Source organism: Lonchura striata, chromosome Z (assembly GCF_046129695.1).
Source record: "Lonchura striata isolate bLonStr1 chromosome Z, bLonStr1.mat, whole genome shotgun sequence".
Taxonomy (NCBI): Eukaryota; Metazoa; Chordata; class Aves; order Passeriformes; family Estrildidae; genus Lonchura; species Lonchura striata.
This window is the reverse complement of record NC_134642.1, coordinates 15428559-15572737: the sequence shown is the minus strand read 5'-3', so window position 1 is coordinate 15572737 and position 144179 is coordinate 15428559. Positions and strand designations below refer to the sequence as shown.

The following is a 144179-nucleotide window of genomic DNA, read 5'->3' as shown; positions in this document are numbered from 1 at the left end:
ACATTGGAGAAATTGGTCACTGCTCTGTGGTAGTTGAAAGGAGAGGACTAAGAACAGATGTCTTTTACCTCAATTGTGGTAACAGCTGAGTTAGGGCTTGGTCTGGGAAGGATACTAATGTAATGGTAGCTGTAGCAAGGATAAATGAGAGCACAGGTGTCCTGGTACTGCTTCACATTAAAATGTTATATGGAAACAGACAAAAAGAGCAGGTATTAGAGTAATCTGTATATAAAGTATAAAGTAAGGACAGACATATAGAACAGTAAGCTTTGGTCAGCAAAAATTGTGATTAATTCAAATAATCCAGCTTTTTTTTCCTGTTTTTAGTTTTTTTGATAATAGGTGGGTGTAAATATAACTATTTGCAACTTAATAACTTAGGAGGTTACTGCTTTGATTGGGTACTGATTTTGCAGGATTCAAAAAAAAAGTGACCATACAAAAAAATGCCTTCATCATTGTGAGAAATGCTGCTCACTCTTAAAATTTCAAAGGTTTATTAAACCTTAACAAAATACAACAAAAGGACTGAATAAGGAAAAAGACCATACAAGGGGGAAAGAGGGACTCTAGCAAGAAAAGAGGACATCCAAACAACAAATCGAACTTCTCATAATATACATAAAATATTAATCTCTTAATTGCGAGAGCAAACCAGTGCATTAACCATCTATACCAAACCCCCCTTTTTCTTTTCTGTAAGTCATTTGGCTCGAGCAATTAATTCCCATTTTTAATTTTGATGATCTACTCTTCTCTTGAGTCCAATTTAATTTTGGATGAGTCATAATAGTATCTGTTGATGTGAGTGAGAACAGTGGGATCAGGGAGAAAAAAACCTCAGGTTTAGCTTAAGTAAAATGATTGGTGGAGTTGTTGACGTGAATTGGACATGATCTGTTGGAGCAGACAAAAGGGGATCACAGAGGTCTGGTATCCCTGATCTACCCTGCCCATGGGGTTGCTACTTATAGCAGGTGTATCTTGCAGGGCAAGTACAGAGGCCAACATGAGCTGGCCCTCTAGTCCCTGTTGTACTCTATTTGTCAATTGTACCTGTATTGGATTCTGTAGGGAAAAGACAATGGAGGAATGATAGAGGTCTGGTGTAGCTTGTGCCCCCACATTACTAAGCTTATGGGGTTGCTGCCCTCAGCAGGGCTATATAATCTTGGTGGCGAGCACAGGGGCCAGCCTGGTCTTGCCCTCTAGTCCCTTACTTGTCAATGCCCAAGTGAACTACCCTAGCACCTCTCACTGTTCCCTGTGTACTTCCCCTCAACAGACACTTGCAATCCCTACCCATTAGAATGTGACAATTACCTTAATAACTGATACAATTCAAATTCTCCACCCAAAGTGTTACTTAAAACAGTCCTCAAGCTGGCTGGTGGGAAGTGTGACTCTACTTTTTGGACATTATATCCCATACTGAGCCGTCATTTGTGAGAAATGCTGCTCATTTTGAGAATTTCAAAGGTTTATTAAGCCTTAACAAAATACAACAAAAGGACTGAATAAGGAGAAAGAGGAGCACTGGGAGCATGGAACTAAACTGCATGTGCTCACCCACAAAATGGCTGCTCCACCTTTTATACTTTTGGTGTTGCATCAGCCAACTCTGGCCCCTTGCAAAGTCTGTCAGTCAACTCCTTCACCATCCATTGGTGTAGACTACTTCCTTGCAACTTGATTGGAGGTCAGGTGTTGTCGTGCTGCGCCTCCTAGCAGCAAACCTACCCTTCTCCCAAATGCCCGATGCAAGGGGCACAGGCTCTCCTTCCACATGTCCCAGCTACCAAGGCCATCTCTTGGCAACCATACAGGGGGGAAAGGAGACTGTGGGGAGAACAGAGAACATCCAAACAAGAAATCACAATAATGTAACTATACATTAATAGAACTTCTCTTAACATACACATAATATTAATTCTGTAATTGCAGGAGCCAGCCACTGCATTACCCATCTATAACAGTCCCATAAAAATTCTATGCTTTGGAAGTGTTTTTAATATTTCTGCATTTAAAATGGCTGCAGGTGGCTCAGAAGAAAAATGGTTTAAAAATAAGAGAGTAATTCTTCCTGTGTAAGGTTTTTTTTTTTTTTTTTCGGATTGCTTGGATTTCTCCTTTCATTTGTGCTTATCTCATATGTGACTTACCAAAAGGGTGAATCAAATTAGCAGTCCTGTCCTCTCATCAATTTGTGTTGGAATGGAAGAGAACAAATCCAACCTCATAGCAGTTTGGCAAGTTAAGTTCATTGTGTTCTGCAAGAACTTTTGTGGAGAAGTTGGTAGAAGAGTGAGGGGAATGGGGTAATTTGCTCTTCCAAGCAGTCACTATCTTCTAAATCATCTCAACTATCACAAGAAATCATACCATCTTTTAGGTCAGCAACTTTTCAGCTGCGTTCCCTCATACTAATTCAGATGTGTTTTATTGCTTGCTAAAACGTTGTTCTGTTTATCATTTTCTTCGTGCAGTGCTGAATTAGTGTCTTAAATAAAATATAATTGTGTTGCACAGAGCAGCACTAAATTATTACTGAAAATTAGTTTTTCAAATGCTAGACTTTCAAGTAATAGGAACAACACAAAAATGTTTTGAAACATTCAAATTTTCTATCTACTGTTACTTTGGGCACCTCAATGAAAACATACATTATCTAATCAGTAAACCTGTAAAACACTGACATCTACCTAGAATAGTAGGAACTTCAGACTTTTTCAGTTGTGTACTAAGTAAACTTTGGTATAGAAGGACTTGATAACTTGTTTAGTTCCTCTGCAAAGTCTGACCTCAGCAACTGCTTATTATTCAAAGAACTTTGAAAGCCATACGGGTAATGACGTTGGGCAGCAATTTAAGTATGCCACATTCAAAGAACCAACCCATTTCAAGAAAAGCTGACAAACATGCCCTGTGACCAACCATACCACCATCTCCATGCTAATTGATGCCATGATGCCATGCCATCAGTCTAACAGGTTTGTCATACAGCAGTCTGAAATACTAATTTCTTTAATCGAGGGCCAACAGTTGGACAGCTTGAGGTTGCAGTCCTCAACTTCCAAGACCTGACATCTGGACTACTGACATTTGCTCTTTTCAGGGCAACAAACCTAAACATTAATTGAATGGAATAAATACATAGAGGATTATAAAGAAAAGGTTATAGGAGAGGTTCCTGAGAGTCATCATAACAATTCTCTGCTTAGGCTGTGCACAGTCAGGAAATAGCTTTTGATTCTTTTTACATGATAGACTCATAGTATGCAATAACCTATTTTTACTTTTCTACAAGTAAAATACTGTTAGATGCCTGATAATTCCAATAAAGAAAGAAGTTTCCTAGGTTTTTAAAAAGCTATATATTTCCCATGACAATAGATTTCACTTTTAATTTGGTATTTCTGTAGTTTGAAACGGAGATTTTAAAGTAATATTCCTGATAAGTTTAGAACTGATGAAGTGTACAGGATTCTAACTTTCCTAGTGATTTAAGCTTAAATGGCAAGTTCTTACTAATATTGTGGCATCAGTCTGAAGTTTTACTTCCTTCAGATGTCTGTGACATTTCTCTTCTAGAAACTGCTACCTCCATGACAAAATGAGCAGAAAATAACTTGTAGGTAGACCTTTGCTGCTTCAGTATAGTCTGTTGGTGTGCCTAAATTAAGTAAGCTTGAGATGCAGGTATTTTCTTCCCTTTCACTAATTCTTCTGTGAAGACACTAGCTTGGGCAGACAAGTGGAGATGATACTGAAACTCCTATAGCTTCTGATTTTGGACAGACTTGCCAAAGAGCAGTGGTTTATTCATATGAACTTGGAAAAAGCTACCAGTTTTACTATCAAAGTACAGTTTGTCTTTTCCTTCCAGATGAAAAGAGTGTGAAGATATATGTATGAAATGCTGTGTTGCAAGCCTAGCCTGTGTTCTGTTAGTTGAGTTCACACTCATTTTTAAAATAACTGAGCCTTCATTTTCTTCCAGATACATTATTTCATTGTTTCTCTATGTTATGGTGATTTTTTAACTTCATTGTAAAGTTGAAAAGTAATTAAAATAAATATTAGAAAGTTTTCCAACTCTTTAGCATTCTAATAATAATGCTAAAGAGCTGGAAGAGTTAGAAGAGTTTAGAAGAGTTTGCTTTAAGCTATTTATAAATCTCTATAATGGTGAATGTATAAATGTACTTCTTCACTATCATTTTAAAAGACTCTAGATGCCATCTTCCTCAATACCTTGTTGAAAAACACACCTCAACTGAATTGGATTTGGCTTTCTTCAATTGCAAATGAATTTAAATTTAATTTGAATATTATTAATCCAGTTATTTTAATTTTTGTTTAGCACTTGACAGAGGAGAAACCAGAAGGCCTTATTAATGAAGCATCTCGGTATGGACATATAAATTAATTTTATATATCAAGTTGGGAATTGCACTATATAAAAGTTCACTGGAAATGGGTTTTTTTAATAGGGCTTTTTTTCTCCTGCTTTGCATAAATGGAGGTAGATTGGTGTAATGGGGTAAAATGTTAATAAATGCTTCATTTAATCTTTCTGCCAAGAACAGACTCTTCTAATAGTGATGGGATTTTATTTAGATGAATGAGAAGTACCTGTGTTGGGGAAATTTCATGTTAGGATGTACCATGCTTGAAGCAGAACTGGCAATAGAGGAATACTTTTTAATAAATGTGGAGCCACAATAATTAAGGGTTATTGTAACAGTTAAGTCTTCATAAAACAGACTTCAAGTATTGCATTACAAGGACCACATGCAAGGCAAATAGGGATTTGTAAAGTTGTTAAATCACTAACCACTTTGGATTAGATGACATAAAAATCCTGAAACAAACAAACAAAACAACCCCAAAATAAAAGAATCTAGCAAGCCTTGATTTGATCTGTTAGGACACAGAAGAACATATTGAGGAAAAGTCAGCAGTACTTTAGTCATTCTCCATGATGTTCTAGTTTGATTAATGCTTGCTCTTCTATAATAACATTGATCTATCTTTGGGACCATGGGAGAGATGATGTTTCTGCCTTACAGATAAAGTTTTATTCATTAGTGATGTCTTTTTCTCTCTTTTTTTTCTTAATATATAGGCAGGTTGCATTAGCTGATCTTATAATCATCAATAAAACAGATTTGGTTTCAGAGGAAGAATTGAATAAGGTCAGAACATCTGTGAGGTATGAAACTTTGACATGATTGTAACACTACTTCATCAAAAATTAATTTTAACATAGTTACTTCTTTACTGCTGTTAGAATAGAAATTAAATCTCATTATTGGATTGGCAAAAATTGATAAGCTTACAAAAGAAAAGAGACTGCCTCTTGCTAAAGATATTTCAGTACTTCTGTATACTTACACTATCTTAGCATTTTGTCTATCTAGGTAATATTTGATGTTATTTACAAGGGCAGGCCTTTATTAAGGACAGGCCTTTGTCTTAAGTGTTTATGTTTTTACATTTCTGAGCAGCTGTTACCATTTTTGAGAATTAGCAGAAGTAGAAAAAAGTCTGCCAGTAAATATGAGATCACTAGCAAATGCAAAGATATATAGAGGAAGTCCCAAACAATTGTCATGGGAGCAGAAGAACCAATGGTCTGAATCAAATTAATGATAGAAGACATTACTCTTTTCTATCAATACCATGATAAGCCAAATTAAGCATTAACATTTTAAAATACTTTACAACTATATTAGGTTTTTGAAATATGAAAATAAAAATGCTTAGATTGAGCAGAATGTATTGTGAATAGCTTTGGATAGGAAAATGCTGTTCTCACTGGAGGTATCATGTTGTCAGAACTTGTGAGGTTCCCCAGCTGTTAGTGGAACATGTTATTAGCTTGTTAAATAACTATCAGCCCATATCTGATAGTTATATAACAGGATAATACCATAGTTGGGATGCTATTTCATGTGATGCTGTCCATGGTTAACATATTAAAACAATATATCATGGTTATATTTTCGTCTAACTAATGATTTTTCTGTTTTATTTTAGGTCAATAAATGGACTTGTTAAAATTCTAGAGACACAAAGATCAAGGTATTAAATGGCCACTATTACTAGGTAGTAGATCCTGCTTATGTATAGACAGTTCAAAGTGTTCTATTAAATCAGCTTTACTAAAGGAAAATTACTGAATTAGAAATATTTTATCCAATATTTATTTTATGAATAAGCATCTAGAAAAAAAATTTTGAGGAATTATGTTTTTCTTTGTTAGTGTTTATATCACAGAATGCCAGAATGAGTGAAGTTGGAAGAGAGCACAGTGGGTCATCTTGTCCAACCCTCTTGCCTAGCAGGGTCATCCCAGAGCACATGGCACAGGATAGTGTCCAGATGGTTCTTGAGTATCCCCCATGAAGGACACCCCATAGCCTCTCTGGGCAATCTGTTCCAGTACTTGGTCATCCAAGTAGTTCTTGCTCATGTTCAAGTGGAACTTAACTGTTCCTGCTTGTTGCCTGGCAGCACTGAGAGCCTGCTCCATCCTCTGGCACCCTCCCTTCAGATACTTCTATACACTGAGGAGATCCCCTCTCAGTCATCTTATTGAGTCTGAACAGGCCCTGCTCCCTCAGACTTTCGCCATTAGTGAGGTGCTCCAGTTCTTTTAACATCTTTGTTGCCCTCCCCTGGACTCCCTCCAGGAGCTCCATGTCTCCTCTGTGCTGAGGAGCCCATAACTCGGCACAGAATTCCAGGCACAGCCTTACTAGAGCTGACTGGAGGGGCAGGATTGCCTCCCATGAACTGCTGGCAATGCTCTTCCTAATGCATCTCAGGACACCCTTGGCCTTGTGATTGAAGAGCAGCTTGCATGGCCAGGTTGGTTTTGAGCTAATAATTGGGCATGTGCATTACAGTGTTTTCCTTCAATTGTGTCACCTTTAATATTATTCTCATTGCTGCTGCAAATAAGTTGTTACTACAAGATTACTTTGAAAGCAGTGAAAGGAAGTTACAAGAACAAAAAAAAAAAAAATCATTGCACTGTTTTTTTCTGTTCTTAATTGATTTTTAATTGAAATTCTGACTCGGATTTCTGATCTTCTTTAATAAGGACTTAAATGGATACTGTATTCCCAGGAGCATTAGGAGGGCAGTATATCTCTCAGACTGCTGGGACTGATTTGTGCACATTGATATCAATTATTGGATTATTGTGGTCAGTGTTCATAAAATATAGGCTTTTGATTTAAACAAATTTAAAGGGAAGGTAATAGTCATAACCTAAATAAAGTATACTTGGCTTTTTAAAGTTACTGTCAAATGTAGTTTGAAATTGTAGAGAAAAATACTTGCTGTTGTTGGGTGATCAGATAGGACCAGTTTTGAAGAAGACACTGAACTACATTATTTGTGTTTTAAATAACATTATGGGGAGATCCAACATGTGATCTCTTTACATATTGTATGATGTCTGATGCCAGCTAGCACTATTTGTTGAATATGAGATAAAGTGGGCCTCAGCTTGAGTCCTCCATGACAACTCTTTCTTACTTGTAAATATTGCTCTGTAAATGATACATATGCTATCTTCCATTATTAAACATTCCAAATGTGAAATAAGCACAAAATTAATATATTGGCATGTTATTTGAGGACATACCCTTTTTTAGAGGGGTTTGTCCCTCAAATCCTGCATTTAAACGGGAGGGTTACTATGTGATTTTTTAGAACACTGCTGAAAACAGCTGACACTGAGCTGGTCATGAATTTTACACATTAATTGTTTGTGTATTCTGTTATAAGTCTTTAATCTTAGAAACTGCTTGGTACAATTGCTGTTGGATGTAAAAGTTTAATGATTCTGGTTGTATTCCAGAGGTGGGTGGTTTTTTACCTGTCATGTTATTTTTATTTAGCCACATGTCATTAACTGCATATGAAAAGCTGCCAGTTGCTATTAGCAGTGAAATCAGTAGTTTGTATTACTTTGTGAAGAAAAGTTTATTATGTAAGTTTATAGGTAGCCATTCTTGTAAGCAGATATGATTGGTACTGCCTATTCTGTATTACATTTTTATTTTGTCTGTTTCAAATTGTAAAGTTGAAATTCCTAGTAGTAGTGCTTCCCTTATAAAGTTTTTTTCAGTTTTGTTTTCTAACAGTGTGTCAGTATAAGCTACATGTATTGCAGGGGTTTGTGTCTGTTTCAAGAGGCTCAAGGTTCCTTTTCTGCTTCAGGGAAAATAATTTATTATTCAGGCATCCAGTATAAGGGATTTTATAATATTTTTTGAAATACCTTGTCTTTTACTGTAAAACAGTACAATTTTAAAAATTTTGTTTCTGTACTTTCGTGTTATTGTGTAGCGAAACACAGCATTTCCTTGTAGAAGGCAGTACCAACCACTGATATCCAAATATATGGCTAAGTATTAGTGGCATTAGTCTGATAGACAAGAAAAGAAACATTTGCTTCAGTGAACACCTTTAAAACCTGACATTTAAATACATGAAAAATACAAAACTTTCATTTTTCCCATCTCTTTAGAGTTGATCTCTCTAATGTCTTGGATCTACATGCTTTTGACAGTTTATCTGGAGTAAGGTATGGTGATAATTTTTTTGTCTTCTATTAAATAAAAATACCTGTGTATGAAACTGACACACTGAAATCCTGGCTCAAATTTGCATCTGAGTTTCTGTTAGAAATTCTAGTTTAGTCTGTCCTGTCTAGACCAGGGCAGCCATAAGTGGTAATATCAGATGGAATTCCTTTCTTCTTCAAATGCTGTCAAAAACCTTTTTGATCTTATAAAGTTAAATGAGCCAGAATATGTATGGTTGGTTGGGTTTTCTCCCCAAAATGCAAGTATTGGTTTAGTATCAGAGTAGATTTGTACACTTCTCTGGTTCTTTTAAAGCAATTCAAAATTTTTCTCCTTTTTATTATGATGAAATGGAGGCCTCTGTAGATTTCACATGAAAGAATGAGGGACTGAGGTTCTACAGCAAATAAAGGCTCTACAAATTCTGATAACTGCGTTTGTCATTTCTGGGGTTTTTAAATGCTGAGTGTATGATTCAGCATCCTGAATGGGTGCAGAAATAAAATGGGAAGGAAGGGGGAAAGGTCTTTCTGTTCATCTGAGTGCTGAAGCACAGCAAAGTACTGGAGTTCTGGAGCAATCGTAAAGGAAAGGAGGGAAGAAGAGGGCAGTATCGGCTTCATTCTCTTCCTGGATACAGACTTTTCACTTCCCATAATAGAATGGAGCAAATTCCTTATTCACACTAGGGAGAAATTGCAGGACATGCAAATTAGTGACCTCTGTTAGATAACATGCGCTTGTGAGATTTCCCTCTGAACTGGTACAGTACTATCAAAATGATAGGTTTTGTGTGGTTTTTGCTGGCACTGGCTTTTGTCTAATCAGTGAAATACTGTGGTGTTTTTTTTTAAGATTTCTACCAATTGGCAGCATCAGGAAAATACCAAACTAGGCATCCAAAACAAAGTTAAGGGAGGAGGGAGACTGATATATCCTTTAGAGGCATTAGATAACTATTAGTTTGTAAGCCAGATCATAACCCCATATTCCAAGTTCTTATAGTGAATCAGCTAACTGAATTGACTCATGCTGGACACACAGCAGAGTTAAAGCAGTAAAAATATGTGAACCAGAAAAAGATTGTTCCTGTTAACGGCAGTTCACAGTTAGATTTGATTACTTGTAATATTAGGTGGTGTTCTGTGAAGTTTACTAGTTTGCTGCACTCCACAGATCTGAGAAAGTTCTTAAGGAACTGACAAAAAAAAATCCTTATTGCTTTCCTCAGGCTAGTCTTCTCTCTTATCTCACTCAGTTACTTAGAGCTTCTCAATATTTGGTGTTAAAACAGAGGAAACACTTTAAAATGTCAGCATTTAAAGACAAATTCTAAATTGTGAAGAAGATTGTAGACTACTTAAAAGAAGTTCAGTCTATTTTGTATATGTTTGAACTCAGCACAATGAAATTGCTTACCCTGGTTTTAGTCCCTAGACACAGAAATTCTTATATAAAATAATAGTGGTGGTTTCAGTGCCATCACCTGAACAGAAAATCTCTGCATCCAGCACCACAATACATTAATAATTTTTTTTCTTTTAATGGCATACTGCAGGAAGGATTTCTGTCAGCAGACAGATGCAACATCTGTTTGGTGTCACAGTGTGGTAGAACGCTGTAGTCTGTATACACCCTGAAGTCACAGGAAACACATCATGAATTGTGGATACTGTGAAGGGCAGTATGAGAAGAAGACAGCAAAACAAAGGAAATAGAACTAGGAATGTGAAATGTTACTTCTGTAGCAGACAGTGAGATTTTTCCCCACCATAAAGGCTTCTTAAAATTTTACAGTCATCAAATGAGGAGGAGGGATTTTTATGGGCAATCTTCTCTGAAGTGGCAGAGGGCATCACAGTAACTTCTGCTACAGTGTTTCTTCCTGTGTGTTATCCACAATATAGAGAGAAAATAGAAACAGTACAGAAGATGGTATTTGAAGAAATTTTGTGCTGTCTTGATTAATTGAGACAGATGTGGATGTGAAATCTAAAGCTGCAGTACAATTTTCTGTTGTCACACTAAAAGATGCAGTAAGACCGTAAATATTATTTCACAAAAGAAGTTCCCAAGTAGAGCTTGAACTTGAGGTCTTATTGAGTAGAGAGTATCTGTTTTAAGTTAGCAGGCACACTGCATAGTAGAAGCGAGCTGTACAGCTGAGAAGTGGAAGCTAGTATACAGTATTTCAATTCATGTTACAGATTTTCTTCTCTCAAGCAACAGCTTTTTAAATTATTTTCTTCTTGATTTTCAAATAATTGTGAAGTTTTCTAAAAAAACCAACATCTATGAACTCGATAAATTCTAGTGGTTTCATTTTTCTTGCTTGTTTTTATGATGTAGTTTGCCTTTTTTGCAGAAAGGAGTATCAAGGGTATTGTGTTCATTGAAGTATAAATGTTTTTAATGCTGAAGATATTGCAAATCTGGACTATAATTCTCTTTATGTTTTAAAAAGCTTAATTTTCTAACACAAACAATTAAGTATATCAAACAAATATAATTAAACATTTCTATTTTGAGATTAAAAATTAATTGTTGGCACTTATTCTGGATATGTGGTCTATCTTTGATATTTCAGCTTTGCTCTGCAATACTGGAATTTTTAAAGTTTTGAACTAATGAAATTTTGCCAACCCTACTCAAATGTGACATTTAACTTCACTTATTTTCAGTTTGCAGAAAAAGCTTGAGCATGTAAAGACAACACATGCACATCTAGATAAGGTAATTACGAAAAATACTGCTTTGATGTTTTTGCAACAACAGGGCTGTTCAATATTGCATGGTGATTTTGTTACCGTTTCAGAAGGTTTCAGTTAGGGAGTAATGTGTTATAAGGTATTTGGAAGATGACCTAGATTACACAAAAGGAATGTGCTTTGTTGTAGATAGATTCTAAATGGCTATATTATATTATCACTTTCAAAAATAGCGTATAAGCTTCCAGTGCTCCAGACAGTCATGTAATTTGTTGAGTCCCATGGAGAGTATTAGTGAACCAAATAGAACTATGGGGTTTTTTTAGGTATTTGCAGAAACAAGTTGTAAATTTGCAGCCAGTCTGTCCTGTAGGTTTTCTGTCCAAAACAAAATCTCTCTGGTTGAATTGTGGTAACAGTCCACCTTAGGGTGTCCCTAGGTGGGTGGGATTCTCCCATAGGCCACCAGTCCCCTCAGTGGCTGCAAAAAAAGTAAGAACTTCTATTTTTTAAAGTGTCTTAGAAACCTTTTTGCAGAAGCTTTCTATGATTGAATTTAATTTTCAGGCTAAAATATGATGCATACGCTGCCTGTGGTTTTCTTTTTAAACTGCATATTTTAACTGTGAAGTTGCTAGTCTTGAAAGCAGGAAAAGGCAATTATAATTTAATTTTGAAACTAAAGATTAAATACAAAATCAGTTCATGCTTAATTATAATTACAATAACAATTTTGATATTTTTTGTTTAATCAAAATTCTTAAGTATGCTCAGTTATAGAATCTTAATAGATCCGTAAAGTAGATGGAAAGGTTAAATAGAATCCTTCCTGAATGTTATGAGTTATAGTATCCTTGTGTTATTAAGGAAGTTATTGTTAATTTTGTAGTGTGGAGCCATTCAACATAATTGGTTGTTAGTATCTGTGTTTAGTTAACACCCACATATTTAAGATGACTGTTGAGACATTTGAGGTATAATGAAGGCAGAACACTTCTCACAGTAGGCTGCAAGTCCTTGTTGTAAGACAAAGTGTGCTTATTATCTTCACGTTGAAGGTCAACCAAAACAAACTGCACTGTGCTCGGAGCAAAGTGAACTTGGGTCTGACATGTTTTGAAGCTGCTCAGAATGTTAACTCTTAATTGTTTAGATAAGTTTACTTGGTTTACTTAGACAAACATTTGCTGCTTGTTGCTTTATTTTTTTTCCCCTTTAAGTTAGACTAGTCATCAGAAGGTAGTAGTTTGAAGGCGTTACAGGAAGTCATTCTCTGTTCTTCCATACAATTGAGCAGTTATAGTGACAAAAATAAGATGTATTATTTAGTCTTTAACTAAATTGTTAATTTTAAACTACATGTTTTCTTTTTTTTTTTTTTTTTTTATAATAACTGATCCTGAGCAGTTAGATGGTGGTTGCTTTGGCACAAAACTTAACTTCAGACATCTTGATTTTCTCAGCCTATTCCTACATAGTCTGTTTATAAACAGCTTTTGTTATGAGGCAAGTACAGGTTGCCTTTTATGAAAACTATGTTGATTATTTTTTGTCTGATAGAGTTGTCATCAAGATGAGTAAGCCAAAAAAAGAGCATTGTTAACCATATTTGAAAGCTTGATCATAATAGTCTCTACAGCAAAGAATTACATGGTAGCAACTAATGGCATTAAACTGTTCAAAGCATTGTGTATGCCCTGTAAGTGCACACCCAAACAGAAAAAAAAAGTAGAACTTAATTTAGCAAGTTAGAGCAGAACAGAAATAGAGATTTTTTTTTTTTTAAATTTGATGTTGTCATATAATTGCCTTTTTATGAGGCCAAGTTATAAAGAACCATTTTTGAAATTACTGTTATGGGATGTTTGTTCAGTGTAGTAATAATAAGTGTATCTTTCTGTTTGCAGGCTATAATTACAGTAACATTTGATGTTCCAGGAACTATAAAAGAAGAAAACTTAAATCTCTTTATTCAGGTAAGTAATATATCACTGTCAACTCAAAAAAATATTGTAACTTTTTATAGAAACTCATCCCATGCCACTTTGTTTATTGAAACAAATTTTTCTTTTCATAGAATCTTCTGTGGGAGAAGAATGTGAAAGATAAGACTGGATGCAGCATGGATGTCATAAGACTGAAGGTTAGTCAGAAATTACCAGCTTCTTTGTTTTGTACTTTTTGTCTTTACACCTAAGAATCTGCATTATGCTGTCAACACAATGACAGCACAATTAAAGACCTATCAGAGGTGCTGTTGATCACTGTAGCAGAGCAGATGAAATGGGGAGTAGCAAGTTGTCATTCCAAGAATGACTCAGGAAGAGATAGCTGGCAGAGGAGCAAACATTGATCATGTACAGACATCAGTGCAGGGTTAAAAATCAAGCCATAGTTATATCACTTTTAATTTTCTACCTCCATTGCTTTGAAAGATACCATCCATCTCACATATCTATGGTTGGGATATTGTAGATTGGATCCTACAGATTGCTAGGTATACTTAAAATTGTTGCCATAATATGCAGAAATTCAATTTGGCGTAACATAGGAATGCAATAGTAGTTGTGGTCTACAATTAACAGCTTCTTACGGTATTGTCAGGCTATAGTTTTAAAGATGCAGCTCATAAGCTTTCATCTTTGTGGGCACTTCATATGTTTTTCAGTTGCTTGGTTTTGAGAGGAGTAGAGGTGACAATTCAGGATCTACTTTCACTTACCTTATACCAAGCAGCCAAGTAAACAATGAAAGTCCAGTCAGTCATTTGTCAGGCTGTAAGAAATATAAGAAAGTAAAGCTCTGGTTTGTTTCCTGAGAACACTTGACCATCACAGATAGCAATATAATTATTCTAGTTTTATCAGAAGGAAATTTGTTTTTTTGCTTTCTCAGCAACAAAATTAGAGTATCCTGGTCTTCTCCTTCCTGGCAAATAGAAGAGAACAGCCACGGATGTATCTGAAGCTGCCTGAAAAGCAGTAATGCCATGCACAAGCACATTTCTGGTGTATTGAGCATTGGAATCAAATTAATCCTTTATGAAATGTGAAGCCTGTGATAATATGTGTGATGTCCCTCAGTCACAGAAAAATACATCAAAGCAAATGAACCCCAGGCAACTAATTACATAACAGGTTTCAGAGTTTGTTGCTTTTATATTTATATTTTATCTGCAGTCATAACCTTTTTGGCAGTAATAGTTATAGAATTCCAACTAATAGGTCAAATGGAGACCTATTTTATGAAATATTTTTAAGTGTTTCTTTTTTTAGGGAAGTGTCCTGGTTTAGGGAAAATTCTGGGAGGAACTTCCAGGAAGTATAAGACATGTTTTACAGAATGTGTTCCACTAAAATATTTTAGAACATTGTCCTATGAAGTGATGAAAACTGTTTTAATAGAGTTTTTGATATGTGGGTTAGTAGACTCACACTGACTGTGATCCCTTCTAAGACTGTTGCTTTTGTTTTACTTCACAAATGTTTACTCTTTCTCCAATATTCAGGGATTTTGTTTCAGAAAAGTAAATACACTAAGCATAAGAGCTTAATTAGGCTAACCTGAAATCAAACGTTTTTGTTCATTTTACATTATTTTGTTGGCAGGCAAGCTTTCATGGACTCCCATTGTCAAATACCATGTATTCAAAGAGGCATAGTAGATGATGACATTTAATTTTTGCTTGGGCAGGCTAGGTACTGACCAATGTGGAACAGAAAGCAAAGTATGGTAAAGTGTAATTCTTAGCCTTTAACAAAATAAGGAGATCTGAAAATGGAAGTTATGAGTAGATGTATTGATTGATAATATACGTTTATTTTGACTAACAAGTGCATAGGTGCCAGAAGTACTATTCCCTGCTTGAACTAGATTGAAAGTTTTGTTTCCCCTCTTACATATTTTAGTTTTAAAGTTTTGTTTATATACCCTAACAGTTATTTTTCTGATAAGGGACTGGTATCTATTCAAGGCAAATCTCATCAAGTGATAGTCCAAGGTGTCCATGAACTCTATGACCTAGAAGAGACTTCAGTTGCATGGAAAGAAGATGAAAAGAGAACAAACAGGCTGGTCCTAATTGGTAAGGGGAAATTACACATCTCCTTGTTTGAGTTTAAGAAGCTGGTTTTTTCACAGACAGTCTCACAGACTTAGCCAGTGAAAAGCAATCAGGCTAAACTGCCCAGAATTAGTGCAGTATGGTCAGCATAACTCTCTCTCAAAGGCTTATCCATCAAAACCTCCTGAAGTTCAGAATTGCAGCTGAGAGGAGTCTACACTATCCCTATTAGTGCCACCAAAATCAAACCAAATAAAATCAATAAAATACTAAGCTTTCATAAATTATGTTGGCATATTTAATGTTATTTCTAAAATCTGTAGTTACAAATTGGGTGATGGGAATAGAAGGAAGGTTATTATAGCTTTAAAATGCTTAAAATCAGATTTTGTTTCTGAAAAGCTTGCAGTGCTGAGGTTCTGTGTTTCTACTTTCTATTTATTTGCTTGTTGTGCGAAGTTTTATTACCAGAAATAACCTACTTTTCCCCCTTATCTGTGCAACTTGAAGTCTGTTGTTGCCTTAATTTTAATACTGCTATTCTCACTGATTGATATAATAAACACTTCTTAGGTTAGAAGAAGCTACTTGTATGTGTGTTTTTTTGTAATGTACTGTAAATACAGTTAGATATTTTATTTCTCTTTACAGGCAGGAACTTGGATAAGGAGATCATCAAAGAAGTATTCATAGCCACTGTGAGAGAAGAACCAGGAAACAGTTGACATAAAACTAAAAAAAAAAAAATTAAATGTCTGTTTTAATCCTGCAAGGATTTTATTCCAGAAAAGACTGAATGGCATGGACTGTAGTAGTTTCTATAACCTCTTGCAGTTTATGCAACAGTTGAACCCTGAAGTCTTCCTAAGAATTCCAGCTGACCTACCGCTTTAAGATTAGCTCTTATGGTCTGTAATGAAACACAAATCTCCTATTTTGGATTTGGCTGAATCTGTGTCAGCAACATCATGTAACTGTGTGGAAATGGAGATAGGCAAAAGTTATCTCCATTACTTTAGGGGTATTGGAAACGTGTTTGAAGCTTAGTGTTTTGTCTTGCTAACTCTCTTCCACTGGGAATGAAGCAATAGTGATTATTGCCACTGATGTAATCACAGTAAAAAATGTTTAGTGTTTAATATTAAACTGTCTTCCATCTCTTTCCACTTGCTTTGTGATTTTTGAGTATGTGCACCCATCCTGTTGTACCTGTAAACCTGTTGTGTAATGAAACTAAGTACAAATACTAAGGTACAAGATCACATTGAGTAAATGCCGTCTACACAAAAGCTGTGAATGCAGTGTTTGGTCACACAGTCAGGAGTTTGAAAGAGGTAGCTGAACTCTTCGATATCCCAGGCCATCACCCTGCCAGTTCCAGATTTGGGGAACTGGGGACTGCACATTTCCACCGTGTTCAGGCTGCTCTGCATGATTTGTTACAGAGTTCTGTGACACTACTTTAAAAACCTGGTCTGAAGCTTTTATCTCTCTACTCATTACAATTTTAGAGTTGAGTTTCCTGTCCTGTACATTCTCCAGTACTCTTGTTCACCTCTTAGCTTTAGAGGGATATTGCTGTGTGAAAGCAAAATAAGTCAATGCGAGAAGATAATGTAGAATTAAAAATGTTTGCAAACAAAATTCTAGGACATGCAGTTCTGAAAGATGAACTTTTAGCTAGAGTGCTTGCTGTGGATGCTTGGTGATGTGCCTGACTAAGCAGAAGCTTGTTTTCACTACCAGGAGTGTGTTAGTTGTCTCACACCTAACATTAAAAAGAAAAGAAAGAGGGCCACTCTCAGTCTCTCCTTCAGCCAATATCAACAGTCTTAATTTTTTTCACTTTGCTTCTGTTGGAATATATGGGTTTGGAATTTGTTTTCAAGAACTGAGGATGAAGACATTAATCTTTCACTGCCCAGTGCTGGTGTCTCAATAGATTAAAATATTTAAGTCATGTATCTTAGCTAAGATAGAATTACTCTCCAGTAGGTATATCAGCAGGCATGACTTCATTCCTCACATTAGAAGTAATTTTAGATAGGTTGAAGTAGTTTTCAGGACTTAATTTTTTCTCTAAAGCAAGGTATAAAGAAAGAACAATCTGCTTACACAATGTTGCTTTCTGTTTAGCAGACCTTGGTGGCATTTGAGTGAACTGGTATAGCTGAGTGATACTGTTTCCCTTAGCAGTTAGAACTCTTCATTTTAAAAACGAATATATGTTCTCACACTGTTTTGAACTACATAAATGACACACAGTCCTGCAGGGAAATTTGTCAAATGATTGCCATCACTGTTATTTACTGAGTAATAAGATCACATATATTTAAATTAGTGGATAATACATTTACAATTTTTGGTGATTTTGCTTCTATTTTTCACAGGAAAAGTGATCAAAATACCTCTTATTTTATAAATGCCTCATGTAATAGAGGAACTCTGTTCTCTTTGAAGTGATTAATCTCTGAAGTGTTACTAACTTTCAGTTTGAAAAAAAGTTCAGAGATGTAATAAGATCTTCAATCACAAGTCATAAGGGAAAAAGGCATAGATGGCTTACACTGAGGCATTTTTTTGATGATTATTTTTTAATATTTGTTCACTCACCACACAGTCCACCACACTCTAAAATTTCCATGATCTCTGTCAATATACTGGGGATTTTTGTTGCTGTAGAGGGTATCTGCAGCTGGAAGTATAGGCTCTGCTCTCTGTATGCTCATGTTGGTACCACTTACCCTTTCTTGCTAGGACTTTCCCTGCACTGCTTGCAATGATAATGTCAGAGAAGCTCTAGTCAGTATGCACATCTTTGCTTGTCTTCTCTAAACTGCCTGCATATTTCAAGGGATCCCATGGGATGGAGAGCAAGCAGCTACTCAGCAGTTTATACTCCTCTTGCTGGCTGTCAGGATACCTCAGTGCCTTGTTCTCTATTCTGTTCATGCATAATAACACTGGAAACATGCCAAGCACCTGGTCTTTATCCTCACCTCCCAAGACCACTGGTTACATTACTTGGATATTTATTTAACCAGCATTTTCTCCTCTGGTCTTACATGCCCAGCTTGGGGTGCTGAGCCTTGTCTTTGCATCACTCCAGAACCAAAAGAGGAGGAAAGATAATGACAGCTCTGGAAAATCTGTGTTATGGGGAGCTGTGTCAAGAATGGCCTTCTCCAAGGAACTGGAATTGGGTTGAAGTGAGGTTGTGGAGGAGGGTGAAAGGGGCAAGCAGATACCACTCAGCCCTGTCTTGGGGCTATGGTGTGGATGGTGGAGTAGCCAGGGATGTTCAGGTTGGGGTGAGGAGGGATCTGGTGAAGACAAGCATTAGCAGTTCTTCCTGTGCAGGTTCCAACAGAGGCACAGCCACACCTTCTCTGAAGAAATGATGGCCATTAGACCTGGGCTTACTTCCCAGTCAGATAGCTCCCACTAATGGTGCTTCAGTCCCTACACCAGGAGACACAAAGCTCTAGGTAGGAAGTGATCTTGTCAACAAATCTCCATATTTTGTTCCCTAGCAGATGCTGAGGAGTTTCTGTCCTAGAGGCAAATTGCAATGATTTGATCACTCCTGTGCCTTCATAAATATCAAACATCTACAGAAATAGACTTTACAAAGCAGCCTTTTTTCCCCCACAGAATTCTATTTTCCACGTTTCCAGGAGCTCCATTAAACTTGAAACTAACAAAAAATATATCTTTGCACTCTTGTGCCATTTGTTTATGTAACCTGATAGGTTTAATCTTCAGGAATTACCTGGGAAGATGAATGGGTGATCATGGTTTAATTTATTATGCCCTTTAAAATCTAGGTAGTTCTGAATTTGGTAGTATTTTACTAGAATCTTACTTTTTAATCCTTATGTATAACTTCCCACCTGCTGGAACATGGAACATGTTGTCCATGTTCCATTCCAGCTCCTGCCTGTAGGCAGGATGTGACCAGAGGGGACAGGATGGATGGGGTTGGGGTCCCAGCCACCTGCTGTCCTTGTGAGCCACCCTGTTTCTCTACTGCCGTCATTAGCCCAGCTGCCCTGCAGAGCTCACAGCAACAGCATCCGCCTCTCCTTGTGGGGCATCTCCTCTGCTACCAGGAATATTGGCCCAAAGTGTCCATTGTTTATTATTCCTCCCTCAGTCCACATGAGCTGTTTTGTACTTGCAGCCATGGTTTGCTCATCCTGCACTGCTCTACAGCTTTACATTGCATCCAGATTTGCTATATAAATTGCATGTACATTATATACACTACATACAGGTCCAGGTCTGCGTGGTTTTAACTGATTGTAGGTGAATTGTTTATAGCAGTGGGATTCCAGTGCTAGGCCTGTGCTGCATTTCTTATCACCCCTTATGCCTGTACTCGTCTACAACATATCCTTGTCTCAGCTTCTCAAGGCCACTGATATTGTATCAGTCATGTTTCTCTATCCTGTTTCCTTAAATTAAGCCATAAACATATCTACACAGAATGGCAGCTTGTTACTACTAGCTGTAAAAAATACGATGGTAACATCCAAGGATAAAAAAGTTAAACAAATTTGCAATTTACACCTGACTAGTTAGAGAAACTGCTGTCACAAATGAGTTGAAGAAGTCAAAGCTTCAGGCAGGTCAGGAAGAGATTGGCCAGACCAGGTGTGGCAAGCCTCAGCCCTGATGTGCTGCACACTCAGTGCAAAGCCTGTGGCCTGTCACTTGCAGTGTCATCCTGCAGGATGACAAGGCTGTGTTCCCATCCCAATGCCCTATGCACAGTCCTTTGCTCTTCCGGCTGTGTACATGCAGGCAAAGCAGACAAAGGGGAAATCCAAGTCTGGCTGTGGCCAGCAGCTTCGCAGAGACACCTGCGTCAGGACTCCAGTCCACCTTGGCCTCAGTCCTGCACACACCAATGTGCACAGAAATTTTCAGAAAATAGTACAGCTGTAACAAATCAAACACCAAGCAATCTAGGATGTGTATTACCCATCAAGAAATAAGTAAAACACTAGTAACTTGCATTTACTTTAAAATATTGGTCTAAAGTGTGGTTTCATTGTATTGCTTTCAGTCTTTGAGTAGAATGGACTTACTGATCTTACTGTTCTCACTTGGCTAGTCTGAAATACCTCCAAATTTCACATTGCTCTCTTAATAGGATTCAAATCTCTTGCATCTCCTTCAGTTTGATAATTTCAATTGACAAGCACAAATCATTTGTTATTTGGTTTCTTTATTACTTTCTCTGTACTGTTCTTGAAATGTTCAAGCTTCTTTTTAATTGTAATGAGCAGTTAATAATAATTTTATACTGTTAAAATTGGTAATTTTTTATAATTTCACTTAAATGCAATAGTACAGGCTACATTTTTCTGTCTTGACCAGTGCAGAATTTTGTTTTAATTCACAAGAGGCTGGTCAGAATCACAGCATTGAATCTCATCTTAAAGCAAAAGTTTATTAAAAACCCCTACATATATATTACAATTGCCTGCTAGCAATATATAACAATGTAATGCCATTCTAATGTTACAACAAGATGAAAGGGTCTGGTTGTTGTAAACTGATACGGCTGCTATCAATGTACTGGAGGCTACCTGATCAAAGACTTGACATTCCTATGACATTTAAGCTGTACTTTCCAGGAGGTTTTAAGCATAACCATAGAATCACAGAATCATAAAATAGTTTTGTTCGGACGGGATCTTTAAAGGTCATCTAGTCCAACACCTGCACTGAGCAGGGACATCTTCAACTAGATCAATTTGTTTATAAATCACAGCCTGAATAAACAAAACTTTTAAAATCACAGTTTTTTATTTGCTTCTTTGTAAATATTCTGCTACTTGTTTCTGAAAACATGCTTATGTGGGATCAGCATCTACCTTAGAGGAGTTGGAGGAAGGTGAGTAAAAATGAAACCTAACACAGTTGCTGGAGTTCTGGTTTGCAAACCGGAATATCAGAAGGTCATACCTCAGAGGACAACTCAAAATTAAGACTGTAAAGCAGCATATTACTTGAGCTGAAATAAAGACTTTACTATCCAATAAATAAGCAAATTTTACTCAGTGAAGAACTCTGCTGTTGTTTCCAGGGGAAAACGAATTTGTTCCAAAAGAGGATTCATCCCTGCTGCTCCATTTCTTTGTTTTTCCCTTCTAGTAGCCGATCTACACACGGGTAGGAAAAGCCACATTAAACGAGTATTTAGTGTCATCTAGCGGTAACCTTCGTTTCAGCAACTTTGTCAGCTGTTCAACAACGCAGATGTAGTCTTCTAGGACATTCTATCTGATTTTGACCTTATGCTTTTTCCTAGTTAATAAAGGAGAGAGACTGTGGAAAATAAAAATCTTTATCCCTTGAGACTGATGGTTCACTCTAAAATCAGAGTGAGATTTTTTTTACCTCCTGCAAATTCTTTCCTCTTTCTCCTAAAAGTAAGATAATACTGACTTAATGATTTTGACTGAGGACTTTGTTGACACAGTAGCAAGACCGAAATATGATATCAAAAGTGCCTGAGAAAGTAAGTTTAAGTTTTCTGCCCCACTACCATAGAAAGAGGGATAACTTTAATGATGTTCTTCAAAAAGAGTGGTCAGAGTGCAAAGTGCTGTCTTCATGACATTTTTTAGTTTGGTGGGGATTTTCTTTTTACCTCTCCACACCCCTCAGGTATTCCTGATGCTACAGGATGGACAGTGTTGCTGATTAATTATATAGCCATTAAAGTGACTGGATGGGAATTGGAATAATTGACATAATATGATCCAAAATAAAACCTGACAGGCAAAGGTCAACAAGAGCAAGTAAAACCTGCACCCTCAGTTAAACTGGTAGGTAGAAATAGCCCTTCCCTTCTGCGCAAGAGGAGCATCATGGGGAAAAAGAACTGGTAATTCTAAAGTAACTAAATCAGCATATTATTTCTCTGAAAGAATTGTGGTCTAAATAAGACAGATTTGTACAAACAAATTCAATGACAGATTACTTTTTGCAATGGCAGGCTGAAGAACCAGATGAAAGGTCAGGCAAAACCAAGAATGGAATACACACCAAAAGAGAAAGGCTAGTTTGTCTGACAGCAATTTTCCAAATTGCATGCATACTAATGGATATCCTTAACTAAGCACCTTTCCTGACTTACAGGTCATGGAAAGTGAGAGCAAACTCTTCAGAGATGAGCCAGAAGATTTAGTAGGTTACAAAAGAGAAAAATAAATCGGACTTTGGCTGCAGACAGAGCTTCGCAGAGGCTGAGAGAGCAGACAGGCCCACAGAAGGAGGCGCTGCTCCACCACTTTCCACACCTCACAGTGGTACTGCAGTCACCCAGAGCACTCAGCTGCTGGCCAGGACTTGAATCCAAATCTCTTGAGGTATCCTGAAATTACACCTTTGACTCTTTTTGTATGATTTTCCCCTGGATCTTAGTGAAAGGTTTCTTCTGGACGATTTTTATAATTTTAAAGAACTATTCTCACGTCTGTCTAATCTTCCAGAAGAAATAGAATCACTAGAATATGGAAAGGTTGTTTAGCAGGCATGGTATGTTACTCTGAGAAATTTTCTTCCTTTCATCAGTTATTGTCAGAAGATAAAACAAGTTCCCTGGCAGAATCAATTTGTGAGGTAGAATTTAGACTATATATGCTGAAAAATTACTTGACCCTTGACACGAGAAGGAGAAGAATTCTTGAAAGGAGAAAAAAAAATCTCAAGTGCTTAATCCAATAGTATTCCCTTAAATGGCAGAGTCAGATTCAAATGGCATGATGAAGTTAACTATTTATGTTTCAGTGGATGCAATAAAACCCCAAAGCAAATGACTAAACAACTATGCAAAGTGATCTCTATTCCATGATGCTGACACTTATAAAAGAATCACTGGAATTCTGTTTGAGACTTTTCATTAAAAGAGGGCTTTTTAAGCCTTAGGTGTCAAAGTGCTTTCTAAAAGGCAAGTGAATTTGTTTGTTGAACTGAGACTTAAATATATTCTGTCTTTCCCAAAAACTCAAAAATAAAGCTGCTATTAAAGTCCTCCTCTATTTGAAGGAGCTGTTTTTCTATGCTGATTTATTCTTCCTTTTTTCATTTGTTTGTTTGTTTGTGTTTATGTGTTTGTGTTCCTGAGTAGTTTTAGCTTTGAGTTCTTGTCAGAGATGCTGTGACTCAGAGCAGACTGATGCTATTTTGGTCTTATTCCCTTGCTTTATTGTTGTAGAGGGCAAACATATATAAGGCAAGGAATCCCTGTATCAATCCTTATGTTGACTGTATATCTTCCTTCAGACATGTTGGTGAAGAGGTGTTGTGGGAACATTTCTTTCTCCATGTTTTTAAACTTTTCTTGTGCTTTGACTTAATGTTAAAAACCATGAGCTCTTAAAATGGATGAAAAACAGATCTCTGCTATCAATTCAGTTTCTCTTCCATGTGCTAATCTATTAGTACAGCAAGAATAAACAGCAGTATTTCTGCAACCTTTACTACCTAGCATCCCTGGGCTAGGAGATAGATAGACAGGATAAATTTGAGAATGTGTGTCCCATTTCTGTGCCCAGCATCAAACCATTGTGTCTCAGCTGAGGTTTTCATTTTACTCAGTAATTCCACTACTGGAAGGATGAGATACACAGAGAACATACTTACTTGTAAGGAGGGGACTTTAGACCCTGAAGGAATTTGTTTGCTGGAACCCACAGTGCTCAAGTGGGTGATGATGTGAAAGAGGCCATTTGTTTGCCAGTATCTGTAAGATGTAGAACATTGTAGAACATTGTGCCATCTGAGGATTACAGCCTGGAGGGTCTTGTCATATGTCACTCTGATTGGATGCAGTGGCAGTAGTTATTCCTTGTACCTCTGCAAAACAGACTGGGAATCCGTAGGTTTGCAGCAGTAGGAACAGTTTCAAAGGTGTGTTTTATTCTTTGCATATTACGTGCTGGAATGACAATCATATGGATAAATTTTCCACTTTGAACTGGTGACATAATTGGTAAATAACCATAAATGGAAGTGTAAGGCTTCCACTATGAAATAAGTTCTTGCTAAATCAGGCCTTGACAACACAGCGCTTACTTGGCAGTACAAACAGCTTGTTAAACAAAACATATCTATTGCTGTCACACAGTCTAGCAAGATTGTGGTGACCCTATTTTCAGTTAGAAAGAGAGTATCCCTCACTTGAGAATGGGCAAAATTATTTGAATAAAGTTTCTGCATCCTTTGGACTTTTTGGAGAATGGTCCTTTTATAAGAGTTGCTTTATTTGTTAGGTTAATGATTGATGATTGTCCTGGTTCCTTCTCTCAATCCTTTTCTTCCTTCCTGTTTCTCCTGATTAGATGGATAGTATCAGGCAATTTTATAAGTCAGACCTAACTTACACAACATCATAAGTTGCTGGCATAGCAGTAAATCATTTATCAGCTATGAGAAATATGTTTTCAGGGAATTTTTCCTGTTTGGGTTTGTAAATCAATTTGCATGTAAGTTTGTGTGAAAATGTTCCTTAAAACAATCACCCTGTTCATAGTAATTACAGACTTGCAGCTGTAGTGAAATATAGTCTTTCTGGGGATTAAGTAAAATTTCCGGAAAAGAACTTGATGGATATCCACAAATTCATAAATATTACTTCTCAATAAACTCTGCCACAAGGGAGCTAATTTTCCTATAAAATATAAAATACATTTTCTCTGCCTTTTCTAACATAATAGAAATGCTCACATGGAAAAGCTTTAATTTGTGAACTGAAAGACAAGAAAGATAAAGTCAGTCAAAATATCCACCAATCTTTCAATTTTATTTTCTCTTTTAATTTCTTTTAACTCCTAAGTCATTTATGTTTTGAAACAAAATAATTGCAAGTATAGGGAAAAAGTAGAAAATGCCCCAATTGGAAGCACTGTGTTTAAAAGTAGTTTTGTTCTTATTTCATAATAATACAAATAAAAAGATATAATTTTATTTATAAAAAGAAAACAATATATTAATTGAAGTGCAATTTTTGGAGTAGTTTAAATAAACTGACACTGTATTTTTAGAATTTTTGTTTCAGTAGCTCAAGTTTACAACTTGCAGTAAGTGCATGCTATTCCTCATATGATAACTGCACTATAAGAGGAACTGGAGTATCCAGCTCAGTGGAGGATGAGAATTTGAACTTTAAAACATGGCACCATGGGGAATGGCTGAATTAATTTCAAGTATCCACATTTCTATTTGGAACACATATTATATGAAACAACTGTAAAAATACGTTTCCATCTAAAACTCAGGTATTCTACTAGTGATGAACTGTGAACTTAAAAGGCAAAACTTGCTTAGTTAATGGCACTTGTTCAATTCCCCTGCAACATTTGCAAGCTGATACAAAATATTTTTCCTTAACAGAAAGGAAGTGTTGTGTCCATGACAATTTCCTGTATGTTGGCATCAAATCAGAACTGGGCTGGGCTTCCATAATCTACCTTCAAGAAAATCCATTAGCATTTTCTGCCATTTTGCAGAGGGGACACTTCAAGTCACCAGGTCAACTGAATTAGAAGTAATTGTGCGGATATAGAGGGCCGCTGTTGAATGGGACAAACTTCTTTGTTTCAACAACCCAACAGGCAACAACCCAATTCCCAGCTCAGTGTATGAAAAAACTGGACCTAAAGGACAAAGGCACCAGTAAATGCTGGTAAAAAAAGAGATGGGCAAACACACAAATACAGCTTTTAAAGCAATTAACACTGCCATGTTGTCACAAGGCAAATTAGTTATGGTAAACATTTTAAGGCTCAGGAATTAAAAAGCTTTAAGAGTCAAGAAGGAACCCAAGTAGGGGCTGAAAATGTTCCTGAACTAGATTGCATATGTCAAACCAAGTTTCTAGCATTGACATTCAGAAAGCTAATTGTTTTAGTTGGAAACTGAACAAATTTAACTGTCACTCCTGTCACTCCATTAAGCCTGTTTTTATTTTAACAACATTTAAAAACTCACTCACAACAGAGTTCGGTAATACTAAGAATACATTTAGCTGTTGTTTCCCATGAAGACATTCCAGACTTTTGATATCACCCCAAATTGGTAATTATTCATTTGCTGAAGATATACAGCAGTAATCAGTTAATGCACTGCAGTATTGACCATTTACAGAGATCTCAACTTCTCAATGACATCTGCCAACAACAGGACTGTGTTGCTAGAAAACAGAAATTGAAGCACTTACCCATGGGTAAATGTATCAACATAATGCTAATCTGGGTGCTGGAAAAATTGAAGAACTGAACTGTAAAAAGTAAAAAAAAAAAAAAAAAGTTCCTTCTCTTCAGCTTTTGTACTAAAATGTTCAGGTTCTCTGCATTAACCTCCTCATCTTTTGCACTTCTTCTGTGAAGGCTGGAATTTTATTTTTTAAAACAAAACCTGAGGTCCCCCTGAAATAGCATGACTTTACAACACAGTTTTGTAAAGTATCACAAGAATCATAATAAAAGAGAAGTTACATAAACTTTTGGATTACATTTCTGGTAATGCCTTTGTCAAGGCAATGCTTGAAAAGACTGTAAAATAGACTTTTTCATTACTGTACATTAATGGCAAAGGTGGAGACAAGCAATTCTGGAAAATTGTCATTGATTGTCCTTCTTAAAAGAGACATTCTGAGAATGTCAGTGTTTGCAGAGTTTTTAAAATTTACTCAAATTGATATATTTTTTTCCAAAATACATTGGAAAAACACATTTCCTCCACCCATGTGAAAAATGCAGTCAATTCTTTGTTTCAAAGACTATCACATTTCTTCTTACTTTGGTAATACATTTTCCTTTATTGGGATCTTATCTGTTCTTTCTAACACTTTCCATCTTTGCTGCTGTTTCCTTGTTGGGTACTTGCTCTGGTAAATACCAGTTATCTGATTTTATTTCAGCTTTCAGTAATGCACACTAACTCAATGTCATGGTTTCATTGCTGGCAGTGCCCAAAATTATTTAAGATACAGCTACCTCATTTAAATGGTACTTTGTTTATATTCGGGATATGAGAATTGGCATTTCCACAGGGCAGATTTTTTCCCTTTTGCTGTTTAAAATGCATTCTGAATCACTATAGGAAGCCACAATCATGACTACAGGCTAGGAGGTCTAACAAAAGAAATGAGATTACTGTTCTGCTGCATGTGCTCTGGCCCTCTGCTGCAGTATATATGGCCCACTAAAAAGATATTCTGCTGAAAAAGCTAGAATTCTTGTATCTGATTACATGGATTACTTTGTTTAAACTAAACTGTTGGGCATTGCCTACTGTAGCAATGCTTTACTGTGATGGCAGCCAAAGAAATGTATGGGTAGAAAATTATGTCTTAAACAGTCTTAAACATGAACCACTAAAAAGCCTGCAGAAATAGGGCTCAAAACCATGACTGAGCTCCCCTGGTTACCATTCAGCAGGTCACTCTCACTGTCTCTTAATGAACTACTGAATGAACTCTCAGCCTCTGTAGAAGACAAAAGCATTTTACCCCATGTTTGCCTGGTCACCTCCCATCATTGCAGCAAACACGTTGCTTTGTTGAACCATAATACTACACCGGGCTTCTGAGTGGAGTATGAGCAGACTCCTTCACAGAAATGAGAAAAATGCCTTTCAAAACTATTTTTGCCTGGTCAGATGCAGTTCTGCAGGGATTTCCTAAGCGTAAGAATAACATCAAAGTTACATGACTATTTTTCCCAACTCTCCTACTTGTCCTGGCAGAAAAAAATGCTGTGTGGGCCCAGTGTGAAAAGAGCATTTGGATGGAAAATTTCAGCTGATGTTTGACAGTCACAGGCATCTATAAACACAGCCTTTATCCTGGGAAATGTCAAGCATCTTCACAGTTGTTAGTGCCACCACCTCTGCATTTCATTTAAGCAGAATGAACCCATGTCAATGAACTAAGCTTTACCATACATCTGTATGAAATGCCCAGGTTTATCACAGGGAAAGGCTCCTTCATGGTTAGCGTTACAGAGAGCGAGCCTGGAGAGAAAAAGCAGCACGGTCAGTAAGCAAGCCCCTCTTTAAATTTACTGGACAAAACCATTGTTTTTTGAGCAATACAATAAGGAAAGAAAAGAAAAGAAAACAGATTCTCTTTGTTCGTTCTTTAATTGCCTGCTCTCCCGTTTCCTTGCCTGGGACAGTACCATTGGCGGTCTCACCCCAGGCGGGAGGGATTCCCCGCTCCGTGCGGGCGCTGCCCTCGGCCGGAGGTTGCTGTCGCCGCCCCGGGGTACTCGGTCCCGGCGGGGTCGGCGGGGGGGCCCCGGCGCTGACAGACCGTGATCCCCCCGAGCAAGTGTGCAGCGCTGGCCCGCCCGCTCCTCGCTGCCTCCAGTTACATCCCTGGCAGGAGCCCGCGGCTCTCGGCTTCGCTTTCCAGGGTTATTTTTGGCCGGGGCCGCCGCATGCTGGTGGCAGCGAGCCGGCGAGCCCCGGGCGCCGTGCCGGGCGGCGAGGCGCCGGCGGGGCCCCCGGCGGGCCGGGCGGGGAAGGGGCGGCGCGCACCCGCGCCCGGGGCCGAGCCAGCCCGGGGAACGCCTCTGGGCTCCGCTCCGCCGGCCCGCAGCGTGCGCCGGCCAGCGGAGCGCAGCGCGGGCGGCAGCCGCCATGGAGCGCACCCCCATCCCCGTGCTCACCGTGCCGACCGCGCCCTACGAGGACCAGCGCCCCACGGGCGGCGGCGGCCTGCGCCGGCCCACGGCGCTCTTCGAGAGCCAGCGCAACTACCTGCCCAACTTCGTGCAGAGCCTCCTCTCCTCCGTCGACCTCCGCGACCGGCAGGGCTGCACCATGGTGGTGGGCAGCGACGGCAGGTACTTCAGCAAGACGGCCATCGAGATCGTCGTGCAGATGGCCGCGGCCAACGGGGTAAGCTGTCCCCTCGTCCCTGCGCGGCACCGCGCCCTGCCCCGCGGCAGTGAGCGGCTCCCGCGGGGCAGAGCATTCCAATGTCACCGCCCGGACGGCGCTCCAGGCACGGGTAAACCCCGAGGAGCCCCTACGGCTCTATTCCGTGCGGCTCTATTCCGTGCGGCTGTATTCCGTGCGGCTCTATTCCAGCACTGCTCTATTCCAGCACTGCTCTATTCCAGCACTGCTCTATTCCAGTACTGCTCTATTCCGTTCGGCTCTGTTCCAGCACTGCTCCATTCCGTGCGGCTCTATTCCGTGCGGCTCTATTCCAGCACTGCTCTATTCCAGCACTGCTCTATTCCAGCACTGCTCTATTCCTTGCGGCTCTATTCCGTGCGGCTCTATTCCAGCACTGCTCTATTCCAGCATTACTCTATTCCGTGCGGCTCTATTCCGTGCGGCTCTATTCCAGCACTGCTCTATTCCAGCACTGCTCTATTCCGTGCGGCTCTATTCCAGCATTGCTCTATTCCAGCACTGCTCTATTCCGTGCGGCTCTATTCCGTGCGGCTCTATTCCTGCACTGCTCTATTCCAGCACTGCTCTATTCCATGCGGCTCTATTCCAGCACTGCTCTATTCCGTGCGGCTCTATTCCGTGAGGCTCTATTCCAGCACTGCTCTATTCCGTGCGGCTCTATTCCAGCATTACTCTATTCCGTGCGGCTCTATTCCGTGCGGCTCTATTCCTGCACTGCTCTATTCCAGCACTGCTCTATTCCATGCGGCTCTATTCCAGCACTGCTCCATTCCGTGCGGCTCTATTCCGTGTGGCTCTATTCCTGCACTGCTCTATTCCAGCACTGCTCTATTCCGTGAGGCTCTATTCCGTGTGGCTCTATTCCAGCACTGCTCTATTCCAGCAGTGCTCCATTCCGCGCGGCTCTATTCCAGCGCTGCGCGCCTCAGGTGCCCCGGCCAGCCCCGCGCCTCCCCGTTCGAGCGTCCCTGGGCCGTGCCGCTGTGCCCTGGAGAGGTGGTGGCTCCATCGGGGTGGTTGCAACCTCTGTTTCACACCTTATTTTAGAAGGAAAGCATGGGAGCATAGGAAACATTTTTCCTAATTCTGCAGGAAAAAAATGTAGCAGAGTTAAAACTAAGTACTCGGGGAAACAAAGGTATCAGACAAGCTGCTCAGGAGATTTTAAAAATAATTCGAGGAAAATGGTACTGTTGAAGGAAGTTCTTTTTTATTGGTCACTTACTAGCAAATTATAAAATGCAGGACAGCAGTGGCAGAAACCTCTGGTCAGACGTGATACAATTTTTTTTGTGCAATTTTGAAAGTAGAAGAGAACTGAGGAAGAGAACTTATGTCTTCTGCTAGATACTGCATATTCATGTGTGGATGTGTATGTACAGAAAGCTGGAAGCACCACACAATGTAGGCTTGAAGTTCCCACTTCAAAGCAGAGTTGAAACTGCTATCTCTTGTTATGACTACTGATCCTCTAGGTTTGGCAAAAGGAGTGATATAATTATATAGGGTTTCTTTAATAGGGATTTTTTTAATCCAAAAGTTCAGTACTTTAAAGGCATTCCTTTCCAAAAATCTTTCAATTTTGAAATTAGTCTCCATATGTGTTTGATTTTCCCTGCTGATTTTCTGTCATGTATAGGACCAACCAGTCTTGTATGAATAATGAATATTTTAAATTTACTTCTAAAGCACATTTTCAACATGCTGATAATATCAAGCAGATGCTGAGTGATGCCTTAAGATACCAGACACTGTCTACCTAGTGCAAAATCACTGTTCATATAGGGACTTGTTAGAGGCCAGGTTTTGCATGGCCCAGGGTGTGAGAAAGCTCTGTGGGGACACTGGTGAGACTAGTGCAGTGGTTCCATCTGCAGTGTCAGGGAAGGGAGCATGCAGGGAGTGAGTGTAGGGCAGAGGAAGTGGACTGGTGTGTGGGGAGTTGGGACAAGACACGGAGGAGTGCTGCTCCCTAGCCCCATTGCCCTTGTAGCTCAGTGGAGGCAGTCTCATTGATGGAATTGTACCTGTTGACCAGGTGCTGTAAAGTGCAGCAGCAGCTAAAGCAAGAGCTCAGCAGCAAGACCTTCCCTGCAGATCCTTGCATGCTGCTAGGAGCTACAGGAATGAGTTTCAGTGCAGGGTGGCCACAAGAACTGAGGTGCTGAAGAAATTCAGGATTTAGAACAGCAGGGGCTTCACATCCAAGTTACACTGACTAATTTTTCCTGTCAGCCTGCCTCCCTGCTACTGCTTCTGTCACAGTCCCCATCTTGCTAAAATATCTTGCTGACCTCAGGAGATTTCCAGTTTGAGATAATTCTGAAACCTTGCTGTAGTAATAATGCAGCAACCTTTTCTCAAGTTACTGCAAATTTCTTAGAAACAGTTTCTTCCTAGTGCTTTCTGAAGCCAGACTCCAAATGCTTCTGCTCACAGTTCTCACAAATATCTGAGTTAATGTATGATTCTCTTGCTAATGACACAGTCCTCAGAAATACAGCCCAGCAGGTAGGGAGTTATTGAAAGGCTTCTCACTTCCATGTTCTAGTGCTCTGTTCCCTCTCTAACATCTTCATCCCGGTCACTTTCACCTCTGTTACTCTCAAGCACAATGTAAATGCATGTTTCACATTTACTTCATCAGTACTAGTTGTATGTTTTATTTTTTGGCTATTGAAATACACCTGCTGGGAAAATATCTAAATCTTCCTGATAGCATTGTTTGGTGCTGTGCTGTATAAATAGGGGGAAAGGAGAAGACTCATGAAAGCAAAGATCGTCACTTTGAATGAGGTTAATATTTTGAGAAAGCATATATCTGGTATCAAGGGAAAGAAGTGAACTGATGTAGGCTGGATCAGATGAAATGTGGGGAAGACTTGAAATGTGCATGGAAAATGTTCAGCTGCCCTGGGTGCCAGCAGTGCTGATAAACTGAACTTTAATCTCCTTGCTGGAAGACACATACTGAGAGCCGTGGCTAGTTGTGCTGGCTGAGTACAAAAATAAAAGTGATTTTCTATTATCATCTGTAAATGGATTGCCCTTTAGAGTTGCTAGGTTCCTCTTGTTCTAACTTGGTGACTCATCCCACATTCCCCCTGTGCTAAACAGCCTAGCACGGTTGGCATAGGTTCCAGTACAAGGAATGAGATGAGGTCCCCTGCTCAGTCAGCTGCCAATGCTTGGCCTCCCTTCTACTCATCCTCAGTGCTGCTGGCTCATGCCCTGCAGCTCTGGGCTGCAGGTACATGCACCACAGCTGCAGCCTGCACAGCCTTCCCACGGTGGCAGCATCTACAGGCTGGCCCGTACTCTGCAGCTGCCAGCAGCACATGTGCCACCAGCTCCTATTCAGAGCCAAGCATGACCAGGGTTACCCTTCAGTGGGCACACAGCTGGGATGGTAGCAAACACATTTGGGTAAAGGACTGCATGTCCTGGGAAGGTGGGGGAGTGTGAGGAAGGCCAGACAGAGGTCCTGTGCTATTCTGGGTTGCAAGAAGCAGTCTGACAAAGTGGAGGTGGGAGGAAAGTTTTCGAGGGTCTATTTCCCTTTCCACCTGTGTCATGCCAGTAGTAGTGTCTATCTACCTTAATGTCTGGAAGAAGTGAGGTAGAAGGCTCTAGTAGTTGCAATACAATTCCTCTATGTATAGATGGAAATATTCCATTAGACCCCACCAACTGGATGGGGTATCTCATTTTTGATGGAAAGTTTAGGATACATTTAAATGAGAAGCTGTTATTTGTGAGTCTCAGTAGCAGATCAGAAGGCAGTGCTGTTACACTGAATATGGAAAGTTATGACAATGCGCTAGAGAGACTGCAGAGTATTACTAGTAAAGCTGTAGAAGTTTGAGATGGCAGAGAATTGATTTTTCTGGTTGCGTCCTATGAAATTTTATGTTGGTTTTATTTTCCATGGCCTTTCATGCAAATGTTCCCTCCCTCCTTGGGTCTTTGTGATATTTATTTGCTTCTCCACTGAGTGTGGTGTTCAGTCATCTTGAGGATACTATAGTGAAATACAGGAAGGCACAGCCCCAAGTTGTTCAGGATTCAATGTGCTTGCTTCATGTTCTTTCAAGTATAATTGACTGAGGCATATGAGAGATTACTGGGAAAAATAATTTTAAAAAGCATTAAGTGACTCTATGGTAATCAGCTGAATAGTCTGAAAAGGCACAGCTGCAAGTGGTAATACTGCATAAAAAGTGTTCTTGTAAAGTAGTTGTTATGGTACTTTATTCTTTCAGCTGTAACTGTTTGCTGAGGATCTTTGTTTCTGCTGTTGTTACTTAAAGTACAGGGGCAAAATAGAATGTGGCATAGGGACATAGTGTTAGAAGACATATTACATGCCTGTGATCTTGTAGCCATGCAAGTTTTTGAATTCCAGAGTTAATCTTTCCATGCTATGAAATTGTCCAAGATTTTCAGAAGGATATTAGTGCAACTTTTAATTGTGATCCAGTATGTGGGTACAGTTTGGTTACTATTCTAGCTCAGATTGTGAGAAGTCTGTAAAAACAGGTATTAATTAAATTAAAGAAATAATTAAATGCTAGTTTAGCATCTGATTCAAAATGAAGAGATTCTGAGAAGAGAAGAAGACCTTGTGCATTCCTGCAAAATCAAAACAGCAAAGGAAGATGGATAGCACATTAGCACATTTATGCCTCTAAGGTCTAAACTGTCCTCAGGGAGCTTTGTAGAATCACTCATGGCCTTAATAAAAGGTGAAACTTAATAGTAGTCCCTGCAAATAAAATGCTATTGCATTATTTAAGTAATTTGATTTGTATGAATCTTTATTTAGAATACTAAATAGTGCAATATTTATATGTACAGAAATTAGCATAATAAATAATATTTCAAAGTAGTACAGAAATAGTAGCCTCATGACAAGTGCTTAAGGCAAATCAAATTACTCAGATTTATGTTAATATCTGGCACCCAGAAAAATGTTTGTGTGACATGTGAATAGGAATGAAATATGTCAAAGAGATAGTCCTAGGTAATTTGTGCATTCTGAATAATTTAAGTATTCTACTAACTTTTAAAAATACAGTGATGTGCATGAGGACAAAAACTTAAAATTCACTACTTTAGATTTAGAAATACCAAAACCATGCTTGTGATAAGCCTGCAAGCAAGTGTAAATATGTTTCCACCTGAGTACCTCCAGATAGATTCAGAGTGTTTTCAAGCGTTTTGTAAAATGTTATTGCTGTCATATTCCTTTTGTTTACTCATACACAATACTGTTTTAAAAGCTGGCACCCATTTCTGACAGCTGTATTTGGAAGATTGAGTCATTGCTCTAGCTTTCTACATGCTTCATAGTTTAAAATAAGAGAAGGGCAATATTAAAAACAAACAATTGCAGGTTTTTATAAATAATATTTTTCTTTTAATGATAATATTTTATGTGTTTCTTAGCTTATTGACTCTCCTGTTTTCTAGCAACATTCTGCAGGCTTCAGAATTATCTGCAAAAACTCTGAAAAGAGAAGCAGGTAGACAATTATTCTTTCATCAGAGCTTGAGGTAGAAATCTCAGAGGAGTGCATTTTTTGCACATTTTTTAAAATTCAGAAGCAGATTGTGTGATTCTTATGAAAGAGAAATGGCTAAACATAGTTTGGGATTGATGAGAATTATCAAAAGAGTAATTTAGGGTAGAAGCTGATAATTTCTCTGTAATCATAATTTTTGAAATTCAAATAGTTTACAAAACCAGCTAAAATAATAATCTCCTAATCTTTTGCTCTTCTGAAATTATTTGAATCCACACTTTTAAGTAACCATCAATGTTACTCTTGAGAATGCCCAGAAGAAGGTCATCTATATATGAAGGAACAGCTCTTTATGGACAGGTAGTGACACCTCCTGTGCTGATGCTTTGCTGAACATACTGTGGAGCTATCAAATCTCCTTCAAACTAGAGAATGAAATCTGAAGTTCAATTCCCAGCCTGCTTTCAGATGGGGAGTGGGAGGGATTCAGTGTTCTGCCTTTCCCTCTGCCTCCTCTAACAGCCCGGCCCCTTCCCAAGCTACTGCTCAGTAGTGCTGGTGGTGATGGGGATTTATTTGATTTTTAAAAATTTTTGATGTTATTAAGAAATTCCAGATTTTGGCAATATCCATTTAAGCTCCATATGCGGCTGCCTCAGTTTTAATCTGTAACATTTAACCTCCCCTTCTCCCCTTGTTTATTTTGCATCTTCCTTTTGCGTTCCTCAGAAATTTGAATTCTCTTGTATTTCTTCGTAAATACATTTCTTGTTGGCTCCTTGATTATTTATGTTAAACTGAAACTGTAGTATCTGTGTAGGGGATGAAGGCATGGTTTTGAAATTGGAACCTTGCAGTGGAACTGCACATAATACCAGGCACATTGAGTCAGTGTTTAATAACACCGCCTGAAAGGGTTTTTATTTTAAGAATGGTGGGAACTTCCCCTGCTCAGCTGCGCCCTGGGAAACACACCCTGTTCATTTGAAATAACCAAGGAATCATTGATAGCTGAAGGAGGAGCTGTGCTTTCTGTGGGGTAGGACATCCAAGGCTGTCTTGGCAATACAAGTGTAACTACAAGAGCCTGCAGGTTCTAATGCGGAGTGATACTTGTGATTACACTGAATCGCTGCTCTGTGAAAGGCAATTTTCTTTCTATTCTTTTTCTATTAAAGCCCCAGCCCTGAAAATGCATCCATGGGGTCAGCCCTAAACTATCCTGTCTGAGAGGATTTGCTGATTTGTGGGGTTATCTGACAAGTTTTGGTAGCAGGATGGTAGCCTAGTGTTATGCTTGGGAGCTTTGCAAATCCTTATCATCACTGTGCTCTTGCTTTACTGTTACATCCAGGCCACTGGGGTTAAAAACCTGTGCCAGGTTATAGTATTTTTTGTCAGTGCTCCAGGTTAGCATGCAACCAACACATAGATATTTCTCTGCAAAAGGGTATGTTCTGCATCAAGACTTTACCATTTCTATCCTGCACATATATTCCTATTGTGTGTTTATATACTAATTTTCAAAAATTTAGTACTCTTCAGAGTACTTTGGCTTGTTTTTTCCATGTAGATTGGCAGATTGGTTATTGGACAGAATGGGATCTTATCCACACCTGCTGTTTCATGTATCATCCGAAAGATCAAAGCCGCTGGTGGAATTATCCTAACAGCTAGCCACAGTCCTGGAGGACCTGGAGGAGAATTTGGAGTAAAGTTTGAAGTTGCCAATGGAGGTATGGTTTTTTTTTTTTTTTTTTTTTTTTTAAAGACACTACAGCATTGCAGTAACTTGAGTTGTACCCTTTTACCACTGCAATTCCACCATTGAATAAGGGAATTCTTGTATATAGCTAAAGTCCTGTTTTCCAAAATTGACAACTAACATGTTCTTATGGGTTCAAACTTTCCTATTATGTTATAGGTTCTGTATGGTTTACATTACAGATCTGTGTACACCTATATAACACTATGTGAGGTTGCTGACACCTTGTATACCTCATACATGTAGAGTGCTTTCCATCTGAGAAAAATGAAGTAAAAGTGCTTATAAAATGTTTCCTTCCCCATTTTGAAGATGGGAGAACTTGCAGTGGGGGTGCTTTCTCCCTTCTCTTGTGTAATTGAAAAATGTGCATGGTTAAATGAGTGTGATTTTATGAACAGAATAGGCTTGAATCCTAGAGGGATTACAGGGACTGTGTCATTTCAGCCAGTAAGAAAGCCAGGGTCACAGCACACATATACCAGAGCTAAACCATTAGATGAATTATCATGCTATGAACTTTAAAACACCACATGCATCTAAAATCTTGATAAATGGGTAACGGTGATGTGGTCTTTCTAGTGTTCTTTGCCTTTTTAAAGATAATTCAAAAAGGCTATTAAGCTTAATGTAGGAAACACCCCTCAAACACAGGTCACAAGGTTTAATTATTTATGTTAATCAGTAGGGCCATAATGAAAAGTAGTTGGTTTAAGTTCCAGCTGAGAAAATGTGGGTTAAGTATTAGGCAAGGTGTTTGAATTTGATGACAGTGTTTAAGCGCAGCAACAAGCTCCCAGAGAAGGTTATTGTTGCTCTATATTCTTGATCAGTCTATTTTGCAGATCCAAGTCAAGCAGCAGTGGCTTGTCTCTGTAGCTGTAGAAGAGAATGTAGAGTGAATGTGGGATCTCCTTAGCTGAAAATATCAGTAGACAGTACATCCATCTATCAAGGAAGATCTGTAGCTAATGGCGTCCTCACCCTTTGGATGGGTTTGGATTAGATGAGTTAAGAAGTCATTTTGTAAGATAAATGAAGAGTTAAGTCACTGGTTTTTATTGAAGTGATTTGGACCATCTGGTACACTGCATCTGAGATGGAAGACACTAATTTACATAGCAATGCATTCCATATAGCAGCATTGCTAGTCAAATGGTAAGTTCATACTGAAAAAACCTTCATTGACATTTTGGATGAGGAGAGAGAACACAACAGAGGGAATAAAAGAAATTATTTTCAGAGTAGAAGTACAGCTTTAATTTAAGCTGTGCAGAGTCAGATGAGCCAGAAGGGGACTTGCTGCAATTCACACTCAGTTGCAGCTCGGACTCAACTTTGGCACTGCATATGGCATAGTTCATCTAGTAATTTTCACATCAAGCCTGCAACTTTAATTTAGTTGACAGTAATCTTTTACATCTTTCAGGCTTTAGCAATGAAAGTAACTCACAAGTAAGATGTGTTTTCTGTTTCTGAATGACATAACCAATCCAGTTCGTAATTGCTAATTGTTATAAAATTAAGGTGTTTTGAATTCCAACAAAGGTAAGTTTCATTCAGGTAGTGGAGGAAAACTGCAATACAGCACCACTATCAAACTGTTAAGATTTCTAAAACTGGTATTTTTTTCTAGTGAAATAATATGGAACACCAAGCTACTGATCTTCACAGGTGTGCATTTGCAGAAAGTCCTGTGAAACACCAGAACCTGCTGCTGAAGAACAGGTTTTCCTTTGATAGCTATGTTGAGATTCCTTGCAGAGTCAAAAAAGGCAGTCTTTGGCCAATAAGCCCTAACAAATATGATTGTGGTTATCTCGTATTTCCTGCCCCTGGATAACTTAAATACTCCATGTCAATCAACATGTTGTGAGTAATGCAGTGTATTTCCATGGGTTTTTTTTCAAAAATGTTTTAAACCTGTGTTGTAGGGAAAGAACAGACCTTATTTACCGCAGTACGTTGTTTTTATTTATTCCATAGTAATTAAAATATATTCAGAAAAATGTTTGCTATAGCACTCTTTTTTAAAATATGAAATTTTTAAAAGATTTAACACCTTTAAATCTTCTAATTTTTTTTTAAATCATTAAAAATTTTAATTTCATTTAAAATTTAAAAGAAATGTCCCACCACATTATTTCTGTTATAGGACCTGCTCCAGACATGGTTTCAGAAAAAATCTATCAAATCAGCAAAACCTTGGAGGAATATGCAATCTGTCCTGATCTGAGAGTTGATTTATCACGCCTTGGAAGACAAGAATTTGATCTGGAGAACAAATTCAAACCTTTCCGAGGTATCAGTGTCTGCTTTTACTCATGCTAAATCCATTGAGTCTAAATATTAGTATTGCTGCAGAATTATAATGGGTAATTATATAAGCAGAACTTCAGTTCTTCAAGATACCTTACTAAAAGTTATAAAAATACAACGAAGTATAGAATCATAGAATAGTTTGTGGTGGAAAGTACCTTCAGGATTATCTTGTTCCAACTGTGCTGTCATGGGCAGGGAGACCTTTCATAGAGCAGTGTGCTCAGAGTCCCATCCAACCTTGCTTTGAACACTTCCAGGGGTGGGACATCCACAGCTTCTTTTGGCAACCTGTTCAAATACCTCATTACCCTCACAGTAAATAATTTTTTCTTAAAATCTATTCTAAATCTCTTCTCCTTCACTTTAAAGCCCTTCCCCCTTGTCATATTTGCCTGTTTCAAAAATCTTAGCTCCCTTTTATGTAATGGAAGGCATCTGTAAGGTCTCTTCCAAACCTTTTCCATGCTGAACAATCCCAGATCTTTCAGCCTGTCCTCTTAGGAGTGTTTCTCCATCCCTCTGATCATCTTTGTGGTGCTCCCTTGGGCCTGCTCCACCAGGCTGGTGTCTTTCTGGTACTGAGAACCCCAGAGCTGATGCAGCACTGCAGGTGGGCTCTCAGCAGAGCAGAGCAGAGGGGCAGAATCCCCTCCCTGGCCCTGCTGCCCACCCTGCTCTGGATGCAGCTCAGGACACAACTGGCTTTCTGGGCTGTGGGTCACGCCCAGCTTTTCACTCCCAAGAACCCCCAAGTCCTTCTCTGCATGGCTGCTCTTAATGAGTTCTTCTCCCAGTTTGTACCTGTGTCTGGAACTGCCCTGACCCACGTGCAGCACTTTGTGCTTGGACTTGTGGAACCTCAGGAGATTCTCACAGTTCCACTTCTCAAGCTTGTCCAGGTCCCTCTGGATGGCATCCCTTCCTTCTGTTGTGTTGTTGCATTGCTCACCTTGGTTTGTCATCTGCAAACCTGCTGAAGGAACATTCAATGTCACTGGTGATGTCATTGGTGAAGATATTGAAGGGTTGGTCCCAAGACAGAGCCCTGAGGGAACCCACTCCTCAGCTTGACACAGAGTCATTGACCACAACAATCTGGCTGTGCCCACCCAGTAAATTCCTTCATTGAATACTCCATCCATCAGATCCATGTCTCTCCAATTCCAAGATGAGATGCCATTGGTACAGTGTCAAAAACCTTAAAGATGGCTAGATAGATGACACTGGTCTATCATATATCATCTGAAAGATCAAAGCAGCTAGAATTATTCAAACAGCTAGCCACAATCCCAGGAAACCTGGAGGAGAGATGGCAGTGAAGTTTGAGGTTGCCAATGGAGGTAGGGTTTGTTTTTTTTTTTCCCATAAAGCAAAATATCTCATCAAGAGACTCCCCATGTCAGGTGACCAACCACAGAGTCTGATGTTGATCTTGTTCTTGATTTTCACCTGCAGGGTCTCAGTCTGTTTGTGGCTGTTTATCAGAGTCAGGTCTTCACAATCTGACCCTTCTTTAATGTTGAGCACAACACCTCCACCCCTCCTGTCTGTCTGAAAAGACCCAGCCTGTCTCTTCTGACAGGCTTGTGGCCCTCAACTGCAGTGCTCCAGTCATGTAACACGTCCCATATTTCTGTGATAGCAATTAGGTCATAGTTTTCTAATTGCACCATGGTTTCCAGCTCCTTTTGTGTCCAATGCTGTGTGCATTTATAGGTAAGAATTACGTTTGTATTGCACTTTAGGAATGTGGCTTACAGACTTCTAAGTGCATCAGGCCTCATCTGTCAGCCAGGTATCTTTGCCAAATTCATGCTTGCTAGTAGTTAAACACCAAACACAAACCTTTTTAGTATAGGAATTTTTTGCTTATTGAAGTTTAATTGATAAAAGAGTGAGACTTTCACTTTATTAATTTTTGCTCAATCTTTCTGAAAAGTTGTGGGATTTGTACATCCAGTGGCTCCAAATATAAAGGGATTGCTTAAGCACATGTTTAATTCTAGGCATAGTGAATACTTTTATGCTTACAATTGTTTTAAAATTATCTAACACAGCTGTGTTCTTGAAGGAGTCAAAAACAAATTAAGGGATCCTGACATGTATTTCAAACTTTGTGTATATTTAATATATTTCAAATACTCTGAAACTCAACACGGCCTCAAGAACTTTCTGCATTCTTGATGCCCTCGAGTTAAAACCATTTTGTTTTTCACCCAAACTTCACATTTTGAGAAATAAAATTTTTCATTTAAAAAAGGCTTTAAATGCTGATTTCACTGGGGTATTTTATTTTATTGTAAAGAACATGTTAGGCTTTTTTAGGCAAACAAAAAGCAAAGAGAATTTGACTCCAGCACCATTCTGGAATCATAGAATTGCTACAGTATAAAATTTTTAAACTGTTTCATCTCTCCAAATAGTATTTTTAAAATGAAGACATATGTTTAAAAGTGTATACAAATATTTGCAGGTTTTCTGTATGTTTTTCTAAGGAAAAAATATTCTCCAATCATGTCTTCCAAGAATACATCAACCTGAGATACTAGAGCTATAAGGGAACCCTACTGAAGCAATGTAATTGGCTTATAAGTGCGTGAATAAATACAGTTTACACAGATTTGAATGCAGATTGAAGATGTAGAAAGAATGAAAATAATCTAAAAAGTAATTTAAGATACTATCTGATGTATTTGAAACTTTTGCTTTTTCTTCACTTGTATGAACTCCTGTGAATAAAGGCTAAATAGGTGTTGGAACAACTGAGGCTGGGTTTGGCAGGAGTAAAAATAATTTTTAGACTTTAATCCTTTGTATGCTTTATATTCACGTGTGTGAGCAGCTCCACCGGAGTTGCCACATTTGTTCACATGTGTAAAGCTTAGGGCATACTAAAATGCAGTTAGGAGCAGGGCATAGAAGACATGAAATAATATAATCCTAGTAGGTGTCTAAAACTTCCAGCATATACCATAGAATTGACTCTTTTTCAAGTGGGTTTTATAGATAATTTTTCAGCCTTGAGAACCTTTTTTTGTTTCTTCAAGCATATTGTCACAATCTATTCTAAGTGTTTTTCTCAGGCTCAAAAAATGTCTGTGTCATTTTCATGTTACTCTGAGGAGGAGCATTAGTGTGAGGTCAGTGTTTCTGAACAAAATTGGATGAGATTCTAAGTCATAATTTAACTTACAAGTAAGATATTTCACGATAGTCATTTAACCAGATGAAAAGACATTTGTATAACATATGCTTTTTAATTTAATCAGGAAATGTAGTTAATTCCAAGATGACTGAGAAGCATGGCTTTTGACAGTTGTTTGGTTACTGCTTTCATTATGACAGACTTACTTTTGTTAATTCATTTTTGTTTATTGTTGTACATCCAAAATAATTAGAAAAATTGTAGTGCTCTCCTTTTATGAATTTAAATTTCAAGTTAGCAAGACCTTGGCAAAAACACAGATGTTGTATCTGAGCCTTGCTTTCCTAAACCAATGAGATGTACAGTGCAAAAGTATAGTTTGTTGTCCATGTACACAAACTGAGCACAGGTATTTCTGGTGCCAGAATTTAGAAAATAGGTTGTATGTCTCTCTTGAAGGGATCATGCAAGTAGATATTGCTGTCAGATAGAAGTTGAATGGTGTCAACTTGTCATGAGCAAACTTTTCCTCTGAGAATAAACCTGCTTAGCTTGCAAAATTTTTCAGTGGTTTAGTGAACGATCTATTAAGAGTTTACTTTCATGTAATGTACATTCATTAATGTCTTCAGTGAAATAGAAGTTGTCAACTTACATTATCTCTGGAGTCTTTTGGTAGGCAAAAGTGTTGATCTTTTCAAGGCTTAAAGCTTGATAGTAGCCACACTGAAGGCAGTGGGAGTCTTAGACTTTTCCTCTTTTCAAAGCAAAGTCTTGTCATATGGGGATTGTGTTCTCTGACTTCAGTTCTGTTGGGTGGAAGAGAGCTGGAAGAAATAACTTCACTTGGGTGAACTGTAGTAACTTTTTTTTGGTGTGATTTTTCTAGTGGAAATTGTGGATTCTGTGGAAATCTACCTCAATCTCCTTCGAAGTATTTTTGACTTCAATGCCATCAGAAATTTGCTGACTGGACCCAATCAGATTAAAATAAGGATCGATGCCATGAATGGAGGTATGAACTTAAGTGCTGTTTGGACAGAATTCTAGGTACACTGAAATAACTTCCCAATAAAAGTTATACTGCAATGGTTTCCCAACAACAATACAGTATATAAATGTTGAACTTTAATGTAATAGGAGTTAAGGGTAAAAAGAAAGGATTTGCACCTTATACTAACAACAAAGGCAGTCTTAATAATGGGTTAGATTTCTTACCAGGCAAAGAGATTTATCTTACTTGATAAATAAGTAAAGACATGTGTGTCCAATAGAAGTTTTCTTTCTGCATTTGGAAACAAGCAGGATGAGGTAATCTTGTCATGACAGGGGGTGAAGTGTATTGCAGTGTCCAGTGACTGAGCAGGTTACAAGGCAGCCTCTACTAAGAGGAAATTATAAATGGTATAAAACTAGTAAAGTCTGAATAAATAAATTAAATATTTAGCTGCGACCTCTGAATACTATGGACAAGTTGAAAGGGTCATGGGAGACAGCAAGCAGATCAATGGTGTATTGATACTAAAAAACTATAAGCTGTGTCACTTGGGGAAACACAGATCAGGATAAGATCTATTTTAGGCTGCATTATGAATATATAAATAAGGATTGCTGCAGAAAATGAGTTGAAGGATAGGATTGTGAGTAAGACTTTTTAGCATTATCTTATGGAAAACAGATTACATCAAGTACACTAGGTTTCATTCTTTAATGGGATTACAAAACAAGACCCATAAAAGGAGCTGGACAGACTTAGAAAATGTCTGTAAAGCATTTTATCTGGTACAGTGTGATAGCTGTGAACATCCAGTTTTTCCAGACTGTGTCAAAAGGGCAGGCAGTGTCCTTTAGTCATGCAGAGGGAGCAGTGAGGAAGGCACTGCCTCTTGTCATGTACCATACTGGAGAGAATGTTACTAAAATACCTTGGAGCTCTCATGTTCAGGTCTGTTACTGACCATTCAGAATTTTTACAAGTTGTCAAAAAGATGCAGTCTGTCTTAGGGTTAGAAAAACTCATCACAAACATTTTAAAGGACTTGGCTTCTTTACTTTATTTTACAAGGTGACAGAGAACTAGAGTTATGACCTTGCATTTTGGTGGAGAGATGCATATCTATAATTTAAAATACACATAAATTCAAGTGTATGCAAGTGGAATATATTTTTATGGCTGTACATGCTGGTAGTTTAACACTAGCAGAAAAAAGAGTAATTTGATAGGATTCTGCTTTAGATAACAACCTGAATCATGGTATATTTTAAGAGTTAACATCTTTGTTTTCATGATAAGAAGTTTCACTCACACAGTTTTACCTCAGGTCTCCGCTGCTCCAATTAACAAGATTTAGGAGTAAGTTAGGAGAAAGAGAGAGCAGTCACTCCTGTATTTTTTACCTTTGAGTGACCTGCTCACACCTGCATCAGGGATGCAGAGTTCTCAAGTGGTGACTGTTCAGTGACCAAATGCATGTAATAATTATGGTATGTAACAGCATGGGGTTTTAGTTGGTCATATCTTTAACAAAGCAAAGAAGTATTTTGGAGTTGGTTTCAAGAAAAATTTAATTTATTCTCTGCATGATAGCAACTAAAATGTAGTAAAATTTTTTGATGGACAAATCTATTGCAATTTTCACATGAATTGGAATCTTAAGGTAGGTGCATTGCACATATGTATTCACCTACTGTTAACTTTTCTTGCTATTATGTGTTATTTAAACACATAGAATAGTGATTTATTTTTATTTTACTAAGGAAAATACAGTCTTTCTGTGTATGATAATTTCTTTACTTAATAGCAGGTAAAGAAACCTCTGTGTCTTCCACCATTGTTATTTTCATGTTGAATTGATTATTTTCATACTGATTAATTATTTACTTTGAGGACAATCACATATTCCTCTGTGAAATGATAATTTGAGGGTTGTTGCAAGGACAGATATATAGAATTGCTGAAAGTATGTTTTGTATGCAATGTCCACAGTGCTGTGAAAAATCTGAATGTCAAGCATACGCTTTTGTGATTGCATGGCAGATTTCTGTTTTCACAGTTATGGGACCCTATGTGAGAAGAATCTTGTGTGATGAATTGGGAGCTCCTGCAAATTCTGCCATCAACTGTATTCCTCTGGAGGATTTTGGTGGACAGCCTCCTGATCCAAATTTAACATATGCAACTGCCTTGCTGGAGGCTATGAAAGGTGGCGAGTATGGATTTGGAGCTGCTTTTGATGCTGATGGAGTAAGTATTTATATCTATCTTGAGGTTCCACTGTAGTTGTTGTTTTGTCTGGGGTCAGATATGGGACATGTAAGTATAATTTATCTGCTTTTCAGTAACGGATTGAAGCTGAAAGTGGTATTACTTTCAGGTACAGATGGTAACATTTGCAACCCATAAATCAGGCACATAAGTTGTAATTTTTCTCTTCAGATGACTGAAAATCAAGCAGAATTTGAAGGCAGGATGAGTATTATTTAAATATTAGGATGGTTTTGTTTTGTGCTGGTGTAGCACTTTTTTCCTTGGTTAGGAGCACAAATCATATAGATAATACAGAGTTGTCACAGTAGACAGTAACAATGTTAAGTCCTTTTTGGTTAGCATCATGAATTAAGGGCTTTTTAGCTCAATAAAGCACTGAATCATAACCTCTGTTTATTTTAATTTTTTAATGTCGTATTATCAGCATAATAAAAAGCAATGTATTACAAAAGAACTTTCTGCCCTGACAAGGTGGGAGAAAGATTAAAAGGTTCTGAAGAACAAAAGCTGTTTTCTATTCTCAGTAAACACAAACCACTCTCCTACTCGCATAATATTGTGTGTCATTGTCAAAAAGATTCTCCTACACAAGCATTCTCTTGGCAGAAGCAGAGCTGCTGAAATGACACGTAGGAGGCAGAAGCTAGAATTTGATCTGGAGCTTTGATTTGTAAGGCAGGAGGGAGTGATGGTGTGATACATGCCAGGATGATGCTAGTAAATTTTTCTGCCCAAAGAGGGATGTGAGTTACCCAATGCCTGCTCTTTTTCTTTCTATCTCCAGTAGATTTGGGAAAAGAAATTAAGTGTCCTCAATACATGGAATTTAGGATGCTATTTTAAATTTGTTTTCTTCTCCAGGACCGCTACATGATCCTTGGCCAAAATGGTTTCTTTGTTAATGCATCAGATTCACTGGCAATAATTGCTGCCAATCTGTCTTGCATTCCATACTTTTGTCAGATGGGTGTCCGAGGATTTGGCAGAAGCATGCCTACCAGCACAGCTCTGGACAAGTAAGATGAAATATTTATTTGTATCACCTTGGTCATTACTTTAGTTATCTCTACTTTTTATTACACAGCAATGCCAAAATTGTATCTTTTTATAAGAGCTTGTAATTTTCCCAATTTTTGTGTGCTTTATTTTTTAAACTGGTTTTGACAAGATTTTGGTTTTACCTAGATGAGTTTTTCCCATTTTTACTTGCATTAAAAGAGTTTAATTCAGTTTGGAGAAGAAGTAAATTGGTAAATCTCATGTACAGATATTTGACTGTATTCTTCCATAAAACTTTATTCTTTTTAATAGTAAATAATAGTTTACAGCCTAATCTGGCAGCCCTTTTTATGAAAGTCATGGAAGCTTAAAAAAGATGAAGTAATAGTTCAATACTAAACAAGTATTCAAAAAATCAAAACCCTCCTCACACTGAGGAAATATGAGCACCTTGTGTTAGCAGCTGAATTTTAAACAAGTTCCATCCATGCCTGAGTTTTCTGTAAATATCAAAGATGATTACATGTTATTGCATTAATATATTCTGTCTGGAAAAGCTTTGGCTGAATCAATTGTGTCTCAATTCATCTGGCTGCATAGCTTTACTATGACAAGAGTGATCTGCTGCTCTCCTTAAATGTGTCTAATTAGGAAATAGTAAGTTTAAAGTGAAAGGTAGGTTGTATGGAAAGGTTGATTGCTGTATCTACAGTTTGCCTATTCAGGAGGTTTTGAGATGTTACTAAATTCAGAGCTTGCAGCTCTCTGTAATGATTGACAGAGTCTTTGGGAATATAGTTCTTACTTGTGGGTAGATAGTCTACTTTAATAGGTCAATGTTTGATGTGTTTTGTTTATTCTGTTCAGGAGTCTGAAAATCTCTTTTTTGTTATATTGAAATATGATATAAGTAGATTTCATTTTGTATGTAAACACCATATTTGTATTTCTGTAGGAACTGAAGAAAGAGTGACATGTAAAACTGTTTTCTGTCTGCCTTTCATAAAGTTTGATAAATGTGTCAGAAAGCATGAACTCAAGTCCCTGTCAATACACTGTGACTGTTTGAATTACATTCTTTGAGATGTTTACTTGGTGCAAAGATTCTTTCATGGTGATTACTGACTTATTTAGTTTTGTGGAGCTAAGCCTGATTATTTAATAAAACTGAACAACTGATAATGATGGAAGGACTTAAGTATTTTCCCTTCCATTCTTACAAATATTTATTGTTACGAAGTTTTCAGTCTGTATCCAGGACACTTGACTTATTTATTTTTTTGTTTTGTGGTTTGCCTTGTTTTCTTGAAGACTTAGGAGTTACATGTCGTCATGTAGTTGAGTGTGGATCATGCAGTTTTCACATAGATCATGTGGTTCCAAACCCCATGCCATGGACAGGGATACCTTCCATTAGTTGTGGATCTCAGGCAGTGTGGCTGGAGCACTGTGGCTGGTAAGGGCTGAGGCAAAACTGCCACTGAATTTCTCAGTCTTCTTTATGCCCTCAGTAACCAGGTCTCCTGTTTCTTTCTGGAGAGAGTCCACATTTTTCCTAGTCTTCCTTTTATCACCAGTGTACTTATAGAAACTATTTTTGCTGCTTTTGACATCCCTGGCCAGATTTAAGTCTGTCAGGACTCTAGCTTTCTTAGCCTTATCCCCAGCTACTTGGACAATTCATCTGTATTCCTCCCAGGCTACCTATCCCTGCTTCTACCCTCTGTAGGGTTTCTTCTTGTGCTTATATTTGTCCAGGAACATCTTGTTCATTCACACGGGCTTCCTGGTGGTTTTGCATTACTTCCTCTTCACTGGGATGCATCTCAGTCAAGCTTGTAGCAGGTGATCCTTGAATGTTGCTTTCTTGGGCCCTCCTTTCCTCCTGGGCTTTGTTCCATGGCACTCTGCTGAGCAGATCCTTGAAGTAACCAAAGCTTGCTCTCCTGAAGTCCAGGCTAGTGAGCTTGCTGTGTGCTCTCCTCACAGCCTTGCATTCCACCATTTCATGGTCACTGCACTTCACATTCCACACCAGGCCCTCGTTGTGGTGAGATCAAGGTTCAGCTTAGGATGTTTCCTTGTTAGCTCCTGTCACTTGGAGAAAAAATATTCATCCATGCACTCCAGGAACTCCTGGGTTGCAATTGCCCTGCTGCATTGCTCTTTCAACAGATACCAGGGTGATTGAAAGCCCCCTGAGCACCAGGGCTTGTGAATATGAGGCTGCTCCTCTCTGTAGAGGGCTTTATCCATTTGGTCTTCCTGGTCAGGTGGCCTGTGGCAGACCCTCACTATAATGTTCACTGCTCTCCATTTAATCCTGACCCATAAGCTCTCCTTGGCAAATTATCTGTCCTTGGATGGGTGTGTGTGGGCTGACTGCATGGATTAGGACACTGTAAGAAGTACCATAGACACCTTCCTTGGAGGTTCACTGAACTTTGGCCTGCTTCTGAACCTTGGTAATAAAAGTGGCTCTCCTGTGGGGGAACTTGATCAATTCCTGTCCAATTGGCTACTGTCCTCTGGGGTCACAGAGGTCTTTCCTGAAGTCTGTGCTAGACAGCAAATGAAAACCACCTCTTTTTATGGCGTGTCCATATTTTGTGGCCACAGTTTAGCCTCAGTAATGGAACTGGATTTTTCTCTTAGCTCTATTAAAGAAAAAGAAATATGCACAATAACTTAAGGATTTAGAAAATATGTTACTTTTCCACTTTGTTTATGGTGTGTTGCTTAAGACTTTTTCAAAGGGCAACTTAAAAAGAAGGAAGCCGTAATCCAAAGGACACTAAATGTTGCTTAGGAATATGGCATTAACAAATGGAGCAGTGAATTACAAGAGAATTCACTAAAAATATTTAACCAGTGTTGCATGTGTTTGCTTGAAGTGACTGCTGGAATATACTAGTATGTACTGTAGGTAGAGGATAACACTTGACAGGAAACATCTGTTTTAATATGCTCCAACATCAACAGGGTTGTGGCAGTATGTCTCCAGACTTCAATTCTCTGGCAATATGTAGTCATAGGTTGGTGTTCTTTTTGTTTTGGGGAATCTGAATGTGTATTCCCTGTTCAAAAAACTATTCTTGTTTCATATCCTTGTATTCTGATTTATCTGATGCCTGCATAACAGGAAAGGAAATGAAATACTGAGATGTTGGCTAACAGTGTACAAAATGAGAATCACAAGGGTGAATAAAAATTGTTTCTGTAGGAAATATGAAGTTGGGTGTGTGTATAAAATAACAGTCAGGATGGTACTGGAGAAATGGGTTTCTGAGAGAATACTACTGTATTCTCAGACTAGCATCTAATATGTTGTTTCGACAGCAAGGGTCTTTCAACAGCATGTAAGTGCTTTCATTACACTTAGCCTGGGCAAAACTAAGCACCTTACTGTGCTGTACCCTGCCACTTTATGTCTGGGAGCCTATCTCTTAATTCAACTTAGACACATCAGTGTTCTGTCTGCTGATTGTTTGTTGTCTGATCATCTAGATACAGCTTTTAAGCGGGGGCTATGGTGACAATAAATGTTCTGGCTTTTTTATGTCCTGTAGTCATGGAGGGCAGAGATGCTATGAGCTCTAACCCATCTGCCTTAAGGAGGCTGCCCCTGGCAGCAAGAAACATTGTGCTTTACAGGGTCCATTTTGTCTGAAGCACACTAAAAAGCTTTGTTTATATCATAGAAACATTTAGGGCAGAAAAGGCAATAAGATCATGAAGTCCAACCCTCCCTCCCTCCCTCTTGTTCTTACACCTTTGATTTCTTGTCCTCTTTTGCTAAACACTTAATTTTCATCTATCTTTGATCTCTCTCTTATCTTCCACATTTCCATGTTCTTCCCCTGTATCTCTTATCCCACTTCCTTGCCATTCAGTGTCTCCTCTTTTTCTTCAAATATATACCTAAGGCCACAACACACCACATCCCACTTGTGCCTTTGTCATTATTTCCTTGAATACTTAAGATACAAATCCTGCATGGATTTTTTTTTTGTCTGTCTTTTCTTGTGTATTTCATCTGTCTTTTTGGTTGTCTGACAAAGTTTGTGCCAGAAGCAGGATAGGTACTGTGTGCTTATTTTTCTCTGCCTGGACACCCTGTACTATTGATTTTAAGGGACTTTTTCAACATAAAACTTCTCCAAGTCATAAATATGTCTTTCTACATGGTTCATACTGCATTCACTGTGCTTTGTTCGCATCTTTCTTCTGCAGGATAATTCAGTCTCACTACCTCTTATCTAAAATAGGCTCACTGTGAATTTTTTAAGACACCTCTGTCAAACCTAGTGCATGTCACATATAAGCAGTTTTGAAATTAGAGCAGAAGGTCAGTTTGTGTTCTGGAATGCTGCAGAAGGACAACTGCATAAAATCTTCATGAATGTAATTTAACATGTTTAAAAAGTAATATAAATTTGGGAAGCACTGTGATTGGAAAGGTGTTTAGGATTTGTAACTTGTAAATTAACATTTCAATATTAAAAGTGCCCATATAAATCCTTTGTATACTTGTACATATAGTAAAAAATCAGTTTTTTTCTGTATCAGCTTTCAAATATGTTCTACAGCTAAATGCTTTATTTACACACACATGACATGTTTGAGAAGACTTATGGAGGAAAAACCAACTATCATTACAAGGCACTAATGTTCTTTCTTTAGCTGTGCCTCTTAGTTTTATTTCTACAATGTGCTTGTAATCTAGCTGCTATGCTTTCGTCCCTGAATGTTTTTTAAGCAGTGGAGGTGATTTATCTTTGCAAACATATTCAAATATATCCTTAGGGGTCTGTCTTGATCTTTATCTTTTCTTTGATGATGGATTTGTTATGCTTTACTATAGTGTGGCATATTTGACTGTTGCAAACCCACCATATGCTTGACTATCCAGTGTTTCTTTATCCTAGCCTGCACTGGCCAAAACATACTGAAGTCATGACAAGATACGTTTTAAATGTGTAGGTGGTAAATGTTTATTCTCAACACTTCACAGGACAATGGCAGTTGGATACTCAAAACGCTTTTTCAGTGAAAGATAAGAACGAGCATACATCAACCTATTGCATGCTCTTGATACTTACAGGAGAGAATTAATCTTGTGTCCTTCAGTGGCTGCTTGTGAAGAAAAGGAGAGAAAACATGTTGGTATCCTATCCTGTGACATATCAGTAGGATACTGATACTTCAGTCATATTATTGATTAATGGCAAGAGAAACTAAGCAGTCCCATGGCTTTTAGCTTTAGGGTTTGAGAGGGATTCCATGGCCAGTTCTGGGCCTGAAGGGAGCTGTTCCCTGTTGAGAATGGCAGGCTGCAGAGCAGCTTGACACAACACACAGCTCTTACTCTTGCACAAAGGTAGTAGGATTCTGGCCTGTGTATAGAGTGGACTGCTGCAACTGCTTAGATTAAAATTAGTAGGTTCATTGGTTGCCCAGTGTGAAGCTTGCAGGACTGAATACATAAAGGTGATTTGAAAGCTTTCTTTATGTAAGAAGAAAAGATGAGTTGAAAACTATGCAGTGCTCTATTTCCAGCTTAATCTTTGGCTGAGAGTGAGGTCCGTTTGTCAACCAGAGTTAGAGAGATGAAGATTTGCTGCTTGCTGAGAAATAAATATGTTTTGTAACCTTGATTGACTCCTGTTTAGAAGTATGTGTATTTGTAGTTCTCACAAACAGACTTTTGTCTAAGCTTAATGTGCTGTATCTGAAAAACTACCTGAGAAAAGGAAATGTTTTGCAAAATGCTTGGAGCAGGCAGTGTATAGTGGATTGATGGTGGATAACAGAAAGTAACAGATTCTTAGTGCCTCATGTCTTACATCTCAAAATGTATATGGCTATGAATAAACAGCATGAATTCTTACAGATGTCCTGGTAAAAAGTCCAAAACTGCTTTAATTAAAACAGTCTGAGGAATTTTGTATCCAAATCACAAAGCTATAGAAGATTTTGTGACTACTTAAAAGTTAAAGGGCCCCTTTCTTTCAGTTTTTACGCCGTCTTATTATATGCTTCAACTTAGCAAGGCTCCCTGGTATATCAGCATGTCTGAACATGTTATGCCCAAGCAGGAAAGCACAGCTGGTATCAACATAAGAACAACCTCTCCCATCAAAGGATTTTTTTGTCAATGTGTGACCTTCAGGGAGAATGCTTCCTGCTGATTTAAAAGAAAAAATTTCTGGTACAGAATTTCAAAACAGTGTATCTAAAATTCTACTTCTAGAGTGTATTAAAGTATAATCGTCTTAAGTTGTTTAGAAATTAAGAGGACAGTAAATTTTTCTTTACATTTTCTGCATTTTGAAGATCACTATAAGACTGGCAGAGCCAGGGAATTTAAAATTATTTTAAGAAGTTTGAGGGTCCTGTTAGACTAGATCTTACTTTAAGTAATAATCATTTGAATTGTTATATTAGTTTTGAAGGAGAAGAAGCATTGACTCCTGCTTCCATTTGTGGGGGAAATGAAAGACATTGAAAATCTTTTCAACATGAACAATTCTTTGATTCTGTAGTAACAGTCTATACCTAAGGCATACTATACTTTCTTCTTTCTGTATTTTTTTCTATGAGAACTATAATGTACTTGTGAAACTGCCTTCTTCCTTTCCCTTCCCAGACAAGTCCTACAACCATTAAGAGCACTTATTAGTTTTCATTCTCTAAAATCTCCAGAACAGTTTGTGAGAGAAAGAAAGGAAAACTAGTGTAAGCCAGGCAATCTAAATCTAAATAGCATCATTAGGGAGCTACTAGAATAAATCCTGTCTCACCCGCCTGATTGCCTGGCTAATAAAATTATGGAATCTATTGCTGGTGTTAAGATAGTAGATGTAATTTAATAATACTGCCATTTTAGCAAGGTTTTTGAAACTGTCCCACGTTATTCTTGTATCCAGCTCAGGACTTTATATTTGAATATAAAGGGTGGAGAGCTAGGTAGGTAAAAGTCGGGTTTGATGCTCAGACTCGTGGGCAATTGGTTAATGAATTGGTAAAAAGTGAGGTACTGCAGGGGTCTGTTTCTGTGACCTGTCCTGTTTAACATACTTGTCCGTGGTCTGAAGGAGGGAGTTGGAGAACACTCAAACCCAGTTTGTAGATGACACCAAACTGTGTGTGTGGTGCTTGTTGATGTGCTGGAGAGCAGAGCCAGCAGTCATAGAATCATCAAGGTTGGAAGAGACCTACAAGATCATCAAACCACTCACCTGGTACTGCCTGCCACTGTCGCCCCTAGACCACTAAACCTGTCACCAGATCCAGACACTATTTGGACGTATATGTGGGACAGTGACTCCATCACTTCCATGGGCAACCTGTTTCCGTGAGCACTATAACAGTGAAAAATGTTTTTCTAGTATATAATCTGAATATCCCCTATTTTAGCTTAAGGCTATTTCATTTGTCCTCTGACTGTAGGCACAGTAGAGGAGACCAACCCCCACCAAATAACAACCTCCTTGCAGAGAAATTGTAGAGAGTGATTAGGTCTCCCCTGAGCCTCCTTTTTTTATAGACTAAACAGATGCAGATGCCTCAGACATTCCTTATATGATAGGTTTACTAGAGCCTTCATGAACCTTGTTGCCCTTCTCTGGACATGTTCTAGAACCTCAAAATCCTTTTAGCAGTGAATGGCCCAAAAATTGACATAGTACTATAGTACTCAGCTGCAGCCTCACCAGTGAGGAATACAGGAGGATGATCTCTGTCCTGGCCCTGCTGACCACTGTTCTTGATACAGTCACAAGAACCTGGACAACTTGCAGGAATGGATGGCAAACACCTAATGAAATTCAGCAGTGACAAACCACGCCTTCAGAAAGGCAGAGCCCTACAGTGTTGGAGACTGCAGCAGAGGAACTGAGGAGCAGCTCTGCAGAGACAGGCCAGCATCCTGGGGGGCAGCTGCCTGAGAAGTTGTGTGCACGGGAATCAGAAGAAACCAGTGACACCCTGGGCTGTATGAATGAGGAAGTGGTGCAGAGAGTGAGGGAAGTTATTCACTGCTTATCATGTGTGAAATCACTCCCAGATTTTGGTTTTTGTTTGGATTGGGGTCCCCAGTGTGGGGAAAACATCAGTAAAGTGGAGTGAGCTCAGCATAGGATCACCAACACAGATAGGGACTGGAGCACAGGCCTAAGAGGAACTCTGTTCAGCCTGGAGAAGGATGGCTTCTCTGGTGGGACCTAACAACAGCTGCCCAAACCTACGGAGAGTGGCTGTTGAGAAGCTGGAGCCAGGTACTTCCCAGCTCTGCATGGTGGAAGGACAAGAGGCAGCGAAATCTGAAAGAAGCAAGCTTTGTGTCCAGGATGTTGGACTGGAGACCTTCCATGGTCACTTCCAATCTAAGTTATAGTACTGTGTCCTTATGAAGAGACCTTTGCTGGAAAGCCCTTACACCACCAAGATTGTTGAGCTTGCCTGCACCTTTGCACTCTTGTAATTACTATGTAACAGCAAGGTGTTTTATAGAAAAAAAATTATGTTCCCTTATATTATTTATTTTTTTATTTTCTTCAAAACCAAGGAACTGCCCATCTGGAGAAACTGCATTTTTTCTGTCCTGATCATTTTCTGAGCTATCTTGCTGTCTCTGCACGAGAGGATGGAAGCAGTATTGTAGTACTCGGGAGGTGAAAAAGCAGCTGGGGAGGCAATCAATAACTTCTGATATGTACCTAAAGCCATTCTTTATTATTCAGATAATTCAGAGTACTGGTAACCCAGTTTGCATCACAGTGAAATCAGAGTTTTGCAACACACGTAGTGGATATATTCACATCTGGTTTGCATCTTTGTCAATGAGCATAGACACAGGGAACCAGCTGACCTCACTGTAGAAAGGCTAATGAATATGAGACTTGTACTCCTGAGTTAATGGAGGGTATTTTCCCTGTGCTTAGTTCATGGGATTATTGCATATCCTGAAAAAGACCCCAGGTCTTGCCAGTCTTTAGTTATGACGTTGTTCACCTCACTAAGTATCTGCAGAAGAACATAAGGAGAATACCTCTTTATTACACCTTATAATTCATCATGTCATTTTTCTTCTCTGGTGTAATAAAATCTTCCTGAGAGTTTCTGTAGAATTAGAAAACTTACAGAGCATTTTTCCTTGCCTTCATAGACTTTTGTATTGCTGAAAAAGCCATGGGTTCTGTATGCAACAATGACTATGCAGGACCTGGGACTAGAACAGAAAAGGTACCTGTTTAACGGTGGGGAGGTGAGAAGGATTGCTTTGGGATTCTTTTGTTTTTCTGTAGTTTGCATTCATTACAGACCTGGCTGATATTTCATTGTTGCACTAAACACAAAGTTTTTCCTTATTGAGATGAGGTCCACTAATAAAATTAATTAATGTCATTTTATGCTTGGGTGTTTCTTATATTTTTAGGTAAGTTTCGTTTTCCGGGGACCAGCTTGCTTTAATCAGCCTTTTTGTTTGTTACTGTTATTTCCATACATTAATAAGATTGGTCTCCTGTCTTAGGAAACCATCAACAAGTCAGCCTGGTAACACAGCATACTACAGCATAGCAATAACAGCTGGTTTTCTGTATGTATGTTTGAAAAACCCCACCTTTGCTCACAGCACTTAGCTCATCACAGGCCATACTGTTGGGAATGGGGCAGAGACAGACTGTCTGATAGTAAGTCAGTTGTTGCCATAAAAGAAGTGGACAGTGTCTTTTCTAGAATAGGGCATAATCTTCCTGCTGCTTAGCCAGGGAGAATTGGGAGGCTAAAATAAACTTGGAATTTTTAAAGAAATTACACTTGTTTTGTGAAAGTTCACAGAATGCTAGAAGTCATCATATGTGATCACTGTGCATTCTCTTCATCCAGATGATGAGGAGTTAACTTACTCTATAGGCACATGAATGCTGAAATAATAATGAAAAGTGGTTTTTGTATCTCAGCCAGGAAGGACATGAATAACCCTAGGGATTACCACAATACATCTGGAGAGCATGGCTGCATGCTTTCCAGCTGGTTGAACTTTTCTTCATTACTACTGTGAACTCTGCAATCAAGCATCATTCTCTGTGGTTGTGCAGTACATATGTGTGCAATTTGTCACTGGAACAGGCTTTCCAGGGAAGTGGTTACAGCACCAAGTCTGTCAAAGTTCAAGGAGCATCTGAACAATGATCTCAGACATATGGTTAATTGTTAGGTCATTGTGTGAGGAGCAGGGAGTTGGACTTGGTGATCCTTATGGGTCCTTTCCAACCTGAGATATATTATGATTCTAATTTCATCTCACAAGGACTCTGAGCACTGTGCCAGATGGTTTTAGTATGTGAAAGACAAAATTCTGTTGGGGTATGTTGCTGCCAAAGCACATCTCTCTCTCGTTTTAGTCACAGAAGTGTGTGTATTTTCTAGTTGTCTGTGGCAAAGCAGCTTTTGTCTCTTGCTTTAGCCTTACTTCTAGCCTAGCCATAACTGAATACTGTATATGTCAACAGCTGTTTTAAATCATTCTAGTGAAGCTTGTGTGAAAAGGACAATGAGGTTTTCATAAGGCATGGAGTCACAGGCACGCTGTCCTGAAGGTTATACTTCCTTTGGGAGTTGATTCTTGAAACATTTGCAAAAGAGGGTGAGAAGTTATGCATTTTGGATCTGAATCTCAAACTGATGACTAAAGCAACATGAGACAGCATTTGGTGTGGAACAGCATGATGAGTACACCTGTTAACATCCCACGCACTGAGGAAAACAACCCCCTAATAAGAAAGAGTTACACAGACTGCATCTTGTGCAAAGCTTTCCAGTGCATTTGTAACCAAGAGAAACAGTTGGAAACAACATTAGTTGCTCCAATACATTTTGTTGGAAGTTATCAGACTTGTAAGTTTGGGTTTGTGGAAAAGTACATTTCAAAGGCAACTATAGCATTTTCACAAACCTGTGTATTCTACATTGAGGGGTGTGTAACTTACGTTAAAGAGAAGATGTGTTACCCATATATATTGTTTGCAACTGTAATGCATAAATAGGTTTTTATCCTAACTGGTTTGGCTGGGAACCCAGTGAGAATTTTCATGTTTTCATCACTTTTATCGATTGTATCATTTGTCTGAGTTTATGAGAAGTATGGGCTTTGTTGTTGATGAAAATAACCGCAGTTTTGCTATCCAAATAGCATTTATTACCACTAATGCAACATTATGAGGTTGCCAGAATATTAGAGAGTAAACTGAGCCTTAGAAGTGCTCTTTTTTGTTTATTTCTTTTGTTACTATGAATCTGAGGAGTGGTATGTGTAGTTATGGATGGTTTGACTGGCTTGCAGAATCTTTCTGTGATTCCAGAGAGGAATAATACAGATAGAGCAAATGTCTCCATAAAGTTACTGCTGAGTTGTATTTGGAAATTAGCTTAGTCAGAGTTCTATTTGTAAACTGTAGAATTAAGTTATTTAGGATATGCTCCTGACTGGCTGATCACTCAGTGCTGGAGGAGTCTGATGGGTGGTTTTATCTCTGTAATCATCCAGTGTCATATTTTTTCTCAGTATCTTTCCTTCCAAGTGCAAATTGATTTCTTAGAGAAGATGGAACATGATGGGACTGTAAGGATAGCTCCTTTGTGGGCCAGTCAGTGCTGGTTTTTAGCCCTTGGGCAGTGGTCCACATCAGCTATGAGGTCTTGAGGTTTCCAGAATCAAGAGCTAAATCTACCTCCTTCCTAGTTAATGTAATACTGAGTAAATTGTTCTTCCGAAACACAAGAAATTGTTGTGTAAAATCAGATTAATGTGGTCTCAGGAACACTGCTGTGAGCTTATAGATTTCTAAGAGTACTTTCTCCTGTTCAAATGAATCAGCTCCCTATCAGGTACAACAAAAGCTCTATTTGTTTATTTTTTTCAAATCTGTGCACAAAAAAGGTTTGTTTTTCTCCTTAAGCATTTAGAAATGCTTAAGATAATTGATTCATTCTTGCCTTTGCCAGTTAGAAGATTTTACTAACATCATTACCAGTCTGTGACCATATGCTCCTTGTCCAGTTTCAATCTGACTTTGCTTCTTTTCAGAAATTGTCTTTGTGGTGGTTATCACTCAGCCAGCATAATTAGAGAGCTAATTAAGGTTCCTGTAGCTCACTGCAATGATGTATTAGTAGACTGTCCTGCTGAATTTACTGTAATGATACTGAACTGCAACTTAAACTAACCCATCAGACCCTTCCATTTCTATCTTTACAGCCACCATTAAACATAGGATGTATACATGTTATATAAATGTAGGATGCCCACGTCATATTTTATAGGTAATTTTTTATTTTTTATCAGATCATTCAATTCTTTGTTTCCCTGGAAAGTGTTGTGGAAAGCCTGACAGTAACTTTTCTAGAAATTCTTCAAATGAATAATTCAGAACATTAAAATTTGTTACTAATGAATGGATGAGAGTCTTGGCAATGCTTTAGCATGTCTACAAGTATTTCCATACCTGAGGCAAAGTGGGCAAGGAGTCTACTATGTTTCTCCTGTGCCTGTTCCTCCTCATGCCCTGGAGCTGTTTTACATGCTCCTTATTTAGTTACTTATCTTTAAGTCTTTTAAATGTTACCCTGTGGATTGGGAGAGTGCTGGAAGGTGACCCCAGGTTAGCAGAATCTATATGGGCAGAGTCTCAGTGAAGGAAATTAATTTCTAAAAATTCAGTAGCTGTTTATTCTAGGAGGTTTTTTTTCCTCGTATGGCTCTGACAAATTTGCCTTCCTCCTTTAGTACTTGAAGTCCATCTTAGCTACAACTAATAACTAGTAGTGGTAACTGATACTTGGTCAAGCTAATTGGTTTGATGGTCTTTAAGTGCAATATTCGAGTTTTTCCTATAGAAAATGGAGTATTCCTATTGGTACTTCTGTTTAAAGGCAAGGGAGGAGTCTGCAGGGTCTAGGCAGGAGGAACCCATGCAATCTGTAGTCTCAGAGTCTCAGTGCAGGTAAACTTCTCAGCTAGATGTGAAACTACCGAATTGTTTGTCTTCTTTACACAGTGTGCTCACAGCAACCTTCTTTTCTGTATAGATGAAAAATGATCATGAGAAATCAGAAGTAAGAGGATGAGTACTTGAATTTTGTACTTTGAAATTGATTCTTCCCTCCTTTTTAAACAATAAGCCTTCCAACTTATTTTTATTTATACACAGACCTATTCACCTTGGCATAATTTTTTGCCCCTCTTCATAGGGAGTGGTATTTCTGTCTGTAAGGTGCTGAATTTGTGAACAGATTTATTGGAAACAACTTTTACAGTCCACCTAACTAATGTTGCTTTATAATGGGTGTTTAATACTCAGTAAAGCAAAATAGTTGACATTTTGGTCTTGGTACCAGTTAAGCAATGTAATTAAGCACATTTTACTTTGGACTCATGAGAACCCCTAGAGATTTGAAGGGAAATAAGAAAACCTTTTGTAGAAGTTTATTAAAAAAAATGAATGGAGAATACAGAAAAAAAGATCTGCATGAAAGTACTGGTTTTTTTATTACTTATTTGTTTTTTATTTTCATCCATTTATTATTTATTAATTTCTTTCTGGCTCTGTACCCTTGTATAAAAACACTTGTTCTGTAAAGGAGAAATTGAAGCTGTTCTGTGCCTGAGTCAGCATCCCCCAGCACAAACCTCCTAGGTTGCTCACTTCATAAATCTCAGTGTGGGTGGCATGCTGAAGCTTGGCCAGAAGGACATAAGAAGGACATAGGGAAGGGGAAGAGGGCTGAAGAACACAACTCAGAAGATGGGGTCACATGTCCACAGACAGTATTGTGCTGTGAAATCACATAAAGCTTGTGAATATTCTGAACACTGCTGCAGTTAAGGAAGATAACAGATTCATCAAAGCCTGAATTACACATTCTTCATGCAGTGTGGTGACTTTTGTGGAAGCCTGGTTAAGCCCATATGCCTACATGGTATCTATGCAGGGCAGTGCAGAGGTATTCTGTAGAGTAGCACTGCCTGTTTGTGCCTGCAAAGCACCAAACCTGGCCTGTGAAGGAGATTAGCCAACACAAGCACAGTGCCACACTGATGGGCCCAGACTGCTTCCTGCTTAACAGGTAACTCCTTCACCCTGAGCTGACAGGTACCTGCACCATGGTCCATTGCTCAGTACAGCATTTATTATTCACCTTTAAAGGTGCCTAAGGTGGGTGAGTATCCAGCAGGACTTAAAGCACTAGTCCTCCCACAAAAAGTTTGGCTATGAACTTCGTAGACCTGCCTCTGAGAAATGCAGGACGCTTTTTCTAGTCTCCTTTCTTGTTTATTCTCATCTTACCATGTCTGTGTTTTCCTGCACACACAGCAGAAAAGAACACTATTATAAATACCATACTTAAAATAAACATCTGCTCTTAGCAAACTCAGATACAGATACTCAGTCCAGATACAGGCATTCAGGTTGACAGTCTGGGTTAGTTCTAAACACAGGAGATCCATTCTGAATTTTATCATTCAATGGAAGAAAAAGAAGAGATAAGTGTTGGTAGTGTGATAAGTTCAAAAGCCTAAACTTGTTAATAGTTTGGAAAAAGAATTTTACAATCCACTTATTCCTAGTAAAAGGTAACTAAGAATAATTTCTACCAGTTAAAAGTAAATTCACTGATTTCATTGTTTGTTATGAGAGCATAAATATTTCTTCTGAAATTAAGGAGTTTGCATAATGATTAAATAAACTTTTCTAAAAAAAAAGAGAGGAATATTGGGATTTCACTTGACCTAACAATGTATGCAATAGAGATGAAAAAGGCAATACTCCTTAGTAACTTTGGTCATAGAAAAGTCCACCTGAGTCAGTATTTAATCAATTAAATTTTATTATTATTGCACCAAAGGCTGTTGTCTAGGAGTTGCATCCATTTCTGATTCCTTTTGGAAGACCTGCTCCATGCTAAAATCTGTGCTGTGATTTTTTTTAAAAGCTGACAGAATTGGTTTAGGTTGTGATGGTTTTTTTTGTTTTCTGGAGACTGCATGGAACTGTGTATTTTGTAGTTTTACCCTGCTTTCATGCTGACAGCAGTAACCATACCATAATAGTCTTATTGAGCAGGAGCAGATGCCACAGACTTATTGGCCAATTTCACGACTGAAGTGAGTGGCTTCTCATAAAATCCATGGTAGGATTTTTTTTAAGGCTGAATTTCCTCAGAAGGAGGGATAGCTTTCAGTTTCTATGTACAAACTTCAGTTAAATTGAATTAAACATTTAGCTCTTCTGAGAACTGATTTCTCCCATGGAATCTCACTGTTAGAACAGATTATCATCCAGATTTCAGAGTGGAACTAACAAGTCAAAGTTGTACTCAAGGCCTTAAAAACCTAGGTGTCCATATGAGTACTCCACCAGTGTAACTTCCTGAAAGTGATTTAACTTTCCAGAAAGCAGATTCTTTAATGGCTCATAGTGCTCCCAAATTTGGGATGGTAACAACCTCACTATAACATGTGTGTAACTTGCATTCACTTGATAGTTTTAACCCTGGCAGTAATTTCCTACCTTGGTCACTACAATAATAACCTATTACAGCACCTGCAGTTGTGGGGTGATAAATCCCAGCTTTTCATGCCATCTGCTTTCTGTATTTTTTAAAGGTGCCTTTACCATTCTGTTCGCCAGTGAATTCTGCATCAGTGGCAGTCCACTCCATCACAGATTAGTGAGACTAGGCTAGAGTACAGAGTCCATAAAAAGTATCCTTGCACCTCCTGCCCATAGTGGACAGGATTATCACATTAGTTTTGAAGGCAAAGGCAGACTCAGCAAGGAGCTGAGTGCTGGCTATTTTTACTTTGACCACTTAACTCCCTGAGGAGTCAGGAAGGGGCAGTGGCTTTCTGCAGTTCTTTCTCAGAGATTTGATTAGAGCTGTGCTGCAGCTGTTGACCTGCTTACAAAAGCATTTCAGTTCTGCAGTGCTTCCCAGGCTCTGTATCTGACTATGCAGTTAGGCATATGACTTTGGGATATAATCAGAAAATTACCTGTGGGGATTGAAACACAAATTTGTTTTCCTTTATTTTGTAAAGTGTCTCAAGTACATTTAATAGTGCTGTCTTTTTTTGTGTGTTGCACAAGGTGCTTGTAACATTTGGCTGAGGTGTTGCAGAGCTTGTGTAGGGAAACTTGATGGTGTGCAATACAGAGCTGTCTGTCCACACCATGACCTACAGGTGGCAACAAGGAATATGACTGACTGTGAGGTCTCACTGTGGGTATTGGGGAGCCTGAGTTCTGGGTAGGTGCTTTAATCATCTGAGTGATGGTGCAAGTCTGCTCCTAAGGAAGAAAGGTGAATTCCAATGAACTTCAAGGGGCCAAAGGGAGATAATAAATTTTAAATTTGTTTGGTATAGAATTTTAAAACCAACTGTCTGACTTTCCACACAATATTCCTTGGGTATATTGTGCTTGGTGATTGTGCTGAACAAGAGCTCCATGTAGCTCAGTTGCTTGTATGTGTCTGCGGTATTGCATGACATGAGCCAGGCAGATTGTATTCATGGATTTGTTAGCTAAACTGAGCAAAGGAGAACCATTACTAGGCCTAGACTAGTAGGCCTAGTAATCACTAGGCTAGTGATGAGCTCATTAGAGTGGTAAAGATCGGAGACTGACTGGAATGTAGTGACCATGCCTGGGTTGAGTTCATGATCCCAAGGAACATGGGCCTGGCAAGGACCATAGACTGAATGCTGAATTTTAGAAAAGCAAATTTCCTGTTGTTTAAATAATTAGTGAATGTGATCCCCTGGGAAACTGTCCTTAAGGACTGAAGAGCAGACCATAGCTGGCAACTCTTTAAGATCACTTTTCTTTGGGCACAAGATCTTCCCATCCCAGTGTTCAGAAAATCAAAGAGAACGGGACAGACACTGGCATGGTTGAGCTAGGATCTTCTTCTCAAAGTGAGGAATAAGAAGGAAGTGAATAGCCAATGGAAGCAGGACAGGTGACCTGGGAAGAGTACAGAGATACAGATTGGATGTGAAAGGATGGGTTAGGAATGCTAAGGCACAGGTTGAATGGGACTTGGCAAGGGATGTGAAGAATAACAAGAAAGAATTCTGTAAGTACATAGCTCAGGAAAGGAAGGCCAAAAGTAAAGGCCACAATAAATAAGAAGGAAGAATGGTGAAAACAGAAATGGAAAATTCTGAGGTACTCAATGAATTCTTTGTCTCAGTCTTCACTGGCAGTTAGGCTTTCCACAGCGCTCAAGTATCTGAACCTGCAGGTAGGGGCTAGGGGAGTCAAGTTCAAGGCAGTGTAGAGCAGGAATGAGACTACTTGATGTAGCTAAATAGACCCAAGTCTGTAAGGCTGATGAGATGCACACAAGAGTCCTGAGGGAATTGGATTATATTCTTGCCAAGCCAATATCCATCATATTTGAAAAGTTATGGTGGTCAGGTAAAGTACCTGGAGACTAGAAAAAGGGAAACATCACTCCTGTTTTTAAAAGGGGGAGAAAGGGAGACTGGGAGCTACAGACTTGTGAGCCTCACCTCTGTGCCTGGTAAGACCATAGGACAGATCCTCATGGAAGCAGTGTTAAGGCACATGCAAGACCAGAAGGTGAATCCAGGCAGCCAGCACAGCTTTACTAAGGACAGATTGTGCCCGACCAGCCTGGTGGCCCTGTATGATCCACTGACTTGCAGCTGACAAGGGAAGATTGACAGATGTCATATACCTAAGTTTGTGTTATGCCACCGGCATGGTCCCGCATGGCATCATAAAGAGGGGTGGCCAGCAGGGTCAGGGAGGGGATTCTGCTGTTGCGAGAGCCTTTCTTTACCTAAAGAGGGCTTATGAAAAGATGGAGCAACTTTCCACATGCACACATAGTGATAGGACAAGGGAAAATGTTTTCAAACTAAATATGAGAGATTTAGATTAGAAATTAGAAGACATTTTTCACTGTGAGGGTAGTGAGGCATAGAAACAGGTTGCTTGAGAAGTTGTGGACAGTCCATCCCTGGAAGTACCCAAGGCCAGGTTTGGATGGGGCTATGAGCAATGTGATCTAGTGGGTGGCATCCTTATCCATCACATCTAGTTCCATCCTTACTATGGAACTAGATGGTCTTCAAGGTCACATGCAATCCAATTCATCCTACGATTCTGTGACTCTGTGATTCTATGACTTTGCCTTTCTGCTAGAGCAGTTTTTAGTTTTTGCTGTTGAAAGGTTTCAAAAACCAAGAAAGGCCAATGTGAGACTGAGAGGCAGGAAAAAATACTGGAACAGTTTATTGGCACAATTTAGGTTACATGAATGCCAGGAGGCTCCATTGATAGAAAGCTAATTCACATAGTATTGATTAGAATTTATTGACGATTTCTGCAATTATTAGCAATCCATTACTCAGGTCTATTGTCTGCCAAAAAAAAAAAAAAAAAAAAATCCACCTGAAGTTGCCAGTTTTCAAGAGGGAAACTACCCCTGAACACCAGAGCTTGGTTTAGCATACCTTTATTCCACCTGTATAAGTATTTCAGTTAAAACATTGCAGGGGCTGGGAGGAAGGAAAACAAAACAAATCCTAACTTTAAGGTGTCTCCAGATACTTTTTCTGTATTGATTTCTTTTACTATGACTGTTCTCTGTGAGATGTAGCATACTAGAAAGCAAAAAGTAAGGGAACTTGTCTACTGCCTGTTTTTTTCTGTACCACAGGGTCCTGACAGCCTCTCTGCCAGACATGACAGCTTATATCTTATCTTTGTGCTGTGTCCTGGTTATCTGTGTTCTGTGCCAGGGCTTAGCATTCCACTACTTTTACTTAATAAATTAAAGACTGGGAAGGAGTAACACTGTAATACTTGACCAAATAAGGGAGGTGACTGTTTTAGTTCTGCTCCTTGCACAATACGCAGTTGAAGCCTTTTAAGGGCAGGTGGTGCAGACAGAGTGAAAACATCCAGAAGCAGAACATCTATTTCATGTTATAGTTAGTGCCAATGCTCCTGATATCATTGCTACTACTGTGAATTTCTCACAGTCCATTGCAGTTGCATAGGTAAAAAGTGAAGACTTAGAGATGGGACTAAAAAAAGTTACAACCATTTGGTTCATGACTCTTGTATCTTAAGAAATAGTAAGAATGAAGAGAGAACTTACCAAAGGTGAGATTAATTAGACTTCAGAAGTTGAAAAATAAAGTAGCAAAGAGCTCTGCAACACTGGGAAGAAGAGACCAAAGAGAGAACAAGTGTAAATACCATGCAATGAGAATGGGATAGGGACTTGGTGACTAATCATGCAATGAATATAGAGTCAAGAAAGTTAAAAAATAGTTTGGTGTTTTTTGCAGAAAAAATTTGAATGCTGAAGAAAGTGCTCCGAAAGAATGAAACCATTAACCTTTGGGTCTGGTTGCAAGTACACTTAAGACAAATTCTGTAGTATGGGGTTAGAAACAGCCAACCCAGTATCTTTAATAAAGGGGTAGCAAAATTGATGTAGGCAAACATAAATCACTTGTGTTGATCTCGGAAGTGCCCAGAGTGTTAGGAAAAAAAAAAATCTAACCAACTCAGGCACTAAAATACCAAATACAAAGGTTTGTAGGCTAAGGTTAGACTTTTAATCCTTTGTATGAAGCAAAACTACAGAAGTGGAAAGAAAAAAAGCGTCTGTTAAGTTTCAGTCAAATAATAGTTTTGTCTTTGAAATCAAATACGCTTCAGACCTAAAATCAAATGAGGTTTATCAGCTGGAGATTAGATAACAGCTGGAGATTAGATAACAAAGACTACTTCAGTGGCTAAGTAGAGATTTAGAAGACCTAATGAGAAACCTTTTCCTTCTATAGCCATAGTAACTCTGAAAGAAGCCATTACAGAGGTTTGTTCTCTTTTGGAGTGCTGCTACAACACATTATCCTTCAGTGGCCCACATCTGTCCCAGAGATTCCTTCAATTCCTGATTGTTAGTGCCTGTCAGTGTCAGAGGAAGATGCTCTGTTCTCTGAATTACAGCACCTTGTTTACCTCAGTTCTGGTTCCACAGAGAGTAGCTGGATTGAAAGTGTATCCATGGAACACCAGCCAGTGTTTTGAAGCCTGCTCACCCAGGTGCCTATTAGCATCTTTCACACATCAGCTGCAGGTGGTGCAAGATGAGAGACAAGGACATGCTATAGCTGCTTCTCTAGTGTTTTTTTCATTAATACCTATTTCTTCCTCCAAGTTCAGACTCCTGAATGGAAGTGGTGTTGCAGTTTACCCTAGACAGCATTTCACCTAACATACAAAACTCTAGCCAGTCACTTACATCTTTACAAGTTCATGAGACTTGTGAAAGCAAGCTCTTCCCCCAGTGTTGTGACCTTTATCTTTGTGGTGAACAGGCATTACAACTTTGGCAGGATGATTCTGTCTGATTGACTGATCTATTCTTGGAAGTTACAAGAGTTTCACTGGCACAAGAAAGTCAGATTGCTGCACGCTGTTGTATTTGTATTCATTGGGATGTTTTTGCGGCATTGTAGAGATTAGGTTGAAGAAAGCTTCCCTTTGACTCTTGTTAATGTAAATCAGGGTCATCCTGCTGGTGTCATAGGTGTTTTGCTAGTGCAAACCACCATGTATCGGAGATACCATCAAGGACCACTTTGTTTATGAGTTTATCTGTAAAAAATAATCTGTTGTGTCTACTGAAAATGAAAGAAAGCTATTACAAGGATCTTTAGCACTTCTAAATAAAAGTGAAAATATTTTTTACGCAGTTTAGCAGGCTAATATTTCTAGAATTCCAAGGAAAATAATCTGGGCTATCAAGGGTCCTGTACCCTCTGTTTTCCTAGTTAGGTAACATGTAGATGGCTATGAAGAAGACCTGGAATATTCAGATGTGAAGCTGTATAATGAGTAGTCCAGTTGCCTGGTAAAGGTTTCCACATTAGACTGCTAGGTCTTTCAGGAGTAATGTTAGAATTAGCTGTTACATTTTTTCTTCTGTCAGGAAATTTTTAAAAATTCTAATCTGTATTAGAAGACTGTAATTATGTTAATTAGTATCTTTATTATGAGCTGTCCAGCTCATGCTTAAGTGAGACTTATTGTGGAGTTCAAGAATTGGCTTCACATTTCTGTGTTGGTACTAAATTCTCCAATAATTCTGTTTTCTAGAGATGAAAAGACTCAAACTGCTTTTCACAGTTGCACTGTATGATGTTCTTAAGTTTGAAAAAAAAAATGGGCAGTCAGTATAGGTAGCATAGGACTAGCTCTTCAAAATAAAAATTACAGTGAAACTGTGAAACAGTAGGAGGGTAAATTTAACGATGGAACTGTACAATAATTTATATTCCTATTTTCACCCATTTTGTTATATCCACATTTAAAAGCATCTGCTCCTGCTCCTGCTTTTTTTAAATTCACAAAGTATAATTTTAAATAACATGTGTAATTACAAAACAAACAGTCCACTCTTCTTTGATTTAACCTTTTCCTCCTTAATTAGTATTTCATCATCTTGGGGAACAGAAATGCTGTTAGTTCTGATATGGGCAGACTAACCAAAGTTATTCTAAGGTTATAACTAAGGTTACCTTTCGGTTTGGTTCCAAATGTAAATACTCTGTTTCCTAGTCTAGCAAGGGGTAATTACTGCCAAACACAGACAGAAGAAGGTTTACTGTATAATCTCATTGATGTAGTGAGCACTTACACTAAAAGAAGGCAAGCAAGTACAATGTTTGAAGTCAGTCCCATTAAATGTCCAAGATGAAAAGAACCAGACTGTCCATGGTTTGTTGTCTTCTTTCAACATAGTTCATACTCGTGGAACATATAAACACAGGTATATCCCCTGTATGGTTAGATAAAAATAGAGCATCTTTACTTTGAATAGGCTAGGGAAATGAACCCATTTATCGGGCATATTTTTTCCTAGTTTTTATTTTGAATTGCTCTGGAAGTGTATTCCATCCATTAAGTCAGGCTTTTTAACAGCCAATACCTACAACATGAAAGTTGAGAGCCTGATGTATCATCTTTACAGGTGCACTGCTGCATCAGTATGTTGTTGATTATGCATTATGCATATCTAAGGATATATAAAATGATATCTGAGTGTTAAATATAACGTGCTATCTGAGGCTTCTGCAAGATAAATACCACTTGCCGTACCAGTTCCAAGACTTGCTTCTTGAGAGTAGTAGTATCCTCTCTCATCAAGAGACGTCATACAGACAAAACTCCTTACTTGACTTCACATTTCTAATTCCACAAATTTGGGGATTCTAGTGTGAGTACACAGAAAGAAGAGAAACTTAAAAAATAAATAGTCTTAGTTTAACTGTCCTGTGAAGGTGTGTTTCTAAAAACATTGTAAAAAGTAATCAATGGACCTATGATTTATTAAAGATAAAAATCCTTACCTTGACTCATCAGCAGTTCTTGCAGAGTTGCAAGTTCTTGAAACCCTTATCCTAAGCATTTATATGCCTAGCATCTATCAAGCTTATCAGGAAGCCATATGCTCCATTAAATAGTGCTGCAAATGTTCAGTTCAGCAGAACACAGAAAATAATTTCCAAATTTTTGTCCACAGGAATTCTACCAGTCTCAACTGGAACATCTTTAAAAAAAAATACCTAGCTTCTTGCTGTATCAGTGATTGAAAGCTGTGATTTAGGATTTTTGTCTGTTAAAAAGCAGATTGGTAAATACAGAGTGAAAAAAAAATTGGTAAAATGAAGATTTTTTTCTTTAATTTTTTTCTACTCAATACTCAGTCATATTTTTAGTTTAGAAAAATGTAGATGTAGGAGCATTAAAAATCCCACCCCTTTCCTGCATCTAATCTCTGATTTCCCTGGCTTTGAAGATCTAGTAATTTTACTGTCCCATATTAGCTTCCTTCCTCTGAGGGTGTTTTCCTGTATTTTGTGTGATTATGTGTTTGATCTAATGCAGCATATTATTTCTCAGAGTCTGCAGCTTTGAGAATTTTTGCAGCTTTCCGTGGGAACACCCTTCATGTTTTCTGGCATGATTTTTCACTGTGAATGTCTATAGGCTGCATAAAGGCACATTCTGCATTTCTTGAGACTTCCAATGATGATTATTTCAGAAAAATGTCAATAAGAAAAGAGTATGCTTAATTGTCAATGTACTTCTACTTACTCTGCTGAATTGTTAGGAGCCAGAAAACAAGAAGAACAAAAGAAGGTGCATTGAGCAATCTACCATATTCCTACTATAAACTATTTGTACTATAAACTCTGTACAAAGTGAGCCCACACACCAACAGAAACAACATTTGTATTTTCATTGCTAGTCTAGTACATAGAAATCTTTGAAAACAGCTGCAGTCTCTTGAAGCTTTTACTGCTGGTCAGGATAAGTCCATCCTAGGCTATTTGTTATCTAGCTAGAGGAATATAGAAAAGCAAATGGGGAAGGATTTCCTTCTCCAAAAACTGTACCAGGATATGGGAACATTTCTGCAGGCAAACATATTCTAGCTGTATTGTCAGGCTACCTTAAGAGAATTGGTTTTGCTCTGCCAGCCTGTTAGGTATTGCCTTCTGGTTTATTGTTTTCTCTTTTTTTGGCAGTACAGTCTTGTTTTCATTCTGAAGTTATTGTCTCACAGAGATTAAATTCTTTTATGTTCTTGATTTTTTGAAGAGCCAGACAGAAAACTGTTCAGCTGTGCCTTCTGAAACCTACTTCATGAAACAGCATTTCAAAGGGTCAATAATATATGTAGTGCTGTATAAATGCAAGGAAGTACATACCCACCATTACCTCTAAGCTAGAGGTATGAAATCTAAGTTCAGGATTAAAAATTTTGGTAGTTCCCTTTTCTTCATGTACATGTTTGTCTCTTTTCAAATAAATTTCAGCATTCTTACTCTATCTCATTTAAAAATCACTTATTTTAGATGTAATATGAATACCTAGGCTGAATAGGAGACAGCTTATAGAATGGATATTCTTACATAAAAGAAAAGTTGATTTGGAGACTACATTAGAGTGCAGGCTAAGAGTATAAAAATTTCAGAGAGAATACTTAAGGGCTGAATCGTAGTGCTGCCATTTATGGTGGTGAATGGAACTAAGTCCAGCTGGTGGCTGGTCACTAGTAGTGTTCCCCAGGGCTCAGTGCTGGTGCTGGTCCTGTTTAACATCTTTATCAATCATTTGGATAAGGAAATAGAATTCAGCTCAGTCAGATCACAGACAGCACCAAGCTGGGTGGGAGTGCTGATCTGCTGGGGGGCAGGAAGGCTCTGCAGAGGGATCTGCACAGGCTGGATCATGGCCAAGGCCAGTGGTGTGAGGTACAACAAGGCCAGTGCTGGTCCTGCCCCTGGGTCACAGCAGCCCCAGGCAGTGCCACAGGCTGGGGCAGAGTGGCTGCAGAGCTGCCCACAGGAAAAGGCCCTGGGGGTGCTGGTGACAGCAGCTGAGCATGAGCCAGCAGTGCCCAGGTAGGGGTCAATCTCTTCTGCCATCTCAGTCTCTTCTCAAGTGAAAGGATAAGAGGAAGTGGTCTTAAGTTGTGCAAGGGGAGTTTCAGATTCAATATTAGAAAGATTTTTTCACTGAAAGTGTGGCTAGACATTGGAATAAACTTGCCATGGAGATGGTGGAGTAATTCTCTCAAAGTATTAAAGAGGTGTCTGGATGTGGCACCTGGGGTGATTATGATGGTGCTAGATTGACATTTGGACTAGATGATCTTGAAGGTCTCTTACAACCTTGATGATTCTGTGATTCTGTCCTTCAGATATATTTATGTACCAGGTTTTGAAGGGGTCAGTGATGGCATATTTTGGCAGTTTATCCCATCTGTTTTATGCATTTAATGTAAGACAGAGAGATGTGCCATCAGAAAACAGGTGGTTTTTTTGATCAGAAGGGTAACTGCTTTCACCTTGACACTTCTACACAGATTGTTTGATTAATCTGCTTTGCTTTGGCTTGACTGGAATTAAAATTAAGAAAACTGTCTTGCTTTAAGAAATATTGTTAAGTATGATTGAAAGTTGAAGCAATTGTAAGTTTCTTGGTAGTTGGTCAGATTGCTTCACTGTATGTCAGTTCTTACTTTCCAGGTTATAAAACAGTTGATTCTGAAAACTCTAGGTGCACAATGAACACCAGAAAATGTAATTAGATAGAAGATTGGTAAAACCCATTTTGCATAAATCCCATCTTGAGATTTAGAATTCTTTAGACTTTCTTTCTTTCTTGTTTTCTCGTTTTTATTTATGCAAGAAAAGATTTTTTTGTCATCATTTATAACAGGAATATTTACCAGTTAAGCAGCTGGGGAAAAGAATGCACATCCATCTTATAAGGTGGTTAATTTTTGGTTCTTGGAAACACTGGCACATCACCCAGATAGTGAGAAGGCTTCTTGTATTATATGATAGGAGACAAGGAAAATAAGTTAAGACGAGGAAAGGTTTTCAAAGAACATACTGCTTAATGAAAGCATTCCTGTATTGTCTTGTCTTTGAACACATTACAAAAAGTAAAAGTATCTTTCAAGCATTTTGATATTTGACTACCTGCAAAGAGGGAAGCTTCAACATGATATTTTAACTTCCATCAAAACATTAGTATAACAAAAATGTCCATCCTTAGATTAGCTGTTTCTTGGTCAGCAAGAAGAGAAAGATACTGGTAAAGTCTATTGAACTGAGATCCTATATTTTTCAAATAATAATCTTAATGTATAAACATACTTGGGTTCTGGCTGAAGTTAGGTGCTGAGACAAGGATCAGTTTTGAATGGTAATGTTGATCTGTTCTTGGTTTTGGGTTTTATTTTTTTACTTCTAGCCCAGCTGTCAGAAGATGTAATGAGACTTAGAATATTCCTAAACTTATCTCAGATCATATGCAAAAAAGCACAATTCTAATAATGTAATGTTTTATTGTATATTTTCCAGAGTTGCAAAAGTAATGAAAGTTCCTGTGTATGAAACACCAGCAGGATGGAGGCATTTTTCCAATCTCATGGACTCTGGACGTTGTTCCCTTTGTGGTGAGGAGAGTTTTGGCACTGGTATGTAATACATAATCAAAAATTACCACAGACTTAATTTTTCCTGGATGCCTCAAGTCAAATCCAGAACAATCAGCAAATTAGCTCTGTCTTGTTCTGAAACAGAGAACTTTCTGTCATTCACATATTGAGGCTTGTCTTTTAAGTGTGGTGTTCAAAAATTTGAGGCATGAAAAATGTGGGAAATGGATATTCAGCAGAGGCAAGCAATTTTACTACTGTCCAGACAGCTTCTGGATGCGCCTGGCATTCTCTTAAAAATAATGCAAAAAAGCCTCATTGGTTCCTCTGCAAGTCTTCAGAGATTGCAGCAGCATTTGTAGGGATTTTGCCTATATGGAAGCCACATGTTGTTTCCTAATGTGATTAGGTGTACAAAGGATTGGCATATCTGATGGTGCATCTACAAAAACTGTTTCAGGCTTTCCTTTTTTGGAACATCACAATTGCTTAAGTGTCAGCTAAAACTGCCATTAGAAGAAATTGCGTTACATGTGAGCATTTGTGTTTTCCCTAGGTATTTCTGCTTTATCAGTACCAAGAACCAATCAAACAACAGAATGCAGAATGAATGACAAATTTGAGCCATCAGAAATGTAGTATTGACAGTAAGAAATAGAACAAATAATTGAGCTATGTGGTCTGTAAATGTACATAAATGTGGGTTTAGTTTATGAGAATAATGGAATAAATTTCAGAGTGTTTATTTTTTTCTTTTCCTGGATTCTGGCACAGAAAATCTTCCTTTTTGTTTATCAGTAGGGCTATATTACAAGTCTTTGAAAAAGCACAGACCAGAATAACTTAATAAATTGCCTGGCTAATAGTTTATTCTATATTTTGATGTGAGTTATATGGAGTTCTCTATTTCGAATGTGTAATACCTTGGCTGCAGCTTTTTGTAGAAAATTACTTACCATGCAGTGAAACTTGATTACAAATTTAATTTTGCCTTAATTGATTTATATAAAGTATTAAGTTTGTTTTTTAGGGTCAATTAGAGCAGAATGCTGCTTTTTAAAAAAATAATGATACCTTTAAGTAGCCATAGATATGGCACATCATGTATTATCTTCTTGTTTGCTGTATAGATATGAATGGGCTATGATGCAAGAATCAAACATATGTTATGTTTCTTTGGGTTTTACATATAAAAAGGAAGAGAATTTAAATTTATAATGAATGATAATTTTATTTTTGTTGTCAGTGGGAACCAATGTCCCATGGCAAACTGTACATCTTCACTATTTGCTCTGAGTGGCACGGGTTTGTATTGCCTTGACTATATCTTTTGAACAGAAACTTCCTCTACAGTGTGTTCTATGAGGTCATTGGAGGAGATTTAATTTGGGGACAGAAGGGCAGGAAGATCTTGTACCTTTCAGAATGTACTGCTATTTGTTGTTGGTGTGTTGTTGAACTGCATCTCCATTAACCCATGTGGGGTGTAAACTGGGGAGTTTTCAACTCTCAGTGCTTTTTAATTATTTTTCACTGGGCGAGTTCTTTACCTCTTCCCTCTAAATACTGAAGTTCCTCTTGCTTATGCAAAACCAGATACTTTAGTAAAATTTGGGTGGTTCTAAAGACATCAGTATGACCTCAGTAGCACACAAATTATTTGGAAGAAAGCTCCTGGCTTCATCATCATGCTGAAGAAAGTTAAGTGAGGATTTGAAATAGAGGGAAACTTGTAAGAGTTTTGGTGAGTTCTCATATGTTGAAGTATACCAAGATACGTTAGCCTACAGAGTGCAGCACCTCCTGCTGCATGTAGGGTTATGTGTAGAGGTATGTAAATCAAACAGGAGTGGCCTCTCTGTGCCCTATGTCATGACAAACCACTGACACAGCTCTGTCTCTGCTTGGGGAGTTAGTATCCTAGACTATCTTTGTCTAATGGTGTTGAGTAGGACTCTTTCAGATGCTGTCTGTCTGAGGGAGAAAGAAGAATCATTAGTTGTGCTCAGTAGAAGCTTTGAGGTAACTTGCCATTTAAATTTTATGGTGCAGTTATAAAAAAAGACAAACATCAGATTTCCCTTTCACATTGCAAAAGCATGTTCAGTCTTGCTAAGCAGGGTGTCCCAAGTACTGGTGGATTTTAGCCCTGGAGATGAGCCATATAGAAATGAAAATAAAGTGTTTTGATCAATTGTAACAGTGAGGACATTGTGATTTCTGTAGATCTAATTTAATTATCCTGAGTATCTGATAGTATTTGAATTTGGGAAGATAAACACTCAGGAGCATCAAGGAAGTGCCTCTAGGGTTTGACTGTTCTAGATAGGCAAGAAAATTACCCTGACTTTTCGCTTTGCTTGCGATTGACCTTTTTATTTGCTTGTGTCTTTCAGTGAGGCCTTAAAACAATTGCCTTCTGTACTTATAGCCTCTCTTCCAAATTTGCAGGACCTTACTTCAGTCTCTACATTCCTTACCACTCTGTTCCTTATATTAATCTGGTTCTTCTATCCTATCGTCAATTCTTCAGATTCCTTGTAAATCCTGACTCTTGTAAATGAGTGCTTGAACATACTGCTGGCCAGCATGGAGAGCTGGCCTACAGTAATGCCTTGGCATCCTGGTACGCTGTGATCTGATTAACTTTGTTGTACTTGCAGAACTTCAGGGCAGAAAGCCTCTTGACCTCCAGTTTTATCCAATTCCATCTAAAGACAAATCTGGACACTTGAGATTTGATCCCATGGGCATCCAGAGAACTTGAGCACAGGGTTTGAATTCCTCAGTCAATGTGTAGTTGCTGAGTAAAAAAGTATGAGACAGAAGGAGATTTCCTAAAGATGTTGTGGAGTGTCCCTCACTGGAGATATTCAAGAACTGTCTGGACTCAATCTTGTGCCATGTGCTCTGGGATAAGCCTTCTTGAGCAGGGAGATTGAACCAGATGCCCTGTTGTGGTCCCTTCTAACCCAATCCATTCTGTGATCCTGTGATGCTTTTGGGGCAAATTATGTAATGACCATGATGTCTAAAGTTTGTTTTTCTCACTGCCTCATTTCCTTATCATCTTTCAATTCAGTGCAGATGTCTGAAAAGTGCCCTCATATGCCACAAGGTTTATTTTTAAGACATGTTCTGGTTTGTAGATGACCAGTACTTTAGCAATGTGATCTGTTTTTAGCTGTAAATATTTACCTTATTGCGAATCTTTTAGTAATGTCCTAAGCCGCGTGACCCTCACATGCTTCTGCTAGTACTGGGCATTTAAATCAATTTTGCAGCTTTTGCCAAATCATATCTATTTAGGGAACTGAAATTTGGTACTTCTTTAGCTTTCAGCATGGAATATTTATGTAAGTGTATGATATAGTGATCAGAGTGGGAAATTTACAGCTCTGTGTATGAGAAAAAAGTTTTAAAAATCCACCTTCTATCATCAAACTGCATTGGAAATAAATTGCTAGTGTGCCCAGGTAATAAAGCCCAGCTGAAATTTCCAAGTAATACAGAGCCCTGGTTTAATAACATAAGGGACTTTGGTCTGGCAAGTAAATAAAAGCAAATTTTCTGCTATAAAAGGAGAAAAGATGTTGAAAATATCCCATACAGCTGTATTTCCCAAAGTTGTTTTCTGGCAGCTGATCTTGGAGCTAAACCAATGCTTTAAAAACTTCTTCCATTTTTGTAGCAGTGTGGGGAGCTTGTCAGATGAGGTTAGTAGCTTTTCCCAGTGCACAGTTCAAAGGAAGGCCTCAGCAACAGCAATTAGTTTCTAAATTTCATCAGCAAGTTATTAATCAGGATTAGGGGAACTGTGTGGCTGATTTATCTCTTTTAGTTTAAGCCATTTCAGTAATTGCTACAACTTTCATAAATTTGCTTGTTTCATCTCCAAATTCCCAGATTCTATTAACATCAACCCCTTTCTCCTGAAAGATTATATTCTCCACTAGTTCTTCTTCCACATAAAAGTGTGTGGTTGCTGACATGAATGAAAGCCACAAAGGAGCTATTTAATTGTCTGTTAGTTATTTACGTTTGCCTAAAATAATGCTAAGTTTCAGCTTGATGATAAATTTGTAAGACTTAAATATGTGCAAACAAAATTATTTGGTGTGAGTTTGTCAACTCCTGTGATTTTCGTGTTTTAAAATCACATTTACAGAATGCAGTATTATAGAGTGGGATAACTAAATTAGTGGAAAGCAATTACCTTTTATTCATGCATATGACCCACAAGGTTTGCTTTCCCTATCAGAATTGGATGTCTCAGATAAAGACAAAGTTAGACAGCTTTCACATAGTAGAAAAATCTTAATATGAACATACTTGCATGGTTTTGCTTTATTTCTCAAGCTACTGCCTCTGAAGACTTTTCTTCAGTTTAAGATTGTGTATGTGGAGTACTTTTCTATGAATGGGAGCATAGAGCGTTTTGCCCAGGTTGTTTACTCTTGAGTATGGACACAGCAATTTACTGCAGTTAAAAAAAAAAACTTCTCCTATTGTTATATGGAGAAATAATGAATTAACTTAAAAATAAGTTGTTGAAACACTTGCAGTGTTTTATAATTTCCTTTGCCAATGGCAAATTAAATAGAGAGGGTTAATCTGTTGTCTCTTTCTGCTTCAGCTCAGAAATTCATTAATTCCAGGATGTTTCAATTAAAAGTAGCACTGAGAATCATCTGAGGTTACTCAGAGTCCCGAGAAAGCTGGAGGCAGTGTTAATATTGCAACTTCAGGAATACAGAGCAGTGAGGTACCTTTTTCTTCTTCCCTTTGCACAGGACAGGTGTGCCTCTGCAAATTAATTGGGTCTGTGGAGCAAAGAATGGTGTTAGCTGAACTGAGGCAGCGAGTAAACTCTCTCCCTAGAGTTTCTATAATGAGAATTGGGCAGTAGGACCAAGCTGAGACAGAGCAAGCAAAGACATGTGCAGATGACTGTTGGTAGGTGAAAATCAGAGTAATGAAATTGCAGAAATAGATTTTAATTTGCTGAAAGAAGGGAGGGCAATAAGTACAATAACATGTATGTATGCAGTAACCAAGCTGATGGATGTTCTTAGTTTGAATCCATTAATACTTACAAACTGAAGCACTTCCTGGGCACACAAGATTATTGTCCTTGTCCTTGTGTCAGGCTAGTATTTTTAATTGGTGATTTTTGATTTGAAACAGAATCAAAATACCCAGATTCTAGGTATCCAGGCTTTTGTCTCTGGATTACCTTCTCCCATTGCTTTCTCTTTGCAGAGAAGAAACAGTATATTCTCTGAGGGACATGGAAGGACAGACAGCATTCCAAATCTGCTAAATGTATATGAAGAAATTACATTCAGCCCTCCTCATATAGATTTATGCATTTAAGCCATACCAGAACAAAGTTCAGAATCCAGCCAAGATATCTTCAGAAATGCTTTTGTCCCTGTTTCACTAGAATGTTTTGGTTCAGTGAAATGTACTTAAAATATTTGCTGAATCAGAATGCATCTCTTTAATGTTCAGCTTAGCCTGTTGCTCTATTGTCATGATGTAGACTGTTTTGCTGAAGGATTGCAGAACTCTTTGCTGTATGATTTGCTGGCCTGCAGTCCGCTCAGTGTTATGTAACAGGAGAATAAATGGTCATTCATATTGAAATAAATTGCTGAAGGGTTAAGCTCAGTTCCATGTCTCCACTTCTTAAGTCTTTGAGACAGTTAAGTAATTTAAATGGCTGGTGATAATCAGCAGCAGAGATGACATTTTAGGCAAAACAGAATTTTTTCTGTGCTAAGAATGAGTGGCTGAAAGGAGAGGCATGCAGATGCATGCAGGTTAAGAGGGAAAGGGACAGAGATGTTGGTGTGAGCCTGCTGTTACAGGCTCTGCCTGGCCCCTGGGGCTCCCTCACTCTGCCCAGGAGCAGCACCAGGGCTGTCAGCCCCTGCCCAGCAATGCTGCAGCGGGGCCAGTGTCCAGCTCCCCACCATGCCGGGCCAGGGGTTCCCAAAGCCAGGCCTGTCCGTGTTCTCACGTCCTGGCCTGGCTCTGCCCTGTCCCATCCCCGGGAAGTGCCAGGTGCCGGAGCTGGGGCTGCTCTGGAGCCCCACTGGGGCTGTCCTGCTGCAGGGGCCCCGGCTGCTCATGCCCTGCTGCTCCAGTCCCCGAGCCTCCCCAGCCCCTGTGGTGATTGATGATGTTCCTTGATGTTGGAATACACAGAGGAGGAGCAATATATCCTCTGGGAAAGTGAAAGCTCTATTCTAGATTTCTCTTCTGGTTGGAGGGGCAGAGGCCTGCACCATTATCTGAGGACAGACTCTTGGCTTTAGTGACAATGACTGTGACTCTGCTGCCTGCTTTGCCTACAAGTAAGCTGACTTTATTATCCATAGAACATATTGCTGGTGTTCCTGAGAAGATATCCTTAAGCCGATCTAGCATATTACTTCAGTGAGGGAGTAGAAGAGGTGAGAGGTAACCTTTAAGGTCCCTTAAAGCCCAGACAATTCCATGGTTCTATGCCTGAGTGTCTGAAGGACTGACTTGCTGTAGAGGGACATTTGTTTTCCTTTCTTATCAGAAGCTATTTGCAAAGCTTTGAGAGTTCATAAATAACCCTGCCCTTTTTCATCTGACTGGTTGGCACTTCATGCTTTCACAGTACAGGAGCAGGGATCAGAGTGAGCTGTGGCTCCTCTTGCAGCAGCTCCTCAAGCACCAGCCTTAAACTCTGGCTGCTGTAATACGACACTGCTGTTGCAGAGGGCTTGCAGATTACAGAACAAGTAGCAAAAAAGAGATATTCTTACTCTCAGGACACCTACTTTGCAAATGTGAAGACAGGTTACTGTCTCGGCTCTCAAGTCCATCTACAGTGTTCTTTTCTGTAATACCTAACACACAGACAAACAAAATCTTCATGCAGATCTTTATCCTCATCAACAAGTATTCAAGAATCATTCCTATACAACTTCAATATTGTGCTGAATAGTAATTTGCATTTCTTTAACCCTGTGGTAGTTAATGTTAAGATTGATGTTAGATAAAGAGTGTTGAGGCTGAATGTAACACAAGGAGCATAAAAATGGCAGGCAGATCTGTGGCAGACCCAGGACAATGGGCTCCTAGAAAATCCATGTGAGCAAAGGCTGCTGATTATTGCTCTCTTCCAGGAAGAGGGATTGCAAGCTCAGGGTAACAGCAGTGATTGACCCTAGGAATCATGGTGTCTCTCTGCACATCTTGTTATTTTCCTTATATGTCTTTAATATGTTGACAAGTTTTCACAGGATTAACAGCTTCAGTGCATCAATTTATATTATAGGAACTGTCCTCTGCCATTAGCAAAACCCTGCTATTTTGACAGATGGCTGGCTATGTGGACCTTGCAGGCTGCTGTGTAAAGCCAAGCCATCAAAGCAGTCTTGCTGCAACAGGATTTTTGTATTTGAGGAAGGAGAGTATTTCAGGAAACAGGTTTTCAGCCTAAGAGTTTTTAGATTCCTCTCTGATGGATTTTGTTAACTATATTATAAAGTCAGATAATTCAGTTTGTTGCCTCCATAATCAGTAGGTACTTCATGGAGTAAACAAAACTTCTGAATTACTGCACTTGCTTTGTACTCATTGTTTAAATAATGTGTGACTAGACAGAAAATCCTAAGGCTGCAGCCAACAAACTTTAACCAAATTTAGTATTATTATGCCTGAGCAATGCCTACATGTTTCTTGAGTCTGTTAGCTTATATAATTGCCATCAGTATTTACTGAGTGCCAGCAGTGATGGCTCTTACTTAGATCTGAGACTACATGTTAAATCATGTAGGGTATCCCAAAACTGTTGCTAGTCTTCATTGTTGGAACAATTTCTATCCTCATAAATACAAACCTATGAAGGGATCTAGATAGGAGCATCAAGTCTTCTTTAGCACTGAGTGGTATGAAGAAATACAAAAAAAGGAACAATCCCCCTCTCTGGTTTGCTTGGTTTTTTTCCCCCTCTGGAGGAATCTTTTCAAGCACTTGGTTTTGTGCTGACTGGGGGTTATGAACATTCTAGAAATTCACAATTTTTGTGGAATGGGAAGTTCTTTCTCTGCAGTTTGACATCTGCAGATGGACATCTGCAGAGATAAGGAGATGCTGTTGAGCTTGGCTCTCATAAAGGAGAACATTCTGGCTCATGGCTAGGGTTTGCATATCTAGCCCACTTCTGGGAAACAGCAGCAGGGATGTGCAAACATAGTATATCAGTAAGAAGGAATAATGACTACAAATGTTTTCATACTGCTATTGTTTCTATTCAAGTACTTGTACATATTTTTATTTTACTTTAAAAGTATAGGCTTTGTCATGCATAAGTAAGAGATGCTAAGAAGTCACATTTTAAACATTAGTTCTGGTTTTCTATCTGGAACATATCAGAGGTGCTGGGGCTAGTACTATGGATTACTGTTATGTGACATACACAGTTAAATGCAACATTTTTCCAGCCTTACCATTCTGATTTGCAGTGACACTGAATAATGTGCTTAATGTCTGTCTCTTTAGGGTCTGACCACCTTCGTGAGAAAGATGGACTGTGGGCTGTGCTAGTTTGGCTTTCAATTCTAGCAACTCGAAAGCAGAGTGTGGAGGAGATTGTCAGGGATCACTGGGCAAAATTTGGCCGGCACTACTACTGCAGGTGAGAAAAATGAGAAGAAGGAACTTATGCAGCTGATGGGAGAACTCTGCTACAATCATTGCTTGTTTAGATGTGCTCAGCTGCACTTAGGGGTGCATTCACTATGCCTACAGAATGAAAATGTGCCACAGATTATCACTGTTTTGTAGACAGGTTTTTCCAGAGGTATAAGTGAACAGGAACAATGTGTATATGTCACTGCTAGCATATGAGTAATTGAATTTTTAAATATTGAATGACAGAAAGATTTGAATTATTTACTTGTGGAATGTATAGGTGCAGCTTGTTATATGATTTTGAAAAAGAAAAATTAGCCCAGCAAGATTTCCTCCTGCATTTTTTTCTGTAAGTGCCTCCATGTGACATTGTTTAGTGAGAACTGAAACCTATGCCTGCTTCCAGTTCAGGATAACTCCTTCAAAGATACAAATATTTACTTACTTTTATTAAGGTCTTAATATGGTGAGTTCTAGCTGTCATTTTCGTCTTTGCTTTTGCCTCTCTTAATCCAGACTTAATCTAGAGGAGTTCACAATTTGTGAGATCTTTTGCACACAGCTCTTCCTCAGAACTTTTTGCTAAGTTTTCTCTGTTTCACTTATCTGTTGAGCACTGCACTGATTGTGTCATTAAGTTTTGAAAGCTAGATGTGTATTTTCTATGCTGCTTTAGAAACTGCATTTTCTAGATGCTTTCTGTTGATTTAGAGTCAGGTGGCCAGCATAGAACTGTGGTTGTACACATGTAATGGTTAGATGGCACAGGACTTGAATATGTGCGCTGGTTTCATTTACAATCAGTACTTCAGTGGTCCACTTCTGATTTTTGAAGTAAGCAGTAAATTGCTAATTGTGAGTATATAGAGCTCTCTGAAAGCAGGACTGCCTTCTCAGCTCTGGGGACTTATTTTCTGGTTCTACCTTTTTTTGATATATGTGCAAGGTTTGATTACGAAGCACTGGAACCCAGAACAGCGTATTTTATAATGAGAGACCTGGAAGCTTTGATCACTGACAAATCATTCAGCCATCAGCAGTTTGCTGTGGGTAACAATATCTACAGTGTGGAAAGAACAGACAGCTTTGAGTACATAGATCCTGTGGATGGCACTGTGACCAAAAGACAGGTATGACTGTAGTGATGGATTAGCAAAGTTTTGCAGCTGTCATGTTGTCTCCAACAGTGCTGTTTCTGAAGTTCATCTGGCAAGATTGTCCATTTATTTATGGGATGATGTTTCCTTTGCTGTGACAGATATTGCATTTCCTACTTAAGATTAGCTCAGTCTGGTTAAGATAATCCACCTTTAGTTTATCTTGTGCTTGCTGTACATAACTGGAGAAAATAGCGTCACAGTGAACATAGGATGAAGTCCCTGTTGAAAGCAATGCATGGATAGGGAGACAGAACAGTAGAAAATATCATATAGAAAGATGGTCTTTCCTTTTTCTATTTTCTATCTGAAGTCTCAACTGGCTACACATTACAAAAAAAACCCAAAAAAACCCAAAAAAACCCAAAAAAACCCAACAATTCTTGTTCTTGGCAGCCCACAGGATTTACATAACTGAGATGCAATATCTATTGTAGGCAGTAGCATGCAGAAGACTTTAGAAGGTTGTAGCCTATGGAGGCATATTTGACTTCCCTAGCCCAAATTTCCAGCTCCTTCTGTCTATTTATACTTAATTTCTTGGTTATCAAGAACCACAGTTCAAACTGAGCCTTCAGTATTTGGAAATTCATGATGTTCTTGAAAGTAACCATGTGCTTTTGCCAGGTCTAAATTTATATTTATATTAAATTTATTGTAACTTGAATATGAGCTGTGACTCCTATTACAGTTTGTCCTGATTTTATGCTGTTTATGTTTTTATGGTCCTAGTTTCTCTCGTTTTTAAATTACTTGACCTAAACAAACACTAGGAAATACTATTACAAGCCATTAAAACTGTTATCATGCCTTTCTACTCAGAGTCTTTGTAGTTTCCATTCAACATTGAATTCAGAATATATGAGCAGTCTATCTTGCCACTGAGCTACTTCCTTGTTGTGTATTAATTTTGAAATAAGATATGAGAATATTGTCATATCCAAGTCTAGTGGAAAATTACAGACATGGCAAACTCGTGACCATTGTAGTTCAAAAAGCAGCTTGTGAATTTTAATTGCATTTTTGTTTCCCTTAATTTTTTTGTCCAAAGCACTTACTCTATATGGGAATATAATTGCTAATCATATCACCATGTAACACAAATAGGGAAACATGACTTGGCTTGTTCTCAGACAGACTCTGAAGGGGAGCCCATAAAACCAGAAAGCATGTCTTTTTCATAGGGAGTAGCTCCTATTTATTCAGAGTACAGTTCTACCAGTTTGTCCTTCAGCAAGGACACATTCCTAGCTTCATATGTCTGCAGCCTCAGTGGGACTTTCCGAGCACACTAAATTGGAGAGGATATTGATCTATGCAAATGAAACAACAGTTCACTGCTGCCTTTTTCCTTGAGTAGCTTGCTCATTATCTAAATGCAGCTATCTCTTTCAGACTATCATAGGCATTGTGGATTTTTCAGCTAAGTGTTCAGGAGTATGTGCCAGGTTTTATTCCCCAGAACATAGGAGAGGGAAATTTACATTCAGTGTAACTGCAATGTGTCTCATAAATGAGAAGACAATGATAATGGTAATTATTCAGTGTCAATAAACAACATATTCAGAAAACAAACACAGCAATGAGAAAATAGGCAACAAACAATACACACAGACTGTTGCTTCTAATTAATTCTGTTTATTGAAACCCATGAGTATTGTTTATCATGCTACAATAATGAGACTTACAAATCAAATGAAACATTCTGTTGTTTTTGAAGATTTCTAATTTTAAAGCTGTACTGTGTTTTTGCTCACATCAGCACATAACAATGTTGCTCCTGAGGGTCCAGCAAGCCAGAAATGGGATCAGTGGCATTTTTGTGTAAAATTTGAATTATAAGGATGAGAGGTAAAAGTTGGCCATTTTACTAAGAGACAAAAGGCTCCAGGGAGACCTTATTGTGACCTTTCAGTACTTCAAGGGAGCTTATAGGAAAAATGAGGACTATTCTTTTAGCAGAGCCTGTTGCAGTGTAGTACAAGTAGTAATGGCATTAATCTAAAAGAGTAAATTTAGACTGGATGTAAGGAAGACTTTTTTTACAGTGGGAGTGATAGGACAGTGGAACAGGTTGTCCAGAGAGATGGTGTGTGCCCCATCCTTGGAATTATTCAAGATCAAGTTGGATGAGACTCTGAGCAACCAGATCTGATTGAAGATGTCCCTGCCCACTGAGTGAAGAGGATGACCTGATAACATCAGGATTGGATGACCTTTAGAAGTTCTTTCCAACCCAAACTACTCTATGATTCTGTGATTATCAAACAGGGCTTTATATGGTACTAAAGATGTTTTGGCATATATCTGAGGAAACAAAGGTTTTGCTTAGGTTTTACTTTAGAATATCGATACACTGCATTTCCAACATCAGTGTCTTGTCAAGCTGTTGATAAAACTGGAAAAATAAAATGCAATTATTTTAATTCTCTCTTTTTTTTTAAACTTAAATAGCAAGGATCTGAGTTTGTGCACTAGACCTTTGACAGTAGAAGGACAAAGGGGAAGAAAAGTTCAGTGGCTTATCAGAGGTCGTACTTAGTCTAAGGATACTATTTATATAAAGGGAACTAGAATGTGTATTAGTGCACAGCTGGTAGAATATTGCAACACTACAACTATTTATCTGTGCAGTTTAGTCCTCTGGCCTTAATGGCCTTCCTATACAGAAACTGTGGATCCAAGAATATGGCCTGTGATCTGTAAAAAAAAGTGTTCATATATGCAGTAAAACAGGGAGGGGGAGAAAAGAAAAAAAGATGAGAAGATGGCAGCAAAGAGCAAAATTTTAGTTAAGTAATGAATTAATCAATCCTCTTTATTATGTACATAGTTAATGTGCATTAATTAATATACTTGAAATCAATTAACACCTTAAGTTTTCCAAATTGTACTAGACTTACTGAAATTCTTGCAGCTGTATATTGATGTGTAGTATTTGAGGGGTAGCAGTGGGTCCTGTCTCTTATATTCACTACTGACAACTGTTTTTTGGTGCAGGGATTCTGTAGCTGTTTCGTAGGCCACCTACCTTTAGTGATCTTATACCGATTTCTCAGGCCATTGATTTTGTGCTCCGCCATGCTTGTAAGAGCAAATCAAGTAAAAGAAATAAAAACATCAGTAATATTTGTTATTAGGAGTAGGAGGAAATGCACAACATCATTTCTAGTGTTCAGAGGGGAAAAAAGAGTGTGTTGTCCAAAGTTGTGGGGAAGGAAGAAGAATGGCATCCAGAAGACTCTTCACTTTTATTTTGGAGCAGTGGCTGGTGATTTGTTAAGGTACGTGACCTTACATATATCACGTTCCTTCTCCTTTCCTAGGGCCTGCGGATTATTTTTTCAGACGCTTCCAGGCTCATCTTCAGAATGAGTGCTTCTAGTCATGTGAGAGCTACTCTGCGGATCTATGCAGAGAGTTATGAAAAGGATCCTAGCCAGCACAATCAGGAACCACAGGTAATGCAATAGGATTGTAGTAAGTTTTTAAGTAAAGCACTGCCTTGGTAATAGCAGTGGCCAGGTGTTTTCATCTTTGATCAGAAGCAACACTCAATGCTTTAACCCATGTGCTGTGTTTGTAGATTATTTCCTTAGTCTTGTAAGTGTACACCTTTGAGGAAGGATCAGCAGTTTTAATATATGTAGGTGTAATATCTAACACAACAGGAATGTCAAGGGCTGAGATACCTCATGTTAAATGCTGGACAATGATTTCAGGTCTGTTAAGAGAAGTCATTCTAGTTAGAATTTTTTTCAGAATTTTTTTAGAGTTGTGATTTGATTTATGGAACAGTATTTTAAAAATAAGATAACCATTTTTGAAGCAGATTATCTGAGAGCCATTTAATTAGGGCATCCCAAGGATTCTTCACAATCAGAGTACAGTTAGGAAATATGGTTACCGGAGTCTAAACAATGTAGGGATTCCTTGTAAGGGAAAGGCTTGCAGCTGTCTAAGAATTATATCATAACCAGACTTTTTCCTAAGAAGAGTGAAGGTTAAGAGCAAGTTGCTGGATTGTTCAGCAGATGCCTTATACAATTAATAAAATAAATCACACTTCACACTCTCAGGTTTTTCTTAGTAAATCTGTGATATACAAGAGAGGACTAAGGATATTTCATGAAAAAGAAGTTAAGCATTTGGCTTGTAGTAAATTAAACTCTATAGTTTTAAGTCTCATGTAGCTGTGTCTTCATGACTGGAATGCAAATGCAAATCCACCAAAACACAGATGCTGTCAAATGAATTTGAACCCAGGTAAGTGTTTGATGTTTCACCAGATTCTGACCATAAACTTAGTGAGTTTCTTCCTATGCTATTAAACAGTCGTGTATCAGTCATGAAAAGTACTTCAGTTGTCACACAAATGTTGCAGATCCCATGCCTGCAGATATGATCTATTAAATTCTACTTGCATTTGCTTGAGAGAGGTGCATGAAATCTTACCAGAATACAATGTCCAGGGAGCAGCAGTAATGGATCTGCTTCAGAAAGCAGTAGGAGCCAGGCATCCAGACCTGCTGCACCACAGGCAGTGCCCTCCTTGTACAGGGGACGGTGCTACAGCAGGAAAGTGAGGAGGACAGGGCAGCTCTCTGGTAGCAAGCTCCCTCAGCAAGTGATGGATCAGATGCAGGGCTCTGGGGCAGCAGAAGATGGTACCAGAGACAAAGCTGGAGACAAGGATGAGTAGATCTACTCAGGAGACAGGGTCAAAGTCAAAACTAGAGACAAGATATCTATCCAAGCACTCTTTCAGGGAAAGAAGCTGCCTGTAGCATGGGCCTGAGGTCCACCCAGGTAGCAGAGGCAGAGATAAGGCTAGAGACAAGCACTTCTACAGCTTAGCCCAGGAGGAGAACAACACCCTGGGACAGGTGGTAATGGGCCTTGGCCAGGGTGCAGGGGAAAGTCCTCAGGGGATCCTAAGCAGGCCAGTAGGGCTTATGAGTGCTCTTGAGGATTTCAGAGTTTGGTCATCTATTCAGCACACCAAAAGGGTCTTTTATTCCCAAGGACAGAAAAAAGGCTGGAAGGGACTTTTTTCTGTATTGGTAACAGAGCCTGTCAGATCACTGCACTTTTGGCTGTTTAATCAGGACATTCACTAATGAATAAATAATCGCAGGGGTAGAAACGTCATTGCCTTGAAACTTGCTACAGGGACTTTCCTGCATTTATGCAGTGCAGACAGGCATTTTAATATCCAGACTGTCTCAGGAAATACATGGTACTGTAAACACCCTCCTCCTCTCCTGCCATATGCATAACATCTGGGATAAATAGAAGTTTCATCTCAATTAATCCAATAAATTCTTTATTTGGTTTCTCATTGCATAATATTGCACAGTTCCCACTGCTTCTCTTTCCTCGCCCTGTCTGCATGCTTTGCCAGCAACATGAGTGCATTAGAAACAAGGTCATAGTTTGTATCCAACAGGCAGATGGTGGACTTCAAGACACTGCATAATTTTTAGGAGATCCTCATGTACAAAAATAATTAAACATTTCCCAGGAGAACACTTGATAGTCTTCAGTGAAGTATGTAAAAGAATGTGAATAAAATACTCCTTTTTCAGAAAGCAGCTTTGCTAGGAAGGAGTGCTATAGTTTTCCTGATACTGTAATTCCTTTATTGTTCAGTTTGTTTTAAAGTTCATACTGACATTCACACATCTAAAAGAGGTGTGACGGATTTGAAGTTTCAAGAACTTTGTTGCCTATTTGCTGTCAGTAATAGGAGCACAGCATATATGTAAATGGTCAGTTATGGAAAAAGCACTGACATAAAGGAGTATGTTAAGTATATACATATACCTTATGTATTACCTTATGGTATTTAAGAAAGTTGTTACATTTTGAATGATAAATGCATATTTTTCTGTAGCTGATAAGACAATTGTATGTGGTTTCTGTATTATTGCACTCTTTCAGAAACAGGTGATCAAGAAAATCTCCTTTCTGTACCTTTTATATCATAAACCAAGATAAGATGATTTGATGGTTGGCTGCTTAAGTAAATATTCATATGGTCCTGTTTATTGCAACATGCCTTTCCAGCATCTTGTTTTATATAATGCATTGCTCCATGTTTTTGCCTGGTGACAATTCCAGTCAAAACCTGATCTGAAACGCAACAATACCTTGATATAACTTTTGCTTTTGTGTCACAGAAAATAAATGTCTCTTTGTCTACTTTTGAGTAGAAGTGGACCTTCTTGATCTTTTGTTCCAGTTTATATGTAGGTCAGTATGTGTTGTAAACCATAGGTGTTAATGAATGTAAGAGTCACCCAAGTAATATTTTAATACCATCTTTCATACAATTAATTGGTAATACTTTCTACCTAGAATAATGCCTAGACATAGATCCTGATCTACAACAGAGGAGTTCAGTGGAAAGTGGCAAAATATGCCAATAATTTATGTTTGAGGTCATGGACAAATGTGAATAGCCATGAATTCTGGCTGTTGAATTATTCATTTAAAGAAATTTGTAGAAGCAGTTTCATGGACACCTGGGAAATAAGGGCTTGCCATTTTTTTTCCATTCAATTGTTTCTGCAAGCCAGTATCAACAGTGAAAATCAGAAGCAATGAAGAAAAATTAACATCATACTCTCTCCAAGGTATATCAGAAACAACTTGATGTTTTCAATTCAAACAAATCAAATTCAATTCAATGTATTATGCATTTGAATGTTGTGTAACTTAGAGTAGTGATGCAATCTAGATCTAAAACAAAGCCTTGAAAACAATGCCTAGTACTTTTCTAAAACTGAAATATTCTGCACTAGAATTAAAGACCACTCAGTTGATGTGGCTTGTCACAGGTGATGCCCTTGTCATTGGGCATTCCTGAGAATAGTGCTTTCCAGATAGTTTTTACATGGAATATTTCCATTTTAAAATTATTTCTTTGTTTTTAACTATTCAAATAGGCATCCAACTAGCATTTCAGAAAGCTCAGTTCATTATAACAAACAACAGGTTTGTCCCTGAAGTCTTATATGAAGTGGACCTTTATTCATTGGCATGTATCTTTTTCTAAGTGAATAGAGTTATGAGTTTTCCTAAATTTAATACAGTTGTAAAATGTAGATGTTCAATGGGCGTGAACTACTAAAATAAGACTTTGTTGACCTTTAATCCCATCTATAGCCTTACTTTTCTTGGTCATCTCAATGTTTGATATTTGTACATCCCTACACATGTCTTGTTGTTTGTTTAGCCACATGGATGTATTATTGAACTAGAATAAGATTCAAACAGGAAGTTTCATATACAAGGACAAAGAAAGGTTGGGTTGGAAGGGACCAACATCCCACACTAGAACAGATTGCTCAGAGCTCCATCCACACCTGGCTTTGAAGATGGAGGATGGGACATACACAGCTTCTAGGGACTGCCTGTTCCAGTGCCTCAGCAGCCTCACAGTAAAGAATTTCTTCCTAGTATCTAATCTAAACTATGCTCTTTCAGTTTTAATCCATTCCCACTTGCCCTATCACTATATGTAAAATGTTCCTTTCTTTTGTGTAGGCTCCCTTTAGGTGCTGGAAGGCTGCAATTAGGTCACCCCAAGGACTTCAGTTTACCAGGCTGAATAAATTCAGTTCTATCAGCAGGCAGGTGCTCCATCCCTCTCTTCAGCTTCATGTCCCTCCTTTGGACTTGCTTCACAGTTTCATGTTCTTCCCATGTTGGGACCCCAGAGCTGATGCAGCACTGCAGGTGGGGTCTCAGCAGAGCACAGCAGAGCAGAGGGGCAGAATCCCCTCCCTGGTCCTGCTGCCCACCCTGCTCTGGATGCAGCCCAGGACACGTGTGGCTCTCTGGGCTGGGAGTGCCCATGGCTGGGTCAGGTCCAGCCTCTCAGCCACCAGCACCCCAAGCCCTTCTCAGCAAGGCTGCTCTGATCTGCCCGTCCCCAGCCTGTGCTGGTACCAGGGTTGCTCTGACTCAGGTGCAGCACCTTGCACTTGGTCTTATAAATTCCATGGAATTTAAGTGGGCCCACTTCTCAAGCTTGTCCTCTGGATCGCATCCCATCTTTCAGGTGTGTCAAGTACACCACTCAGGTTGGTGTCATCTGCAAATCTGCTAAGGCTGCACTTGATCCCTTCGTCCATGTCATTAATGAAGATACTAAATAACACTGGTCCCATTATGGACCCTCAAGAGACACCACTTGTCACTCAAGTCCATTAGGACTCTGAGCCATTGGCCACCACCCTCTGGGTGTGACTGTCAAACCAATTCCTCGTCCACTGAACAGTCCACCCACTGAGTCCATCTTTCTCCAGTCAAGACAGAAGGATGTTGTGGGGGACTGTGCCAAAGCTTTACAGTAAAATGACAGATAAATGACATCTGTAACCCTTCCCTTGTCCACTGATGCCATCACCCCATCGTAGAAGACCATTGACTTGATCAGGCAGGATCTGCCCTTGGTGCGGTTGCGTTGTCTGTCCTGAATCACCTCCCTGTCCCACATGTGCACAGCTCTAGGGGCATCTCTTCCATGATCTTCCCAGGCAGAGGTGAAGCTAACAAGTCAGTAGTTCTCAGTATTCCTCCTTTGTATACTTCTTAAAGGTGAGTACAATGTTCTTCCCTTTTTCCAGTCACCTGGGACTTGCCCTGACTGTCATGACTTTTCAGATATCAAGGCAGGTGACTGTGCAACTGCATCAGCCAATTCCCTCAGTAGTGTACAGTCTTATATTGGGTACTCTTTAAATGGAATGCAGTGAAGTGCAAATGCTGCAATTACTTTTGCTGAAGACTAGTAAGCAATATGCTAGTTAGCTAATCGTAAGATCAGCAGCAACCAAGCAAAGATTTTGAGGCAGCAGTTGCTTCTTTGTGTTTTTATTGGAAAAGGCAAACCAATTACAAAGGCAAAAATGAAAAAAAAGGTTAAAAATACATCTTCATCATCAAACACTGAATTTCTGAAGTGAGTATTGAACAATGAGCAGCAGAGGGAAAAACCCTCTGATTTGCACATGGATCTTGTTTGGTATATGAAAAACTTTTGTTATATGTCATTGTATATGTGAGTGATTATAAAAAGTGATTGTTTATGGTGTGAGATGGTCCAAGAGCAGGGAACTGAAATGAGCAATCTAGAAGTCCTGGGTTTTATATCACTTCACTGGGACAAAATGAAAGGAATCTACATGGTTCTGTCAAGACATATACAACACTAAGCACAAGAGCAGTTTACTAGACAATTATTGCCTCTCTGTTTACTTCTGAGGGATTTTTAGTATGACTCTGGTTAGGTATCAGAACATACAGTACAGTCCATAAAAAATTAAATAAAATTGTTCTGGTTTCATCTGGCTAGAATTAATTTTCTTCTTACTAGGTGGTAGTGTGCTGTTTTGGATTTGGTATGAGAATAATTCTGATAACACACTGCTGTTGTAGTTGTTGCTAAGTAAAAGTTAACCCACGTCAAGGACTTTTCATTCTCCTGTGCTCTCTCAGTAGGAGGTCCACAAGAATCTGGGAGGGACCATAGCTGTGATGGGTGACCTGAAGTGGCCAAAGGGATACAGAACACCTTGTTCAGTGTATTAACTATATGGGAGTTTGCTGTGAGGGGTGGCTTGGGTCAGGCTGATCATCAGTCAGTGGGTGGTGGGTGCTGCATTATGCATAATTTGTGGGAGTTTGGTTGGATTTTATTCCTCACCCTTTTTTCTTTTATTATTAATTTTTTATTGTATCTTAGTTTATTTCTGTTATTAAGCTGTGCTTATCTCAGTCCACAGGTTTTACATTTTTCCAATTCTCTACCAATCTGCCAGGGTCAGGGAAGTGAGCGAGCAGCTGCAGGATACTTAGTTGCTGGCTGGAGTTGAACCATAATAAAAGTTTTGCATTTACTTTTAAAATTCCTAAGATTTTCTTAGAGGACACATGGAATGTGGAGACTTAAAACATGTTTGAGTTATTCAGGTAATTTAGCTTCAGGTTCTTCTCAAAGTCACACTATAGAGTGAAAAAAATTTAAATCATCTGGGACTGCAAAGGAAATAAATCATGGGACACTAATTATCAAATATTCCTTGAATCAAGGGAATTAGTTAATCTGATAGGTAAAACTGATCTTCCCTCAAAGCTCTTTGGGTATACTAGAAAAGAAGTAATCTTTTGTGAACATAGATGTCTTCATGCTCCACTTGGATTCCATTTTCTTTCTGTTTATTTCACCTCTCATGTCTGACCTGTTGCCAGAGGCAGAACAACTGGCTTCTTGACCTTTATTGTAATTCCATGTGAGTTAACAGGCAGATTGTGCACAAGACTAGAGAGGTTTCTTTCCTTTTTTTCTGTGGAAGGTGTTCTTCTCAACTGAATCAACACCACCAGTGCTGTGGATATTACAGAGTCAGTTCCGTTTCACAATGAACCACATCCCTTAGATTGTTTGGGGCAGGAGGCTGTAGCATAAACCTGTCCAAAGACTTCTGGGTGTTTTCTGGAATGGAAAGCCAAAGCAGGCACACTGTGCTGAACTTTGTGCTGAGCCCTTATGGCAGAAGCTCTGCAGGATGTACTGGCACATGCTGAGTTTATTAACATGCAAGCAGGTACATTTCAGCCCTTCCTAACTTTTTGATAAACCAGATACGTCATGGGACAAATCTTATCGGCAACCTTGATTAGAAGAGAGGAAATTGTATGGAATTTTCTTGCAAGATCACAGAGAGAAAAATTGCTAATGAGGCAAGAGGAATTATACGTGTCTGACATCTCTGGTACAGATTATGTCCAAGGAAAAGGCTTTTAATCTGTATTTGCCTAATGTTGGATATCTGCTTGCTTGATTTATTTTCTTGTAATCATTCCTCCCAGTTATTTTTTTAGAGATATAACTTCTATCAGTAGTTACTAAAGCAAGATTCTGTTTAAGTCAGTTCTGTTAATTTTCAGTTCTTATATTTTATCTAAAGGGTAACATGTCATATGTCCTAAACAGTTGCCAAGAGAAATGGGCTATTTAACATCCAGGGTAATTTCAATTGCCACTTAGAGCTGAAATGTCAATAGTAAAGTTTTACAGCTTCTCAGGTAGACAGAACCAATAAAGAATACTTTTTAAAAAATCTCCTTGAGATATAGAAGTATGTCTAGAGGAGTATTAGTGATAAATGATTGTTGGCTGAGATTTATCTCTTGCAACTGAAATGTAAATTATTCATGGCAGAGGTAAAGGAATTTTTAAAAGGCATATGTAGTCCTAGTATCTTGTTATTCTGTCCTGTTCTTGCTATTCCATATATGACACACTTTTGCCTTTTTTACATATTTTGGATGAAGAAAGTGTAAAAATTAAATTGAAGTGTGGAAAGCAGAATTAAAAAAGGACTTTCTCTGGTGGGAAGCATGATTGCAACAAGCAGAATACTTAGTAGTAATTTGAATCATTTGGCAAGTTAAATTGCTTTTGTAAATGGGTGTCACATAAACTCATTTGATTCCGTATTTTGTTCCAGCATTGTGTAAAGTGTTGCTTGTGGATTTTTTTTTTTTATTCAGAGTGCATTTTTTTGCCTAAAAAAGCAGAGTCCAGTAAAGCATATGAGGAGAGTTGCTTTTTAATTTTTCGTGTACTTTTTAGATTAAATAAGGAAGAGGTTTCTTAGGGGAGTGCTGGAGAACTTCAAATGCTTTAATCTCATCCAGACCTTATAAATTGGCACATTTTAATATTTACTTTTGCGGCATTTGCTCACAGATGTGAATTTGTGCTCTACAAATTAATCATCTCTAAGTATGTTTGACTTTAATAGACTTGTGTTCTGTTTCAGTGATTATTCCGTAGATAGATATCTACAAATATGGAGCTTTTTTAGCAATAACATGTCAGACTGCTCACACTTGTGCATAACTGAGCTTAATCATAAACTCTCTTGACACCAATGGCATTCATGGTGGAAGTTATGGAAGTTATTCCATTACTCTGCTTGCACATTTTGTCTCTACACTTTTTTGATTTAACTGTCTGATTGCATACATAAAGCAAACACCTTATCCCATCAGAAACTGTCAGGTGGCTGAAACCGATTCACAGTATTGATTTTACAGGCTTATAAAAAAAGATATCTGTAAATTTCAGCTCTCCAGAGTTATTGTTCTGTTTCATTTGATTCTCAAACCTAATGTATGTGAAGTTGGAATTAATTTATTTGAAAGGAACAGCTGTAGAAAATTTATAGGGATCAAAGAATTAGTTTGGTAACTAAATACATGGATCTCTGAGAAAAAAGCTTTCACGCAAAACTCAGTTCTGCCATTTTATTTTTCTGAATCATTTAACTAACTGAAAGAAGATCCAACTGCCACTTTAAAAATTGTGTTTGATTTGATTTTCATGTCATCTGTACTCTCCCATTCAGGCCTATAAATGGCTATTTAATAATGTCTACAGCCTCAAACTTGAAAGTTCATGCTGTTCTTTTGGAATTTATCCTATTAATACAGTTGCATGTGGTATTAGTCAAAACACACTTCTGTGAATTCTGTTAAGGTAGTTAGTTGTTACAGTACCTTTTGACCGTAAGCTTCACATATTAAGTGTACTTAGGAAGAAAATATCTGTTTGGCTTCCCCTTTTCAGAATAGAAACAAGTTTACTTCTGATATTTCTGGGTTGTTTTGTACTGCAGATTTCAAAGAGCTCCACATTTCCTGTTACACAGAGAGTGATCAGTACAGCATATATTTACTGTCTCTCTTTTCTGCATAGCTTAGGTGTACTCAATGTAACACTTCACAAAACATATGCTAAGCATGATACTTCATTGTGTCAAATATAACAGCAATAGACTGTATCAGTTTTTGATATTGTTGTTTACTATTATTATTATATAATTGTGCAGTTAAAAGAAGAATTTATAAATGTAAGATGTCTTTCAATATTTCTGTTTTATGTAATTCAATGTATTTCTTCATCTTTAGGCTGTGCTGAGTCCTCTTATAGCAATTGCACTGAAAATATCTCAGATTCATGAGAGGACAGGACGAAAGGGACCCACTGTCATCACTTGAAGCCACGGAAGATTGTTAAACCAGGGCCAAAAGAGGAACAGCAAGGAAGAGACAGAACCTTGTTAAAACTTGTTAGCCATTTGTGCCTTGTATGATTTTAAAAGTTGGGTGGGAAGGAAAATTCAATATAACATTAAGCGTAATCATTTGCATTGATCTCCAAATGCAATAGTGTATTGACTTGTTTTACCTGCAGTATCATAATTTCTGATAACAGTATAACCAAAGAAAGAGGCCTTAATGTTCAAATGTTGTCAGTAATGTAGCTGAAAATGACAACTGCTTGGTTTTGAATTCTATGATAAAAGTTGGAGAAATTTCAGTAAGGGGGTGACAGGGAGGAGTTGCAAAGCAAAGACATGCTTGGTGAGTATTGTTTGGGATTCTTGTCGCCTTCTGGTAGGTTTCTGCAAAGGGGTACAGAGCCCGTCTGAGTCACAGGGCCATGTGCTAAGCTTTGCACGGGGTGTATTTCCTCCCCTGGCTCCATGCCTCCTCTCAGGCCTCTCCTGTTGCTCACAGATGCACGCTGACAGCAGTGTTGTATACACACTTACACTTGTGCCCAAAGGTGGGGTTATTCCATACTTTTTTACCCCTGCTTTTAAAACATATCAATGTGACTTGTGCCTTTAGATTTTCCTTACTTTTTGACTCTTTGGTTGTTTTTCTCCAAAAGGAGGCCTTTGTTCTATAAAGCTGATTTTGTCCTTCCAGCAATATGTCGGGTATGGAATCTGTCTTCCATAAGAATCCTTACGTCAGGAGATGATACTGGTGCTTACTGTGTTTGAAAGATAATCTCTGCAAGTTCACCAAATTTTTAAGGAGTTACAGAAGTTTTTAAGTCTTTGGAATACTCATGCTTCACTTACTACCAAGCAAGTGAATAAGAGGGAATTAAACCCTAATCAATTGAATAGAAATACTAGTCTGATTCACCCCCTGGTGAATTTGGTTTCTATTAGATTCTTGGTAACAGTGAATCACTCAATAAAAATTTGGGGAATGCAAGAGATGTTCCCGGCATAGATCTGAGAAGGCTGTTGGGGATATGGACATCAGCATTTTTCTGCCTGTGAAATGATACAGCAGTTCTAGCTATAATACTGTGCTCTGAAAAAGAACAGAAACACTTTATGCATGTGATTTGCTTGAAGGCTTTGCTTCCTTGGAAATGGTGTGAACACTTGTATCATTCGTCAAGGTGGCTTTGTGCAGTTTGCCTCTTTGCAGTGTATTTCAATTCATTGTGGTTGTCAAATTTTAGTAAAATTTATATAATATTGCAGCAAAGGAAATTGTTTAAATTTCTTCCAACACTTCTGTCAGAAAATGGCTATAGCACTTAGTATATAATAAAGAGTAATGCTGTATATCTGTCTTAATACATAATTGTGGACAAGACACCCTGCACTTTCAAGCATCCTAATAAAGTTGCCTTTATTACAATTACATTATTACTTAATTGACTCTAAACAAATGAGGTATGTTCTCCTACCTTACCATTAAGTATTGCCATAAACAAAAAGAGATTATAGGACTTCAGTTCTTTTTATAAAGATTTTTCTTTTATATGACCATGACATTCTCACACAGTTTAGACAGTTTATAATGTGAGAGCACTTATCTTCACAGAAACCTGGTTTATATAATATTTTATATTTATTAGGGATTCTCTAGGTGCAGGATAATGAACTCCTATCTAGTAGATCACACAGGGTCAAGCACAGACACATTCTGGATTATGACAGTTCAAAGTACCAGGTTGCATGAAAGAACATTCTGAGAGTCAGTCCATTAAAATTTCTAAAATCTCTTACACATTCTCTAACAGTGAAATTATTTTTGATCATATAGTGAACTAGCTGTTTATACATTTGCCAGGCTTTTCTGAAATGAGAATGCAGTTTGAAAAGTAAAATATACTGAAGCCAGGTGTTTTTCAGGATGCAGTGGGAAGACTCAAGAACAGATGAAGACTGAAGAATATTTGTACTTTTATCAGAAAGCTGTCACTAGAGCTGCAGTAGATGGCAGTCTACTTTCATGAAGGCAGTCATCATAAACAAAGGGCATGTTTTAAAATCTCTGTATTGACTTTGTCTTGGGCTGGAGAAACATTAGTTGTGCCTGTGTAGGGAAATGGAGAAAAGGACTGTGTGAGAAAAGGGGTTGTTTGAGTCTGGTTTTGACTAGCTGTCAAAGAGCAGACTTGCAGAAGTAGCTTAACCTGAAATCCACTCACCATCCCTTTTTTTATGGTGATGTGTGATACTGATAAAATGTTATTTTCCACCAGTTAACTGCTTTTCTTTGGAAGAAGATGAATACAACTTTGTAAGGCTCAAGTACAGCTCTTTTTATCTGATGTGTGTCGGGGAGGACTGTAGCCACAGTCTCATGGGAGTGTGCTTGAGATCTTTTCATTATTAATGTGAGAGATAAATGGGTGGAAAAAAGCAAGTTATACAAACTTACTGAAAGATGCAGAGCTCCTAAAACCAGACCACACATTTAGTAGAGAGAAAATTATTATTAATACTGTTCATCTTATCAGTGTCTAGGCACTGTGACAGAGACCCACACCCTTTTTTGCTATTGTTTAATTAGCAGCTTCCTCAAGGTTGGAAGTTGCAAGATTCCTGTATTATTCAGCTGTGATTGCATTAACATTTATTTGGATCATTCTGTTTCCTAAACCCTCATACTTTCTCTGTGTTCAGAGAAGTTTGGAAGGCAATGTACTACTCACCTGAAACACAGGATCACAGAATATTCAAGGTTGGAAGGGGCCATCTAGTTCATCAGGACTAAAATCACCTATGTCCCAGCTCACAGCAGAGTCAGGTAGAGGAGGCTGCCCAGGACCATCTGTAATTGGTTTTAATTGTCTCCAGAGGCTGAGATGCCAGAACTTCTCTGGGCAAACTGTACAAGTGATTGACTGCTTCCATAGTGAAAAAAAAAAAGGGACAAATGTAGGGAAGGCTGGGCTCCAGGATGGCTTAGATGAATGGAGATGAGAGATCTCCGAAGGCTGCTCTTAGGATATAAGGTTTATTAGGGATGGTGAAAGGTCTTGCTTGGAGCTGCCAGACACAGCACGTGGCGAGGCTTGAGGGGATGGGGGAGGGGAGAGACAAGAGGATGCTCTAGGAGAGGGTGGAAGTTCCAAGAGAGTGGGGATTCCAAGAGAGGGGAAGATCCAAGAGAGTGTCTGGCCCCTCTGAGACCCCTTATCAGGGGGCTTCAGGGTGGGCTGGAACAAGACTTGGGCCAATTGGGTCACAGACACCTGATGTTTCAGGGGAGGGTTACAGCTGTGGGATGAACCATACATTTTGGGGATTGAGATGGAACAGTCCATTTGACTTTTGGACCTATCTGTAGGTAAGGGTGTGTCCAGCCATCAGGGGGGATTGTTTTCATCCTGGTTGTACTATTGTGAATCTTTTGCCAGGAAATTATATTTATCCATCCTTTCCAACAGCCAAAACCTAAAACTGAATAGCAAAACCTTCTGGAGTATTCAGATGGAATTTCACATCATCCAGTTTGTGCCCATTGCCTCATCTTGTCACTGAGAATGGTCTTGATCCATACACTTCTTTTTAACCCACCAAGTATTTCTAGAAATCAGTAAGATCCTTCAAGAGCCTTCTCCAGACTAAGCACTCCCAGCTCTCTGTGTATCATCATGTGACAAATTTTCCAGTCCCTTTTTCTTTATAGTCCTTTGCTGGAGGTACTCTGGAAAGTCCATGTCTGTTTTGTGCTTGGGAAGCTTGGACCTGGACCCAGCACTCCCGATGTATCTTAACTCTACCAGTGTTGAACAGAGGGAAAGGATATCATTTCTCCAGCTGCTCCTGCTGTTTTTCCTGGTGCAGTTCAGGATGTCAATCACTGTCTTTGCTGTGCAGGTGAGTTGCTGGTGAGTTGACGAGTTTTTGTTAAGCACGTGACCCCCGGATCCTTCTCTGTATAGCTGTTTTCCAGCCCACTGGCCCCAGCATGTGTTGGTGTCTGGGTTTGTTCATCCACAAGGGCAGGACTTCCCTTTGTGAACTTCAATATTGTAGAAGGTTGTCAAGTTGGTTAAGTACAATTTACCTTTCATAAATCCTTCCTGATCCTAATTACTTCTTTGTCCTTGTCTTTGGCAAGGGTTTCTAGCATTGGCTATTCCATCACCTCCCCGGGAAATAAAGTGAGGCTAAAGTGACCAGCCTATAACTCTCTGGATCCTCCTTCTTTCAGGGACAGAAGTGATATTTGCTCTCTTATCTCAGGGGCCACTTCCCATCACCCACAATCTTTCAAAGGCAATAGAGGGTAACTTGCAATAGCACAACTCAGTTTCTTCAGCTCTGTGCATGCCATCCTAAATCAATGCATGAATATGTGTATGTCCTGTTGTACTTCCTGACAATTTTTTTGCTCCATCCAAGGTAAGTCTTCCTTGCTCCATGTTTTTCCTCTAGTCTCAAAGGCCTAAAATTGCTGAAGGCTGCTTTTAACAGCAAAAGTGGAGGCAAAGGAGGCATTGAACACCTCAGCCTATGCCCTCTTTCAACTCATGTAGCTGTAGAAACTTTCCCCATTACCCTTCACATTTCTCATCTGTCCTAGTTTCAGCCCATACAGAGTTATTTTTGGCATTTGATGGGATGGAGATATGGGAATGTCTAGGAGGCTGGAGCTGTATGGATGTGTACAGATGATTTATTCTATACTAGTCACATCATTGGAGGGCATGGCTTTGGGTAGAAGAAAAGGAAGAATGGAAGGGCAGACATTTTTGTTCCTTCTTTACCTGTGAAAGCAAAGTGCCAAACAGAGTGGTGCAGTCGATGTGGTCTGAGCAGAGCCATGCAGACTGGCTTGGGAGATTTATCCATCATTGTTTTCCATTGTCTCAGATGCAGGACAAAACTCCCCTGTCACTGGCTGTGGTAATGTCCAGCCTTTTCTCCTGTGTCTTTGGAAAAGCCATGTGGCCACCAGGGATGCAGTAACAGCCACCATTTTTTTCCTTTGTCTCAGTCGCTGGCCATGGTAACAACCATGTAAGTCTAATGGGATAGTTGGACTTCCACAAGCATTTTTGGCAGGTAATCACCCTCTTCTATATATTGTTATTATTAATATTAGTATTGTTGCTGTTAACTGTTTGCTTTCTTTATCTTATTACTATTTTACCAGTAAATTGTTGTCTCAACCCATAATGTCTCAACCCTTTTTATCCCTTTCTCCCTGTGAGGGGTAGGGGGAAGGGAAGTGGATGTTAGGAACTTAATTTCCAGCTGGTCTAAAACCACAACATCACCTCATTCAACTCTAGGTGGGCTTTGGCTTTCCTCATCTTATCCCTGCATGATTGTACAGGGCTCTGCATTCCCGCTAATTCAGCAGTCCCCGCTTCCACTTACATTACGTTTCCTGTTTATATCCGAGTTTAGTCAGGAGCTCTCTGGCCATCCATGTAGGTCTTCTGCTCCCTTTGTTTGAACTGTGTGTATCAGGTTGAATGATTCCTTGAGCTTAAAAGTGGTGACCTTGAAAATTAAACAGCTGTCCTATACTCATCTTTTCTCCAGGGCCAGAACCCATGTGACTCTTTTAAGCAACTCTAAAGATCTTAAAGTCTGCTCCGCAAACTTTGGTTCCACTCTTTGCTATTCTCCCTCCTCTCAAATTTCTGCATTCACCATCTCATGATCTCTGCAGCAAAAACCTTCACATGCCCACGCATTTCTGCTGGTGTTGTGGGTGCCAAGATTGGCTTCTCAGTCACCAGTGTCAGGAAGTTGTTTGTCAATGGATTGAATCCATTCTGTTCTGAAGCTTCAGTTTGTCCATCTCATATCCTTCAGCCCAAATAAAATTTATTTTAATGTCAATTAAAATTTCCAGCTGCTCCTCTTGGCAAAGATAAATTCATGCTATTAAGTATGATCAAAAGCAAAAAGTGTTTAAAGCCTTTTGCTGCCTTAATATGGTTGACATTTTTGAGTTCATTGCCCATACCACTTTGCATTAAGTTCATAATAATTAGCTGAAAAAAGAAATTTAAAACCAATTTGTATGAAAATATTAGGTATTAACATTGATATTCTCCCTATCTCAGTAACTTTTTTGTATCAAATACTTCATTGCATACAGCAGGTTGAAGATGCATTTATCCTTAGTTTCACATTTCTGGATCCATTATGATCTCACAACATCTGAAAAGGGCTGGCGCTGAAAAGGGGCACTGCAGGACTATTGTGGAATTGGGAAAAAGGAAAGAACTTCCTGGTTGTTCATAAATATATATGGAAATGCTCTGAATGCATTTCCTATAGCAAACCACTCCAAGAGCAAACTTCAGTAGTACCCCTGCAATACTTGCTCTTAGACCCAGAACTGTAGTCCCAGCCATTTTCCACTCTCTTGGTCTTGCTTTAATATCACCTAGTGGAAAAGTTAGATTTCCACAGGGAAAAAAAAAAAAAAAAAGCTAAACATGCAAAGGGATATCTCCTGGTTAATCAGTCTTACCTGCTGTGATTGTTGTCTTCACTAATACTTGTACAATGCTGGTTAACTTCAGAATCTGGGACTCTGAAGTAAAGAAGCAAGAGATTTGGGGTATGGATATGGTAATGCTAGGAGGTAAGGCCATAACAAGGTCACTCAAGCAGATCCTCTCTTTAACTGTTTTCAAAATAATATGTTGTGTTCCTCTGATTTTTATTGTTTTCTATGGTGTACTGCTTTTCAGGCACTTTGAAAAATATTTTTATGTTTTGTTTCTTTCAGGGACTCTTTTTTTCTCTCTCTGGGTACTTTACTCTATTTCTCATCCCAAACTTGTCCTGAAAGGGTTTTCTTCCTCTGTAGCTTGTCCACCCCTTTTTATTCTTCTTTCCTTTCTACTTACAGCAACTGAAGAATTGTATGTTCTTCCCATAAAGAATGAAATTTTTTGAAAGACAAAACTGATGCAACTGTCAGTTCCCTGGCCTTAGCCATGGCTACCACCATGTACAGCTTGCATGTACAGCTGAAATGCGTAACTTGTAGTCTTACAGTACATGAATATCTGGAAAGTGTGATAGCTTTTCTGTTTCACTGGTCTGTAACAAAACCAGGAACAGGTTGCCCCATTCCTTGAAAAATTCAAGGTCGAGTTGAACAGTGCTCTGACCAATCTGATCTAATTGAAGATGTTCCTGCTTGTTACAGGGCCTCAGACTAAATTATCTTCTCCAGTCCAAACCTTCCAACCCAGAAAGAAAAAAGTTCCCTCCTAAGTAAATATTACAAGTTCTAATCTGAGTGAACCCTCATGAACTTTTTCTTGCCATCTGGAATTATAGATGCTAGTGGCCTCATGCAAATGTGCCTCAGTGATTTTGTGGGAGGAAGGATATATGTAACAGAAGAAGGAAGAGTTCAAGCCTGTCTTTTTTCTGGTGTTCATTGTGTAATTATGAAGCCACTTGTGTCAGAAACAGGGTACAGGGTCCCTTTTTCAGTTCCCACAGTCTTGAGTAAGCTGTGACAGAAGCAACTGCGCTTAGAACTGGCTCAGAGGAATCAGAGATGATTTTTCCTCCTGCAATTGATAGTTCCCTCTGAGGAGATGTAAGCACAACCAGAGCTCTCTGTTTGGCAGCTACGTGGTGTATTTTATTGTGCCCTTATCCTGAATCATGGGCACCCTGTATCATATAAGCAAATACAAGGCATTTGTTTTAAATAAAAAGTTTATTCATGAATTCACTTGTAAAATATAAAACAAATAACTTGAATGGTTTACAATACAAAAATAATCAGTTGCAACAAATAATCTGCAAATTTCAAACAAAAGCTAAGGTAATGTCTTAAAACCAAAAATGAGAGCTTTCTTCTGAAACTCCTTATGAAGCACAAGTCAAGATTGATAACACCATGATGCTTCGTTTATCTTGCAGTGTAAGAAACTCCTGTTGCCAGATTATAACTTCTACTAGACACAGCCTGAGCATTTCTATCTCTCTGGAGATTTTTCTAATTTGAAATACTTAGCACTTTTACATATCCCCTCCAACTCCACTCTAAGTCACAAATTATCAATATTTTTCCTGTGCAATTTCACCTTAAGTAGTGATACTATTAGGAATCACTGACATAAGTCTTCTTCCACTCTTCCCTGCTTTGCAGATGCAGGATTTTATTGGCTGCCTGTCTCTCTTGTTTTGATAGGTGTTGCTCTTCCTGAGATATCCTCTGGAAATATGTGTCCTGCTGGCAAGTGATTTCTTGCATGAATATATGAGAATTTAACCTGCTTCTGGGATTTGGGTCTTGGCCAGCTGTTTGCTGCTGCTCCAGAGATAATGTGTATGGTGGTGGCTGTTCCTGCTCATTTGTTTCACTGACAAACTCTGCACTGCTTTCACTGTATGGAGGTGGAGGAATATTGTCAAATTCTTGCTGTTTTAGTGTGGAGCCAACTGACAGTGTGGAGACCAATTTTTCAGGATCTATGCTGTCTTCATAAGAGGGAGGATAGAAGTCAGGCCTAAAATAAGAAAACCAAAAAGAAACACATCATGGTGAAGAGTGATTTATCTCTCAGAGCTTGGTCAGATGCTTTGTCTGTTATGTTTCCAAAATTTAGATGAGGCTTTAACTGTAAACTGTGCTTAAAGAATGAAATACATTAATATAAAATGTAGGCATAACTGGTATCATTTGCCCTGTCTTTGTACAAAATGTTTTATTAAAACACAGCATTCTAAAAAGACTACCCTTCCCCATGAAAATTCCCAACCATGGCATACAAACAATCATGCTTGTATTTTAGCAAGTGACAGAAAAGTTTAATTTGGAAGAAAAATGAGATCAGTGTTCAGAATTATTTATTATTGCAAACTATTGTTTTCCACAGTTTTAAAGTAAATTTGGAATGTTTCTGCTTATCTAACCAAAATTTTCTGAATGTTGCTTTTATAGTGCCTTTAGAACACCCATTGTCAGTGTTTCTAGTAGGGCTTCCACAACATTCCAGAAGATATTTGTATCCAGTGACCCTGTTAAAGAGTTTTGCCAGGCCTAGTGGAGTTTAAGAAACTCTCTCTTTCAAAGCGTCATACTTGTTAAGAACAAAATCATAGGGTCACAGAATGTTTTGGGAAGGGACCTTAATGATCATTCAGCTCCTGCCATGGGCAGGGCCACCTTCCACTAGACCAGGTTGTCCATCCAACCTCTCCTTGAACAGTTCCAGGGATGGGGCAGCCACAGCTTTTCTGAGCAACCTGCTCCAGTGCCTCACCACCCCCCCTAGGATCTAATATAAATATAACCTTTCTCCATTTGAAAACATTCCCCCTTGTCCTGTCACTACATGTTCTTTTTTTGTTCTTTCCTATAAGTTCCCTTCATGTACATAGGGTGCTGTATGAAACCTTCTCGGGGCTAAATAACTCCAGGTCTCTCAGCCTGTCATCACAGGAGAAGTGTTCCATTCCCCTGATCATCTCCATGGTGCTCTTCCGGACCCACTGTAGCAGGTCCATGCCCTTTCTGTGCCAGGACGCCAGATATGGATCAAATTCTCCAGGTGGGGACTCACAAAGACAGAGCCAAGGAGCAGAATCCCCTCCCTCAACCTGTTGGTCAGACTTTCTTTGGATGCAGCCCAGGACACATTTGGCTTTCTGGGGTGCAAGTGCACATTGCTGGATCACGCTGACCTACTTTCATCAACAAACCCCTGCCAGGTTCTTCACTCCAGGATTGCTCTCAAACCATTCCCTGGTGTTTTTGCTTTGATTTGCACCAACCCAGATACAGAACCTTGTGCTTAGCCTGGTTGAATTCCGTGAAGTTTTTAAATCAGGGGGACAATGAGACAATAAAATTTCAGCAGGAGCCATATGATGAATGAGCGGAGGCCCCCTGCATACCTCAACTTTGGTGACTTACATGAGCATCTACCCACAGCAACATCTTAAATTGTCTTCTAAGATGGAACTCAGAATGCTTCTGCATGAAGTTGGAATAACTGCACATGCTGCCTCCGTGCATGGCTTTGGAAAATCTGAATCTCTGTTTCATGTAGCATATCTTACCTTAGGTATTGTTTGCATGAATGGCTGTTTGCACATTATTTCTTGCTCTAGCAAATAAAATTTGAGACTACAGTTCTCTCCACAGAAAAATAATAAAATGGCTACAGGATTTGCATTTTGTAAAAACCTTGTATTGCTTCTTTCTTTTCACAGTGTGTTTAAAAAATAGCATTCTTCCCTCCCAATTAATCTGCAACACTTACCTGTCTATGGTGCAGACATGTGGTTCTCTGTGGCTGGGATTTCGCATGAAGATGCCAAGGGCCCTGTATTTCAGGACTTCATGGAAGGTGCTCCAGAAAATGCCAGTAAAAAGGAGACAGAGTCCCAAAGCTAACAGGCAATGAAATACTAGCTTGTTTCCACATCTGCACACGGAGGAATTTATGGACATGCAAAGTATTCCCAGACAAATAGTAGAGAAACTGAGTAAGAGCATAAAAAGACGAATGAAAGTAAAAAGACCTTTTGGCATCTTTTGCAGAAGACACAGCACTTTGTTCCTGTCTGCTGTTTGTTTGCTGGCTCTCTTGCTGTACTTCTCATACTCATGTATGGGTACTTTATATGCTACAGGACCAACTGCCCTTTAGACAATTAAGAGAAGCATTAACTCTTTGAAGAATTATAAACTCTTTTGAGATTAATTTGTAACCTTCTACCTACTTTAGGAAGGAAGCAGGAACTTCCTGAACCATCCCTTTGCCGCTGTAATCTCTGGAGTGTAAACTTGGACTGCTCCCTTCATTGCATGATTTGCAGTGGTTTATACACTTCATTGCTTATGAATGAGACCTGTATTTGTTAAATTTGATTTGACTTTAAAAGAAAAACAACCAACAACCAGCAAAGATTCTCTTCATAAATCCCCATTAAAAGTTTGAAGAGAAAATATGCTCTGTATAAATGCAGACAGTGACATGGGAGGGGAATAGGTGTAGGTAAAATTGCTGTTCTCTGAGGGAAGATGTCATCTCACCTTTTCTCTCTGACTTGCCAAGATAAGGTATCACTAAAGAATATTAATGTCTGACAGATGTCAATCTAGGCTCAACAAAGGATTTAGTAAAGTTGCCATCCAGTACCTTGGTCCAAGAGCCTGGGAAGCTGACATGAAGCACTTGCATGACCTGTGGAGTCCATAACGGAGTCCAGCACCTCAGACTGGGACACAGGACAGCCTTGGGGGGTGCTTCCAGAAGAAGCAGCAGAAGGCAATATGGTTCTTACTGAGCAGGTTTCCTAGATGTGGAGTTACCCCAAAGATATGCTGGGGTCTGACAAGTACACTCAGCTTTCTCTTCAGCTGCCTAATTTCCATGGTTACTATCGCATGGCTATTACAACAGCCAGCTCACAACTCCCTATACTGGCTTGTAAAATTCAATTTGCAAAAACAGTAAAAAATGCAACTGAAAAATCCACTGGTGACACAACAAACAGATTACTTCCCTTAAAAGACTCGCTTCAGTGGAAAAGACATAGAGTGGAGCAGATTCCCACTAATGTGAGTTGCCATCCAGCATGTGGACAAGTGGATATTTTTCAGGGACCAGGTGGGGCACTGGACAGGGAAAACTGTTATTTTAGGCACTGGCTTCACCAAATTCAAGTTTTTGAAAGAGGTGGCTTGGTTGCAACAGAAAAATCAGTAACCAGGAGGGTAAAGCTATGTGTTGGGGGTAGGAATTCATGCAGGGAAGATGTTAACGGAGCTGAGAACGTGAAAGGCAGGTGGAGCACAATGAAATGGTAGAGTCAGTGCTGTTGAATGCCCACTCAACAGCAACAGCTACTCTTCCAGAAATGTAACTGCAAAAGTGTTCTGTGAGTGAAACACATTAAAATAAACTGTTTCAAAAGGCAATTAATTTACATCTGTCTTGCCTAATATGAAGTCCACCTGTTGATCTTCCTTCTGCTGCAGGACTGTTTACCAGCACACCTTTGCTGTTGTTTCAAATATTAAGGAATGCTCTTCCTTCCATTTTTTTTTCCCCCAGGTTAACAGATACAGCTGAATTGACAATATTTTTTTCTGTACAATTTCTACTTCCTCCATATCTGTTAAACATACCTTATTTTACAAAATACTTTTTATTACTTCTGGGTTTTTTGATGCTTCAGATCTTAACTTACCTAAATAGAAGTACTGAATTATTCATGACTGCTACCTAAAGTTCAGTTAATTAATGAAATTCACATCTGCAGTAATCCAACTCCTTCTTTTACAAGATGGTATTTATGAAAGAATGATGTTGATAAAAATAATTTTTACTTCTTGTTTTCTGTACTCACTTGCCTATTTAGTCATTGAAATTAATACCTGGAACATTATAGCATCATATCATATATGTGGTGATAAAGGATTAGTTAAATATTACAAGGAAACCTGGATGGGAAATTGTATTCTATGTGAAAAAAAATCCAAGAATTCAAAAACAATCCCATCCTATACTAGGAAAAGAGATAAAAAGGTATAGTCTGAAAAAATCCTTAATGAGGAAATGAAAAAATTAAATAAATATTATAACTCTCAGAAGAATCAAAAGCCAGTGACTAAGCTACACCTCACTTAGAGGGAAGAACTGGATAGCAGGATAATCTTTAGCCAAAGAAAAACTAATTTTCTCTGCCAGTTCCCTGACGATCCTAAGAAATGAGAGAGAAGCAAGCAACACCTGTCAGTGGCAGCTGCTGGCTCCAGAGGATGGCGAAGGCAGAATCCATCCCTGAAGTGGGAGCAGGGCTGTGGCGGGGCTGCAAGGTCTCAGCACTGCCCAGCAGCTGAGCATGGGGGTCACAGACAACGAGGGGTTAGTCCTTGCAATGCTGTGAGGGAAGATGACACATATAGGAGCCCCTTTTATGGGGAAGATATATATCTATCTGCCTCTTGTTTTGCATTTGGAGACTTGCAGGGCTTTTTTTGTAGGCTGCAGAAGTTAGGTGATTTCTCCAAGAGGTCAGGTTCATCTATGGCAACAGACTATGGGTATATTATCCTTGAAAACAGCATCTGTATCTCATCCAGCGGGTATATAAAGGAAAAGGTAAAAAAAAAGATTACAATAGCACTATAATGCTGCTTAATTATCAGGATTCCATTATTTTTCTTATTTTCCATCACTTCAGATTTTCTGTAATGTTGTTCTTGGCCTTTTCCAGTTTCCCTAATATTTTGCAGCTTGATTGTTTTATTGGCAGTGAATGTTTTGGACTGCATCAGACTGGATGAGCAGATTTCCTATTTCTCTTACAAAACAGGAAGAAAGTTGCTTCTAATGAGATCAGGTGGGAAAAGGGAATAACTAACATGGTGTAAAGGTTACTGAGCAGAATTGGCTGCAGACCAAGGTCAAAAGGTAGCAGTCCAGATGGAGAAAAAGCAGTTCTTAGGAAGTCTGACTGAAGATGAACTTAAGGGGTGTTCCACTGGATGATTTTATAATTGTGATTGTTTGGCAATTTGCGTTTCACTTAGAAAGGTCACTGCTTATCCTGTATCCTGTTGAAACATGTAAGGCTTCAACAAACCAGTTTCTAGAATTATTCTGCTACTCAAAAATAAATTTGTGATATCATACACATTTTTATGAGAGTTGTGAAACACAAACTTATTTTTTTAACTACTAATAAAATGGAAAATTTGATAATCAGAAAATTAAAAAATAGACCTTTTAATGCAAATACTCAGGGTGTGTTAGTGCCAGCTGCATATCATATCACAGTACAATGCATGATATAAGATAATGCCATATTAGAGGTCATATTTGATACTAAAAAGTGATATTTTACCAGAAATTTGAAGATTATATGTTTTACTCTGGTCTTAAATGAATTATTTTTAATAAAATTAAAACTCTGAATTTATACCAGTTTTGATTCTTTCTTCTGTAACTTTCTAGCACCCTTAACTGACATGATTTATTGTAATAACTCACTCAAAGGATTTTTTCCTGAATTAGTGACAGTTTTGAGAGCATAGAAAAGTTTAAGAATGACCGAGAGTTGATGCAATATGAACATCAAAATCATATTTCACAGATCAATTTCCAGTCTGAGAATGTGATGATGTCTAGGCAAAACAAGATGTATGAACACAGCCAGGACTACTCTTTGTGCCTGAAGGTATTGTGATTTTAGGAGGTGTGGCTAATATTTGAGAATGAATAATTTAATTTCATAAAGGAAACTGGGTATAATTCATTCTAAAAATACTTGAAAAGAGCAGAAATTAACTAAATGGGTTGAAAATAATACACTGCAGGTTTTGTATTGAGAGTTGGGAATAATTTACTCCAGATATGGGTAACAGAAAACAGTAATAAATACTTAAAATAATAGGGATTAAGATACTAAGTTTTAAAATCACTGCAAAAATTTTGTGTCTTTAACAAATGATATTGTAGCAAATATTTAAACTTTGTTTTTGGTGAATCAGATATTCTTTTTTCCCAGGTATTCTCTCCAAATTTTATTGGTTTAGCTATTTACTAGAAGAATGACATACAGTAAGTTTTATAACAATTGTGATAACTAACAATAATTTGAAGTTTAATAGTTGAAAGCTTTAATATTTTAAGTAGTTTAAAGTGATTATGTATACTGGCTAGTCAGAAAAAATTACACATAAATGGGACAGTTTCCTAATGAATATGGAATTATCTGTGGTCTATCAGGCTATTTATTGATATATCTATCAGAACTGTACATTTTTGTAAAACTTTGAAATGAACATGATGGATTATCAAGACATCTGAGGTCTTCCCTTAATTTATATATGTCAAAACCAGCAAGCTGTGTCAAGAAAAAAATACAGTAGACACTGCTCTTCTTTTTCTCTTAGCAAGTAGATATAGTGAAAGGCTCTGGCAATGGAAATACAGCATGCTTATTTGTCTCATGGTCACATCTTTTAAAATACCTTGTCTTGCCTGATATCCAGAGGCTTGGGAAGCCTATGAATTGCATACGAACATCTATTGAATCAGACATTATGCTTCCTTCTGTGGAATTAAGAGTTAAACAAATTAGCATGTGTACAGTGAAATTTTAAAATGAAAGAAAACCCAAACCAAACAGGAATAACCCAGCCCACAAAACAGAAGGCTTTGGTGTCTGTTTACCTAAGCATAAGGATCAGAGCTGTGGGTAAACAAAGTGACAGCCTGGCTGAGCAGATTAGAGGCTGTGCAGGGCCATCCTCTCCATTCTGCTCTGTTCCAACTGTTTGTGGTGCCCCCAGCACAGTTGTATCTGCATGACTTCTGAGTAGGAAACAATTTTACAGCACTGCTTAGCAAATATGGATAACTTTGACCCCAAAGAATGAACATCCTTTGTACATGAGACAAGGTCCCTTTTGTTCATGCATCGGTACTGTAGATGATGTACCAGCTGAAATGTTCATTTTACAGAAAGATTTGTATTCCACCATTTCACGTGTGAGATTATGACAGAATTCCAAGAATAAATAGGTAAAAAATTACCAGTTAAATAATAGTGCTATTATATGTAATGAGCTGATTATATGGTTTTAATGGCAGTGTAAAATGTCTAGGGAAAATTTTTACTTAGGGAGAAAGTGAACAAGCACTATTTTCCATTCAAATATTAAGTGTCATTCTTCGTTTTTACTTTTATTCCTCTGACATACTCCTTTTCTCCAGGACATAGTTGTCCTAAGGATTTTTAAATTGAGGTCTAGGACTAAAATATGTTTTTGTAGAAGGAGTCAATGAAGTAAGAGATATAGCCTGTATAGATACTTCCAAGTATCTATACTCAGATAAGCATGAGAACATAGGATACTGCCCATATGAACAGTGCTGTTCTCCTCTAGGAAAGGCAAGGACTGCCTTGAGCCCTTTTTTAACCTGTCTTTAGTTTTATGGTATGGGAGGCACTGAAGCACAGTCCCGTTGGCGCTGATGCCTATTTGCCTTTGACAGCAGGGGCAAAGTCAGGTATTCTGTCTTGTCTTGAAGATTTCAGCAGTTTTATCAAAAAACAGATCAAAAGTGAACCTTGAAGGAGCAGCTGGAAGCTCTTGATCTAACAAAGCATAAAAAGCTTAGAGCTAGCTCTTTGGCTATGCTGGACTGTTTAATATTAAAACAAGGATTCATATTGGCTTCCCAATAGAGTTAATTATTGTAACACAATTAGATTGAACCTCCTGGAAACTAAGTGACCTTATTTGAAGTCATTCCAGCAGGCTGGCTGAACACTACACTCAAATATTGTACATCAGTAGAGTTTAATTATCATAGGTGTAACTTTTAAGCATTTTAAGTGGAATAGATGCAAATGTCTAGCTCTAGGTTAGATGAATCCTTTGAGTTTTATGCAAAATTGACAAATGGTCTCATACAGTGAGATCTTAAAATATCTTTCAAAATTATTTTCAGAGTGAATGTGGTGTTGGAAATTACAGTTATCTGTATTTGTTTCCATAACTGCAGTGCATGCTTTGATATGTAATTTTACTTGCAGAGGTCTACTCATTTCTGATTCAAACCAAATGAGTTAATCAATACTCCAATAAATGTCAACAGTCTACCTTTCAAGCAGTCAGGTTTGTAAAGAAGCAGGTTTTCAGAACTTACAGCATACCTGATTTGCCAAAAAAAAATGAAAAAGGTGGATATCACAAAAGAAAATACAAAACAATTTTAAAAGAGAGAATTAAGCACATTGGCCTAAGGAGCAGTTAAAAGAAATATTAATTGTCTGGAAAAGCACATGGACAAGAACCACAGCTTGTGGCATGTGTGAAGCTTGCACTGTGCCAAGTTTGCACACTTCTGTGCAAATGAACAGGCCTGACTGACAAAGAACTGGTCAGCCAAACACACACACACACACACACACACACACACATATATACACAGGAAAAAAAAAAAAAAAAAAAAAGGCAAATCAAAAAAGCCAGAATAATGAGTGTCTTAGGAGGTGGGTGTTTGAGATGAAGGTCTACATTCTGACAAGTGGACCCAGAAATATCAGCGGACCCCCAGGGCTCTTTAACTTTCAGTTCATAAACCAGACTGCTTATACTGGCAGGAAATACCTACACAACACTGTTCATCAATGCACAGGGCAAGGAGACCTATATTTAGTTTGCTGCTTTACAGGAAAATAAAGTGCAGGAGACTGATATCTCCCTGATGATTCAAGGAGAAATGTCTGCAGCCACTGCAGGATGTGAAATGCATGAGCCGCAGGTGCATGCAGGGGCTGGCAGTCCCATTGCAAAAGCTGACTAGTTCCGTGTTTCTGGGAAGCATTTCCATTCTCTTTGCAGGCTGCTACAGAACACTATACTGGCATTGCTTCTCCCTGTTTGGAGATCCCCTACTATACATGATAGAGGATCCTCTTCAGCCGCTCACAACACATGTGCAAACACTGTTTCCTCCAGACTTCCTCTTAGAAAAGACTGAAGGGCACTTCCTACCTCATATCAGGCATCTGCTGGAGTGGTCATGAAGGTTCTGCAGGAAATAAGGGTCTCTACTGAAGACCTTTCATGGGTGTGGAGTGACAGAGTAGACCCTGTTTCTGACCAAAGAGATGGCACTGGCTGATGTGTGCATATTTAAAATACAGACTGGTCTGCAACATCATGGAGGTGTGAATTAATCATTTGGGAGGCTCACCTGAACCACATTACTGTTTTGTGAACTCATACAACATACTCTAATTTAAACAATAGTGTAGTCTTTGAGAGAAATCATGTCAAACTTCTTCCCAGTATGTTGCCTCCAAAACAAGAAGGCATAAAAGGCTTTTTGAGAGGTATTTTACCTGCAAAGTTTAAGGTGAACCTGGTCTCCAGCTCATTATGTCAGCAATTTAACTCACTTCTGCTCCTGACTAATTGTTCTTTGGAGAAAGCAAAAATGTGAACCTTTAGCCAGACACACACAGGAACCTCATGCTAGCTTGATGGCTAATGTTTCATTTTCCCAGGTAAGTCACTTGGAGTCTCCTTGCCAGATGACCATCTGCTTACTCTTCCCAGATGACCATCACTGATCACTGATTCTGTGCACCTGAACCATGCTAGATCTCAAAAGTATTATGTGCCATGCTCCAGATAGCTGTTGTCTTTTCCATCACATTCTAAACACTGAACCCATAGAATGCTATTAAAAATATATTAGAAGTACAGCTTCAGAGATTTCACCTTCAAAAATGTAGCTGCTGAACTGGGTCTGTATTTTCTAATATGGCCAGAACAGATTCTTTATCCAGTCTCGAATCCTGGATTTTCTGGGGTTGTATGTCTTTCAAAGCCTTCAATAATCGAACCTTGAAGGAGGAGCAGAATTGCAGTCCTGTGCATTTGCTTCTCACCTTCTGTTGAACATGGTGCAGATGTAATTTAACTTCTGGAATGATGCTGCAGCCCTTCAGTCAGCATAAACCACCATCCAAATGATTATGTACCTATCTCCTAGCTCACAGTCACTGCCTTTTGTCCTTCCCAGCTGCTCTTTTGGTCCCTTTCCATTTGATCCTTACTTACATTCAAATGGCCACAGTCTGAATCAGAGAAAAGAACTTTTTTTTTTCTCCTTTTTTTCCACTAATCCAGTTCAATTTACAGCTGCTCAGCTCCTCCACCAAGTGAAGGAACAGCTAGAATTGGGCAGCTGGGTCAGGAAGAAAGGCACAGCTTCACCTTTTAGTAACTGTGTACTTGTTGATTATACCCCCAAAGGAGAAGCAGTTCCTACCTATATTCTGATTAGAATTTTTTATTTCTCAGGCTGAAGTTCTGCTCTCTGCTTCTCATTCTCTCTCTTCTTCCCCGCTTTTCATCCTCACCATTGTTTCCCAGTTTCTTCCTGCCCCTTGCCCAATCCTTTTTGCAAAGCCAACTTCTTTCTTTAAAGATGCTGCATTCTTCTTTAAAACATGCAGTATTTCAAGTTGAGCAGCATGTAATGTAAAATTGAGCAGCAATTTTAAGTCCTGATTATAAAACAGATATCAATATAGTTCTCGTGGTAAAGATGACTTAAATAGCTGTAGCTGGAGCATAGGAAATATGAGAAAAAGTTAGGTAGAGAGTTCCTGTTCCTCCCAGTGACAGCAGCAGGAACAGGGAAGGTAAAACAGCCTTCCGTCTCCTGTAGGAAGATTACTGAAAAGAAAGAGTTTATTATATGGCAACTCACTTTGGATACCTTGCAGATTAACCCTCCTTTACAGTGCGTTATTTGCTTAATGAAGACAGATTCATTTTAGAGACAAAATATATCCATTTGAGGTTCAATATTTTTCACTGTTTTTCATTTTTCTGACTCCATCCTATTTGCTTATAATCCAATCTCCTGAACTCTACAGGTCCTGTGTCTTGGTTCGACAAGACAGGAGTCTGTGAAAGAGGGCAAAGCCTCCTGTGCAGTGGAGAAGGCAACCCCGCCCCCCCCCCCCTCAATTACCAGGATCTTTAAATTAAAAGGCTCTCAGGCAAAGATATGGGAATGGGATTAACAATTCTTTACTAGGAGAAAACTAGATAACAATTTAAAAAGGCAAATGCAATTGGTACAAACAAAACCAGTGAAAAAAGTCCAGAACCTGAGGATTCGGGGTGCCAGTAGCAGTCCTGCTGGGACGATTGTTCCCCTTGCAGTGGATGATGAATTGCAGCTGCAGTGGTGATCTTTTGAAGGGTATAGTTTTCTCTGAAGATCTGGTGGCAGTGGGTCGGTCTTCCTCTGCGCCGGGGTTGCCTCCGAGCTCCACCGCCGTCGCCTCAGCGCGCTCCGGCTGCTTCGCTGCGAGTGCCGCCGAAGAGAGCTGCTTCTCTGGCAATCCCCCAAAGTAAAGAGCTGCTCTGTCCCCAAAAAGGTATCCCCTTATATCCAATAAAAGAGTGCTTGGCTTCCCCCTCTGGGTGGAACATCTCACAATAGGATGGTGTTATGTTACCAGCCCTGCATTGAATCAGTCAATGGCCCACTAACAAACCATTACCTCTTAGGAGCAAAACCGGTTCTTGGAAAAGATAATAAACCTGCCCAACAGGTTTGCCTTCAACAGATGGCAAATAGAATACAAGCTTATCTTACAACCCAGGACATCCTGTTAATGGCTACTGAAAAAGGAAATACTTCTTCCCTTTATCTCTAACCTTGACTATGCAACTACTAAAGTTGATAAAGTCTCTACATACCCTTCAGTATTTTGTCCATGTGCAATTTACTTTGTTTTAAGCTTCATTTAATCTCAATGTCTGATTTACTCCTGGGTCATTTCCACTGGCCAGCAAAGATGAAGCATGACAGAGAAAAAGCTCTCACAAAACTACACCTGTACACTTTATAAGGTTTGGCTGTTAGAAGCTTTGCTCTTTCAATTCTCAGGTACCACCTGAATATGTGTAGAGGTCTGATAAGCAGCATTTTAACTCTGCTGTTCGTCAGACTCACGATGCCCAGCAAATGTAAACAAACATATGTGTTTTTTAAGAGGAAAGAGAGAGCTCTTTGAAATTTCATGTTATCCTCAAAACATAGAATGTCTGCACATAAACTAGAAGACTTCCATATAGATCTTAGTCAGGAAGAAAAAGGAGGGAAGAGCATATGAATGTATTAAAATTTAGGTTTTTTAATAATATGTCAGTCCATACACAATTTAAATTCTGCCATTTGTCAGTGCTTCCGTTCCCTGTGGAAGATCAGGTCTGCATCCATCTTTACTGTCTTAAGCATACCTACAGAAGATTAAAGATAAATAATTAAATTTTTTATTGTTACTTTCTTGTAATGCAACTTCAATGATCTCTCCTCCAGCTGTGCAATAACAAACCATGCAAAAGCCAGGGGCCTCATTAAATCAGGGGAGCTGGCCAGGACAGAACACACATCCAATCAATATGATTAACGCACCATTCTCAGTTTATTCGAGAGAAGATGGCAGTTTTTATACACTTCTACATAGTTTACAGGTTACAAAGGCACTCTGATTGGCACACTAACATTGTTTACCTTTTGCCTTAAGGTGATGAGACTTTTCACACTGCAGCTCTACTCTATTTTGTGCTCAGATAGCTGATTACTTTGTATATTTTTTACCTTAACACAATTTCTGACTGCACCACAACTGAATTCTCACTGCATCAAAGGCTTCGAGTCCCCATCAAGGCCATTTATCAGGCCTAGTCTGACTGGGTAGCTCAAATCTCATTCCAAACATAAATCATTACCTCTGTCTCAGAAATTCTGTAACACCATGCAACTTGTGATCTCACTGTGGGAGCTATTTCCTTTGATATAACTCAAAACATCTTGAATGCCTAGACACAAATTTAATGTTAAGGCTCTGTTGTGCTCCATTTGCAAACCTACCTGATGAGAGGGAGTCATCTTGCAGTGGTAAAGGAGAACCACCATTCCCACTGCAGTCTTATTACTCATCTGTGTGCAAAATACAGCTTTGTAACACCACCCCCATTCTCCAGCCCCCAGACTTCTCATTTGAATTAATATTTTGTTTTTAACAAGAAAGAGACTATGCCTTCAGCCCTGTGATTGGAAAAACTTGATCATGGGAGTATTTTATCTTCTGCGTTGAATCAGTGGATAAGAAAGTAGTTCCATCATTTTTATGGAAGTAAATGTCTATATTCAGGTTCCATATTACTTTCCTAGTCATCACATTTTAAATAACAATATGAAAAGATTGTCATGTTCTTCACAAAAGTAAAACTTATGGGTAAATATCAATCTCTTTGTCTTCCCCACTAACCTGAAATCCTCCATTCTCAACCCATAATTCATCATACTGCTGGCACCTTTCTATCTCATACTATTTCTCACTTGATAAGTCACCCAGCCCAAGCAGTGGTGTGTGAGCTGTATTTTGATACTTATGAGCAGCTTAAAAAGGCAAATGTTTCCTTAAACCTGATCGACTATAGACATATGAATCATATAAATTGCCAGAAAACTGCATGGTGATATATGACTTCAGCTGAAAATGTTTTTTTATTCTTCAAATATTCAAAAAAGAGTGCAAAGAACCCTAGAAATCCTAGAACTCAGCCAGGTAGTGAGACAGGGCTGTGCACAGCTTGGGGATTCAGACATTTGCATTATGGCTCAGCTCAACACCTGCACACAGGTGGCCATTGTGGACATTGTGAAGGACCAGAGCTGCAGGGCTCAGAAACATCCTCAGAAAGGACTTATAGGGAAATTGTTTATATTTCTTAACACATGATTGGAGTAGTCTGCAAGACTAACAGGGTTGGAGCTAGTTTAATGGAACATTTTTCTTCTAAATAAAAGAAATCACTAAACCTCAAATTAGCTCAATGGGACAATACAATACATTAATTATGAATTTTCCCTTGAATTATCTGTGGATGCTCTAGAGATTATGATTAATAATGGAAGCTGGAGAGGTTTTCAGTAATCAGAACTGTTTGTAAATCATTAGGCATGAAACTACTTCACTGACAATAAATAGTGCAGATTAATGTAAGTCAGCGCAGACTATAATATTGGTTTGGTTTCTCTTCCAGTTACATCAGAAGGACTTTTGAATAGTTGGAAGTAGAGTTTTCAAAAGATACAGTAGTTAGCAAAATGTATTTCTACATCTGCTTACACTTGACATAAAATCTCATGAACAGTCATTTTTGTTGGGAAACTTCTACTGCGCTTCAGATTTAAACATTATTTTTTTCACTGTGGCATAATACTCATATTTGCATTTATAATACATTTATTTATATTATATGGATTTTTTTTTTAATCAAGAGTTTATAACTTTCCTTGCACAATAGGGATTTTTTTCAATATACTTTTTCCTTCACTCAGGGAATGATTTCCCTTGATTTTCTATATGACTTTCTTCTCATTTATTTAAGCAACCTGCATGATTGAAGCATTACGCCTTATCCCCTTCTGCCAGGTAGAAGTTTCACACTTCAGAAATTACCATATACATAATTATTCTTCTCAATTAGCATTCTAACAGCATTGCAGTTGCAATTTTTCATGAGTTTCATTGGTAACATCCATCTCAGTTCTTTCCTAATTCTCAAATTCTCTGCATTCTTTATAAAAGTTAAATTTAAAAAGTTAAATCAAGGAAATTGAGATCTCACAGCAGTGAGAGTTTCCACGATGGGTGATGATGCTTACATACCTTTTATTAGTTTTTCTAGAACTGCAGTGATAAAACCACTGAAGGGCCACAGACTGGCAAGCACTGCAATCCTAGCTCCTGGCTATCTGGAAGAGCTGCACCATCATTCCTTCCAGGCATGTCTGTCAGAGGAAAAGCAGCTCAGACTCATTCTGCAGCTGAATGTGCTGGCCCAAGGAGCTCCCTCCTGTCCTGGCTTGGCTGGGACTGTGCAGCCTCGGCAGCTGGTAGCAGCAGTGCTCTCATCTGAAGCCAAGGTCACTCTCAGCTGCATCATGAAATGACTGGAGAAGACATGTAGCAGTGTTCCAGCTTGATCTGTAGGTCTGTTTTGACAAGGAAGGGTGATGTTACACCACAGTGTGCTCCTGTGCTCCAAGAAATACTTGCTCACACAGCTAGGGGTATCGTCACATACAGGAGGTGTTTACCCCCAAATGGTGCCAGGTAGTTCCTGCAAAGGGATGTCCTATCCTGCATCTCACGAGGGAGCCCTGCCTGAATGGAGATCACAAAGATGCAAATAGCACAGCATGTTGCACAGGCAGACCCCATGGAGAGTGCAGCTGTTTAGCTGATCACGTCCCTGGGGACAGCTACCAGGACCGGTTCCCTCTCTTTGCCACAACAGTTCTCCTTAAGACCCATCTTGCCTTCTTGACTGTAAGAACCAGGTGTATGCCATGAGCCTGGGCTGGGTGTGAGGAGAAACAACCACATCTAAGGGGCTTCCCTCTCCTTCACTCCTCCAGCAGCACTCAGAGTAGCAACAACAGTTTGGGAAGCCTTAATTTGAAGGGCTGCAAGGGGCACTAGGTGGCTGGATGGAACTGGCGTGGAAAACTACAAATGAAGCAGAGCTATCCAGTGCTGACAGAATACGTGAGCCTAGACCTGCAGAGTCCAGGGAAATGAAGGGAACAACACACTAGGAATTTAGCACGAAGGAGCTAAGGGACGGGGAAATGGGAGGTGTCTGTCCTGTGGAATCAAATGAAAAGATATAAGGTTTTATGCCACAAAGGAAAGGATTATATCAGTGTGGAGAGGAACTGCTCTGCTGAATTGTTCAGCCTGCTTCGTTCTAGGAATGCTTTTTCTGAACTTTCCAGGAAATGTCTCTTGAAATCTTTTTAAAACTGCATCTTTTCCAGGTGGTGAGCCTACAATCATGGCGTTAAGCTATGTTAAACTTCGATGTTTCAAGCCAACTCTGTTTTTTGCCTCACAAATGTCAGAAGTGCTGGTTTTCCACTGACACCTGTGGATATAAAGCAGAATTGCACACAGGCTTTTATACTCAGAAAGTCAGGAATTTTGGATCCCAAACTTTCTGGAAAAGAGTATCTTCTCTTAGTCTTTTGCCTGAGGAGTCAGTAAAAATGTTCATGATACTGCTGCAGTGATATACATGCTAACTTGTGAGGTCGTTGTTTGTCAATCTTCCTCTCTTTCCTGTGGGAGAATTATCCATGCAAAGTGATTTATGGATTTTGCCTCCTTCTGCGAAAGCTAACCGTGTGTTAGCTACACACCTAACATCATGTTTTACAAGATCAAGATCAATGCAAAGCAGAATGCCATGTAGTTGAAATGGACAGGCATGAAGCATTACTGCCCATCCAGAAGCTGGTTTTTGCTTGCTGATGGTTTTGCCTGATGAGGAGAGCAGTGGGATGGGAAGAGGCGACAGTACCTGTTTCACACTCTGCATTGCTACTCCAGTTAAAAGTGCTGCTGAAATAGCAATAACGCTGCTAACACTCTATCCTAAACCTCCTTAGGTTAACATAGGCTCACATTTAGCACAGGTGGAAGCATGATTTTAAAAATACACCTTTACATGCAGGTTAGACTTTTAAATGCTTATTTTGCTGGTGGAAATGTGTGGAAATCCTTAGGCTGACATACAGAACTAAGGAAGTTATTATCCTGTTGAAGGCAAGCTGCTGCTTGTAGAAAAACTTATACATGAAGCTAGGATAAATTGAATTTAAACTAGAATAATTTAATGCCTAAGATGTATATAAGAGGAATATAGTAGGAATTCATTTACAGGGAAAATAGTAGAATCATTATAAAAGAGAGAAGGGCAAGGGAAGGCAAGGCAAGGCAAGGACCATCTCTCACCATCCTGACACCCCCACCAATGAGGCCAGTGCCTTGCTCGGCACTTACTCAAATGAGTAAGTGAGTGGGGGCATTCATCACCAGTGCAGTGTACAACCACTTGCAGTTTGCTGTGATATACAGCACATGCTCATTAAGAAACCTCTTTTATTTCTTCACCTTTGTCCTCTGTGATTGTCCTGTCTGTCTTGATAAACAACAGCTCTTCAAAATAATTTTTGAAACTGACACAAAGTTGTGCACTAACATTAGCTCCATCTGAAGCCAAACCTAGGAAGAGGGGACAATCATTTGATAATAATTTGTTGTGATATGGATTAACTGCAAGAGTACCTTTCCCAATCACAGAAGTACCCTCTTCCCCAGTCTTCTTAAACAGATTTGTGTGCTTTGCAGCAGCTTTGATTTGCAAACCCTTTATTGCAAGTGGGTTTTGAAAGAACTGTGGTATGTAGTAGGCCTTCTGCTACATGCTGGAGAACCCAACTTTTAAAAATTCTTTTCTTCATGTAGTGTTTTAGAAATAAGTGGTGTCTGATTTACATCATTACTGAGGGCAAGATAAAAAGAAAGCCACAGGGGTTTTCATTGCTGTAGGACCTTCTTGAGACCAGTTAAGTTTAACCAAAAAAGTTTGGTTAATTGTGTGGCCTTGCTACCATACCAACAGAGAAATATGCACTCTCCTGGCTTTCAAGAAATGAGGGTCACGAGCAGCCCTCTGTCAAGGAAAGCTTGGGAGAGAGAAAACCTTGTGGTGGTAGGACACTCTTTTTGTTTGCAACAGACCTTGTCACATACTGTGGTGGGTTTTTTTTTTTTTTTGGTATGTTTTAAGACTTTTTCAAGACCTTTAAATAGTCATGGACTTCTCTCTCAGGATCTCTTCATATTTGGCAGTGTTAGCACCCTGCTCTGTGTGCTGTCACAGTGTTATATCAGTAACTCCCACTGAATGGCAGTAGCAGGCTGTGGATGTAGTTCTGGCACAACTAATATGACAGGTATTTAATTTAGTATGAACAATAACACCATTTAAATGTTGCACTGCTCTGAGCTAATCTGGACACCTTTCCAGTACTTTATAAATACATGTTATATTTACAGTCCTGTGGTTAGATTGAAGTAACCTATTACCGTAATTATAGTACTCACCCTGTATATTCAATATGATAGAAACCACAGATGTATGCTCTGAGCCTGGATAAGGCACAGTTAGATCAGAAAGTCACATCTTTCTCCTTAAATAAGGGTTATTACTTGTGGCTTTACAAGTCTGTGCTATGGTGAACAGAATTAATCTTCTTTATATCTGTGGATTATATATGATATATCTTTGTACCAGGGTGGTGTGGTCTTAGTACACACATCGGATATTTCTTGCCAAAGACATCTCTTCCAGAGTGAGAAGAATATTTAGAGAGGCAGCAAATGCAGTGATAATATTCCTTGATTAAGGTTTCAAAAGGATGTCAATAGACATAGGGGTCTGTAGTTTATAGCTTCACAAAAAGGCATTCCTCAGGCCTTTTTGTGATCTGTATGCACACAGAGTTGATGACTTGTACTTTTGTGGTCATTTGTGCTCAATGCAGAAAAATATTTATGTCTTTCCAGCCCATATTTATGAGAATCAAAATGAGGGGCCAGAGTTTATGACCTCTGGTTATCAAAGAACCATAGAATGGCTTGGGTTAAAAATGACCTTAAAGATAGTCTGTTTCCAGTACCTGGTTAGAGGTAAGGACATCTTCCACTAAACCAGCTGGCAGAAAGCCCCATCTAACTTGATATGGTTATGCTGAATAATTTCTATGCAGTACCCCATTGTTATCACTAGTACCCTTTTGAACTGTTCAGCTTTCTCATTTACCTTAAATGATACCATGAGATGGGGTAGCTTATCACTGAGATACCTCTGGTCAGATTGCTATCAAAACACAACGTCATTGCATCAAAGAATTATTCCTCTTTAGACTCCATTGTTCTCTCAAAAACATATTGTTAGCTAGAGGATGCCAGTGGCACCCTGGCCTGTACCAGCAAAGGTGTGGCCAGCAGGACCAGGGCAGGGATTGTCCTCCTGTACTCAGCACTGGTGAGGCCACCCCTCAAATCCTGTGCTCAGTTTTGGGCCACTCACTCTAAGTAAAACATCAAGGTTCTGGAACACAACCAGACAAAGGCCATGGAGCTGGGGAAGGGTCTGGAACACCAGTCCTATGAGGAGGGCTGAGGGAGCTGGGGATGTTTAGCCTAGAAAAAAGGAGGCTCGGGGGAACCTTACCACTCTCTACCACTGCCTGAAAGGAGGCTGCATGGGGCTGGTGTCCTCTCCCAGGTAACAGGTGAAAGGACTAGAAGAAATGGCCTTAATCTGTGCCAGGGAAGGTGTAGATTGGATATTCAGAAAAATTTTTACACTGAATGGGCTGTCAAGCATTGGAACAAGGTGCCTGGGAAATGGTCACTATGGCCAGAATTATTCTAAAGACATGGAGATGTGGCACCTAGGGAAATGATTCAGTGGTGGACCTGGCAGTGCTGGCTTTATAATTGGATTTGCTGATCTTAAAAGTTTTTTCCAACATAAATGATTCTATGATTCTAGAGAGATATACTTTTTGTAACAGAACTGCCCCACTCCGCATCTCTGGAGCCTTACTTGGACTTCAAGTAATAAGACAATGTGGAATTAATTCTGCATCTGACAAATTATAAGGAAGACAAAAGGAAACTTAAGCTTAGCTTGTATGGAATCAGACTGAAACTGCATCACTTCCTTCACTGCTGGAAGATTCCCAAATAAGCACCACTGCCATTTTACAAGTAGCTAGCTTGCATGTTAGAAGTGGTTGTTGCTGAAGAGATGGCCACAAGCAGCATGTAGGCCGATGGAAACTAATACTTCATTTTGAAATATATCTAATAATTGGCCCTTTTTTAGCCACCTTTGAATGTTTCCTTTTTAGTACAGCTATGTAAATGGCACTCTCAATTTTTTGAAATGTAACTGTAAGCTGAATAATATGGAGTTGCAGGTATTTCTGATGCTACCAAATTAAGCAACAACACGTTTTTGTAGCTATCAAAGTTCTTTAGCAAAATGTAATATTTTGAGGTTTTTATTTTTCTGGTGCTGTTATCTAAGGCATAGTTAAGGAATGCAACTTTAATGCTGGCTGTTCAGTAAAGCCTGCATAGTAAACAAACCGAGTATTTTAGAAGAAAGCTGATTTTTCACCTTATCTAGGACTTGACTGATGATTAGGAAAACAAATAAAAAGCACCATAATATACCCCAGTTAATTCAGTCCATGAAGAGCTGTCATTGTTAATTACTATGCATATTTCATACAGCTAGACCATAATTACTGTTTTCTAACCTAAACATCATTGTGTGTAACTCACTAAAACATCTATTCTACAGATTCTAGTTGTCCAGGGGAAACAAAGGGATATTTTTTTCCCCTGAATATCACTGTTGAGAGGACCCTAGTTCCATAACAGGACTGAGTGGCACAGCTTCAGATCAAACACTATCTGCACTTCTTGTCATGGCAACTTTGTAAAGAGAGTGGAGGCTGTGAAAAATGAAGACCAAAAAGAGCGGCATGTGGGCCGGAGTAGAAGAGCTCCTTGATTTCTGCAGAGTAAAGCACAGCCTTTAGCAACATCTCTGATGATGATGGAAATTACAATAGGGTCATGATGGAAAGGATTATTAATGGGGGCCTTGAAAGGGTAAAAGGCAGAGGTAGTTGAGCAGGAAAGGGGTATTATGGCAATTATAACAGTTTCAGTGATGTGTGTGAGTGTCTGAAGCTGAATAAAGGGGAAAGAAGGAGAAGTAAAGGCAGAGAGCATGAAGATAGGGCAGGTCTCTGCCCTCAGCCCGAGGCTGAGCTCTAACCACAAAGAAACCAAGAAGCAAGCTTAGGCCCTGGGTTGTTACAGCTTGAAGATCATGTTTTTCTTCCTTGAAATCAAGACTAATGCAGTCATCAAGACAGCATTATTTTTTAAAACAAATTTTCCTCCCACACTTAAAAAAACCCCAAAAGCAAACAGTTCTGCTTTTTGTCTTACCCCTGACCACCATCTGTGTTGACCAAAAAGCTGACAAGAAGGATACTGAAACCTGCCATCTCCAGAAGTTGCTGATTTGCCTTTGCTACAGAGTTTGGGCGTATGTCGATGGGATACCACACAAAAGAACAAGAGATGCTCATTTCAGTATAGTATCCTCATGTCAGAAGATACTACAGAAGTTTCCTTCGGAATCAAGCTGGAACTGGAGAAATCATAGGGAGATCCACATCAGACTTCAGGTTGGAGAACACCAGGGGTCTGTGGTCAAATCCCTGCTCAACACCAACCATGGGTTTCTCCAGACCTTTCCATGGATGGATATGAGTATTTCACAGCCTCATCAAGTAACCTGCCCCTGAGTTGACCAAAGTGCTGTAATAAGGGTCAGTTGGAGGAAAAGCAGAAATTTCAGTTGCAAGAGATCTTGGGATACAGACCAATCTCGAGTGCAAACTGAAGTCAAAGTCTAACTGGATCTGTAACTTTGAGCAAACTGAAGTCAAAGTCTAACTGGACCTGTTTTTGAGATCAGAATTTAGAATTTGGCCTAATTCTTCAAGAACTCTGGATGGCTTAAGAAAAAAATGTTAACACATGAGCATGTCTGTTTGTTACATAAGTGGGTGCTTACACCACAAAACATGAGTGGATGGTGATGTTAGAAAACAAATATTTTTGAAAGGTTATAGAATCACAGAGTCCCAGGACCAGGTCAGGTAGAAACAGATCACCATGGTCATCTGGTCCAACCTCCCTGCTCAAGAAGGGCCTCCCAGGGTGCATGACACAGGATTGTGTCCAGACAGTTTTGGAGTGGAGACTTCACAGCCTCTCTGGGCAATCAGTTCCAGTGTTTGGTCACTTGCACAATGAAGTTCTTTCTCATGTTCAGCTGGAACTTCTGTCCATCAGTTTCTGCCTGCTGCCTCCTGTCCTATTGCTCAGCACCATCCAGAAGAGCCTGGCTCCCTCCTTTTGTCTCCCACTCTTCAGATACTTATAGGCCTGCATGATGTCCCCTCTCAAACATCTCTTGAGGCTGAACATGCCCAGTTTCCTCAGCTCTTAAGACTGATGCTTGTGTTTCTTAATCATCTTTGCACTTTCACCACGCTTTCTCCAGGAGTTCCATGTCTCTCTTGTCCTGAGGAGCTGGACACCGCACTCCAGGTGTGGCCTCAGCAGGGCTGAAGAGGGGGGCAGGATCACCTTCCATGACCTGCTGGCAATGCTCTTCCTAATGGCCCCCAGGACACCACTGCCTTCTTGGCCACCAGGACACGCTGTGGTTACCTACAATGCTGTCTGTGCTGCACTGCTATATGCTAGGCTAATGGCTTAGCACTCATCTGTGCTTAAAAAAAAGCTCAAGTGAAAGGAAAAGCTACAGAGGATATGAGATGAATTAGTTCCCATTTTGAGAAGCCTGCTTTTGCCTGTCATGTGCTGAGTAAGACATAGATGTATGCTACTGTCATTCCAAGAAATTATTTCCTTTGCGAAGAGTAATATGAGTAAATACTCAGGGTGTGAGTGTGGTAAGCCCCCGATGTAAGTGCAACAGGGGCATATGGCTATTCCTCATGCCTCCGTGTAAGAAGCCAGCCCAGACCCATGCAAGCAGGGCCAGGACAGGGCTCCCTGCACGCAGTTATCCTCAATGCACTCACCCACTTGCATGGTCAGCAAATAGTACACACAATGCAAACAGAAGGGCTTGGAACAGAGCTATCTCAAAAGCAGTTTAGTCAGTTTATTATCTCCTTTTAAGTAGGATTACCACTTGTAATACTGATGAATAATTTTTGAATGTTTTTATAATTTTAGGAAATTACAGTGGAAATATCTAAAAAAGCAGGAGAAATCTGATCACCCTGGCATTTATAAAACAGGTAGCAGTGTGAACAGCTGATGAAGAGATGCCTCATCTGCCCTAAGTTAAACAGGGAAGAGGCCTATATTCATAACTCAATGTTAAAATTAACAGGATTTCTTTCGAGAGGAGTGCTGAGCCATTGATGTCTCTGAATGTAAGACAAGTTTGAGGATTTTTTATATATGTAGTATTTCCTTATATGTGTAGCAACACAGTTACTTATTTATGAACCCCCTGTTTAAGATCTGGCAGTTTGCTTGGTGTACTGGAAGTGTAAGAAAGGCAGTCCTTTTCCCAAAATGCTTATAAATCAAGTGCCCAGGTTTTTTTTCCTCAGTGTCTTCCTAATGTGAGGCAATCAAAAGGACTACTAGATCAGTACTGGCATAGAAAAAGCACAAGCTGTTCCGAAAACCCCATACCATGGAAGACTCCTGTTTTTTCCATCTGCAACCACAACTCCTTGGCCTGGCAGACTCACAGGGTGGTCCTGTCCCTAGAGAAACTGTTTTCTGGGCTTGGCTGTGCTAGAAGCAGCAAAAATAACTGTGGTTTGTGCTCTGGTTATTTTGCCACTCCTGATATGGGGCCAGAATAAGAATCGTGGTTATTGAAGAAAAAAGTTGATGTTTAAAATCAACCTTCCTGATAGTCAGCTGTAATTAGGAGTTGGCTTGAAAATGATGATTCAGGTGAATGAAAATGTTCTTCCTCTCACTTCAGTAAGCACTCTGCAAGAGGCCAGGAGCAGCATACCAGATCTGAATTTGGCTTTCCTGGGAGGTAAACCACATTCACCAGGGAGTAAAAAGCCTGAAAGGGGATCTAATGATGGGAATCTAGCTGCTGTTTCCAGGTACCTAATGAGAGTTATAGACGATGTGGACATAGAGCCTTTTTCAAGATATAAGGATAAAAGGACACAATTTGCACCAGGGGAAATTCTGATCATGTACTAGGAAAGGCTCCCTCATTTTGATAGTCTTTACACTAAAATAGGCTGTTGTGGGATGCTTTGTTGTCTCTGTCCTTGGAGATATACAAAACCTTTTTGGGTGGGGCCATGAAAAATCTCATGTAATTTTGGTATCAACTCTGTTTCAAGCAGGGATTTGGATTAGAAACATCCAGATTTTTCTACCAATCTATGAAACAAATGGATATATTGATGAGGTAAATTGATATATTATGAGTAATTATTCAATGAGATTTTTAAACTCCCAGAGACTATCTTACTATTCAAGGTCAGCCAGTTAACACAGAACATGGGAAAGCAGGTTTGATCAGACTCCTCTCAGGCAAAGGCTTAACAGAGAAGCCTGTTTTGTCTTTAGCACACTCTCCCTTTATGCATTCCTCCTATGTTGAACTCTTAAATAAAGCAGTATGTGTATTTGCGAGGTGATGACAATGACTGTGGGTATGTTTAATGGAGCACAATATATAGCATGGTATATTGCAATTATCTATTCTAAGCAAATGCAAGTGGGCTCTGTAATAACAATTGGGGCTGAATATACTATTTGATTATATCTATTTTTAGATAAAGTACACAGCCTTGACAAGCTGAGCAAGAAAGTAAGAAATTGTGTATCTATTATTGTCTTCTATGAACAATCTTCTCGCTAATGTGCTCCTGTACCACCTCCAAAAACACCTGTGATGTTTGAGCAAGATAATCTTTTTGCAATGGGGCTTTCAGTGGCACTGCAATGTCTCATTGCAATGGTGAATTTTAGGATCCTTTTCCATTTGGATTTCATTATTTGCACTCAGCAAAGCTGTCATCACAGGATACATTTTTGTCTGTAATCATAGAATCACAGAAGGGTTAGCGTTCAAATGAATCTCTAAAAATAATTTAGTTCAATCTCCCACCATGACTAGGGACACCTCTCTGAGCAACCTGTACCAGTGTTTTACTATCCTCATTCTAGAAAATTTTTTCAATTTCATCTAAATTGAACCTCCTTTATTTTAAAATCATTATCCCTTATCCTGTCACAATAGACCCTGCTAAAAAGTTTGAGTTCATCTTTCTTACAGTTCCCCTTTAAGTACTGAAATGCCATAAGGTCTGCCCATATGTATATATTGGAGTCTCTGAGAGTTGGGAATTGGTACTCCTTTTCCCTTTGGTCTATACTAAATCTTCAGGAATATGACCGAAGCCTGGAAACTCTCTCCATGTTAATGTTTCTTACCTGAGCAGGATGAGCAGGGCTTGTCCTCAGGCTGTGGGACAGCTGTCCCAACCACCCCAAGACAAGGCGGGCAAGAAAAGAAGGAGAAACAGGTGTTTGTCCTCCCTGTCCCTTTCAGGGACTTCATGTGGGCACTGGGTGATGAATATTTTCTCCCTGAGGAGAAGTGGTGAGGCCTGGGAAAGCCGGTGCAGCTGCATGACAGATGGCTGTCTCTTGCTAGGCAGAGGCAGCAATGCAAACAGGGGGTCAGGCCAAGTGCATTGACTTAAAATCTTAACTTCAACATTTAATTAACATTTCCAAAGTTTCCTTGATCCTTATGAGACTTTTCCCTTCCTGTTGAGAATCAGCCAGTATTGTTGCTGGGCAGATGCCAGATTTCCTGGCTTTAAGTTTGTAAGTCTGAACCACACTAGCTGTTTCCCAAGCTTTATGTCTTGATCTCTGATAACATATTCACTTCTCAGATGGAAATAGCAAGTCTTTACAGAACTCCAGATTTTTTCCATCCAAGTGTGTGTCTGTGCACATACCCTGCAGCCAATCTGCTTGAGACTCGCTTCCAAGAATTGCACTAAGGTTTGAAATCACTGCTTGTAATGTTTTTATTTTTTTAAATGAAAATATAAAAGATGCATATCATAGGATATTAAATAATGCATCTATGGCTGGATTCTGGGAAGGATGGCTTTCAGCTCCAACAAGCATGACAAACATGAAAAAACATATAGAGGTTTGTAGAATAAAGGGATCCAAAAACAGCATAGAGCAGGGAGACTTCAGAAATGTTTGGGGTGAATGCCATGAGAAATCTCCCTAATGAACACAACACTTGGGTCTTGTTAGAAAAGTCTACAGAGTAGAAAGCCAAAGAGAGTGCTTGGAGAGGCTCTCCCAATGATTTAATTGTACATCTAACCTGAGCTAATGTAATACAGTCTTATACACCAGAGGGATAAAATACTTGTTTAGAAAGCCTTGCTTAAAGAACATTCTTGAAGGAAAATTCATGTGTATTCTGTATTGCTATATTGGCATATTCTGTATGCTGAATATGGTACATTTGAACAGTTTCATTGTCTCCTCTGACATTTTGGGGGAGACAATATTTGTTAGAAGTATGATTTGGAAAATACAAATGTCTGAAGGAACAAATGAGGAAATACAGATACTTTGTGAAGCCTCAATTTGTGATATAAATTTAATTTGTTATTAGTCTTCTCATTCTTGCTCTGTTTTTCAAGTCAGACACTGAAATCCTGCAAATGGTGCGACACACCCACATAGCAGTGCATGACCTTGTCTGCTCCTGTTTGCTCAAGACAGTTATTCTTATCTCAGGTGTATGGTCACCAGAGGGAGATGGACACGTGGGCTTGCTCTTCTCATGCTCATCCCAGGAGAAAAATTCATGAGTAGTGACCAGAAAAACTTCTTCAGGTTAATGCATTTCTATGAAGACCTTTCAGGTGATGTCTGCCGTGGGCTTGAAAAATATCATTAAAAATCTATACAAACAAGCAGAACCAACCTTTTCCTAGCTATGAACATGTCTTACTGAAGCAGCCATACCTCAGCCAGCAACACATCTTAGTAAAGTGCTTCACCTGCATCAACAGAGGGCACGATTCCCATAAAAATCACCCTCACGCTTTAGTTAAATGAAGCTCGGGCAAAGCTTAGCTGCTAATGCTTTGAGCCTTTGTATCTTAAAGAGGAAAGCATCTGCTGCTGCTGCTCCCCCACACGGGTGTCCAGGGGGTTTTGGGTGGGCATTCTGCATTTCACAAGGGCATTGCGCAAGTATTAACATAAGTGAACATTATCCAGGCTAATTTTCCACAAGCTGTTGAGGTAATAGGTCTCCAGTTTTTTAAACTGTTGTTTGAACCTGACACCAAAAATCCTTTTAAATGTAGCCTATTGAATCTACGCTGACAAGACATGTTTTTTTTCTGGTAGTTGGCATGTCCATGTTCCTTGTGGAAACATCAACAAAGCATTGCTTTCATAAATTTCAGCCTTAGTCCGTATGTCACTGGATTTCAGACAGATTCTTCTACTTCAGTAGTTATTTGATAATAGTCAGGGCTCATGGTTTGCTGTTATAATCCTTGTGGTTATCTCTCCCTGCAGCACATCTTACCATCTGCTTTAGCATTGCTGCCTGGGGCACTGAAGTTCCTTTTTGCTCTCTCTTTCTAAAAATTGTGTAATTGCCTTCATTTTTCTAGTCAAGGAGGAGAAATACACTGTTTTTAAAAGCATAATACTGATTTTTTTTTTTAGGATTAGCCTGCAGCAGAGTGTCTTTGGCCTTGGTGGCACATGGAAGGAAGCCCTCAGACCAGTATACACCATGGTCATGGGGAATTCAGCTCTGGGTCTGGGCTCTTTGATTTAGTTCCATCTCCCATGGATGTAAAATAGCAGTTTTTCTGTGGGCACACCATGAAGCAGCTGAGCATGTTACTGGGCTTGAGGCAGACAGGGACCCAGTACAGAGGTGGGAAGGAAGGGGAGGGCTTCCTTTCCTTTTCCCCATCCTATTACTCAGGGTGGATGAGAGTTGCAGGTACAGCTCAGTCCTGCTACCTGTGCTTTAGAGAAGCTAGAGACAGCCTCTGGGTGATGTTTGTCTGAAATGATGGAATCATGGGAGATGTTACAGAAAATGTAACATTGCCTGCACCAGCTCCTGACAAGGTGTATGCTTTGTAAGGAGTCCTTTTTCAATGCTTTTGAGAATGATCCTAAAGAGTGTGGCTGTTCTGCATGTGGGCAGGAGCAAAACCTGACAGTCTGGCAAGCTCTGAAGAGCAGTTATCCAAAAAGACTCAGCTGGGTCTCAGGGACAGGAGCCCAGCTGAGCCTTTCAGCAATTGCTGTTGACTTGGGTATCTGGCTATGGCCACTGCTAGTGCAAAATGGGAGGTGGTGGAAGCTGTGTGTTACCCCAGGGTGGCATGGAGATGGCCTGAGATGAGACTCATTCAGGAACATTATGTCAAAAAATAATGGAACAATCTTGTAAATGCTTTCCTCATGCTCCTGATTTTCTTTTGCCTTTTCTGGATACAGTAGTCTGTTTCTTTCATCTTTGACTTCATTACAGAAAAACTCTAAGGAAAAAATAATAACTAAAAAGCAGGTGAAGAAATGCAAGGGTTGTGTGCAGAGTGTTGCAGATTGTTCTGCATATGGGTGAGAAATAACTGTGTCTCACAGTTCTGACTTAGGTACTGCCGAAATAGAAGTATTTTACAAGATGATATTTAGACTTTACAGCACTTAGTGTTTGCAACCTTGCACTAACTTCCCCATTCACCCTTTTACAATAGAGTTCTCCTTCAACATGCATCAGTGATGGAGAATGTCATACTGGAATGCATTTAGTGTCCTCTTGAGGGCCTTTAGAAGGCAGATTCTTAGCTGATATATGTCAGAATGACTTGCAGGAGCTGACATTTTGAGATTCACTCTCCACTGAGATTAATTAGATAGTGTGTAGGAGTAAGTTCATGTTTTGCTGTGTGGAGTGAGGTCTGTGCTGTTTTTCATGAACAAAATCACTGGAAGAAGCTTATAGCTGGGAATAGTTGGCTGGTCTAACCAGGCACCTCCCAGTTTGTGTAGAAACCCTTTTGGCTTCCTTAGGGTCCTCAGAAATTAATCAGCACAATCAAACTATTTCCTCTCTGTTTCCTCCAGAGTTCACTATAGGCTCAGAGTTTTCTTAACCAGCCTGTAAGAGAAAAGGCAAACTATGCACCCTGCACAAGTCCTCTCTGTTGATGGCTCTCTGCTTCACTAAGGTGGCCAGGTAAGGGGAAGGTTAAAACTTTCATTACCTAGAAGCTGTCTGAAATCAGGAAAGGACTAAAGTCACCAGCTTGGGAATTTCACAAGGTAGCTGTCAGTTTGACCAAAGCCAGGCTCAAATGAAGCTTGCCTTTTAAAAAGCTTTTAGAGAGTGAAATCTTGGGCTGGCAGGAACAAGGCACTGTAAAAATCGAGCACTAATAGAGTTATCTATTTTTAGCTTGTTGTGCATATAGGAAGAAAGAATGATACAGTATCATTTGAGATATTGATGTGTTTGTGGCTGTTTTTACTTTAACTGCTGTAACAGCTAGTGATGGATGATGCCATTCTAACGAAGAATATTCTTCCATAGAAAAGTAGTGATTTTCTTCCATGCTTATTGTCCTTTGGGTTTTGAGTTACTTGCGGTTTACTCTGGGTTGGATATTATATTATTTTCCAGTTTGATTGGTGTTTTGCTGAGTCACAGCTTGGTTTTCAATTTCCAAGGGATGCAGGAGCTAGTAGCAGTTTTGTGAGAATATACACTGCAGTGCTGGGTAGTAGTGTAGCTCAAAATACAAGGGACACCACAAAACAAACAAACAAACAAAGAAATAAACCAACCCCACAAAAAAACCAAAACAAAAAGCCCAACCAAACAAAAAACAACAGCTTGTGCTTGGCTGTAGTGGTTGGGTTTAGACACAGTGATCTTCTTGTTCCTGGATTGTAGAGAAAAACAACAGAGGAGAAAATTTCCCAGCATCAAGGGCCCTCCACCTCATGTTTCAGAAGTATATTTTATATGTAAAATTAAATTTTCAATTGGGTGTAACATATACCTCTGAGAAGAAGAATTTATTTATATACTGTGCTGCCGGGAAAAGAACAGCTTTTTCAAAATGCCACTATATCTAAAGCAGGAAAGGAAGGACTATAGTTCTGCTTTAACTTTAGAGAAAGCAGATAAGGCAACTGCTACGTCAGCTGTGGTCTTTGCTAGGTTGCTTGCTGATAAATGAGGTGAGATGTTTGAATGCCATAATTAAATATCTCAAACATGCCATCCATGACTTTTCTTTGAGTGAAGAAGTCTGTAGAAACACAGTCACTGCAGACTTGCTGACTCAAGCCCTCTCTGTTCCAGGGTCAAAAGAGAGTTGCTAAATACAATTCCGACTAAGCTATTCAAAGCTGTTCCCTTCAGGGACATGTTCTTAAAATCCAGTCTGTGAAAATACATGACTGACTGGCTGTTATTGCTGTGGCAGTGAGAATTGCTGCTGGCCCATTGGAAAAAATCTCCTAAATGATGGAAGGAAAGAGCCTGTCATAATAAGATTTGCATAGGAAAATTTGTCTCTAAAATTCACAAATTAATGAATTATGTCTGGTAACAACAAGCAGTGTCCTCTTTTGTGTTCAGTCCAGAGGGTGTGTAGAGCAGTGTTTGCCTCTCACAAGCTTCTGACAAGTGCAGTTTTGCCTTTGGAAAGATCACAGTTAAAGGAAAAATTGTGGCAAGACTCAAGGAGTAAAGGTCACAGAGGGTACAATTTTACTGATTCTTCACATTGGAAAAAAACATAGGTGCCAGCTGAGCACTCCAAAGCCCATAAGCCAGATCCACAACTGTGGTTAAAAGTCTCTTGGGCTCTCTTTCAGGTAAACAATATTTTCTGCTCAGACACTGTACTGGGCAATATTTTTTACCAGTTCCAGTTATTGGAAACCAGTCATTGCCCAATACAGCATCTGTACAACCAGTGCAGCGTTTTCCATTTCAATGCAAGGTGCTATTCCACAGGGTTTAGGGGGAAAATGGGAACATGCCATCTGATGCAGAGATCTGTACAGACAATGAAATATTCCAAGACAAAGGTTTGCAAAGATCCCAGCAATTCCAGCATAGCAGCATGGTGTACTAGGAGAGGAGAAATGGGGAACATCCACAGCTCAGGGAACACGCTGTTAGTGGAGCCTGTGCAGTTGCAGCCTGCTGTGTGGAGGAAAGGCCATGTACCCCAGCCATGGAAATGGGGTAAAGCCTCTTGCTTCCTGGGGAGGGAAGGTGATCACAGCCTGATCCTTTTACACCCTGATCCTTTTACAGTGGAGAGGGAATTTCACTTTCCTACTATTGACTGATTGAATTCAGACTACATCTGTCCTGGGTGTTGAATACAGAAGATGGTACAGGAACAGGAAAGAGGACAGTCTGTTATGTTAAGTGCATACATTTTATGTGTCAATGGTTCTAATATGAATTCTTAATTCTTCCTTGCTGTCTGTACTAAGATACATTTTTACTGAAGTATAATTTCTGCACTTCAAAAATGAAAGCTCAGTCACCTTGATTTTCATATTACTATTTTAAATGGTACTTAAATGGATATAAATGGTGCAAAGGTCTTAAAAGATGCATACAAAAACACTTCTGTGTTTCTCAGCATACAATAATATGGATATAAACAAGTGCTACCAAACCTCATGGCAAACTTGAGATATTGGGAGGCCAGCATCTTTTTCTACAAAATGAAAAATGGGACAGAATAAAACAAGAGTAGCCTGTTTCAATTGCTAATTCTGTTCATAAAATGCAATCAGGCCTGAGACTGGATTTATGATGGAGTGAAATCACTTTCCAGTCTCCACTTGATGAGAAGTTGTTCCCAAACAAATACTTTGTTAACTTTAGAACAAATCAATATGCTGAAGCAACCTTTGGGCCTCAACTTTTTCTTCAAGGAATGCATGGTTTGTGTACATTAATGCATGCAAAGTCAGATTTTTCCAATTTACCTGGTATTCAGAAGTAAAATATAATACCTGATAGACATGCTTAGCCTTTCAGCAGCAGGAAGAAGCCATAACTTTCTTGTGAGAGGATGCTTTGGTATTCAGGCATGTTCACATTTTAAAAAATGATTTTTTTATCATCTGAAACACTTCTGGCAGATGAATAAAAGTAATACAGAATATGTTACAGTCTTTAGGATTAAATTATGATTATCTATGGTGTATTTTGCTGCATAGTTTATCAACTAAGTGGAACAATTATCTAGAAGTAAATTTCACTCTACTTTTCTATTAATCTCTAAATAGATAGTGTTTCTCATGCTGTGTTCCAAAATCATCTACAAAATATAATCTATTGTCAAGATTCAAGCTGTTTGGCTGTAGCACACTCCTTACAGATAAAAAAATTCATAATGCAGCACAAGACTCCAGTTTTATCCTCTGCTAAGAGGGAATACTATATGGAGGCAATATGTGAATTTTTTTATGATCAAAATATATAATTCATCTATGTGAAAATCTTGAATAAAACATACTTAATTTATCACCAAGGGTAAGACTATGAATAGCATTATAATCCAGACATTCTAAGTCACTTTGTCATCATCTTCACATTTCTTAGCAAGAACCCATTCACAAGCTTTGCTAGAAGCTAGACTGGAATGTCTTTTATCATCTGCTCCATTTTCATGGTGCCTTATAGTTGAGAAGTATCCATAAAGCCTTATGGCAGTTATTGTTATCTTCATAGATCTGTGCAGAATCACTTCTCTGCACCTTCTAGGTGTAGAATATCTTCTTTAAAGGGGTGTGAACTGCTGTGGCAGATTAGTGACTGTCACACTCAAGATGTACACTCAGATTAACTTGATCGCTTGAAAATACATAAATAGAGCTTATGTTTAACATTAGTTGATTCTCGCTCTCTGTTCTCTACATTAAGCATACCAGACTAATATTGGCTTGATGCAAGCAGTAAGTAAATCAGGATAAATGTACAGGATACAAAAAGCCTGAAATGCCAAAAGGTGGAATTATACAGGTTAGTTGTCAGCGATTTGTTTTAGGCCAGCAGGAACTATTTGGATAATACTTTTCAGATATTGGAGTGCTGCCTTTTCGGTTTGGATATTTTGGTTTTGGTGGTGGTTTTTGGTTTTGGGGTTTTTTGTTTTTGTTTTTGTTTTTGTTTTTTTTTTTTTTTTTTTTTTTTTTTTTTTGTTGGTGTTTTTTTTGTTTGTTTGTTTTTTGTTTTTGTTTTTGCTTCAAATTTGCCTTTACAGTCCAGCAGTATAACAGGAGTGATGTGATGCAGTGAGCCTCTGTGGCTTCAGCTTTCCCTTGTTCTCTGGCTGCTGCACCTGGGGAAATATTTGCACCGACCTCTGGAAGCTCTCTGGAAGCTTGTGAGCCTGCTGGAGGCAGCTGGCTGCAGCAATGGTCACACTCCTGCCTGGCAGCCTTCTCTCTGGGTCATTTCAACTGCATGCCCATATCCACAGGCCCCTAGCACCCACACTGACCCCATAAATCTTGTCCTCTTCATACCTTTCCATTATGAGCATTACAGATGCATAAGCAGAGGTACAATGCTTCAAAATCTCAAACAGAAGATTTCATTTCAGATGTGTTATTTAGCTCTGCTCCAAATTTCAGTTTCTTCTCAGCGAAGAATTTCCATCTTGAGAAATAAATCAACTAAATAGGAGACAGTGACCCAAGACAAGGAGTGACTCATTTGCCAATTGAAGCTCAGCTTTAAATATTTCAGGACAAGAAAAATATGAACAAGTTTTATATTTTAGTTGTAGCACTAATGTCTTCAAATGGACTTTTGGAGTGGTTTAATTTTTGGAATTCAAAACCAACTATGTTTAGCATGTAGTAAAATAAGTAAGGAAAAATATTTCATTATAATTATGGCTGTATAAAAATAACATTTTGCAGAAGTTAAAAAGTATTCTAAATATTTTATATCTGTGAGAATACTTATTAGTTTTTTGTATGGTGGAAATATGGAATGAAGCACTGAGAAATGTTTATAAAGGAAGTCTTTATACAGTGGTTTTGTAGAGAGAACCAGATATTCAGTTTGAGCCTTTCTGTGTGATCAGATACATTAATAATGACATTCTCTTTTTTTTAACTAATCTGATAATTAGTCATTTTTGCCAGAAGGGTTGCTAGTGTTAAATTCTCAAGTATTGAAGAAAATGTGATTTTGTTAGTGGACAATTTCTGCAAAGCTGAAGATGGATGTACAACAAATACTTTCACACATTCCCTGTCTGCCTCATGGCCAAGGCAAGCATCTTGTAACAACTGCATTGCCAATAACAGGGGTTATCTCTTGATAACCTAGTGAAGATCCTGAAGGAACTTCAGTTAAAATGAGCTTCAGTTAATATGAGCATGTTAAATATATCCAAAAATCAGTCTCTTAAAGCAGAATCTAGGATGGTCTTTTGCATTCCTTTTTATTATAATTGGTTAGAGTGGGAGCTTGAAAATGGTAATAGTGGATGAGTTTCTGATCTAAACCAGTATGCAGCAATGAATGAAGCAGCATTGAGACACACATGAAAAGGTTCTGATATGGGCAATCACAAATTAACCTTTCCAGAAAATAAGGCCTTTTATAATCCCATTTGATGGGAAGCTGGTATGTGCCCTGCATAATGAAAACTTATAACATTGTCAAAACTCATGGCTTTTTTAAATTAAATGTTTTACCATAATGATAGTTTTCACCTTTCACAATGTAGTTCAGTTATTGTTTTGGATCCTGTGAAGCTCCTTCCCTTTAGGGTGGAGGAACATGTAACTCCTGAATAATGCCTTTTTCCAGTAATTTTCAAAGCAGTTCTAGAGAAGGTGACTATAAGGAAAATATCCTCTTTTTTAAACTTAAGCTGCATAATGAGTTTTATGAGATAAACTGCTTAAGAAATGGTTTCACAATTGAAAGTATGCCATTCTGTATATACGCATAGGAGGGAAGAAGCAGAAAATCTACCCTTCTTTCTTTTAACCTTTGTTTGATTCTTTCTTATAATCCGTCACTTGTTTTCGGTTATTTTTCATAAGATTTCCATTTTCATAAGATTTCATCTTATATAAAATACAGAGAATGAAATTACTGTCAGAAATATTGTAGTCCATGTATTATCAGCAGGTTTGGGTCTCTGTTGTGAATTATCCCACTCTGTATTTGGCTCTCTGTTATGTCATGTGAATATTAGCAGCGTTTTACTGTTTCTCAGTCTTGGGACCCCAAGACCCCCTACAGTTCCAATCTGTGAGTCTGGCAAGTGTCCCCTGAGCTAAACATCTGCACTTTGGGTTTTCCTGCTGTTTGGCAATGAGGAGCAGGTGTGTGCGTTATCCCTCCTTTCTCTGACGGTCTGGTAATCTCTGTGGTGCCTGCACGGGAAATAAGGACAGCACACAACATAACACGGGAAACACCATCTTTCTGCTCTCCAGTTCCAGCTGTCCCACTGGATCATCCAGTGGAGGTTCCCAAGGTAGAGGGCAGTGATAGCCAGGCTGTGGGGTTTGAGATGAGCTGCTGTGGCTTCTGACTACGGGTTCTGAGCGGCTCTGCCTGGCTCTGAAAATGCAGGTTGTGCTCCACTCTGCAGAAGTGCGGGAATTATGCCAGTAATTTGCAACAGTGTTGGGAAACTGTTTTTGAAATTATTAAATTGATGAATTTGCAACAGCAATCTGAATCTAACCATTGCTATGACCAAAGCAGTGATTTAGGCTCATTAGCTGGATAAAACATAGCAAAACAATTTTGAACAGCTGTTGCTACAAATTGTGAGTTATTATTTTAGGTAAGTCCTTGATTTCTTGTCAACAGCATTAAAGAAAGGTGGTTTCGTGAGCCACTTAACTCTATGATTTATGTGTTTCCAGAGTGAAGGTGTTCCCTTCCATGTTCTTCTTCCTCCTTTTTCTGCTGGTGTGAAAAACCTTAGTAGCAGGTGCCAAACAATTATACATTCCCAACAAACATGGCTTTGTATTTCTCAATTCTTCTGTCTTACTGAGCCGTGCATTTAGTTTTTAGGTATCTTCCTTGCCCTCTGGAAATACATAAATACCAGGAAATAGAAACTCTCATCTTACATTTTTGAATAAGTTTCTAATCTGCAGGTGCTGCTGTACTTGCACAGATCCATGGCAGAACTCCAGCAATGAGCAGCAGGAAAGAGGTGTCTTGCATTACACTGGGGAGGCAGCAGCTCCTGTACCCAGGCACAGACTGGCCCATCCCTGAATATTTAGGACAGGTGTGATTCCCTGGCTGGATTCTCCCTGGATTCTACTGGAGACATGAGCCATGAGCAGCAAGGGTTCCTGGGCCATGCATCATTCCTGTTGTAGTCACCGTGCCTGATTATGCAGCAATAGGTGTGTGTTCTCTACCCCCCAGCCCTTTGAGGAGTGCAAGCTCGTGCATTAAAATAGCAACAATGAGAGTATGAGACTGTTTTCCCACTAACAAAAGTACCAAATTAGGCAAACTGTGAACAAAAGGAGCAGTGCTGCAGAGAGAACTCTTCTACAAAATCCATGTTCTACCCCAACAGCAATCAGATTTTTAGCTTGTGTAATGCTTCATTGTCCAGACAACATTGCTCCAGCGCCACAATTCTGATTCAATGTCTGGTACCTAATGTTTTATTAATTTTTAATTTTCTTTATTTGCTTCAGTGTAAATACCCAACTAGCACTGGAGACAGATAGAAAATTCTTTCTGTGGCCTCACACATTTCATTAACCTTTCCTCTGCCTTCAAATTCTTCCTTCAAAGAATTTCCTTCTGAGCCTTCACTGTCATGTCAGGAAACTCTTTTTTCCCTTTTATGGACACAAGGATGTATTTAAAACATGATGCTCCCAAAGTGTGAGTGCTGAGGCATGTCCAGCCAAGAGATGCCACGCACCACAGCCTCATGTTAGGACAGTCTGGGAGATCATTAAGATGTAGTAGCCAAGACAAGCAACTATGTGTGACTGTAGCCTTGTATGTGAGTAGAAGAAATTATTTTTATAATAGCTTAAGTATAAAAACTCTCAAATGGGTCAGATTTCAGGAAGCTAGCCTTTTCCCCTGCTTCTCCTTTCTCTTTTCTTTATCCTTGAGAAAGGCAATATCCTTGCTTAAGGACAGAAATAAAGAGAGGACAGATACTACAATGTCCTCTGAGATGAAGGCTTAATCATATGGTTTCTGTCTATGTGTTCCCATTATCAATCTGTTGTTGAAAGGAGCACATGCAGAGGGAAATAAGTAGATGATTGATTTGCATGAAAAAACTTAATACAGGTCATTGTACTAGACAGGAGAAAAATATATTAACTTAGGATCTGTGAAAGCATCAATGGAAACAATAACTGAACACAACAAACTTGTCAGTGAATACCTCTGTCTCTGTGTGCAGAAGGAAGCTTGCCTGTGTCACTGCTCTTGGAAGCTTGTCCAAAATGCAGTGACGGATGAGGGGCTGATGGTCCAGGGTAGGGCACCAGAGAAGGCCCATGGAAGAGGTTATCTGGTCTCTTCCTCTCTGGGTATTGACCCAATATCATGGTTTAGCCCCAGCCAGTAGCCAAGCCCATGCAGCTGCTCACTCTGCCATCAGCCAATCCTCTCCTCCTGGGGAGAGGATCAGAAGGGTGAAAGCTGGAAAACTCATGGATTGACATAAAAAAACAGTTTTATAGGAAAAGCAAAGCTTCACATGCAAGCAGAAAAAAAACCACAAGGAATTTATTCCATACTTCCCATGAGCAGGCAGGTGTTCAGCCATCTCCAGGAGAGCAGGGCCCCATCTCACATAATGGTTACTTGTGAAGATAAAACTCTGTCACTCCAAATGTCCCCTCCTTTTTTCTTCTTCTCCCCACTTTTTACCCTAAGCATGATGTCACATGGTCTGGAATATCCCTTTGGTCAGTTTGGGTCACCTGTCCTGGTTCTGTCTCTTCCCAGCCTCCCAAGCATTCCCCAGCTTCCTTGCCAGAGTGCAAGTACAAGAAGCAGAAAAGCCTGCTGAGCAGGCTTAGCACTGCTAAGACCAAAACATAGCACAAGACCAAAACACAGCCTCATACCAGCCCCTGTGAAGAAAATTAACTCTACCCCCAAAAAAAACAGCAAACCTAGGTTCAAGGCTTTATTTGTGTGACATTATGGAGCTGCAAAAGTCATAATAATAGCTTTTGCATTTGGAAAATGGCAACAGAGGTTTCACACAGGCAGTGCATGAAATGCTTTCCATGGTTCTGCAGCAATGTACTAACTTTGTTCCATAGCTGCTGATTGTCAAGAGGCCCTCGTGTCACTAATTTCCTCCTTCCTCTAGAGCCCCAGCATCATGCCATGATGGTGGACCTGGTGAGACCTGGCAGCCTGTCTCTACCCCAGACCTCCTGCTGCTGCTGCTGGTTCCAGCAAGGGACTACACACAGACACTACACAGCAGAGTCCTTAAATTGCAGAGAAGTTGTGGGAAGAGAGCAGGGCCAGATAGCATCTTTACTTTTATAGCCAAATCAGTGCTGAAAGGTGTGGAGATTGGAGTGGGAATATTATTATTTCAGACAATAAAAAATAGCATTTTTCCACCCCAGGAGTATCCAGCCAGAGTACTGAGTAAATTGAAGCCTTGGCTTTGCAGGTGTGCATGGGTGATCTGTTTTGGCTTTGCTCTCATCTCATTGTGAACACTCTGATCATCCCTTTCAGTTAGGACAGGCCAAAGATGGGATAAACCTGTGCTGGAGCACCACCCATGGTCCAAAAACCAGTTCTTATTCCTGAGCAAGGGAAATGTCAAAGTTTCATGAAGGATAGAGAAAGTGACCCTTTTGTTGAAATGCTTTTGAGGCAATGAGGAGCCCCTCTTGCTCCTGCTGGTATCCTCCAGGAAGGCAGACCTCATTGTCTTCTCAGTCTCCCTTCTCAGCAACCTCCAACTTCTACTGGCCTCTTTACTTGGCCCAGTACTCCTCTATTTGACTTTCTACTACCACCTGTAGGGCAGCAATGCCCAGCATTACAAACTTTTGCTGTAGCTGGATATATTGATGTGAATGTGTGATGATCTTTTATGAAGGTAGAGGCTGGTGTGAGCAAACAGCAATGATGTTTTTGCTTTGAGTAAGAAACTAAGTGTGGCTTTATCCATTTGTACCTAATTCCTCTTGGCTGTTGTGAATGAAAGAGATGCAAATTTTACTTTCACAGCTGTAACTGAACATGAAACATCAGTGCCTCTGTGCCACAAGGTGAGGCTCCAATAGCCTGCTTCCTGGGAACATTGAATCGTAAAGCAGGGGCATGAAATCTGCCTAGACTTCCCCTGGATGCTTCTGACTTTTGTCCAATACAATTTCCTTTCTCAGAAAAGCCACTTGTACAACAGAACTCAGACCATTGCAAAATAGAAGTGTAGAGGAAGAGATGGTGATATGAAATATCCATGGGGAAAGAGTTGTTTATTCCCTAAAGGTTTCTTCTTCAACCTATTCTGATCCAAATACAAACCACTGTCTAGATCAAGTGTTATGTTTGGAGCAGAGAAGATTTGTTGTTTAAAATCATTCTTGAAATAAATTGCTGCTTACTGTGTTGTCTTAAGAGTCATTAGTTCATGTTTGCCGTTTCTCTGTTCTGCAATCTTGCTATCATACTCTTGTTTGTCTGTGAACAATTTAGTGTCACTAAAAGCTCCAGAACAAAGTGTAAAGACCACAGGGACTCTTGTGAGTCAACTTCTGAACATTTTGGAGCAGCTGCAATGTTTTATCTCTTTGGGGTTGCAAATATTATATGATGCCTGGGGATAAGGTAAGGAAAGACAATATGGGAAGTTTGTATGTGTAATTTTACATGGAAAGATTATTAACTTTGTGGGAAGTAAATTGCATTATAGCTGAGGGATATGACTATTCGATTTCTTGACTGGGGCAAAGCTTTCTGTCTCCCAGTAATTCACTGTGTCAAAACAGATCCTGCCTGCAAGTGTTAAGCATGAAAATGAAGGTGAGTGGTGATGCAGGGGGTCAATGTCAGGATTACAGGGTTCAAGAAGACAGAAACAACCACATTGACTCTAAGGTTTAAGCTGCTTGATTTTGTTTTGTCTCAATACAAACAGGTTTTTACACTATTTTTCTTGTGGAGTTATGCATTCAAGCAGGTGGAGAGCACTCATTGTTTGGGACTTTGTCCAGAAATGATCTCACATTTCAGCTGCTCTGGGGTCTGTACTCTCTCCCAGTGCTGCACTAAGCAAACCAGGTCCCTGGGGATGCCTGGCAAGGCAAGCTCTCAGTGCATGGTGTGTTTGCTTTGGGACTTGTTGGGGGTGGGGGATGCGAGCAAGCCTGCAGCTGAAAGCACAGACCACGGGCTCACCAGTAACCAGCAGGGAGCTGCGGCTGCTCCACAGTCCCCTGACACATCTTCCAGTCCAGTTTTAATTGGCTGCAGCTTGAATTTGCATTTTGCCTTTTTTGACATTCATCATGTGGGTAATAGATGCACACACAGGCTGTCCTCATACAACAAAGAAGGTGCAGAGCTAATTTGAAAGCACTTGTGAAAATTCCAGCTTCAGAGGG

General features: G+C 39.1%; 3 protein-coding genes across 8 annotated transcripts in view; 2 read left to right on the top strand and 1 right to left on the bottom strand.

Annotated features, from left to right (window-relative positions):
- The window catches only part of ZNG1A (Zn regulated GTPase metalloprotein activator 1A), a 22559-nt gene extending 6013 nt beyond the window's left edge, over positions 1-16546 (top strand). For 2 of the 5 annotated variants that reach the window (XM_021531750.2, XM_021531749.2), the window contains exons 7-15: positions 4367-4413; positions 5132-5218; positions 6046-6090; positions 8552-8608; positions 11291-11342; positions 13225-13293; positions 13395-13460; positions 15272-15401; positions 16032-16546. In XM_021531750.2, the coding sequence (XP_021387425.2) occupies positions 4367-4413; positions 5132-5218; positions 6046-6090; positions 8552-8608; positions 11291-11342; positions 13225-13293; positions 13395-13460; positions 15272-15401; positions 16032-16105 (627 nt within the window). In that variant the 3' untranslated portion in view covers positions 16106-16546. The other 3 variants (XR_002465561.2, XM_021531752.2, XM_021531751.2) reach the window with 3 other exon arrangements.
- Positions 16547-28958: 12412 nt separating this feature from the next.
- Positions 28959-96789, top strand: PGM5 (phosphoglucomutase 5). Of its 2 annotated transcripts, none has more exons than XM_021531756.3 (11): positions 28959-29303; positions 36426-36588; positions 38773-38919; positions 42974-43099; positions 45138-45328; positions 46214-46368; positions 72351-72445; positions 80972-81107; positions 82050-82233; positions 85587-85721; positions 95248-96789. In XM_021531756.3, exons 1-11 carry the CDS (start codon positions 29043-29045, stop codon positions 95335-95337), a joined length of 1683 nt encoding a protein of 560 aa, XP_021387431.2. In that variant the 5' UTR covers positions 28959-29042; the 3' UTR covers positions 95338-96789. The 2 variants fall into 2 exon arrangements, with proteins under 2 accessions (XP_021387431.2, XP_021387429.2); XM_021531754.3 differs by having other exon boundaries at positions 72351-72466.
- A 6879-nt stretch (positions 96790-103668) lies between these two features.
- Positions 103669-105921, bottom strand: TMEM252 (transmembrane protein 252; the record flags this gene model as incomplete). The annotated part of the gene is made up of 2 exons (XM_077790210.1): positions 105650-105921; positions 103669-103891 (listed from the first exon to the last, which is right to left on the bottom strand). Coding segments are annotated over exons 1-2 (495 nt in total), but the record flags the coding sequence as incomplete, so codon positions are not given.
- Positions 105922-144179: the final 38258 nt, after the last annotated feature.

What these genes read in the sequence shown, in the direction of transcription:
- PGM5 (XM_021531754.3), top strand. Translation starts at nt 29,043, where the DNA reads ATGGAGCGCACCCCCATCCCCGTGCTCACCGTGCCGACCGCGCCCTAC. An exon ending in CTGCTTTTGATGCTGATGGA is followed by an intron (nt 45,329 to 46,213) that starts GTAAGTATTTAT and finishes TTTCTTCTCCAG; the next exon opens with GACCGCTACATGATCCTTGG. An exon ending in AGCACAATCAGGAACCACAG is followed by an intron (nt 85,722 to 95,247) that starts GTAATGCAATAG and finishes CTTCATCTTTAG; the next exon opens with GCTGTGCTGAGTCCTCTTAT.